The sequence below is a fragment of the Lycium barbarum genome, chromosome 5, assembly GCF_019175385.1.
Source record: "Lycium barbarum isolate Lr01 chromosome 5, ASM1917538v2, whole genome shotgun sequence".
Classification (NCBI taxonomy): Eukaryota; Viridiplantae; Streptophyta; class Magnoliopsida; order Solanales; family Solanaceae; genus Lycium; species Lycium barbarum.
Window position 1 is genome coordinate 18,801,955 of NC_083341.1, and position 116,074 is coordinate 18,918,028.

Below are 116,074 nucleotides of genomic sequence, written 5' to 3' on the forward strand. Positions count from 1 at the left end.
ATATTTTGTTTCTGAGAAAATCCTTTTGCTACTAAACGAGCTTTACATTTGTCTATAGAACCATTAGAATTAAGCTTCTTTTTGAAAATCCATTTACTACCAATAGGTTTTGCACCAGGAGGTAAATCAGTCAAAACCCATGTATTATTTTCTTGATAGAATCAATTTCCATTTCTATTGCCTCTTTCCAAAATTTAGCATCAGAAGAAGATATACCTTCAAATAATTTGAGGGTTCATTATCGACAAGAAAAGTTTGAAAATCATTTCCATAAGAAAAATATTCTTTTCTAGGCCTTTTGTTCCTTCTCAGTTCCTCATTAGAGGTGATCTCATTATTTCTTTCAATAGGTGCATGAGAAATTTTATCAGACAGTGAAAAAATATGTTCAAAAAATTCAGCATTCTTTGTCTCAATTATAGTATTGCAGTCAAGCACATCACTTTTCAACACAAGAAATCTATATGGAGCACTATGTTCAGCATATTCAATAAGCATACAGTCAGCAGTTTAGAACCATTTTTCTCTTTTTAGGTTCAGGCAAAACAACTTTAGCAAGGCACCCCCACACTTTTAAATATTTCAAATTAGGTTCATAACTTTTCCACAATTCATAAGGAGTGTTGCCTGTTCTTTAATGAGGAATTCTATTTTGTAAATGACAAGCAGATAAAATAGTCTCACCCCACAAATTATCAGGTGCATTAGAAATAACTAACATAGAGTTCATCGTTTCCTTCAATGTTCTATTTTTCCTTTCAACTACTCTATTAGACTCAGGTGAGTAAGGCGGAGTTATTTCATGAATAATACCTTCTTTTTCACAAAAAACATTTAAGGACAAATATTTTCCACATCTATCAGATCTAATTCTCTTGAATTTTCTACAAAGCTGATTTTCAACCTCCATTTTATAAGAAATAAACGCATTAAAAGCATCATCTTTATTTCTAAGCAAGTACAACTTAGTAAATCCAGAAAAATCATCAATGGAAGTCACATAATATCTTTTACCACCGCTAGTCATAGTCTGCTTTAAATCACCTAAATCAGTGTGAATCAAAGATAATAATTCAGTTTCTCTATTTACTAGAAAAACAAGACTTTTTAGTAATTTTAGCTTCAGCACATATTTCACACTTGTTAAAATTATTTGAGTCTAAACCAAATATTAAACCTAGTGACTGCATTTTCTTAATATATGTGGTATTACCATGTCCTAGTCTAGCATGCCTCAAAGAAATAGACTCAACCATATAAGCAGAAGTAAATGCATTTTCACATATATCATTAGAAACATTAAGCACAAATAGACAATGGTTCCAAGATCCTTTGCCCACCAAAATATTATTTTTGGTCAACACAACCTCATTTTTGTTCAAAAGAAACCTTCACCCCAACTTTTCCTAATCCCACAAAGATCAAATTGGTTTGGATATTAGGAACATGCAACACATCACTCAATGCCAGAGTTTTACCAGATGTGATTTTGAGAAGAACTTTTCCTTTCCCAGGAACTTGAGGTGTTCTTGAGTCACCAAGATAAACAGTTTGTTCTCCTTCATCAACTTGGGTGTATGATACAAAATTATTTTTAGTTACACAAGTGTGTCTTGTAGCACCAGAGTCTATCACCCAGTTTCTCATATTGGCCTCAATATTTATTTCTGAAATGACCGCAATAATTATATCATCCGCTTCAATCAAATTTATTTTTGACTTAATAGGATTGTTATTTCTAGCAAAAATTCTCTTGTGTATTTTGCATGAAGGTTTTATTATTGGCTTTGAGATTGTAACCATATCTATTTACATACCTGAATATTGGTATCATCATTTGGCTAAATTATGAACATATTAATGCATCTGAAACACCATGGACATCTGGCAAGATGACAGGTATAGAAGCAGCCAGAACAACACTAACATCGGTATTACCAATAATTTCACGAGTGATATTATTTGCAATAGTTTCTTAGATTGTTGGGAAAACTACAAAATAAAACTAGTATAATAATAATAAATATTATTTATGTAGCAAGACTAATAGTACTGAAAATATAATGTTGCTATAATAGCATTTTAAATAACATCACTTGAAAAATATAATTATTACTACGATAATATATTTAGCAAATATGACTTGAGTCGTGCTAGACACTAGGGGTGTTCATGGTTCGGTTTGGGTCGGTTATTGGTTAAAACCATAACCAAACCAATTTAGTCGGTTTTTAAATGTCTAAAACCATAACCAAACCAAGTAAAATAATAACCACCGGTTTGGTTATTGTCGGTTTGGTTCGGTTTTTCGGTTTATGACTAGCCGTGACAATTCAAATATTTTCTCTCTACATTCTTCAAATTTGTTATGAAGCTCTTTTTTCCTCACGGCCCACAAGGGTGAACTTTGCTGCATATTGAGGGAAAGACACGCTGTTGGCAAATCAGGTGGACCAAACTTGCAACGCAGTTTAGATTCAAAAGAACAAGTCAAATAGAGGTTTCAAAATACAAACAACCCTTATGCTTACGACTTATTAGAGTTGGGCTTGGATTGTTGGACATATTCTTTTAAGACACGGGCCTTAAAAATAAGTAGACCAAAATTAAATTAATAATTAAAAGGTATAAAATATCTTTAATTATTTATGGAAAGCTAATATTATACATATAAATAATTATAAATTTTATGTATATAATTATCGGTTTGGTTCGGTTATTTATTCAGTTATTTTTTACTATAACCATAACCAAACCAAATATTATCGGTTTTTCAAATTTAAAACCAAACCAAACCAAACCAAACCAAATGTCGGTTATTTTATTCGGTTTGGTTAAATTTTCGGTTTGGTTTTGGTTTTAACCAAAACTGTGAACAGCCCTACTAGACACTGTCCTAAGAAACTATTTCAGCAGAGTGAAATGTTTCCCTAGGATTAAACAAGCCCTTCTCGAATTAATTAGAGGATATCAGAATTAGCAAAATTAAAATATACCAGCAAGTTATATTAAGGGAATAAAAGAAAGAGCAACTAATTTATTTTATGGGCAATTATTAAAATAAAGAGGAAGACGTTCGATATTAGAAACGGAGGAGGCGGAGGATTCTTTTTGGTGTGTGTTTACTGGAGCTAATGAGAGCCTATTTATAGGCTAAAGAAATATATCTCTACAAGACAAGTCTACACACTTGTCTTCTAAAAGCTCAAGAAAGTGTCACCTATCCTATATTTATGACATCTAATCTCAATTGCCAAGTGGCAAAAATTATTGAAATATCACTATAGATACCTCCCAAATCACATATATGTCTCCTGACGAGGAAACTACCCCATTAATATTCAATTTGATGAAGTTGTCGGACCCAGAATTTTTACTGAGGGGGTTCATGTGAAATTATTTAACTATACGATGAAGGATTGAGCTACAAGCTCATCCATGGAGTCATACACAACCAGAGAAAGAAAGCAATGAAGAGAAAACGTTATTATCTGAGAGAGGGAAAATATAATCGTCCATTTACATCAATGAGAAAGAAGAGATATTTGTAGCCAAATATGTGCCAGCTGTTGCTTACTTGACAGCTAGCCCAAATGCACACATGTGCACTTCTAACTAACTATAACAAACTCTCAACTCCTCTAACAATTTGCAATTTAATGCACTCAGCTACAACAACATATTTCAATATTCCCCTTCAAGCAGGATGGTAAAAGACATCTACGACTCCAAACTTGGATAGAAGAGAGTGACGTTGAGCTACTCTCAGGCCCTTGGTCAATAAATCTACAAGTTGAAGCTTGGTGTTAAGATATGTAGGCAATATAAGACCATTTTTGAACTTCTTACGCACAAAGTGACAATAAAACCATTTTTGAACTTCTTACGCACAAAGTGACAATATATTTCAATGTGCTTTGTGCGTTTATGAAAGATGGGATTTGTAGCAATTTGAATAGCTATTTTGCTATCACAATGAAGCTGAATTGGTAATTTCATAGCAACTTGTAATTCTTGACCCCACCAACCAAACTATCTCTGAAACAGCTGAAGCCATTGTGTTCCTTCTTTGATTTCCATGAGATCAAAGATCCACTAAGATGAACTATAAAACCAGTAACTGATCTCCTTGTATTAGGATGAGGAGCCCAATATGAGTCACAGAACACTGACATCCAGTGATTGGACATCTTTTCAACAATAATCCTAGCCTTGGTGATCCTTTAGCATACCTTACCACTCTCAAAGCTGCTTCTCGATGTGATTTCTTAGGCAACTGCATGAATTGACTATGAACTTGGACTGCAAAACAGATGTTAGGTCTAGTACTAGTTTAGTTTATCAACTTTCCAATCAACTTCTGATAAGCTGCAGTATCTTCCAGTATAGGATTATTTATGTTCCTAACTGCTGCATCATAATCAATAGATGTTAACTTGGCGTTTGCTTCCAATGGAGTGGGTGAAACCTTAGAACAATCCCCACATCAGCTATCAATTCTAATGTGTACTTCCTTTGGTTTAGCAATATTCGATCCTTGGATCTCATCACTTCTATCCCTAGAAGTATTTTAGGATTCCTAGATCCTTCACCTTGAATTGTCTATGTAGGTACTTCTTTGTTTCTTCAATGAGAGCTAGACTGCTCCCTATGATAAGCAGATCATCAACATATATCAACACTACCACCAATCCCCCTTCCTTCCGTTCAGTGAACAGATAGTGATCATGTGAGCTTTGTTATATCCTGCAGCTATCAAGGCAATGGTTAACTTGATGTTCCACCGCCTTGATGCTTGTTTGAGGCCATACAATGACTTCAAAAGTTTACAAACTCTTTTCTCCCCTTGTCTGTAAGAACCTTCTGGAAGTGATATGTATACGTCTTCATCTAGATCCCCTTGTAAGAATACATTATTCATATCCATTTGAAACAGTTCCCAATTATTTGCTGCTGCAATACTTATTACTGTTTTGACAGTGACCATTTTTGCCACTGGTGAGAAGCTTTCATGGTAGTCTAAACCTTCTCTTTGTGTATAACCCTTTACAGCTAGTATTGCTTTGTATTTGTCTATGTCTTCATTTTCCTTAAGCTTTATCTTGTACACCATTTTTACCCAATGGTCTGTTTTCCTGGAGGAAATTTTACCAGATCCCAAGTATGATTTTCTTCTAATGCATCCACCTCGTTTTGCATTGCCTCCACCCACAACTTGTTTTGAGAAGCCTCTTTGATATTCTTTATCTCCATAACAACAGAGAAAATGCCCAAATAAGCTTGATATGCAGGTGACAAATGTGAGTAAAATCCATTGTTGGATAATGAGCACAATTAGACTTGTGTGTGATCATATAGTCAATGTTCCATATTGGAGGTCTTGTATTTCCGCTAGGTCTCACAGCAACCTCTTGTGTAGGTTCACCAACATCTATATCAGGAGCATCAGTAGCAACAAGCAACAAGTCTGGTACTGGTGGTTCAGCCTGCACAACACCTTGTTGCTCAGTTCAACTGGTTGCTCATCCTACACAACACCTTGTTCTTGTTCTTCATGGTTATCCGTATTAGCAGTAGTCTTATATTATTGTTCAACTTGTTCAGCATCTTGGTGTTCAGCATTTTCATCATGAACCATAGTAGGTTTAACCTGTTCAGCAGTTTCATCATGAACCATAATAGACGGTTCAATGTCACTTCTAGGAATTGATGAAGGAGATGCTACTATGGTCACATCTACTCCTCTTGCTTCATCAAGAATTGGAACAGAAACAAACATGTACTCTTCATTTGTGACAGCTGCATCTGGATCTTTAAATGGAAAATCATCTCTCTAAAGGTGACATACCTACTGAAAAATATAACTTTAGCATCAAGATCAAACAACATATATCCTTTTTGTGTTTCTGAGTATCCTATTAATACTAAATTTCTTGCCCTTACAACAAACTTGTCTCCTTTGGGCAACTAACTAGCATAGCAGAGACACCCAAAGACTCTTAAATGATCTATTCTAGGAAACTTACCAAATATAATTTCATATGGATTCTTTCCCTCCAAAACGACATAAGGTAGTTTATTAATCAAATAAGTTGCGCTCTTGATACAATCTCCCCAAAAATGAATAGGAATACCACTTTGGAATCTTAGGGATCTAGCCACCTCCAGAATATGCTTGTGTTTTCTCTCTACTGTGTTATTCTGTTGAGGTGTCTAGTGACGTTACTTTGGTGTATAATGCCATGTGATGCTAGCAAATCAACACACTTTGAATTAAAAAACTTTGCTCCATTGTCTGATCTTAGAATTTTAATGCTATCTGAAAGCTGATTCTTTATAAGGCAAAGAAAATCAGACAATACACCAAAAATCTCACTCTTAGATTGAATTAAGAAAGTACAAATACTTGCTGTAATCATAAATAAAGGTAACAAAATATTGTTTTATATCATATATGGGTTTTCTATAGAGGCCGCACAAGTCTAGATGAACTAGTTGAAAACAAGTTGTAGTTTTACCAACACTGATAGGAAATTTCAGCCTATGATGCTTTGCTAAGGGACATATATCACAATGTTCTTGAATGGAATTGTCTGTCATGGTTTGTAGTAATGGTATATTTTTCATTGCTCCAACTAAAGGATGGCCAAGCCTCATGTGCCAAAGTTTTCCATCTTTATTGATTGTAAGTGAAGTTGTTGCACCTATTGTGGTGTTATTATTTGTGCTAGTTCCTGCAAAACATACAATCCTTCTATTTCTCTACCAATTCCCAATAGAGACCGTGAAATTTACATAAATCAGGTAGAAAAATAACAGCACATAGCAGTTCCTTAGTAATTTTTGACATTGATAATAGGTTGAATTTGAACTTAGGCACATACAACACATTGCGAATCTTCTGTCCACCTAGAATCACTGCATTATCTGCATGTGCTATCTGTGTCCTATCACCTGTTGGTGTTACACCTTGGAAAATCCCCCGTATATGTATAGTGAATAAGCTAACCAAGAGCGTAGCGTATGCGATGTTTTGACAAGTAAGAAAGAGTATTAGATAACCCTCGATGAGGTTTTAAAGGCATCCGATGCAAGGAAAGAAAGTTGCGATGTCCCCAAGATTGATATTGAGGTGTTAAACAAGTGTTAAGAAGGTTCTATAAGGATCGTAGATCAAACGAGTCGATGAAAACGGAAGTCGCTTCAGTTGGCATTATACGGCCAAACATACGGTCCGTATAAATTATACTGGCCGTATGTTGGACCGTATAATTGGCCAAGATGAAGATAACATTCTAGACCAAATGTACGCCCATACATACGGTCCATATAAATAGTACGGACCGTATGTTGGTCCGTATAGTGAGGGTCGGGCAGCTTTTAAGTTTAAGTGTAAAGGGTCTTTTTCATTTCATAATTCATCCCCTCCTCACTCTATACTTCAAGAGACCTCTAGAACCTTCCCTACTCTTCAACTACAAGAGAAATCCAAGGGAAACTAAGATCAATAACACATAATCCATGAATCAAAGTGTATGAAACTCAAGTAAAGCTCATCTTCTTCAAAGAAAACCAAGAGAGGTGAGATAGGGTTTTGGTGTTAGAGGAGTAACTTCACTCAAGGCTTGTTCAACCATCATCCAAGGTAAGTTTCATGACCATTTCATGTTGTTTAAGGTATTGGAAGGTTAAGATACCCGAATTGTAGAAAAACATAGCAAATGGGTCATTCAAGAGTGAATAGTGTCATGAGTGAGAGGTAGTTGAATTGAATCATGAATGTTAGTGTGTTGTGAGTATGAATATGTTATAAATGACATGTAGACCATGAGATAAGTGTGATACATGGGAAAATACGATAGCAAACCTAAAACCATAAATGTGGGAAAAAGGACGAGAAATGGTGGATCATGGTCATTGTTTATGAATGATGATTGTTGCTTGCGATATGGTGAGTGTTGTTGTAAATGTTGGGAGTTGAAATGGAACATGGGAAAAGTAGTAGAAACAAAGGAAGTGCTGCCCAATTTTCTCTAGAATAGTAGCGCGTTCTTATGGCTAATTGACTAATATTAGTATGAATCCTCTCTTAAAGGTAGAGGCGCAACATTGAAGGAGAACAAGCGAACGCTAGATCTCTTATTCGAGAAAGGCATGTGAGGCTTAACTCTTCTTTCAAAAGGCATGAATCCTTCAAGTCTTCCATAAATCCTTCTATAAGATGGAGCTTAAGAGTCCTTCTATATATTAAATCCCCTATGAGCATGATAGTGATGACAATGAGCTAGAGTATAGAGATTCAAGAAATTGTGGCATGATGTTCCTACAATGCTAATGATGTTATTATTGTTAACACTCGCCTTATGTTTTATTCCCTTCAAGGCGAGGCATAGTACTCATAAATGTCCATAATACAATCGGGGGTTCACGACCTTACGTCACCCCGACCTAGTGTGGTTGTCTTAAAGCCTAATGAATGCTCTTAATGCTAATGTATGTTATGGCAATAAGATGATAAGTAATGCTAACTTGCAACACTATGGGATACATGGAACACTAAGAAATGATAACATAATGCTATGGCATGAGATGTATAATAATGACGCGTTATGATTGATGTTGTGATGATAAGATTTCCATCGCGCCTATATGGCCGGGCATGTCACCGCTAATGCGGGCTGCGTATGATTCCACCGCCCCTACATGGTCGGGCATGTCACCGCTGATGCGGGCTGTTATGTTTACACCAAGCTGAGAGGGCCGGGCATGATCACCACTAGTGGGCGGCATATGAGGGCTACCCGGACGCGGGTGACGATACAGATTATGATGTGATGATGTATATGATGACGTACGTGATGATGTATGGGATGTGATAACATGTATACTATGATTATGTAAAATGTGAAGTATGAAAGTAATACGATTGCCTATGACACTTGTGCAGGTTATATCTTCGTTTCACGACTCATGATCTTTCTATTATGTTTGTTTATTTCATTTCTGCCTTACATACTCAGTACAATATTCGTACTGACGTCCGTTTTATTTGGACGTTGTGTTCATGCCCACAGGTAGACAGGGAGGAGACCTTGCTCCGGATTCTTAGAGGCTGCTAGCTGACTGAAAGCCCTCCATTGTCCCGGAGGTGCCTATGATCATTCTTTTGTGTACAATTGTAGATGTCATCTCATAGAGGCTCATAGATACTCAATATGAGTCGTGTGGTTTCATGGCATGGTCATTATGTATATATATATATATATATATATATATATTTCTATATTATTTTGCTAGCCTAAGGGCTCGTGTGTATAAAAGCATTTTGTTTCTAAATGAAAACGGACTTTATTATAAATTGAGCATGAATCGGATAAATGACTGTTAAATAAGCCTAGGAAGTGATGGCACGAGCGGTGCTCGGCGGTTAGCCCGGGTACCCGTCACGTCCCCTAGCCGGGTCGTGACAGTTGGTTTCTGCACGTTATTACTGTGTTGATCTTCTAAACGTCTAAGGGCTGATAATAGTTCTTTGCAAGGTGTTATATGGTGTGAAGTACCTGAATCTACTATCCATTCTAAAGCATCTGACAGTGGAGATGCCATACCTGCCATGTTGTATGTGAATTGTGTAGGTGCTGATTCATTGAGCCTGTTCTTAATGTTCTGGTACTGCTCCTCAATAAACAGTCCTCCAGTCCTATGTTGAACAACATTAGATGTACTGCCTCAATTTTTGGTTTGATGAGCATTGGAAGTTCCTGCTCCATTAGTTGTAGTTATGTTGGCATAAGGCTTGAACTCATTGCCTTGTCCACTCTTCTTTTTGCTTTTAAAATCTACAAGGTAACCAACAACTCTGCAGCAATCTAGTGTCTTGTGTCCCTTATAACCACATACACCACAAGGTACTCCTTCTCCTGTTCCTGGTGACTTCTTATATTTGTTGAAACCTTGTCCTCTTCCTGCTAACACTGTCAACACTTCCATATGTGTATCAACTACTCCTAGACGTCTTTGACTCTCCTCATGTGCAGCAACTGCATATGCTTCATTAACGGTGACATCAAATCCTTTTGCCAACGAATTACTCCTTATAATGCCAAAGCTTTGGTTTAGTCCCATAAGAAATTGCAATAGCCTCTGAGATTTAAGATGACCAACATATGATTTCGATTCCTTACGATTACAGCCATAAGGTGTTATCATTACATCTAACTTATCCCAGAGGTCCTTCTTCTAAGAGTAATAGCTAGTAACTGAATCAGAACCATGCTTTAGGGTTGCAATTTCAGTCCACAAGTGATAAATTCTTGTAAGATTCGATCTGTCAAATCTCTCCTTAAATTCATCCCAAATTCTCTTCGCATTTGAAGCATAGATGCTGCTAGGGATTAACTCAATAGATACGTTGCTTCCTATCCATAATAACACAATTGCGTTATATTTTTCCCAAAGTTCTTCTAATTCCCCTTTGTACTGACTTTTAGTACAAGTACCTTCAACAAATCCGAGTTTTCCTTTTCCTCTTAGGGCTAATTTCATAGATCTACTCTATAAAGTATAATTTTTTGGTCCTGTGAGCTTAATATGTGTGAGTACTAACCCTTGAACATCTGATGCTTGAAGATATAAGGGGTGACTGTGATCAATTGTCACTGTTGTCGCCGCTACTGTTTCTTCCACCATTGTTCCTCGAATTTTGACTCTATCTCGAGCTCAAAGCCTCTACGTTAATGGAGTTTCTTCTTCATAGCAGCTGGTCTTAGGACCTCTGCTCTGATACCTTGTGAAATTATCTAACTATACAATGAAGGATTGAGCTACAAGCTCATCCATGGAGTTATACACAACCATAGAGAGAAAGCAATGAAGAGAAATTCTTATTATTTGAGAGGGAAAATATAATCGTTTCATTTACATCAATGACAGAGAAGAGATATTTGTATCTAAATATGTGCCAGTTGTTTGTTACGTGACAGCTATCCCGCGTACACATATATGCACTTCTAACTAAATATAACAAACTCTCAACTCCTCTAACAACCTGCAATTAAATGCACTTAGCTACAACAATTAATTTCAATAGTTCGGAATCCTGAGAATCGAACCCTGGATGATTTTGAACACCTTGAACCATTGAGCCGGCCTTCCACACATTGTTCAGGGTATTCAAAACTAATATATCTGCATAAACATATAAAATCTACCCTAGATATACAGTGTAATTTTTTGTCGAGGATTTGAGTCCCACCCCGCTAAATCCGCCCCTGGTCGTGAGCTGGAGGGTGCCTCTTCACATATACAGGCATTGTGCGCTTAATTTGTTTGGATTGGTTCACTAGATAAAAGAACTCGATCGGTTTAGCCAAAGTAGAAACAATTTGCATAATCTCGTAAGAGTAGTTATGTTGTTCTATAGTTTCTTGTCTCTTGATTTCTGCGAGTATCTGTTGGTTTATAATGACTTATTTACTTTCATTGTTTTCATTTTCATAGTTATCTATAGCAATTAATTCTCCTTTTACCATGACTTTCTTGCTTTGTTATTCCTTGCTTTCATATTGTTTTCGATACGCTTGATCATATCTAACCTTTTGTCTTTTCCTCTCTTTGTCTCCTCTCTTGAGCCGAGGGTCTTCCGAAAACAGCCGCCCTACCTTTCAAGGTGGGGGTTAGGTCTGCGTACACTCTACCCTCCCCAGACCCCACATAGTGGGATTATACTGGGCTTGTTGTTGTTGTTATTATAGGCTAAAGAATTTACGTAGCGAAAATGGCGTGAATACCAGTCATTTTCAATATATTTGGTTCTACTTCGAAGATTAAACACAGTAAAATTATCATGTCATATTACCTACAACAAGATTATCTTTTGATGCTTGATTACTATAAACTCTTAATATCCTAGTGAAACTGTCTAAATCAAATATATATATATATATATATATATATATATATATATATATATATATATATATATATATATATATATATATATATGCTAGAATTTTGTTCAATTTACTACCGTACATTTAATATAGTTTCCGTAGTAATCAGATTCTTGAATATCAAAACAAAATAAGTAGTAATATATAATAAAAATAAAAATGAATAATTAGTGCTAAGAGATTATCAAATCTTTTGAGAGTAATTATATAAACTATTTATTATTCTAATTATGATTAGTGAAATAAAAAATCAGTTTATTGTACACCTCATAATTAAACGGGATGCTAGCACCAAAGGAGGTAATGTTATGTTTTAAAATGTCTAAACATTTTATACATGCAGAACTTTTTTAAGGTAAGTACTAAATGTAACTAACTTTAGTAAATGGACTTAGTGAGATAATCCCCATTTAAAAAGAATGATTTGTTTCATGAAAAACAAGACATGTGACTTTCCACAATAAGTTAAAGCAAGCATTTATTTACACGCTGTTGGTGAATATGAGTTAAGTTTTATTTAAAAAGTCAATAAAATACTTAAACAAACCTGAAACAAAAAAATAGAGTCAATACCAAAAGTGCCCTCTTAAATTATATTCATGTTTTGTCAGTTTAATATTTTAATTACGTGATGCTTTTGTTACTTATAATATTTCATGTCCAAGTACCCCATGCAGCGCCAATAGCATGTAGGATCGTCTCAACGAGATTGGAGGCTAAAGCCAGACTTCTTCAGAGAGACTCTAATTTTATTTTATTTTTGAAGAGAAAGATATATATATATATATATATATATATATATATATATATATATATAAGTCTACTTTCTTTTTTTTTAGATGCGAAGTCATTAATTATTATTTTATAATCGTCAAGCACGATGCAAAGTTGTCAAAAAAAAAATTCAAATCAATCGAAAATAATTCAACTGACAATATAGCAAATAAATCATGCGACTAAAAAAATAAGTTACATATTTAGAATGTTACTTAAAAGTACCATAAGTCATAATAATTTTTTAAACAAATTAGGATAACCTAATAAAAAAGGGAAAGGACATAATTGGCCGATGGGGTGAAACTAATTCCACCCGGTGGCCAAAGTTCTTCTAAACCCAACTTATACCCACTAAACTAATCTCATCCATTAGCCAAAACTTAAATAAGACAACTTTCAAATAAAAACCCAAACACAAAAATGTTTGAGGCGATTTTTATATATAATATGTGTCATTTGTGTATAAAATTATGTATCAGTATCTATCTGTAATGTATAGAAACTGTATAAAATATGAATCACTAAGTTATGTATCATTTTTGTATATAATATATATCATTTGTGTATATAATGTGTATCAGCACAGTGCAACTGTCCTGTATAGAACAGAAAATTGTAGCATTTTTGTATATAATATGTATCATTTTTGTATAGAAAGTGTATATATAATTCCAGCATGTGTACATAAACTGTATCAGTCTTGTATACAAAGTGTACTATACGTATAAAAATGTATTATAGAAACCGTATCATTATGGTATATAATATGTATCACTATTGTATATGTTAAAAATAAATATCATATCATTATTGTATAATATGTGTATAATAAATGTATAATTAACGTATAATTTATGTATAATAAATGTATGATTAATTCTAGCATATGTATATAAACTGTATAATTCTTGTATATAAAGTGTATATATAATTCCAACATATGTATACATACTGTAGCAGCCCTTTAGTGGTGACTTAGTCGCCACAAAAAGTTTTTTTGTTTTTTTGTTTTTTTAAGCCCCAGGGCTGTTGGGCCGGCCAGCCTTGGCATTATTTTGGGTCGACCTGCCATTTTTTGGAATTATTTTAGGCTGACCGGACTCCTGAGGGTATTCGGCCCAAACACTAGCCAAATGTGACATTACTTTGGGTCATTGGACACACAGTATCCTTTTCCCAATAAAAAATGAGGCCCCAAAAATTTGGGGGCCCAAAGTCATTGCCTTAGTGGCTTTGACCTTGGGCCAACCCTGATAGCATGGCCATGGAGAATGACTTCACTTTCTTTGTGGTGTGCATGAGTACTGTTACGCGGCGCCTTCCTGAGACTTCTTGGAAGGGCGACGTAAGGCTAAGCAACCGATGATTTCAAGGTTGTTGTCCACCAACTGGGGTCCCCTCCGCACGCTAGACGAGATTGTCAGTGCCGTGCGGGAAAATCAATGTCAAGAACAATTGAGAGAACAGAAAAGTGAATTGAGCATGAGAAAGAAAGAGAGCTTGTTTGCATTAATGAAAGCTATTACAAAGAGAGCAAGCGGTGTCGAGGGGGAGAGACACCAGTACAGAGAATTGATTGCTTGCTTGAAAGTTTTGATTGTTTGATCCCCCCTAATAATGCTTTAAAAATAAAAACCCAAGTTACAGGACTAGACATAAACTAGCTAGAGAATCACAACCAAAAATACATAAGGTAAACTACTCTATATTTACAACAAAAGAGACCTAACTAGAGCACGTCCATGTGCACCCTCGGTCGGGGCACTGTCGTGCGCGCAGGGCACAGTGCGCACCCGCACTGGGGCGCAGGCACTGGGCGCTGAGCGCTGGTACTGTAGCAGGGCTGCACTGTCACTGGGCACTGGGCACGGCCAGCATAGGGGCGCGAGCAACGGACATTGATGGGGTGACATAGGCCGAGGCAACCTTGTCACTTGGGGCATCCGAGACCACGGGGCAGTCCATGGCGCTGGGCGCTGAGAGGCTTGCCATGGCGCCATGGGGAGCATCCAAGGGGTCATGGGGCATGGCTGGAAAGCCGCCCATGACATTCTCCCCCACCTGAGTTGGCGACGTCCTCGGCGGCTTGCTTGCGAGATATTCATCGATTAGTTGCTTGTAGGCTTTGAGGCTGGTGCCCCTCTCCCACGTATTCTCTTATGCATCACATCCCAGCCATTTCACCAAGAACTCTTGGTGATCTTTTCTTGAGGCATGGATGACTCGATCGTTGAGGATGGCTTCTACTACCCTTTTCCCAGTTGCTTGCGGGCCGCGAATACTGGGTTTTGTGAGCTGACTTCATGAAGGGTCTTCTGTGTCTTCTCGAAAAGGCTTTAGAAGACTGACATGGAACACAGGATGAATCTTCCACCAAGCTGGGGTATCCACCCGGTATGCTACCTTTCCAATGCGCCTCTCAATGGACAAGGGTCCAATGTATTTTTGCAATAGGCGTGGGTCATGGACCCCTGCAAATAGGTATCTCTTAGGGATCTTCGCCATCACCTTGTCCCCAACCTGATATTCCACAAAGCGACGATTTTGATCTGCATGTTTCTTCATCCGCTTTTGCGCCTTCACCAGATAGCTCTGCACCATCTCTAAATTCTGCTTCCATTCTTTCGAGAAGCTAGCTGCTCGTGGAGATTTTGCCATGTTTGGGGCATTCACAGTGTGTGGGAGTAGTGGTTGCTGCCCGGTAACAATTTCAAAAACGCTCTTGTTTGTGCTAGAGCTCTTTTGTGAGTTGAAACACAATTGGGCCGCATCCAACAGCTTCACCCAATTCTTTTGCGAGCCGGTAACAAAGTGCCGCAGGTATTCTTCTAACATGCCATTGAACCGCTCCGTCTGACAATCGGATTGCGGGTGAAAACTTGAGCTGTGACTCAGTTGAGACCCTAGGCACTTGAAGAGCTGGGTCCAAAAGTTGCTGGTGAAGCGAGAATCGCGATCACTGACAATATCTTTGGGCAGACCCCAATATTTGACAACATGGGTGAAGAAGAGTCGATTTGTCTCCTCTGCTGATATATACTTTGGTGCTACAATGAAAGTGGCATATTTAGAGAACCGATCGACCACGACCAAGATAGTCGTGAGATCTCCAACCTTGGGTAAGCCAGTGATGAAATCTAATGAGACGCTTTCCCAAGGCCTCTTTGGGACAGATAAGGGCTCCAACAGGCCCGCTTGTGTTAAGCGATCAGACTTGTCCTTCTGGCGCACTAGGCAAGTCTTCACATACTGAGCGATGCCATCTGCCATCTGTGGCCAATAATACGCACAGCGTAGCAGTGCCATGGTACGTTCTTCTCCAGGGTGGCCTGCCCATAGAGTATCGTGACATTCCCTCAGGAGAGTCCTCCGCAGATCTCCTCCTTTGGGTACGTAAAGGCGGTTTCCTTTTGCTTTCAGGAACCTATCCTCCATGTAGAACTAGCGATTTTTCCCTTGACCTGCTAAGTCGACCAAGTACTGTGCCGAAGGGTCCTTGGTGACAAGGTCCTGGATTTGATCTTTTACGGTGGTAGCCACCTCACTCCCCCTAAGGGTGGCAAGCAGGCATACCGATGCTAGATCAGTCCTTTGACTTAGTGCATCCGCAACATGATTGGTCTTCCCACTTCGGTATTCCAGATTAAAATGAAATTCCGCTAGGAGCTCTTGCCATCTGTCCTGGCGACCATTTAGGGTTGGGCTGGGCCATGAAGTGGCTGACAGCCGTGTTGTCCGTTTTCACCACGAATGGGAGCCTCAGGAGGTAGTGCCTCCAAAGGTGCAAGCAATGGACGACATCCAGTAATTCTTTCTCATGGGCCGCGTAGCGCCGCTCCGCATTCTTCAGCTTCCGACTCTCGTATGCCACCGGGTGCCCCTCTTGCAGCAGGACTCCGCCCAAGGCGTAGTCAGAGGCATCCGTCTGTACCTCGAAAGGTTTGGTCAAGTCAGGCAAGGCCAAAACAGGGCTACTAGACATAGCCACTTTTAGTGAGTTGAAAGCATCTGCTCTCTTTGGCGACCAGTCCCAAGGTGTGATCTTCTTGAGAAGCTCAGTCAGCGGTAATGCAATGAGGGAGTAGTTCTTGAAGAACCGTCGATAAAAGTTGCATAGACCAAGGAACGCCCTCAAAGCATGGATGTCCTTGGGTGGCGGCCAATCCGTGACAGCCTTGATCTTTTGTTGGTCCATCTTGATGCGACCCTCTTCAATGACATGCCCGAGGAAGTCAATCTGTTTTTGGGCAAAGGAGCATTTGGAGAGCTTTATGTACAATTCATGCTCTCGCAACCGAGTTAGGACTTTCCTCAGGTGCTCCAGGTGTTCGCCCAATGTTTTGTTGTACACCACAATGTCGTCCAGGTATACCACCACAAATTCATCAATGTATTCTCGAAAGACTTGGTTCATTAGAGTGCAAAACGTGGCCGGAGCATTAGTCAAACCGAACGGCATGACTAGGAAGTCGAACGAGCCATATCTGGTCACACATGTCGTCTTGGACTCATCTCCTTCGGCAATGCAGACTTGCCAATAACCTGTCTTCAGGTCTATTTTGGTGAACACTGTGGCACCGCCCAGTCTATCAAACAAGTCCGCCATCAGGGGTATGGGGTACTTGTTCTTCACAGTGATCTTGTTGAGGGCCCGATAGTCAACACAGAGCCTTAGGGTACCATCATGTTTCTTTTGGAATAGCACAGGTGACCCATAAGGCGACTTGGAGGGCACGATGATCCCTGTGTCCAGCATCTCCGTCAACTGTCTTCAAAGCTCGGTGAGTTCGGGTTGTGACATTTTGTAGGGTGCTCGGGCAGGTGGCTTCGCACCCGGCACCAATTCAATTTCATGATCGACTGTCCGCCTAGGCGGGAGCCGCTTCGGCATATCTTGCGGCATGACATCCTCAAACTCCTCCATGAGCTCTTTCACAGGCATTGGGATGGGGCCTGAAAAGCGCTCAATCTCTTCCATGCAAAGGGTAGCTAGGAACGTGGGTTCTTGCCGATGGACCCCTTTCTTCAGCTGCAGTGCCGAGATGTTTCCTGAGGCCATCTTTATGGTTGTGCATGGGACCATGCAGGGTTTGGCCCCGTTTTCTCCCATCATCAGAAGCATATCCGCAAAAGGTATGGGAATGATGTTAGTTTGTCTCATGAACTCCAATCCCACAATCAAGTCGAAGTCGTCAATGATCACTACCCGCAAGTCAAACTTGCCTTCATAAGGACCCATCTTTACCGGCACTCCTTTGGCTATCCCACCCACTAATTGGGGTGGCGAGTTGATAGCTTTGACACGAACTAGGCCAAGGCGTTCTACTTCTGTGGTGGCCAGATAGTTGTGCGTAGCACCCGTGTCTATCATGGCCTTAATAGGTCTGCCATTTACCCTTAAGTCGACAAACATCAAGGTCTTCTCCTTTCTGGGAGGAGGCCCGTTGCCTGTCTTTATCTTTCCCTTCTTGGCAGTTGAGGTTGGGTCTTTCTTTTTGCATATGCCGGCACTGGTGCCCTCTACAGCATTGGAAATGGAACAAACAAGTGCGTTGAAGGCACCTATTGGTTCTGTCCGATCCGCATCGTCCTCATCATCGTCCGTCCCATCATCCAGAATTTGATGGGCATTCATCTGTGCCTGTGGGCACTCATTGTTCCAATGTGGTCCGCCGCAGTGGCTACATCCTGAGGGGGGCTTCCGCCCCCGATCATTATTATGAGACGCAGCGCTATTGCTGCCTGAGGAAGACCCTTTCGACTTGGTTGCACTACGGTCTCTCCCACTTCTGCTAGGGCCAGTATTGTAGGATTGGCCCCCTTTGAATCCCCCACGGGCTGGTGGTTGAGGTCTATCCTTTCGAGCATCCACTTAGTAGTCACTGAGGCATTCCGCAGCTTGGATGGCTTTGGGCAAGGAATCAACCCTCTGTCTTTGTATCTCCATGCGGGCATAGGGTTTCAACCCTTCCATGAACGTGAAAAGCTTGTCCTTGTCGCCCATGTCCCTTATGTTCAGCATGAGTGCAGAGAACTCGCGGACATAATCTCGGACTGACTTCGTTTGCCTGAGTTCCCGAAGCTTCCTCCGTGCATTATATTCAACGTTCTCGGGGAAGAACTGTAAGCGAATGGCTGCTTTTCGTTCCTCCCATGTCTCAAGAGCATCCTCACCTGCCCTGATGGCTTCATATTTCACACGTCACCAGAGTTTGGCATCGCCTTGTAAATACATGGCAGCAGTTGCTACCTTCTTGGGCTCCTCCAATTCTCCCACAGCGTCGAAGTACTGTTCGATGTCAAAGATGAAATTTTCCACCTCCTTGGCATTTCGGGCGCCCTGATAGGGCTTTGGTTCAGGAATCTTGAGTTTCTGGGGTGCCGAGGCAGCATTTGCCGCGCCCCCAATAGGATTTCCCCCTCCTCGGAGTAGGCCTTGTAAGGCAGCGTTGACAACATTGAGCTGATTAGTCAAGTTGTCGATGGTTCCTTGCATGGCAGTCATTCGATCTGCCTCCTGAGTCCTATGGGCCAGATCCTCATCTCTTTGCATAGCAGCCGCCCGCGCGGCTGCATCTGTGTCAGTAGCAATATTTACAATGTCTTGTTCGGCCTGCCGCATCTTGCGGTCCAGGTCCTCCACTCTTTCGGCCACGGGTCAAAATCTGTTGACCGTAGTCTCCAAAATCAAGAGGCGGTCTCCATGGTTCACCATGGTCAAAAATGATGACAATAGCAATGTGTTCCTTCGTCCGATGTCGAGCCTAGGCTCTGATACCAACTGTTACGCGGCGCCTTCCTGAGACTTCTTGGAAGGGCGACGTAAGGCTAAGCAACCGATGATTCCAAGGTTGCTGTCCGCCAACTGGGGTCCCCTCCGCACGCTAGACGAGATTGTCAGTGCCGTGCGGGAAAACCAATGTCAAGAACAATTGAGAGAACAGAAAAGTGAATTGAGAATGAGAAAGAAAGAGAGATTGTTTGCATTAATGAAAGCTATTACAAAGAAAGCAAGCGGTGTCGAGGGGGAGAGACACCAATACAGGGAATTGATTGCTTGCTTGAATGTTTTGATTGTTTGATCCCCCCTAATAATGCTTTAAAAATAAAAACCCAAGTTACAGGACTAGACATAAACTAGCTAGAGAATCACAACCAAAAATACATAAGGTAAACTACTCTATATTTACAACAAAAGAGACCCAACTAGAGCAGGTCCATGTGCACCCTCGGTCGGGGCACTGTCGTGCGCAGGGCACAGTGCGCGCGCGCACTGGGCGCTGAGCGCTGGTACTGTAGCAGGGCTGCACTGTCACTGGGCGCTGGGCACGCGCAGGGGCACGGCCAGCATAGGGGCGCTAGCAAGGGACATTGATGGGGTGACATAGGCCGAGGCAACCATGTCACTTGGGGCATCCGAGATCACGGGGCCGTCCATGGCGCTGGGCGCTGAGAGGCTTGCCATGGCGCCATGGGGCGCATCCAAGGGGTCATGGGGCATGGCTGGAAAGCCGCCCATGACAGTTAGAACGTAAGCGAAACAGACCATTACATGAGAAGTTTTATATTCATTTTTAAAATTAATTATTTTTATTTCTTATTTTGCTTCTTCAAATCTTTACATATTTTGTTAATGATCGAACACCTCATTAATAATTAGACACCTGAAGTATGCACAAAGTGTGCCTATACTGATCGAACACCTCATTAATAATTTATAACAAAAATATATAGAGTGATATATCCGCGCATTGATGTAGTGAACGTCGTATTAAAGGACAACACGTGGCTCTTTCCATTTTTATTTTTTATCTCCATGGTTGAACCACCAAAAAGCCAACCCACCAACCATAGAAACACCAATTTTGAAGCAGCCCGACCATTTTCTATCACCAAAAAAGGTCAATGACAGGTCTCCAAGGTGTTATTAGACTAAAATGCTGCCTTATTGTCTAGGATTTCTTTCAATAACATAATTAAAAGGTTTCTACCTGCCATTGCTTGTGCACTGCCAAATTTTTGGGACTCTAGTTCACTGAAAACAACAACATGCGAATTAACTATCAGTTAAGTAAAATCCATTAAAGAATATGGCAAGAACGGAAATGCAAGACGACCATGAGAGCGAGAACGTTTTGGTCGATTATCCAAAGAATTTTAATAGGTAAACCTCCTTAATTAAATTATGTGATTTATAATTTTAAAATAAAATAAGTTACTTTGCAGAACAAATCATAGTAATTGATGGTGTAAAAATTCCTTGTAACGGTGTTTATATATTCACTAATCCTGCACGTTGCATTATTATTAGTAGAATATGAAGATACGTGGTTTTTCTTTTTAAATGTTAAATGAATTTGAGTCCAAAGGAAAAGAGAAAAAGGTGATTAGTGGAAGAGATAAAGAAGGAAAGAACTAAGCATCGGCATAATAAGGGAGTCCCTTACACGGCTACTAGCACTTAGTGATTACAAAAAAAGGAATTAATTGATTCTCCATTTCCACATTATTTTTTCCTAAATGTAAACACGTTGAGTTATTTATTGTAAAAAATATGAAAAGAAAAAGACACGAGACTACATGAAAAAAGGTGTAGAATATATCTTTTGAAAAAAAAGTTATTTGTCATTTTTTAAGAAACATCTGTGCAAAAGAAAAATATGTTTGGACTCATAATATTTTTTTAAAATTGTAAGTTTTTTATGAACGAAAGAGGATGCTTCTTTTATTTTCTAGCTATCCAAAAAGTGCCTCATGGGACTTATTATTCAGAAAAGAACTTTAACAAGAAGTTATTTGAAAATCTCTAGGATAAAAAAAGAAGTCTGAGTATCGCTTCAAAGAAAATCAAATTAAAACTTCACAAGAGAGTTGGGTAGAAGTTAGAACTTTCTTTCAATAAATTTTTTTGTTGTCTTAAATAGAAAATGACAAAAATGGCCCCTTATATATGAGGGAAGTTTAAAGTACCGACTTAAATATACTTTTGAAAAAATTTCATCCTTTAATTCATAAAAAGTTTAACAAATTGTCTGTCAGATTCGAGATAAACGATGGATAAAAAGATGTAATCAGAAATACCATACAAAGTCCTATCAAATCATAGAAATTACAACACAAAAAATTGCATAGGAAAAAAAATAGGCCAAAAAATTGCGACAAACTCTAGAAAATTCATTAGAAAAATATTAAAAACCGCACCTCTAAAGTTCCCGCTAAATTATGTATGTTAGATTTGAAGTGATCATTGTTGGCTAACTGAAAGGACCAAACCATTCAGGAATATATTCAAAACTACTTTAAGCCTATCTCCAAACAGTAGGGTCCATTTTTATTATTTTCTGACATATAATTCCTATTTTTAAAATATAAAAGAATATGAATTGACATCAAAATTAACATTGGACTCTCGTATTTTAAGCCTAGCCATTCTTTGAGAACAAAGGAACTAAAAGTTGACATCAAATTGCTGTTACTTCTTAAAAATCATTCATGATAAATGAACACACGTTCTCTACACTTTCTATTCCCTAATAAATAAATGCAACTTTAAAGTTTTTGAACATGCACGAATAATATCATATGTTATAAAGAAACCCTCTTTGAAGAAGAAAGTTCCTTCTACACCTCCTTTTCAATAATATGCATGCAAATGCAATAGAAAGAAGAAAGTTCTTTAATTCTTTTTGGATATTGCAATAGTGAATCTTGATTTCCCATTACTTTAGTGATAATCACCCCTTTTTGTCCATCTATATATTGATGAAAATGGCATACCTTGTAATCCCATGAACCACCACCACCTTTGCCATGGCCACAAACAATTCTAAAGCTGTCATCAACATGCCACCTCAAAGTAAATCAATCAATTCTCTCTATTTTTCTTAATTTGTCTCCCTATTGCATATCTGCATGTGTCGTTTCCTTTTCTTGATTATTTTGACTCTCTGTGAGTATCCTGAATTAGTACACTTGAAAATAGGTGATATTTTTTATTCATACTAGAAAAAGTACGTGATTTTCATATGTTCTAGCTGTTAAAATTCAAAAGAATCAGTAATGAGAAATTCAAAAATATTACATGTGATATTTTATACTATGACCTTATAAAGCAATTCTTGAATTACTTTTGTTGCCACAGTAGAAACTTTCCTTGTGTCAAACGGACACAATCAATTTTATTTATTTACATATGTGTGTGATTTTTCGGCCAAAGGAATGTAATTTACCTCTTTCAACCAATGTAGTTCTGCCAGGACTTGATCTTTGGTTATTCTTTTGCACATGTTTTCCTCTCTTTCTGAAATTAAAGAAGAATTCGTATGAATGTTCCAGTTTCCTATGATATCAGTCCAGTAAAACTATTGATGAATAAGACATCAACATATATAGGTAGCTATCAGCCCATAAAGCTCTTTTTGCATGAGGCTCATATATACAAGTTTGTGCTACGTATATCTTGGTCCATTTTCTGTATAGAGGTGTCTAATTGATCATATAATTACCAAAACTTTGAGAATCTCAACATGTTGTCATTTTCTTATTGTGGCAGAGACAAATCCTTCACCAAGGAAAAGCTCAAAGGGATCCCACGAAAGAGGTACGTATCAGGACTAGAACTAATTAATCATTTTTGGAACATTATAACATGGAAGTTCAGTTTGATGTTCTTAGAAGTTCAGTTTGATGTTCTTAGTATTTAGTGACAAAATACACCAACTGAATGATTTTATTCCCATCTCAGAAGCTAACAAGAAGTTTCCCGTTTCTTGTTTTTCTTTAGATACTGCTCTTGCACAGCTTAATACCGACAAGAAGTCTGCTTTTATCAAGGCTTGGGAAGAGAGTGAAAAAAGCAGAGTGGATAACAAGTAAGATCTCTATCTTCCTATATGTTGTTAGCTATCATACAATTGAATCTTGCCTATGTAAGAACAATTTTAGTATACTCTTTTAATTGCACAAAAGCTTTCTGCTGATCAAGTAATGTTAACACTTGTATGACTGAATAGGGCACAAAAGAAGCTCTCTAAAGTTGCAGCATGGGAGAACAGCAAGAGCGCACATCTTGATGCTAAACTGAAAAAACTTGAGGTAAACATGCACAAAGTTTAGTAAACTTATTTTCAACAATTTCAGACATCACATCCTGCAAAGAGGAAACCAATTTAACCTTTAGAATACGTATTACATATTCAAATATATTTGCACGAGTCACGAGAGCAGAAAAAAAGAGGAGATAGAATCCAACTACTGACAAGAAAATGTCTTAATTTCAAATTGTTCTGAAGTGCCTTTTAAAATACAAGCGCTTAAGCACGTTTAGTATGTTTGATATGACGGAAGTCATTATCCTTGAAAAATGTATTCCTGCAAAATGACTTCCATCGTACTAGACACACCTTAATCTGAACTGTGATTAAAATTATCTTCTTTTCCTTCAATTAAGTACAAGGAGGATTTCAAAGACAATGTTGGATTCATGTATTTAGTATGTTCACCATGGTCCATCTAAGTGTTAATTGAGGGGCGAACCACGTAAAAATGGCCCATGCACAGTCAAATTGGCCGTCGTGTATGGGTGTGGCCTTGCATGTAGGGCACAAAAGAATCCCCCATAATTCTAGTAACTAAATGGGGTAATCTAAAACAATAAATTCTAGTTTTTGTTGGGCGCTATTGCCCAAAATTTTGGGTACTGCATGGTATGGAACATTACAATCAATGTGGTTCAGTTTATGATAACATTGATTAAATGCTTTTGAACCATATAGATTTTGCAGCAATGTTGATAAGCTTGTGCAATCTACAGGAAAGATTAGAGCAAAAGAAGGCAGAATATGCAGAAAAGATGAAAAATAAAGCAGCTTTAATACACAAGGAGGCAGAGGAAAAGAAAGCCATGGTTGAAGCTAAACGAGGGGAACAAATTCTTAAAACGGAGGAAATGGCCGCCAAATATCGCACCACAGGACAAACTCCTAAGAAATTACTTGGATGTGTTGGATGATAAGAGCTTTTTCACTTGTATATTTTCATGCTTCTTGTTGTTTAGTGTGTGTTCTTTTACGCATCCAGTTTTGTTGTAGTGCTTCCGTATCTGTATAGGAACTTACTTATCTGCTTAGGAAAAGCATTCTTGTGTTCCGGAGAACTCAATGTCAATGATAATAATTCCACTTCAGAAGTTTTCACAAAAACTCAATGCATCGGAGGGGAACCTCTGAAAGTTTAGTAGTCAATAATTTGTGGGACGTCAACAATAATTCCATTTGTCAGGCAGTCCGAAAAAGCAGCATTAACTAGCAAATGAGTTAACAAAGTTTCTCCCAATATTTAGCTATGCAAAAGATGTAACCACAAAATATAAGCTTCAGAAACATGCCAGTAGACCTAAATTTGCCTGACATGTCTGGCTTACATACCACTCAAGATGGCTCTATTACTATAGCATCAATACATAGTGCAGTCAAATTACAAACCTCTTCTGCTACTAAAACACAGAATTTTTCGACAATTCAGGCTTTCGTGATCACCATATTTAGAGAAAGCCAACTTCATGTTCTGCTGATGAGTTCAAGGAACTTTCACTTAAAAAGCCAAGAAAGCTCATGTCATTGTTACTCGGGAAATCCAAAAGAAGCTGCAATGCTGATTCAGATGAATCCTCCAATTCTGTATATGGTTGGCCGTCAGCAAAATTAAGGTCCATCTCAGTTGTGATGCCTGAAGCGGATCCATACTTTGTAGATGAAGATGCTTGAGAAGCTGGACTTTGACAAGTAGTACTTCTGCCTTGTTTGTTGAATTTCCTAAATGATTCTCCTATCTCTGAATTCCATATACGCAAAAAGTAGTCACTTCCAGACCTTCCTACTGATGATGGAACCAAGTCCCTGGAGAGACGGGCCTCAGCTTCAAGCCTTGCACTTTCCCATTGTGCCATATGGCGGGCTGAAAGCGATGTAGTTGGGTTTCTCATGAACAGCCCATTAGAGGGTTCATGAGTGTGAGGATCAACGCCCAAGCAAAGTAGGCGTTTCTTCAGGTGAGTATTCCATAAGTTCTTTATCTCATTGTCCGTCCTTCCAGGTAGTTGTGATGCGATTGCAGCCCATCTGGATAGACTCAGTTCATGGTTATTCATATATATTGAAGTAAAAATTCATGCTGCAGATTCTGTTATACGAAAACTTTTTTCATTTTTTGCTTGTCGGCCGAAATTAATTACGGGTCAAAATATACAAAACCTATACACTGATTTATGTATATTATCTGTATATTTAGTATATACAATATGTATACTATATATATTTCTACTTAATATACAAAACCTATACATTTGCTGGCTATTATTCTTTTGAGCGGTCCAAAAATGTAGGTTGATTACATCGGGAGTAAATGGCTGTCTTGACAACAGTCACTTTGTTACATTTGTTGCAGAATCTCTGAGAAACTAATAATTTGTAACAAGAAACTCCAAACAGATTATAGTAGCTTATCACTTTTTTACAAGAATACCACAGCAAACATTTTAAAAGTAGATAAATGAGTAAAAATTGAAGATCAATGAAATGCTATTCACACAGATGTATCAAATTGAAACCTTCAAATTCGAATAGTACCATTCAAGCCAAGATAAAAAAATCATCCACAAAGGCAGGTTCAATATGTAAATTAACCCTTAACTGCAAATATGTAGACAAAAAAGAAATATAGTATCCAAGATCAGCATGATTAAGGTTTGATGATTACTCATGATTCACCTAAATTGAGGTGATAAAAGACATAGTATGCCAAGTTTATATTTATGAGCTTCCAAACATATTGAAACATGAGATCATAGGGGACTATTCATGCAAGTTATGCCATGGCAAAGGAGTGACAAATAGCTAAAAAATGATCATGTATTATAAAGACCATGAATAACACCATAAAAGAAAGCAAACCTGTTGCCAATAATGCCGTGTAACTGTATGACAAGCTTTTCTTCCTCATGGCTAAACGGACCTCTTTTGATGTCTGGCCTTAGATAATTCGTCCACCTAAGACGGCAACTCTTCCCGCAACGAGCAAGACCTAAAAGAAAAAAATTACCAAATTAAACTCAGACAGCAAGCTTGCTTCACTTTCCTCTGTTAGTTCACGTCATTCAAAGATGGGAATGGGAAGTATTTCCTCACTTCCGTTCTTAGTATATGACACAGACACAAAGAAGAGAGTCCAGGGAAGTTATGAATCCGTAAACAAAATCCATAACATAAAAGAGGGTTAAATGCTTAAAAATTCAATTTTAATTCTATATATATTGTTTCTGATTTTATACCTTTATCTCAACGAAAAGATCAAATGTTGAATCCATTTATTTTTCTGTTATTCAAGCAAGTTGGAATATGTAAAAGGGCAGCCCCGTGCACTAAGCTCCCGCTATGCGCGGGGTACGGGGATGGACCGGACCACAAGGGTCTACTGTAAGCAGTCTTACCCGTACTTCTGCAAGAGGCTGTTTGCACAGCTCAGTCCAGTTACGGCAAGTTGGAATATGGACTGACATAATAATGGAAGAAATAGAATCATTTTGGTTTTGTTATAGAATCCTTCCTCTTCCTATACTTGAATAAAGCATAGTAGAAAAAATTTACACATTACTAGATAAGAAGTTATTTTCATGATCAGCTAAGACATTCAGCATTGTTTTGAACTAATTTATGTTCAAAAGACTTCTTGGCCCAAAACATATCATTCTAGAGTTTGCCAAAGTTAAGGTGAATGGATGATTCAGTAATGAGATACAAGCACATGACCAAAAGAGTCCAAAACAAAGTACAGATAACACATAGATGCAATAGAAAATTTGTCCTGTTTCACTCATTCATTAGCAGCTTGGAAACTAAGACTTCAAGATGAGTTGACCAAAAAGTTATCTCTTACTAATAAACACAAAAAAGAAGAGTGGTGAAGAAACCTGCAAGGTTTGGAAGAGAACGCCAACTACCATGACCATGATTCTTGATATACTCAACAAGTTTTTCATCTTCTTCAGGTGTCCATGGCCCTTTGTTTAAACCTTTCTTATCACAACATGGGGCTCTCCCCATCTTCTCTCTCTTTCTCTCTCTCTCTCTCTCACACACACACACACACACTAACTATAACTCACTCAACTCCTTTGTATTATTTTTTCCTGTATGTTCGCCTGAAACCAGGTCCTTTAGCTTTAAAAAAAAAATGGGGGTCTTTCTATGAAGGCTTGAAGGAAAAAAAGAGAAAATTGACCAGTCGAGTGTGAGTAATAATTGTAGGTTATATAGCAATAGGGGAAAGCACCAAGGCTCTAGCCTGATGGTCAGTAGGTCTCGGTTTTATATCCAGAGAAGGCAAAAAAAAATATTAGGCGATTCTTTCTTATTTATTCTAAGTCTGGGTGAGTAGAGTTGTAAAAGATAAGCCTGAATATATCTACAAATCTTTCAAATTTATCAGTAAATTTTATTAAATTACTCGAATTATGATTTATTTTAATTGAGCATCTGAACACAGAGCAAAATAGTTTTTATTAAATACTTTTTACTCATATTTTGAAAAAGCTTTTGTGCGTTTTCTCAAGCGTTATTATGTAAATATGGTAGCCACATAAATATGTAAGCCCGTCAATCAGTTCTGATCAACCGTTTAATATATACCGATCCGATTTTGATTTTTTCGGGACCAAAACCGGTTAAACCAGTCAGAATTAAAAAAAAAAAATGTAGCCGTTAGGACATGAGCTGGACCGTTGGCCAACGGTTCATTTGCAAAAATGACCGTTGCCAAACGATTCCTAATGTAGGTATTAATGTTGGTGGAAATAATCCACTTTTAGATCATGAGGCAATGCAACAACATTATACCGACACTTTTAATGAAATTGATGATGATGATGAAACACAAGCCCCCGAAAATCCCATAGGAGATACAGGTCCTGCACAATCACATACACAAGACAAACCGCCTAGAACTCGTAAGCCAACCGCTAAAATTTGGAAATTTATGACTAAGGATAAGGAAAGTCAAACAGCTAAATGTACCATATGTAGACAAGTATTTGCTTTTAGGCAAGGAACTAGTAAGGATGGTGGAACGGATTCACTAAATAAGCATATGAGACCTAAACATATGGATGTTTGGGTAGAGCAAACGAGTTCAAATGTGGGGGGTATTCAAATGACGATAGATCAACGAACCGGTAAATTTTTTAAGTATGACAAGAAAAAAAAGCTTATAGAAATAGCTAAAATGGTAGCTTATGATTGTTTACCATTTTCCTTTCCTTCGGGTTTGGGGTTTGTTACTTACATTCAACTTTGTTATAATCCGTTATTTGAGGGTATTCCTAGAAGTACTTGTAGAGCGGATGTTATAGATTTGTATAAAAAATATAGATTTTATTTGCGCCATGTCTTTAATTCTTTAAATTGTAATGTTTTGATGAGTCGTGAAATTACGCTATATTCGACGCTAATTCCTTAAGCTTTTGTGACTCCTTAAGCACTTTTGTTGTTACTTTTTGTGTTTTTATGTTGTTTTGTAGGAAAAGATGCCCGGAGAGCAAAACGGATCAAAATAGAGCAAAAATAGAACAAATTCATACTTTCTGGCACTATATGCTACACGCAGAGTATAGCATATGGCGCAGCATGTGCAACATGCGAGCAGCATGTGGTGCAGCATGTGGTGACAGAGAAAATTGTCACCACATGCTACGGTTTTGGCACCAAATGCGATTAGCATGTTGAACATGCGAATAGCATGTGGTGCAGCATGTTGTGCCAGAGGGTATTTTGGTCCAGATTTTGTTCCCGTTTTTTGGAATGATATAAATACTCTTTTAGGGTTTGTAATATTTATCTTTGGTAGTTTTTCATCAAGTTTGGAGACTAGTTTTTACACCACACTTTGGGGTTAAAGATTTGAGTATTTCTTAAACCTTTAATTCATTTCTTCAATTCCTTGCTTTGTATTGTATATCTAAGTGTGTAGCTTTCTATTCCATAACTTGAATCTCGTTTATGAAAGTATTCTTGATTAAAGTTTGGATTGAAACTCTTGTTTTGCTTATGTATTGAATGATTTTTATTGCTATTGAAGTGGGTCTTTGTTGATTTAATTAATCTCGTTCTTGAATGTTTCCAAAGGGAGTAGCTAACCCTAGGACTCACCCATTTACTTAGATTGAGCTTGGAAGAGGAAATCTAGGTTGGGAAAGATTAGTTAACAAGAATTTGGGTCATTAAACTCATCTAATAACTTGAGCTCGGAAGAGGATAGTTACTTGAGGTTAAATTTATTGTGCCTAATATCACACTCTAAGGCTTGGAAAAGCTTAGAGTGAAATTCATTGATTTGGTTGGAAGACTTTCAATGAGATTTTAGAAATCATTATCTATTAACATAAACCCGCTCTTAGTTGTAAAATCGTGAAATACATTGGATCGTTACTTGAGTGTAATCTCCTATTATCCAAACTTGTGGCCATTGATCATTTTACTCGCTTTCTAGGTTAGTTTACATTTCCGCATTAGTCATAATTTTCTCCAAAAAACCTAAATATCATTTATCGTTTGGCTTTAGCTTAGTTGGTGAAAGTTCCTTACTTTCTTAATCGCCTAGCATATTGTTCCCTGTGGGATCGACCCCGACTCATAGTTGGGTAAATATATTGCATACGACCGTGTACACTTTCTCTTTGAGGAGTGTATTTTGGACGTTATCATGTTTCTATTATCGCCGATTTGAGTCTTAGTCTTAACAAGTTAGATTTTTTTGCTATTATATGTCATTGGGTTATGCAAAAAAGAATTATTGATTTTTTATATGATGAAGGGAAAGCTCGTCATAATGGAAATTTTTTAGTTGATTCAATGTCTACTATTATGATATTTTTTAACATTTATAGAAAAACACTTTATATTGCTTTAGATAATGCTTCTAATAATACAAAGGCGGTTGGTATTTTAAAAAGGGAATTAAACCCTCCGCTAAAAAATATTTTTCATGTGAGATGTAATTGTCACATTTTAAACTTAATTGTTAAGGATGGTCTTGAGTGTTTTGAAGATTCTATTCAAAAAGTTAGAAATGCGGTTGCGTTTCTTTTTTGTAATGCTAATAGGGGAAACCGAGAGATTTTAAGAATTCTTGTGTGGAAAATAGCCTTAGACCTAGAAAAATTCAAGTAGAAATTGAGATTAAGTGGAACTACACTTACATTATGCTACAACAAGCATATGAGTATAGGATTCCCATACAATAAGTTCACAAAAAATATAATATTAATAATGATGATTGGTTAAATATTACGGATTGAGAAGATGTTAAGGAATGTGTTGAACTCTTACAAAAATTTCATAATGCAACTCTTGCTTTTTCTAGACAATTCTATCCCACAGTAACCGGAATTTTAGCCTACTTAGCGGAAATAGCTAGAGTTTTATAAGAGTATAAAAATAAATCCGGTTATCAAGCGGCTATTTTTAATATGACAACAAAATTTAAGAAATATTTTTTTCCCATCCCAACTTTATTTATATTGAGTTCTCTTTTAAATCCTTGTTTAAAAATGTCTTATACTAGAGCATTGGTTAATCAAATTTATACATTTTTAGAAATTGTAGAGGGAGTTGAACCATCTTTAGGTGAAGTCGAGCTCGCTATTGATGCCGAGTTTAGAAAAGTTTTTAGTCATTATTCTAATTTGGAAGAAAATGTTGCACCCGTTGCTCCACGCCCTACTACTTCTCAAAGTAGCAAAAAGGGCTTGTCGGGTTTGTCGCATTTAAAAGTTTTACATTCACATCTAAATCCTTCTTGTAATACAAATTTTGATGAATATCACCTTTATTTGATGCAGCCAAATGTGGATATCAAGGAGCTAGATGATTTGGACGTCTTAGCATGGTGGAAGAAATACAAGGCAAGTCATCCGATACTTTCAAGCATAGCTCGAGATATTCTTACGATTCAAATATCAACCGTGGCTTCGGAGAGTGCATTTAGCCAAGGACTTCAAGTCTCACTAAGCCATAAAACTTCAAGTTTGTTATAATTGAGGCTAATGTACATAATTAAAAGGGATGACACAATTTAAATGGTTAAACGAGGGCCTCGGTTGAAACTTTCTATATGTATGGGTAAATATATAAGAAAAAAGATATATAGCAGTTTTGCCACCCGAGCTAACTAAAGACTGAAAAGTGTTACTAGCAAGGGGCGTAAGCTGCCACCCTAGAGACCGGGGTTCGAACCTCTGTGCACAGTAATCCTCTTTTGCTTGGATTCAGCTATTCTTTTTCATTTCTTGTCTTTTTACTTTATTTCTGCTTTACTTGCTATTCTTTATTGATCCAAAATTAACTCTTTTTTGCTTTAATTAATTCGTGGCTCTTTTACTTCCTCTTTCTTAAGTATTAATCTTTATATATGTCTGTTGCGTGCACATTCTATATCAATGAGTACTACATTTTAAAACATTACATAAATATTACCAAAGATATGCTTAAATAGTAAATTTAAAATTTTAAAAGAACATTTTTAGTTTTAAAATGATGAATATTATTATTATGTTAAGAGTTTTTAAAATTTAGAGGCTACTTTGATCTTTCACCAACGTTTGCGCTAAGCGAAGAGGAGTGGGTTGAAGCTAAAATTCTTGATTCTTTCCGAACTATATATATGCAAGAACACACAAGGGCAATAGAGTATGAATATATTGAGGTAACAATATTAGATGATTTATACGATTCGGATTTTTAATGTGGAAAATCTTTTTCTTTCTCAAAGTTTTAGAGAATGCGGCCTCTTATCCCTACAAAAAGATTTGGGCCGCTTAGGTATCTTTAATCTCAGAATATTTAAAAGAGGTCTATATAAATCGAAAAAGATAAATGAACTAAACTGTAACCCAAATTTGAAGAAACCGACCCATTTACCTATTTGGATGGCGTGGTATCCAGAACGTCGAAATCATGTATCCGCCTCTATAACACCTATTTATAATGGGCAATTAAGAACATGCGCAGAAGCTTTTTCATAATTTGAGTTGAAAGTGTTTAATATAAATATTTTATTATGCGTTCAATTGAAACAAATCATAATTCAAACATTTAAATGAAATTTACCGATAAATTTAAGGAATTGTCCATGTATTCGCCCATGAAAAAAGATATGAATAGGAGAAAAGCATCAACAAGTCTTAGGCTGGCTACGCATTTAATGCCATGATATGATGCCTGAATAGATACTGTACTATTGTTACCAGTGTAAATAAATGGATACATAGGCCACATGCCACAAGAAAAATTGTAATTGGATGATTGATGCAATAGACACGAAAGTTGCATTGAATGAATGCCTAATCTTCACTTCATTCCCAATTTTTGAGGTTCGGGAATCTGATCAGAGATAGTACAATCGAAGATAGGGGCGGGGTATGGTATAGTATTTGAAATTTTGGTATGATAATTTTGATTTTGATTTCTAAAAATATTATATTATTATCGTACTAAATTAATTTGGAATGATTCGGTATTTTAAAGTTCGGTTTAGGTATTTTACGGTATTGTAAATCGGTACCATAATTTGTCCTACTTCAACTTACACATACTCATATTTTGGAGAATTATGACTTCCGCTACTTAAGAAAAGTCTAAATTATTATGTACTAAGCACCTTACACATGTAAAACTATTTAAAAGAAAGTACAAGCAATTCCCTTCGTAAATCAATTACACAAAAAAAACATTTAAATTAAGATAGAGTAATCAAAATTTCAACTGTTAAACAATTAGTTCTCTAATAATACTAGTTTTTGTATTTGTTAGTATTATAACACTAAGATATATGAATTGGATATGTAATTATATACTTCAGTATGGTATTCGGTATTTCAGTATTTCGATATTTTCTTTATGACTACCGAATACCAAACTTTTTAAAAATGCATACTAAATACGGTATCAAATACCATAATACCGAAATTGTTGTGTAAAAAATTTCAATTTTGATATGGTAATCGGTATTTACCATATTATGTCCACCCCTAATTGTATAGCAAAATAATTCGGTAAAATGCACAGTGCAGAGGCAAATACACAAAAAATGCATAGTGAGCATTAAATTAATCCAATTAAAATCAGCATAGATTTTAACTCTGTTGTTTAGATTGAGAACAGAGAAATGAAAGCAATTGGTCAACAAGTACTAGTATCTGCCTGTGAAAGTTTATTGACAAAATTTATCAGAAATAAATGCATAGACAACTTAAGTCAAACGTAAATTTATCCACAGGGTAACTGCACTGAGCATGAATAGCCTCTTAATTGTGCATTCAACAAGCATGAGCTTGTTGAAAGAAACAAATCTTTCTACGTCAATGTTGTCATTTATTGCCCTTTTCAACACAGATTGGTTATTTGCCAGCATCTAACTTTAGCTTACATTTGGAAGCCTGTAGCTCCTTTAGCCTTTCTAGTTAGTACAAAAATAAATCTGTTTTATTTACATGACATTCTTCGTTTTTAGTATATTTTAGCCTTTCTAGTTGGTATAAATATAAATCTGTTTTATTTCGTGACACTCTTCATTTTTAGTATATTTTAAAAAAGAATGATAATATATTAAAACAGTTGAACTTCAAACTTACTATGCATAAGATTATATTGAAAAAGAAATCTTAATAATTCACTAATCGAGATGGCAAACTGAACCAGAGATAAATCATGTATCCTAAGATATACGAGTTAATCCAACAAATGAAATAGAGATTGAAGCTAAGTTGCTCGGACTTGGGTGCGGGTGTCCGATACGGGTGCAAATCTAGAGGTCGGATCCTTCATGATCTAAATTTTAAGATTCAGGGATACAGATTCAGTTATGGATACGGGTGCAGGATTCGGATAAAAAAAATTCAAATATCTAAAAACAGAATTATAAAACCTAAATTATGAGATATCATGTGGAAAACTTGAGGAAAAAATATTGTTCAAGAGGAGAATCTCAGAAGGAGATAAAAGGAAAAGGAGTGATATAGAAATTTGTATATACAAGGTATTTCATTTTTTTCATTTCCACCTTATCTTTTGTTTTGATTAAAGAAATCATTGAATATGTCTAATTTTTTTTTTTTTAAAAAAAACTGGTAACTGTAAATATGTCCAGAATTTCTCTGTCAAATTTGGTCAAAGTACCCAAAATAGGTTGACTAGATCGGGTACGGATCTCACATCCACACCCCTGTCGTGTCGACACGGGTGCGGCACCGAAAGTGAAGAGTCCGAGTAACATAGGATTGAAGAGTAAATACTCGTCAAAATTGAAGCAAAATATAAATGTATATACATACGTACCAAAACTATATAAAATGATTAATGATGATTGAGATCCATATTTAAAAAAAAAATAGAAGAATTGGTGTGAATCAATTCTATATTGAAGAAAGAATTACCCTTATAAAATGTACTGGTAGCAACAAAAATGTCATGACATATTCAAGATCACAAGTTTCAAAGATATTCTTTCTTTCTTAAACTTCGTATACAATCATACATACAATATCAAGTAAAATGAGACCGTGGGAATAATTAATAAGGCACTCTATTAAAATCATGTCTAATTAAATATCGGGATGTAGCATCACTTTTGACACCTATGAAGGACCACCTAGGATTGTGGTGATGGATATGATTCCTCCACTCTCAACTAAAATTTTCAAATTTGAGTCTTGTGTATGGGGAAAATATTCGTACCAAGCATTTCTTTCTTTATTAGGCCTTACGCAATATAAATCTGAATTAAACAATACAAATCTGAATTAATAAAGGCCCAATTCGAGTACGAACATCGAGTGACAAAAACAAAGAGAAACGTACGTAAATGTACCATTTGATTAACTAGTTTACCAACATTGCCAAATTATACACAACTTATACACTTCAGTTGTATATATTGTATATTATATGTATAGTATATTTGTATGTATATATTTTGTATAAAGTATATACTATCTATACATTGTGTACATATTTCGTAAATTAGATGATCAAATAGTATTTGGCCGTAATTTTCCTAAAAGAAAGACACCCAAGGTAGGTAAAATTTAACCATGTGTTACAAAAGTATTACTACTCCCTCCGTCCCAATTTAAGTGTCTTACTTTTCTTTTTAGTTTGTCCCAAAAAGAATCTCTTTCTATATTTAGTAAATTGACAATTCAAACATCTTACGTGATAATTTTAACACCACGAGATTCAAAAGACATTTTAGCATATTACATACATTTTTAATTTAGGACCACAAGATTCAAAAGTCAACTTTTATTTTTAAAATTTTATGTCTAATCAAATTAAGACACTTAAAATAGAACGGAGGGAGTACTATTTTTGTCTCGATATTAAGAGTGATGTGATTATCTACTGCCCCTGTAGTGCTAATGGACAAACTTATAAGCAGAAGATTACTGTTCTCGACTTGAATTTACAACTATATATAAGTGCCAATAAGGGTTTTTTTTTAGTCTTCACATTTCAAAGCACCCTATAGGAATTTTACATGTGGGTGTTGACGTGTTGTGAATTATCCTTGGATATTTTCATTTTTATGTCATTCATTACTAAAGGCCACTTCCTATATGGACTTTTATAATTGGTGTGTTGAGTAACTTTTTTAAAAATCTCTTCTTGGTGCTTATTAGATTATTCTTCTAATCCATATTATATGGTGGTTTTAATTTGTATATTTAGTTTAAAATAAATAATTATTTATATAACTAAGCAAGTATTATTTTTTTAAAATTTTTTACCCTTATTTCCGATAAGTGAATTGTTACATAAGTAATAAATATTAAATTGATAGCATTTAATTAAAGATATTTTAGTCTAGCGGAGAGTGATTTTATTTTTTAAAGGGTGTGATCAAACTAAAAACATCATATAATATGAACCGGAGAAGTACCTTGTAAATTATTAAACTTCCAAAATTTTACTTCTTTAGTGCAATCACATACGGTTACAAATACAAAAAGTAAAATTTATTGAATGGTATTGTATAGTATTGAAGATGAAGGTTGCATCATCAGTAAAAATTGAATTAGCTTTATAATCATGTTTGATTAACTAGGAGCTAATCCTTTTAAGCATAAAGTATATATGAAGAATTAAATTAATTCTTAAGAAGTAATCCTTTTAAGCATAAAATAAATTACTTAAGACCCTTTGATATTTGCTAATTTTCTTACCAAACTTGCTTTCTCCTAAATAATTTGTTTGTTAAAAATTATGCAATTATATGACGAAGAAATTTTAATAATTATGAATATTTATGGAGAAGATATGTACCTGCAATTACATTAAACTAATTATGTAGTAAACATGTATGACACAAATTATACTTATTTGATAAAAGTTACATACTATTTTATATTTTGAAGCCCGGGCTACTGTAAATAGTATATATATATATATATTGGAGTTTAGTTTTTCAAAATACTTACTAATAGTGAAAAATAGGAGTTCGGAACCAAAATGCCTCCAAAAAAACATTTTGAACCAAAATACCCCAACAAAAAAAAAGTTACTAAAGTACCTATAGCGCAGTATTTTGCTGCGCTATAGCACTAACGGAGACGGACCCGTTAAGTCCTATAACGCAGTAAAATACCGCGCTATACGAAATACGGTCTGACCTATAACGCATGATTTTACTACGTTATAGGAGAGAGGCAAACTCCTATAACGCAGTAAAATCATGCGTTATAGACCTCCACTATAACCCGATCGGGTTCCACCACTGGCCCCTCCAGTGGCAAAAAAAAATTAAAAACGCCATTGGAGGCGAGCCAAGGTGGTCCCCACGCATTAAAAACGTCGTTTTCTATATAATTTCATCCGGAAAGTTTAGATTCTCGGTATATTCAAGTCAAGGAGCAAGATTCTAAGTTCGAATTTTGAGAAAAAGCGGCGTACAACTCGATTAAAATAACTCTACAAAACATGTTCGATTAAGATTTTCTACTATGAACTTTTGTTAATATTTTGTTATATACATTATATTGCATGCATGTTTAACATTTAATCGTCATTAATTTTTTTAAAAAAATCAAATTTCATTTTTTTTTTGGGTTTGATCGGCTGGGCAGTGGCTTAGGCCACTGTTTCGTTTTGTTTTTTGGTTTAATTCATTATTTGTTAAATGTTTAGGAATTGTTAATTTGTTAAATGTTTATGCATTGTTAATTTGTTATATATTTATGAGTTGTTAATTTGGTTAATTATTTATGAATTGTTAACATTGTTAATTTGTTATATGTTTATGAGTTGAATTTGGTTAATTATTTATGAATTGTTAATGCATTATTATTTTGTTAATTGAGTATTTGTTAAATATTCTTTATGAATTGAAAGAAGTTGATTGGTAATGAATTATTATATTGTTAACATTTTGTTTGGATGATTGGTATGTATTGTTTTGACATTTATCGTATTATGTTGTATTATATAGGACCAAATCAGTGGTTACATAAAATAGAACCTCTCGTCGTTACATAACAATAAAATTAAAGTAGCAATCAAAGCAAACATTTTATTTATACTAACAACATAATATAATAAAATAGGTAACAACCATCCAAACAAGTTGTAAACGATTATGAAATGTTAATCTATACAATTTTAAAAGCATGAAGATATATGTTAAATAAAAAAAATTATCTTAAAAAGAATAGTTAAAGTTCTTCTTTTCATAAATACATAAGCTAACGATAAAAATGTAAAGTTTATAGGAAAATATGTGGTCGACGAATATGAACTCTTAGTTTAATTTTATCGTAGTTGTGTTGGCTATTTGGTCAACTAAAAATATATCACATATTCAAAATAGAGTTTCAAACAACTATTACTGCTAAATTTCGATTAGTTAATATAATTTATCTTTCATTTCAAGAATAATGACTAATTTAGTTTGTACATACCGGACTCTTTCATGGATCCGAATGTTCCCCCTGGGGCAGATGATCACCCGGGGCCCGCTGTTCACCCGGGGCCCGCTGATAGATCAGTATTGTCTTTGCAAAACAATTATAGGTCAGAGTTATTATGGGCCGGTACTATAGGGATATCTACTAGGCTCCGTCCCCGTAGGGTGCAGAGAGCGTGGACTCTTTTACGCGAGCACCCCCACACCCTCGCGTGTTAGAGATATTGTTTCGGGGTGGCATCTACCGTTGCGTGTCCGTTGGTCGGGTACAGCATGATTGGGCGCTCATCACAGCCATGGTTGAGCGGTGGAGGCCAGAGACACATACCTTCCATCTTCGCACTGGTGAGACCACGATTACACTTGAGGATGTAGAGGTCCTCTTTGAATTGCGGGTTGATGGAGAGCCACTGTACACTCGGTACGAGCCTCCTCCTGGTCGGACGTGGGTGACAGAGTTGACTAGGCTCACCCATTTCGTGCCTGATGCCGCGGCCCAGATATCCGGACATAGTCGGGTTCAGCTTAGTGCACTCTGCACTTATTTGGAGGGTCTGGATCCGGTTGACGATGGCACCCCGCAGGACGATGTTGATCGTCATGCCCGTTTGTACCTGCTTATTATATTCGGGTGCATCTTGTTCCCGAATTCATCGGTTGCCTTTGTCAGTTTACGTTACTTGATTTTTTTGGAGCATCTGGACCGCTTGGGAGACTACAGCTGGGGCGGTGCTGTTTTGGCGTATCTTTACAGATGCCTGTGCTGAGCGTTTATTGGTGCTGTCAGAGATGTGTGTGAATTTTTTTCTCTTCTCCGGGTAATATTTAAGTGTGTGTTCCTGTAATGTCAACAAACCTCTTGAAAGGGCGACTAAAAAATCGTATTTTCTAATATCGCTTACAGTTATGGGCGTGGGAGAGAATGCTGCCTTTTCAGCCCGTACCTAGGCATCACCTCAAGATTGACATGCCTTATGCGAGGAGGTGGATAGCGGGTTTTGACCAGGATGTCGATACGCACCACAGTATTCTTCCATTCCGGGACCAACTTGATCACATGACGGATGATGCGGTAAAACTATTTAAATTTACATTAATAATTTAATTAAACGTCTTTTCTACATGGTGATCATTGATTTGTATTTATATGTTCTGCAACTATTTATATGGACGTCGTACGCTGTTATATTAGATGGTTTGCCCCCCTTTTGTAGGGCAGGTCAGAGGGTTTGGAGGTCGCGGTGTCCATTGATACACCTGGACATCGTAGAGGATCACATGCCCGAGCGTGTCTTACGACAGTTTGGGTAGACACAGAGTATACCCCTTGATGTCCGTCATGAGCTCTGACACTACCAGCGGGACGATCGGGCTGCCATTGATGATAATTTTTTGGCTTTCATGGATGTCCAGCTCCACCGTTGGGAGAACAGGTTAGGCACTTTAGCTATGGTCGGCCATTTGACTCCCATTGAGCATTACATGCGCTGGTATCATCAGATCACACGCCGATTGATCGGCAACCCAGCTTTGCGTCCCCCTAGGGATGTAGGATATTCAGCACTCGCGGGGCAGTGCGAGGCATTGGTAAGTTTATCGCATTTAGATTTATCTAATTTCATTAATTGTTACGTTTTAAATTTTTTTTTTTTTGTTTCTGTTAAACACAAATGCAGCTGGTGGCCGTACAGCGTTTACGCATCTTGGTGTTAGAGCATATGCCTTACCCTGGGCTTGCCGCGGAGATGGTTAGATTTCCGAGGATGGTATCCGCCAGGCAGACGAGATTAGGCGCATGGCGGAGCCTGTTCCGGAGGCTGAGTATCAGGCAGCACCGGGGGCTCCCAGAGGAGGAAGCCGTGCTGGCAGAGGACGCCGTGCTGCCGGAGGACGCCGTGCGCATAGAGGACGCGGCGCTGCTGCTAGAGGACCTGGTGGTGGAAGACTGGTAGATGAGGCGGATGAGGCCGATCCCATTGCAGAGAGCGTTCACGGCCTAGTCCATCCGCAGCCCTTCCAGGCCGGTGGCAGCTCACCTGGAGACTCACCTACGTTTACGCCGGCGCTCTTACTTGCTGAGATACCCGGGTCTTCATCATAGCCGAGCCATAATGCATACATGGAAGAGTGTGATAACGTTGATTGGGCGGCGTTACGCGCTTCATTAGCTGATGAGCGGCCTGTGAGGAATTTAGAGGGAGCCCGGATTCTTGACTTTGATGAGTTTTTGATCCCGGTTAGTAATTAAAATACTTATTTGTTCATTTAAATTATTTATTTTAAATATATATATATATATATATATATATATATGTTATTCATTATTTAGTAATTATTTTATATTTTAGGATTCAGCGTCAGCGGGTCCATCAGAGCCACCCACTCAGCCTGCCGAGGCAGAGGTGTCTTCTCATGAGACTACCGAGGCGCATGTAAGTTTTTTACTTAAAACTAATTTTATTCAATATAAGGTCAATATTTAATATACATATTTGATCATTTAAAGTACTTATTATTTCATTTTTTTCATATTTTAGGATTCGGCGCCAACGGGTCCGTCAGAGCTACCCACTCAGGCATTTTTTCATGGGTCTGCCGAGCCAGCAGCGTCTTCCCATATGACTACCGAGCCACAGGTAAGCCTTTTATTAAAATTTATTTTATTCAATATAAGGTTAATATTTAATATACATATTTGATCATTTAAAGTACTTATTATTTCAATTTTTTCATATTTTAGGATTCGACGCAGTGGGTCCACAGGAGCTGCCCATTCCGGAGCATTCTCATCAGCCTGCCGAGGCAGAGGTGTCTTCTCATGAGACTACCGAGGCACATGTAAGTTTTTTTACTTAAAACTAATTTTATTCAATATAAGGTAAATGTTTATTTAATTTTTATAATCTTTACTTGGACTTCGAACAGCATCTCGTCCAGGAGACTACCTCATATTCACCATCACACCCATTTCAGGAGGCTACAGACCCATCTCAGAAGCCTTCTCAAGCGCCCGTTGACACACAAGTTTGATTAAATAAATAACGTTAATGTATTCAACATAAATAAGAAATGGTACTAATATTTATATATTTTTTAGGTTCATCCTTCGGCACCTGCGGTGGCGACTCCCGACGAGGAAGAGGTCGAGTTTCCAGACCCAGCTCAGCCTGAGGTTCTGAGCGTGCTAGCGGGACAAGATCCCAAGAAGAAGCACGTTCTAGTTAAGGGCGCAAGGGCTAGGGGAAGAGGAGATGATCACGATTTGGAGCGCCCGGTTATTAAGAGGAAAAAGGGCGACGGAGATGATGGCGAGGGCGGTGGGGATGGTATGAGCCTTAGGCCTAGGGATAGTCTCCGGCATACTACATGTGGGACCCATCCTCGATAGTGTATATACATTAGTGTTGTACAATTTATCGTAAGTATTATATATTTTTTTGCATATTTATAAATATTATCATTAGTCTTTATCATTGATAATAAAAAAAAATATGACACATTCGAAATAAAGTTAAGCATTAATTTAAAAATAAGACGAAACCCTAAAAGATAAATAACTTAAAGCTAATGACTGCAAGTCTTCAAACAAAAAAGGACTTCGAGCACTTTTCAACTATTAAAACGACAATTCAAAGTATCACGTATTCTTGATGTGTTGAGCCTATTTTATTAATTGTACAAATATAACTAGAGTTCTATATAAAATATTGAGGTTTCGGAGTCTCAAAGCATGATTAATATACGGCTAAACTACGTAAAAAAGATAAATTACGTAATAAGGAGTGAAGGGAAATGGGAACTCCTATAACGCATTATTTTACTGCGTTATAGGAGTTTCTCTCCCTCCTATAACGCGGTAAAATAATGCGTTATAGGTCGGACCGTATTTCGTATAGCGCAGTATTTTACTGCGTTATAGGACTTAACGGGTCCGTCTCCGTTAGTGTTATAGGTAGTTTAGTAACTTTTTTTGGTTGAAATATTTTGGTTCAAAATGTTTTTTTTTTAGGCATTTTGGTTTCGGACTCTGAAAAATAGCAGGTAAAATGACTATCTGTCTACTAACATAAATTCTTGGACCCTATTAAGAGAGAGGGGAGTGGGGCGTGGGGGTGGGGGTGGGGGACGAGAACTACAGAATATGCATTTAGTATGAAAGAGAAGAGAGGAGTTAATGAGAGGATCATGAAATTTCAGAAACATTCATAAATACAAGAAGACAATGCCAACATTCATGAGATAGAACAAAGGAAAGAGAGCATTAATAGAGGTGGCAAGAACACTCAAAATAGTGTAGAGGGAACACTTGTTAGGCAATCTCTTTTCTTGTGATAACTTAACATGGCCTTCATTTTCTACCCCTCTCGTCTGTCTCTAATCTTTGTCAGTGAAATAAATGAGGTCAAACGCATAACCATACACAAATTGGCAACCTAAAAAAAATAATTGTACGTATCCTGTGTAGAGGGAACACTTGTTAGGCAATCTCTTTTCTTGTGATAACTTAACATGACCTTCATTTTCTACCCCTCTCGTCTGTCTCCAATCTTTGTCAGTGAAATGAATGAGGTCAAACGCATAACCATACACAAATTGGCAACCTAAAAAAAAAAATTGTACGTATCCTGGAAGACTCTATCAAGTGACTCGATTTGATTATATTACAACAACATACTCAGTGCAGCAGTGTAATTCCACAAGCAGAATTTGATAAGAATAGCGTGTATGCAGATCTTACTTCTAACTTCAGGAGATAGAGAAGTTGGTCTCCAATAGAGCCTCGGCTTAACACCAAGGTTATGTATTCCCTCTGTTTCTTATTATGTGTGTTGAATAAAGCTACAATCTACTCCCTCCATTTCATAATAAGTGACTTTTTAAGTTTTTCATTTTATTACCCTTATTTACATAATCAAGAATCATTAAGTTTTTTTTTTCTAGGCATTTAATTAGGAATAAATTAGTAAAAGCACTCCTAATTATCTAGGAGTGAGCACTTTTTTAAGGGTGTGCATAAGCCTAAAAAGTCACTTATTATGGAATTGATGGAGTAGCATTTTAAATAATTCTCCTTCAATACTCGATAATTGCTATGTGCTCATTACGTCATATATACGCTTTCTCCACATCACAAGGCACGTATACCACATAAAGTTTGGGAAAAAATTTCTATTAACGTCAAAATCTAAACTTAATTACCTTGAATCAAGTGAGCCTTTTAGCCTCTCACGATCGCCGTTTCGCATCCAAACGGCTCAATGCTAGCCAAAAAAAAAAAAAAATACATTAAAAAACGTTAAACGAAGCTAAGAAACCATTACATATAATTTAATTCGCGATCTAGGTCAAAGTCAACAGAACTCAAACTCAAGCCCATGGTCAAAACTCAAAGTTTGATCAAACATCGAGTTTAAGATAATAAGAAAGGCTTTTACATTTTGTATTCTCAAACTAAAGTTATGTTTAATATATCAAAGTATCATTTGAATTTTATGATCTCAAATATGTTATGTGAGATGTTTGAAGTTAAAGAGTTACTAGATATAAAAAGTGACATGCTTTTTCAAACAAACTAAAAAGAAAAGTAAGCCAAATAAATCGAAACTAAGGCAATACTAGCTATTTTAACCGTTTCATTTGGTGTGAGCTTGTTTTCTGAGTTGAAAATGTTATGAATTATATATCTAAGTTTATTTATACTTTGTTTGTAATTGTGAGTCGAAAGAGTGTATACCTAAATGTATCTAGAGCCCGTTTGGCTTAGTTTATAAGTTGCTGAAAACAGCTTATAAGCTGTTTTCAGCTTTTCTGAGTGTTTGGCTGGTCAGCTCATAAGCCATTTTGTGCTCAAAATAAGCCCAAAAAAATAAGTCGGGTAGCCCAACTTATTTTTCATTTTTTTGCGTGGACTGCCCTTCTTGTGGGGTGGTCTTTAAATTTTGCCTTTCATATTTGTGGTCTTTAAATTTTGCTCCCCATATTGCTGGTCTTTAATTTTTGTCCTTCATGTTACAACCCTGAGCTTCGCGCAGAAATCATGAGGTTCTGGGTTCAAACCCCCGCTCAAACATAAATTAAAAAAAAAAATTGCAAGGCAAGGTTTGGGTCGCGTGTATGCTTGGTAAGGAATAACCAAAGTTATGTCGGACCAGGCATACTCACGCCTTACGGGCAGACTTGGCATAAGTATGCCGGGTCCGACATAACTTTGGTTATTCTTTAACAAGTGTATGCCGAGTTCAGCATACTTATGGGCAGACTTTTAGTTAAGCCTTAACTAAAAGTCTTTTCTTAGTTATGCCTTATGGGACAGACTTTTAGTTAAGGCATAACTAAAAGTATGCCCCATGAGGTATAACTTTTCCTTAAGACATAGACTTTGCCTTATAAGACAAACTTTTAGTTATGCCTTAAGGAAAAGTTCCGCCTTATGGAACATACTTTTAATTATGCCTTATGGGGCAAACTTTTAGTTAAGGCATAACTAAAAGTATGCCCCTAAGGCGTAACTTTTCTTAAGGCATAAATTTTGCCTTATAAGGCAGAACTTATAATTATGTCGGGTCCGGCATAACTTTAGTTATTCCTTAAGGAAGAGTTCCGCCTTATAGGGCATACTTTTAGTTATGTCTTATGGGGCACACTTGTAGTTAAGGCATAACAAAAAATTTATCTTGAAAAGTAATATATATATATATATATATATATATATATGCCTCAAGGCAAAGTGCAGCTGCCCCCATCGGCAGACTTTTGGTTAAACATAACTAAAATTCTGTCGGTGAGCGCATAGCGAAATTTAAATTCCGCCTTATAGGGCATACTTTTAGTTATGTCTTATGAGGCACACTTGTAGTTAAGGCATAACAAAAAATTTATCTTGAAAAGTAATATATATATATATATATATATATATATATATATATATATATATATATATATATATATATATATATGCCTCAAGGCATAGTGCAGCTGCCCCCATCGGCAGACTTTTGGTTAAACATAACTAAAATTCTGTCGGTGAGCGCATAGCGAAATTTAAATTCTGCCTTGCGAATATTTTTAAATTTTTGATTGAGTGGAGGTTCGAACTTGAAACCCATGGGTTTTAGCCGAAGGATAAAATTTAAAGATTACAAATATGAGAGGCAAAATTTAAAGACCACTCCAAAAGAGGGGCAATTCGCTAAGCTGCTTTTTTTAAGCTAAGCCAAACAAGCCCTATACTTGTTTTCACACATATCTATAAAATTTAATCCCAAAATGTATTTATACGCCCACCTTATAAGATTTGCGTACATTCTACCCTCCCCATATCCCACGGCGTGGGATTTCATAGGGTATGCTGCTGTTGTAAAATCCAAGAAGGGTTCTGTTTAAGATAGTGATTGTTATCCATTTTACCAAGACCGTTGATTATCAAGGTTTGAAAAAGACAGTTTTGAAATGCTACTAGTCAAAGATCTATGATAAAATATGTACTTTATTTATATTTTTTAAGGGGTGCGAACAAGTAATCATTAACGGAGCGAAATGAGAAATGCGAAATGTGAGTTACGTCTATTTCAGTTTCATGTACAAAGCATTACAGATAATTCAATTCAATCAATGTCCTTGACCCACTTAGGTATCCAGAAAAAGCATATCCCATTTATTTAGATCTTCCAAATCTAAATAAAAAGGACAGGACAATAGACTGTAACAATCCCTCGATTTAATACCAAATGATCCTTTAAGTCAGGAACAAATTCAGTTTGATTTGAGACGTCGTTATAGAATTGCTCTCTTTTTTCCCTCTCATAAACAAACTACAACTGAACAGCGGTAATCAAGAAGCTACTAAGGGTGTGTTTGGTACGAAGGAAAATGTTTCTTATTTTTTGGTGTCAGGATAAGTAAAAAAAAATATTATCTCAAAAGCATTTTGTATAATCAAAGCAAACACTATGGGATGGAGGGCGGGGGTGGAAGCGGAAGTGGTCTATGTTAGGGGTAGGGAGGAGACAATTAATGTGGAATATCACTTACAAAACTTGTTCTCCTATGATTTTCTTCATTTTTAAGGAACTTGTTTTGCTAGACAAAATCTTTGCAAAATTTTTTACCAACCAAGTACGGAACATTAGAAAACCTCCATACCAAACACATCCTAAAACGTGAATATTACACACAACCATTTGCCTTCTAACCTCATCAATATTGAATTGTCACTTGGAAACTGATAACCAAAACTAGCCAACTCCGACAACCACATCACTAGGCACAAGCCATTGGCTATCACATTTATGGCCATGGACCATTTTAATAGTAACTATATGTACCAAGATGTTCAATTTTAGCTCAAGGGCATCTATCTCAGTAAATGAAACACGTAGCAGCCCCCAACCTATCAAGTAAAAGAAACAAGTATCAACACAAAGGAGAATGATTCAGAAACCAAAGGATTCAACAATCACTCGCACAACATCACATTTCAATTCGAAAATAAGCTGAAATTCTTCAACAAGTCTGAAGCGCAAGAGGTCACTTCCTACGTAACAATTCGTTCACTTTCAAGGGCTTAGAAAAACAGAACTATTAACTCTCTTCCTTCGCACAGATACAATCACGATATACTACTACAATTTGCTAATAAGATCACATTCTTCGCATCAGCCAAGCTAAATAGGTTCATGGATACGGTCAACAACCTAACTTAGCAGTAGAAATAACTACAGAAGGAAAAGAAGAGTGCATCACCCCTCGAGCACAGGCTATAAAAGTTGGTAAATGGAGTACTGAAACTGCACTTGAATGTCAGGTCATTTCACCAATAAAGACTGTTCTACCACTTCACATGCTTGACGGTAGGCGCAACTCCATGACGATCTCCACGTCAATAACATGTTGTCAGCAAAAATAGGGTGAAACAACTAAAGGAAAATAGTTTCGACAGCTTTGTTCAACAGACACAGAAATAAAACTACTACAAATGCACCACACTACAGAAACGAGGGCCCGGCAAAGGATAGGCAGTCAATGAACAGACCATTCCAGTGCCAATACCTGCCATTAAATTCTTTTTGCATCATCTAAAGGGCATTTAGCAGCCGAAGATCTATAATGAACTTTATCATCTCAGCAACCATGAAACACTCGAGTCCGTCATTCTTTTAGATTCTCACGAGTCGCATATCTTCAAACACAAAAAGCGGACAACTCCAAGAAAGCATGTGTTAAAAAAAAATATCTTTCCTCGCCCCCTCCCCCTCTCTCTCTCCTTAGTTTGGGGGAGGATATTCAAAGAAATAAGACTTTGTAACTTTTGCAAGATGTGCCAACCACCTTCAATGCAAGCAAAACGAAACGAACACTAATGGACAATTAAAGCTGTCAAAAGATGCATTCAAGTCTGCATGGAAAAGCTGAATTCTCGGTAGCTCAGATCAGCACTGTGACAAACTGTGTGCATGAAGCATCTCTACATTAACGACTCACCATCCAGAATCGTATCGACCATGAAGATGATTCATTACCCGCAATATATAGCCTGGTCTATATGTGGTGGAATTTGCTTAATCTCGGTTCCTAGCTCTTGTTCAATTCTATACCTGTCAAAAGATTTAATATCATTAAAAATAGCAAAACAAAAGAAAGAGTGCAAACTAAACGACCTATTATAAGAGATGAACTACTTTATACTTACAGATTGAAGCGATCCTCAAAAGTAATTAGGTTGACAGCTAAACCAAGGTGACCAAATCTCCCAGACCGCCCAACCTGCACATAAAGCAAATATGAAAAATATAATAGTACAAATAGATGGACGATTCACTTGGTAAAGATCTGCATGGCATACCCTGTGTAAATATGTTTCTGAGTTCTTTGGGAAATCAAAGTTGATAACAACATTGACTGCTTGAATGTCTATCCCTCTAGTAAACAAATCTGAGCTCAACAAGAAGTAAGCTCAGTTACTTGATCAATCTACCAGACATATTAAACAATAACAATAAGCAGAATATGCAATTCATTATCATCATGCAATTAGTAAAACAGAACTGTGGCCAACATGAAAGTGAACGGAGTTACTTAATCAATCTAAGAGACATATTTAACATAACATAATAAGTGAATGACAATTACTTATCACCTTACAAGAACAGGACTTGGGAAACGTTATTTCTTTGGGCAAGTAAAAGGACTTTTGGGTGGGTGGGTGCTTTTTTTTTTGGGGGGGGGGGGGGGGGGGGGGGGGAGTTAAATTAAGTGTCGATCATGAGTATGAAGGCAAGATTTATATATAAAAGATTGGCAACAATGCCAGGATCATCATGCAATAGCAATATTCAAATAGATGCTACAGTATATCGGAGTTAAAATCACTTAGTATTCGGTTGGACACATTTGAATTGGAGTTGGAAAAAAAAAAAATTGAAAAAGAGTTTGATGGTGCTTGACTGGGCACAGAGTTTTAACTTTTAAGAAAGAAAAAAGGTTTCTGGCACATGCCAAAAGTACCCTGAACTCTTGTGGTCTTAAACATGCCATGACACTTCTATGGTTATTAAGAGTATGCCATTAAGGCTAAAATGGGAGATTTATAGTTAAGGATTTTTCCAAATATGGAAAGGTGTCATTCTTTTCGGAACAAGCTAAAAAGTAAAGAGTGTCATAGAAAATGGAACAATGGAAGTAATAACGTTGAACAATTGCAAAAATACTAAAATATTATTTATACCCCGACGGACCCTCAAGCACAGAAAGAACAAAAGAAAGAGAGATCAATACTGTGAACAAAGGGGGCACAAGTTCCAAACTGAAAACAGAATCAATTCCTCTCAACAATTATAATCAATTCCTCTCAATAATTATAAATAATGTCATAAAATTATTTCATCCATATCAATATTTGGGAAATTAGGATGCTGCTAGACATAGAACCATAAACTGCAGATATATAAATATTAGCAATTTAGCCCCAAAATTTTGCAGTCACAGCCAAATGGTTTCCATGCAGGAAGCACTACACCATCAAATTTCTCTTGATACTTGACTACTAGAAAGCACATTCTTAAGACAAGGATGAACCGGTAAATATGCTTAGAGGAACAACATAACTGATCTTTAATGGTAATATTCGCAGTCATAGGAGCAATTTCAACAATTGACTTCAATGACCACCTACTACTGACTCAGCACTTACAACAAGAAAGACCAGCAAGTATGAGTACTCGCAGCCCGAAGTAGATGCAGTTATCATACCAGTACAGACAAGGTTCCTGCATGCACCATTGCGGAAGTCATGAAAAACCCTGTTCCTATGATCTTGGAGCATCTTTGCATGGATATAGAAGCACGAATAACCCAGCTCCGTGATCTTCTTGGCAAGAAGTTCTACACGATTTACAGAGTTGCAGAAAATTATTGATTGGTTTATTTGAAGCTGCAAAAACAGAAAAAGAATGTTAGTATTATGAACTGCAGTAAGTTCTAAGATCACCAACTGCAGTAAGTTCTCAGATCAACATTAATAGTTAGGTAAAGGACCAACCTTAGAGAACAGAGTGTTCAGACAGTGAAGCTTCTGTCTTTCTTCAACAAAAGCATAAAACTGGGTAATACCCTTGAGTGTAAGTTCGTCCATAAGGTTGATAACATAAGGCTTCTGCAAGTATCTATCTTTGAAGTCCTTGACTGTAACAGGGAATGTAGCAGAAAACATTAGTATCTGACGATTTGCAGGCATGAAACGGATCAGCTGCTCAATGGAAGGTAGGAACTCCGGTGATAGAAGCTTATCAGCCTGAAGGACAAAAGTAAACACAACTAAATTAAAAATAACATACAGTGTCATCCCTGTGAAGTTTCGGGGTGTTGGGGAAGGTGGAGATGTTAAATAAAATCATTTTACATTCGAGATTATTATGCACGAAAGTGAAGAATTTTGCATTGTTTCTGACTTTCTAGGTTCCAAATGAGTGTTATAACTACAATAGCTTAAACATTGCTCGCGTATTCTTCCTCATATTAGAAATAAATTATATGAACAGATCAAGAATATTATGATGATTAGACTTCATTAATATTGCACATTAGGAGTACCCTGTATTCAACAAGGTTTGTGAAGAATTGACAGCATCTGGCAATCACAGAAGGAAAAAGAAAAAGAGGAAGGGAAGAAGAAGAATTACCTCATCCATGACAAGCATGGAGCAATCTTTCAAAACACACACTCCTTTACCTGCAAGGTCAAGTATTCTTCCAGGAGTTCCAACAAGCAAATGTACAGGCTGATATAGTCTCATTATGTCGTCTTTTAAGCTGGTCCCCCCGGTGGAAACCATGACTTGAATTTTTAAGTTCTTCGCGAGTTCTTTGCAAACTTGAGATGTTTGAAGAGCCAATTCTCGAGTTGGGACAAGGATAACAGCTGCGCATGGAGGCACCAACAGTAACTTAGTGAACAAATTATAAGGATCCAACCTTACACTTACTCAACCAAATTGCTTATATGTAAGCAAGGAGTACTTTTTAAGAAGAAAAGGAAAAGTGCTTTATTTATTGCAGGAGGGAGGATAATCAATTTCTAGAACCAACATAAGACTACTTAAAGTACACTCCACATGACCAAAATAATGTACCTTCTAACATAAGAAAATATTTGTACCAGTCTATGCATTACAAGAAACTTCCAGGAAAAAAAAAAGGTAGTAACTTAATAATTTTCTGGGGTGCAATTATGACATTAACAATTTAAGCCTAAGCCATTATACTAATTTCCATAACTGATCGAACTTCTTTACAGAACCTCTTGATGCCAATTAATTTAACTCCACTATACCTATTGAGCCAGCATCCAAGCATATGAGGCACTCAGCTCGCTGATAGTCTATCCCATCAAAAATGGTTTCAGTACATATTGTTAAGACACTCCCACGAGAACAAAAGATATGCCAAAAGTTCATGAGCTCATTCAATGTGCAAACCGACAATACATGGAAAAAGAGCTCCGCGAAGATTTGAATTTTGCTTAAAAAGATGTTGAGCTTCCCGTCACTTAATTATACATGGCTCAAACTCAACTTCATAACCTAAACAAACATATTACAAGCTTGGGCATTCTTTTAAGAGTTTAAGTTTCATCAATAGATTGTGTAAAAATTATCACGTCACTTCTTTTATAGGTAAAAGATAGCAAATTGGCTAAAATCAACTACAAGTAATTTCCTTCATGGTTTAGCAACGTAGAAAAAGACGGTGAAAAACCTGTTGGTGCTGGTAAAATTGTACCAAGCGCGTAAAAACTTTAGATTGCGATATATGAAAACTTTTTTTTTTTTTTTGAAAAGTAACATGTTTGTATTGAAATCAAAAGAGCCTGTGAAGGCCATAGTTACAATGATGCATGAAACCTTTAATTCTTTTTGAGAAAAAAAAGAAGCTTTTATTCTTTTCTTTCTGGAATACAATCAGTATTAATTCTCTTCTCAAATTATTTTAGAACTTGACCTTGAATTAAAGTTCAAAATATTTCTAAACCAATGGTAAAGCTTCTACATGTTCTCTCATTACAAATCTTGTATGTTTTTGCAAATTATGAGTGCTCGACCATTATAATGCAAGTATCAATTAACTCCAAAGAATCTCTTTGCAAAAGATTTCTTGTTGGCAATTAAAGATATGCACACACAAAGGGGATGATAATCAAGCAGTTCGGGTGGATTGGGGACTTCAAGATGAATTAAGTAATTGGGTCCTAGCCAAATCCACACCAATGGTCTATGCAAGAGGCAGATCCGGCAAAAACTAGTCAACTAAAAAATACATAAATACGTAAAATTTGGAAAAAGGCGCTCCAAGTCTCCAAACAAGCTCTTAATTTAATTTTTTGAGTTGTTTTTTTTTTCTCATTTTAAGAAACATAGACAATAGGCATTATACTTCTAATATCAGAATAGATTGCAGTGCGTCTGCAGAATAAAAGAGTTAACACATCTTCTTCAAGTAACTCTAGAGATGATGACCCAGGGAAAAAATAGCAGTTACTGTAATAAGCAGAGAGAAGTAAGAAACGGCAGACTAATATGCTTTTATCACATAGCTTCTAAAATGGAAGGTACTCATAAAACTTTTTATTCGTATTTTCAAGAGAAACAAGAATGCCTACATAATGGGGCCTTGAATTTTAACGTAGATGCATGATTAGGATCTAATTCATCATTCAACTCAACCAATGGTTTACAAGATTGCAACCCCTGAAAGGCGGAACATTTTAACAGACTAGCTTGAATTGAATATCTGAAGATGCCATTTTTTGACCTGTACATATGTTGGTGCTCTTTGTTTAAACTACCACGCATATTGGCATATAGTTTCCATAATGCTAAATTGCATTTTCACCAGAAGGAAAGAGTCGATCTTCTTGAGGGGCCCAAATAAGTTCGGACTGAACTTGGCTCATTCAGACTTCAGTAACTAGGCTATAACCCAAGTTCATGCTCAAGCTTGACTAGTGATCGAATAAATAAGCAGATTCAAACTGCACTATGTAGGCAATTTAGTTTGTTACAGTTTCAACCAGCAGAGAGCACACAATATAACTTGCAATCAATTAAATAAGAACCTTGAATGACATTGTTGTCCTGATCAATCTTTTCCAATGCAGGAATGCAGAAGGCAGCAGTCTTCCCAGTTCCATTCTTGGCCCTTGCCAAAATATCACTTCCTGTTAGAGCAATTGGAATACTCTCCTCCTGGATTGGTGATGGTCTCTCAAACCCCTTTTCGTAAATTCCCATAAGCAGTTCACGCTTTAGAAAATAGTCTTCAAAATCGTTTCCCTTTGTTGCTGTCACATCCTGCCAGGAACAACTAATGTAAGTGCAACACAGTGCAAGTCAAGAAGCAACAGCCAAAGGCAGTTTGTGTATGTCGAACAATGTGTTAACTTTTATTCAACAATTAAAATCACTGCAGTGAGAAACCATAAAACACAAGTGTGGCTGAACCGCATCAATGAACATGACACAATTAGCCAAAACGCTTAAGAGACTCAAGTATCATAGCTATAGGCACCAGTGATGTTATGTTCGTTAACTTAGTGTTAAAAACATGTATTATATTTTTTAGAAGTAGAACCACAAGACACAAAAACGAAAAAATGCTCTTACCACTAGAGTAGCCTCAGATTCATTTGAGCACTTGCATGAACAATGCGTTGAGGCCACAATTATGTGCTAGATTCTTGATAGACAATATGATATCATTTCTAAGTAGATGTAACATCATATATGGATGCTCAAATATAAGCAACCCAGAGGCTGAAATTTTGCGGACACAAACTATGTCAAGGCTTTCCATGAGAAAAAATGATGATGCCAGTTAACAGATTATCAGATGCTTGTAGGCCACATCAGATATGTCAATATGAAAATAACATGTGTTCAACATTACCAGTTTCAAAAAAAAAAAAAATGACAATAACATCTGTCTTTTTAAGTTGTGAAATCAAGTTGCAGTATGTGTGATACATAATGAAAAGTTCAAATAGATTGTGTTAGATAAGAAGAGAAAAGAACATGGCCATCCAAAGAATCGTCACAAAGAGACTAATCAAGATAGATTGAACTGCAAGAGCATAGAGATGACAACTGCCAATTTACCTCAGTCCTGTATCGACTATCAAGTGGTGGTATCTTCAAGCTAGCCTTCCAATCTTGTGAACTAAATAAGAGGAGAAACGAAAAATGACTTAATTCGCACTCTCACCGAATCAGTCAAACTTATGAAACATAAAATTCAAAGTCAACCTACCTACTATTGTCAACCAAAAATCTTAAGTAAAACCTTGGGGGAAGGAAAAGTTTTTCGTGATCTAATCTATTTGATTTCTGAGTTAAGAATCAAATTCATCCATCCTTTCCATTACCACTGTCACATGTAAATGAAAGCTCCCTTCAGAGTGCAGACATTTCGTGGTCCATGGCCTCAGAATGGCTCGCCAGTCGCCACTAATGATTTGCTACTGACAACAAGACTGAAAAGGGCTCTTTCCCGCGAACATTTGTGTTGTCTGCAAACATCACAATGAGATCCACAACCATCTCTTTCACATTGTCTCATCGCTATGTTGTAAAGGGAAGTGTGGTATCCTGAGATGCTATTGTCCCATCGCTTCATTGTAAGGGAAAGTCTACTATCCTTTTTTCTTTTTCGGAGCATCCCATTGTGTTTTTTTTTTTAGGGGAATGGTGATTGTATTAAAAAGCTAGCACTAAGGAAGTGTTGTAGTAATTACAAGTGAGCAAAGAACCAAAAGAAAATTCCATTTTCAATCTTACATAGATTCGAAGAGGCTAGGTATTGATCCTGCTTCATTTACAAATTCCCCTGTACACCAAAACGAAAACAAACGTATGCAGTTGTTGGAAAGAGTTAATTTCACTTCAAAACATCTGTTGTTCCTTAACTTCCTTTCCTTCCAAAATCCAAACAATCCACCATATGCATGCTGGGATTGTGTTCCAGCACAGTGTCCTCTTGCTCTCCTTCTACCTATGTTCCAACAGTTTAATACTTATGCGGTAAATAGTATCTCATTGTTTTTCAGAGCGAAAAGGGCAAAAAAAATGACTAGGTCCATGGGGTTGAAGCGAAAAGCGTGAAATGAAGTGCATGCTTCTCTGAACAACTTATGGGAACTACAGTACCAAACATCTATAAATTTTAATATTATAATAAAAAAATTGGATAAGGTAAGGTATATATTATAATAATCAAATTGCGATTAGAACATACAATAATGACGATATTAATCCAACTCATCAAGTAGAGATCCAATGAGCCAATAACTTCTCATCGGGATCACTTTGCGCAACAATGTTTGAAGCACACACTTCTTTAAAGCGCATGACTTCACCCATGAAGCGATAACCCTTGGATTCACATCACTCATTGCTAAATAACACTGAGTATCCTCGTGATTCTAGGACATGTTGGTCTAAGAATTTGGGAGATGGAGAACTGAAGCATTGTGAAGGCTCTTGTTTCTATTCCATATAAACCAACCGGTGTACAAGGACCTCTCAAGATCAAGAGCAACCAACACACTTCCTCTAGGAGACGGAAGGAGATAACAATTCATTAGGTCTACGAGGATACAAGACGGTGGCACAATTTCAGACAAGGCTCTAGAGAAACGTAAAACGACATAAATACAAAATAATTTACTCCCTCTATCCAATTTATGTAACTCTTTCTTTTTTGGTCAGTCCCAAAAAGAATGTGACATTTCTATATTTAGTACAATTTAACTTAAACTTCCCATTATACCCTTAATGAAAGGATTTATAGCCACACAAAAATCTATGGTGTGTTCTAGACCACGAGTTTCAAAAGTCTTTCTTCATTCTTAAACTACGTGTCCAATCAAAAACCATCACATAAATTGGAACAGAGGGAATATAAATTTTGATGGAACTATTTTACAAACAGAACATCATACAATCAGGACAAGACATGTGGAAGTGGAGAGATAGGAAAAGAGGGCCTGTCTTGCTGAGGTTTTTCTACCATAGTTTACTGAAAGAGAGGATATAGTTTGTCCATATCTATTAGTATGGATTTCACGAGCACCTAAAAAATTATGCTTCTTGTATGGATGGCAACAAAAGGGGGAGAAATCCTAACTGCTGAAAATCTTAGGAAAAAGAAGATAGCAAATGTCTACTGGTGCTTCATGTGCAAATAGTCGAGAGAAGATGCGAACCATTTACCAGTGCATTCCCAGGTTGCAAGCTGTTGTGATGGACTGTACTGAATCTATTTGGGAATACAATTGTCAATGTTGGGTACAGTGCAAACGTGATTCATAGTTGGGCCTTCAGAGGGAGGTGAAGGAGATAAAAAGCATGGGACATAGCTCCTCTTACCTTGATGTGGGTACTCTGGAGGGAAATAGACAAGATGGCATTTGAAAGGGTGGAATACGAGTTTGCAGAGTTGAAGACGTGTCTTTATTTTTGGTCAACTGTGCATGCACCTGCAAGGCTCTTGTAATTTAAAATAATTGGGTGTTATTCGTAGAGAATCATACTTTTGTATCATTCTCTAGTTTTTCTGCCACTTGTATAGTGGGCCACCCCACAAAATCAATGAATTAATACTTTCCAACCCCAAAAATGTGAGTAGGTCGGCCTAACTAGGGTTGTTCACAGTTTTGGTTAAAACCAAAACCAAACCGAAAATTTAACCAAACCGAATAAAATAACCGACATTTGGTTTAGTTTGGTTTGGTTTGGTTTTAAATTTGAAAAACCGATAATATTTGGTTTGGTTATGGTTATAGTAAAAAATAACCGAATAAATAACCGAACCAAACCGATAATTATATACATAAAATTTATAATTATTTATATGTATAATATTAGCTTTTCATAAATAATTAAAGATATTTTATACCTTTTAATTATTAATTTAATTTTGGTCTACTTATTTTTAAGGCCCATGTCTTAAAAGAATATGTCCAACAATCCAAGCCCAACTCTAATAAGTCGTAAGCATAAGGGTTGTTTGTATTTTGAAACCTCTGTTTGACTTGTTTTTTTGAATCTAAACTGCGTTGCAAGTTTGGTCCACCTGATTTGCCAACAGCGTGTCTTTCCCTCAATATGCAGCAAAGTTCAACCTTGTGGGCCATGAGGAAAAAAAAGCTTCATAAGAAATTTGAAGAATGTAGAGAGAGAATATTTGAATTGTCACAGCTAGTCATAAACCGAAAAATCGAACCAAACCGACAATAACCAAACCGGTGGTTATTATTTTACTTGGTTTGGTTATGGTTTTAGACATTTAAAAACCGACTAAATTGGTTTGGTTATGGTTTTAACCAATAACCGACCCAAACCGAACCATGAACACCCCTAGGCCTAACATATATGGCCAACTAATGCACTTAGTTTAGGAAATTAGGATTGTCAATATCTCAACCACCTCTTCTTCAATTAGACTTGTACCCAAGATGTCAGATAATGGGGCACCCCTTCATGCTAGAAAAGTCGAGACTTGTGAACAAGCTAAGCTAGCCTGGGATATGAAATCCGGTTGTGATTTAAGCTAGAGCTCAATCAAGGTCCTAGTATCATATTAATGGCTCAAATTTATCTCAACATGAAAATGAAGCTCTCAAGCCCAACAAAATTCCATTTCGAACCTATTCTAATGGAGCTCAAAAGTCAGCCCTGTGACAAGATTACAGATAGCATAACTAAATTCCATCTTGAACTCACTCTAACGGAGCTCAAAAGTGAGCCCTACCATAAGTTTTCAGAGGGCATTCTTAGTTATTACTCAACAAACTAAAGTGAATGTTAGTTTAGGTCACGACATGTATTTAGACATCTTCGGAAAGTAATTTAAGGCCCTTAATGTTGCGCTACTACTTGAGAACAAGAAATTTTGGTGTCCTGCTGCAAGATTCCTGCAAGCTACTTTCTGATAATAATACAAGCTACTTTTTGATAATAATTAAAAAAGATTCCTACAACCCACTCAAACTAATTTAAAGCCGTGAGGATTTAGGCATTTAGCAAAAGAAGTCAGCCATTTATGAAACATGATGACACCCACTAACATCCAAATTCAACGTATCTCTGCTAATCAATTCTAGCTTGACATATGCAATCAAGTTAAAACTATTTCTCTACCAACAAAAAGTCCACGGTACTTCAGTTTAACTTTATACTCGTCCCGGTACTTCCAATATGAGCAATGTATACAACAAGAACAAAACACGCATAAAAGAAACAAACAATAACAACAACTATGCCTCAATTCCAAACTAGTGGGGCTATGTATCCTTCTATCTACATCACTTATTTAGAATTGTCTCAATCCATATGCAATCTGATTATTACTATTTTTCTACACAAAAGTTGTACTCTACTTCATTCAACTTTATACTCATCCCACAACTTCCAATATGAGCAATGTATACAATACAAGCAAAACACGCATAAAAGGAAAAAAAAAAAAAAAACAATAACAAAAGTCACGTCTCAATTCCAAACTAGTTGGAATCATATACCCTTCTATCTGTATCACTACATTTAGAATTGTCTCAATCCAATATTCCATAAACTAAGTTATCAAATACTCCCTCTGTTCCCAAATTATGTGACACTCTTTCCCTTTTAGTCAGTCCCAAAAAGAATGACACATTTCTACATTTAGTAGTAACATTTTAACTTCAAAACTTCCTATTGTACCCTTAATGAGATGATTTATAATGACACAAATATCTACGGCTTATTTTAGATCACAAGTTTCAAAAGTCTTCCTTTCATTCTTAAACTCCGTGCCTAGTCAAACACCCTCATATAAATTGGGATGGAGGGAATGAATAATTAAATCATGCATAACTAATCCCTACATAAAATAATACATACATTATCTCATAACCAATCCGTGTATTCCTAATACTTGCATAACTCTAACCGGGCATTTTAATACATTCCATATATCTTTAGTTTTAGTTTAAGACCACAAGATCGAAACGTATTTCTTTCTTTCTTAAACTTCGTGTCAAGTCAAAAACAGACAAACAAATTGAAACGGAGGGAGTAATATAAGTTCTCCAAATACTAGAAGTTATCAAATACATTTACTGTCACAAAAGAAAAATTAAAGAATCCTACCTTCCATCAACTGTTTCGGATTGCACAGTCTTTTCAACCTCATCAATAGCACTATCTAACTGATTCCTTCTCATCCACTGTTGCTGTTGCTCTTGTTGATGATGTCCCACTGAACTATTTCTCTCCATGTACTGCTGCTGGTTCTGTTGATTATTATTATTATTATTATTTCTTTGTTGAAAATTAGGGTTACCCATCCAAGGTGGTGGATATCTTGATCTTGAATTCATTGTTACCAAATATGTATGGGAGGTTATCTATAGAGTTGTCAAATACACTTAACAAGATCGAGTAATTACAACAGACAGTGTAGAAGAAATGTTTAAAATGTGCGTAGCCCGAAACTGCTGACTATAAATTCCACCAAATATTAGATTGGGAAAATGGTTGCCCGGCAACTGGTCTAGGGAGTTGACGGATTTTTCTAAAAAATAACACTTTATGTCTATCTGGAGAATATATTTACCGAATGGCCTTTTATACAATGTTAATACATTATCCACAGTAAGTGTATAATATTGTATATCGTGTGTATAAATATTATTGTAAAAAAAAAAAAAGGCTATGCGAATGTAAATTAAAAATATGACTATACAGATGTAATAATTTGTTTTGGATTGTATGTTATTGAAATTATCCCTCTTTTTTTTTTTTTTCTATAATTGCCCCTTTTATTAACAGAAAAAATGAAGCCTTAATTAATCAAGTGATTTTATCTAAGTGGTCCACCTAGATTTTTAGATCCAACCCAAAGACTCGACTCGTGAAGTTTTTGCAGGGATTTCCCTTCAAATGCACTGGCCTTTTTTTTTAGCACCGCGTATCTATGGTCTTTAATTTTTTATCATGTTGCTCATTTAATGAAAATATTCATATCTGCTTTGCTCGGTATAAATTTTGTAACATTTATCTTTGAAAACTGAAATTTTGTATTGCTCGACACTAGTCTACAGGAATTAAGTTATGTGGCATAAGCAGTGGCGAATTTATGTATTAATTTTGAGTCACGTGAACACATGGTCACTCGACTAAACTCGATATATTATGTGTATAATACATCTAATATTACTTGAAAGAACACATCGTCAAACCAGGCCGAGTGGAGCATTGGTTAAGGGTTGCGTTTATTTCCTCAAGGTCTCGGGATCAAACCCGAGCTCCTGCACGTTCTATGCTTTTATTAAGCAGCCTTTTAACTTTTCTTTTTATATTATTCTAAATCCTTTTTGTTCTATAATTCTAATTACTCAAAAGTAAAAATCGTGTTTCTATTTATTAAAGCAACGTTTTAACTTTCCTTTTATATTATTCTAAATCATTTTTCTTCTATAATTCTAATTACCCAAAAGTAAAAAACCGTGTTTCTATTTTATATTACCTCTAATATTTGTTTCCCCCTTTATTTCTAATTACCCAAGTCCCAAAAGGCAAAAGAAATCAAATAACCACATAGGCGCTGAGCTGTAACGAACCAAAGGCAAAAGAAATTATTAAAAAAAGACATAGCTAATGGTGAACCCATCCTCTTGAAATCCTGGATTCGCCTCTGGGCATAAGTTATGTAGTTTTTTTTTTTCATATTATATTAAGTGTTCAAAGTTTTGTCATGTTCGGCATAACTTGTGGGGTATTGTGTTCAGAGTTAAAATTTGACCAATAATAAAATGTTATATAGAGTTTTTTTTTTTAATTCAGTATTGACCGTTAATCAAAGGCCACAAGTGAGCCAAAAATGTAACCAAAAGGGCATTTTTAGACCTTTTCTGTTTTTATTTCATTTTAAACTAGTTTATTTAATATTTTGTTTTAACTTTTAACTTTGATAGAGTGTTCTAATTTGAACTAAACATAGATTGTCATGTTTAGTGTCACTAAAGCGTATTGCGCGATATTTTTCTTGGAGGCCTTTAAAAAAATGTTGTTAATGGGGGTAACAGAAACAACCAATAATTTATGTATGAAACAATAGTTTGGAGGGGGGTTTGTATTAACTTTAGGTTCAGATGACACATGTTGTGTCACTTTGCACATTTTAGAAGTGTTTTAGGAGTGTGAAATACGCATATCAAGAAATATTGAGGGGGCGGGTGGGAGGGTGAAGTTATAGTTTTTAGGGCGTGTAAGAGAAACACCCGATTAAGTCTGAACTAGCAAAAATATGATGGTTTAGGGTGTTTTTTTTTTTGGGCTATTAGCTCTTACATTTACATAGTAATTACAAATATATATATAATAGATGAAAGAAAAGTATATCATTAAAGTTAAGTTTTTTAATAGTTACTCTCTCCATCCAAAAATAAGTGTTCTTTGAAAACTGAGGATTTTCGGTGTGTTGAGAAGAGACCTCTAAACCTGTTTATGTAGGCAAATATTAAGGTTTAAAGTGCTCCCAAAGTAAATCATATGTTAAGATTAATCTGTTGCTTCAAGCAAGATTAGAAAAGTAAAACCTTCTACATTTTGTTCATATTAAAAGCAATTATTTTCCTACAGTAAAGCTCATTACACGATTTTGAGATACTGATTCGGAACCACACAACATCCTATATTTGCAGCTCTCGGAATTACATTGTCGATGTGTTAATCTCAGTAACACAAAGCCTTCATGACGTAAACACAAATTTATTACCAGGAAAGACGTAATACAATTAAGTAAATCACAAAGTCGGCAATCTAAAGCCCAAAATTTAGATTTATGTCTTCTCGTTGGGAGTTATCTGTTATGTTTAGTAGTAACCACATTGACAACTTTTATATAAAGACATGACTCATTGCTTCACAATAGCTCTTAGCATCAAGGAACTTGCCACCAGATAGGTTTGCATCCTCTTTTACAACAAACTAAGTCCATGGAAAACAAATAGGCTGACACTGATGATTTTCCTGAAGAAGCTAAGGAATAGATAAGAACTTGTTCATAGATAAGAAAAACACATTTGAATTTCGTCAGGTAAAAGATGCAAAAACCAGATATAGCAATAAAAGCACATTTTCAGTGTCTCTTTGAGAGATAACTACCTTTGGCCTCAAAATATCCAAACCGAATTTTTGACATGCCTTCATGATATGTCTTCCTTTTACAAGAGAACATTGTCGAACCGTTACAGAATGAAATGGAAGCATACACAAACTGAAACGACTTTTGGGTCTCACATAGTCGTGATGTAAGCGCTTACTTTATCTTAGTCGTGATGTAAGAGCTTACCTCATCTTAGTCGTGATGTAAGTGCTTACCTCATCTTAGTCGTGATGTAAGCGCTTACCTCATCATAGGAAATTCATTCCTATAAATAGGCAGCTTATGGTTCATTTGTAAGATATGAAGATCATTTGCTATACACACCAAATTGAAGAAGACAACACATCCCAAAGAGAGAAAAAAATCTAAGAGAAATACTCTTAGTGAAAGGCCTAAGTAAGAGAAGGTCTTTGAGAGAATTTTCTGTGGTAAAATTCTTGAGTGTAATTGGGATTGGGGTTGTGAGGTTGAGTGTTGTAAACACTTGTAATATTTCTTCTTTAATAAGATCTGCAGCAGCAACGTGGACGTAGCTCTCACATTGAGGGTGAACCACTATAAATCTGTGTGTGCTATTTATTCTTCGCTTACATCACGGCGTAAGTAGGTTCTGTCTAAGGAGGTTGGTATTTAAGTGGTCCAGCTGTGACCCTCCAATCTTTCCTGGGAACCTGCTTACAAAGGTCGGATTTGGGATTCAAATCCTAACAACTGGTATCAGAGCAACAGGTTGTGTTGTGATTTAGAAACGATGGGAGGCGAAGATGGTACGACGCACGGCATCGGTAAATTCGATGGTACAGATTTTGCGTTCTGGAGAATGCAAATTGAAGATTATTTATGTGGCAGAAAACTTCATGAACCTCTGAGTCCGAAACCAGAGGAGATGAAGCAAACAGATTGGGATCTCCTCGACAGACAAGTTCTGGGAGTCATTCGGCTGACGCTGTCAAAGAACGTTGCTCACAATGTGGCAAAGGAGAAGACCACCGCAGATATGATGAAGGTATTGTCTGACATGTATGAGAAACCTTCGGCAAATAATAAGGTATTTCTCATGAAGAAACTATTTCATCTAAAGATGATGGAAAATGCTCATGTTGCTGCACACGTAAATGAATTCAATACCATTGTAAATCAATTGTCATCGGTAAAAATTGACTTCGATGATGAAGTGTAAGCTCTAATTTTGTTGGCATCCCTACCAAATAGCTGGGAGCCAATGAGAGCAGCGGTTAGTAATTCTATCGGCAGTGGAAAACTAAAGTTCAATGATGTTAGGGATCGTATCCTTGCTGAGGAAGTGCGCAGGACAGATTCTGGAGAGGCATCGACGAGTTCTGCTTTTAATGTTGAAAACAGAAGCAGAAATTATGACAGAAATTACAACCGAAATAAGGGCAGATCGAAGTCAAGAAATGGCAGGGGTCAATCCAGACCAGGACGAACATTTGAGTGTTGGAACTGTGGAAAACCAGGTCACTTCAAGAAGAATTGCAGGGCGCCGAAGAAGGAGGACAACAAGGGGGCTGCTACGGAAGACATTGGCGATACGTTGTTGCTATCGGTTGACAGCCCGATTGACTCTTGGGTGCTTGACTCAGGAGCGTCCTTTCATACCACCCCACATCATGATATAATGACAAACTACGTGGCTGGGAATCTCGGCAAAGTTTATTTAGCCGATGGAGAGCCGCTAGACGTTGTTGGCACGGGAGACATTAATTTGAAGATGTCAAATGGATCCTCATGGAAGATTACAAAAGTTAGACATGTTCCAAAGCTGATGTGAAACCTGATCTCAGTAGGTCAGCTTGATGATGAGGGATATGATCTCAACTTTGGTAATGGGTCTTGGAAGGTGGCGAAAAGTGCTATGGTAGTTGACCGAGGAAAGAAGATTGACACTCTCTACATGACGGCTAGCTGTCGTGATACTGTTGTTGTGGTTGACAACATAAAGAAGACATATTTGTGGCATTGTCGGCTGGGGCATATCAGCCAGAAGGGGATGAAGCTGTTGGTGACAAATGGCTTAATTCCAGAGCTGAAGACGGTGGACCTTCATACGTGTGAGAGCTGCATTCTCGGAAAACAAAAGCGAGTAAGCTTCTCAAATGGAGGCAGGGAGTTGAAGGTCGAGAAGCTGGAATTGGTGCACACAGACGTGTGGGGACCTACCACTGTCCCCTCTTTTGGAGGATCACACTACTACGTGACCTTCATTGATGATTCAACCAGGAAAGTATGGGTTTATTTTATGAAAAATAAATCCGATGTGTTTAGTGTATTCAAAAGATGGAAAGTCATGGTTGAGAATGAAACAAACCTCAAGTTGAAGTGTTTGAGGTCCGACAACGGCGGAGAATACACTGATGGTGATTTCAAACGATATTGTACCGATAATGGGATCAAGATGATGAAGACTATTCCTGGAACGCCGCAACAAAATGGAATAGCCGAAAGAATGAACCGAACGTTGAACGAGCGTGCTCGAAGTATGAGAATACACTCTGGACTGCCCAAGACATTCTGGGCAGATGCAGTCAATACCGCGGCCTTCTTAATTAACCGAGGACCGTCAGTTCCCTTGGATTTCAGAATTCCAGAAGAAGTCTGGAGTGGCAAGAAGGTAAATCTTTCATTTCTAAAAGTGTTCGGCTGCTTATCATATGTTCATAATGATGATACAGCTAGAAGCAAGCTTGATCCAAAATCAAAGAAGTGTTACTTTATTGGCTATGGTGACACCGAGCTTGGTTACCGATTTTGGGATGAACAAAATCGGAAGATCATCCGAAGCAGGAATGTTGTCTTCAACGAAGAGGTGTTGTACAAAGACAAGTTGCAAAAAAATTCAGAATGTCAGGACAAGGAATCGGAAATAGTCGATTTGAGGGACTTTCCGACACCTGAGCTGCAGCCAGGTACAACCGAGGTAGAGGAACAAAAAATCCGAGAAGGTGCTGATGAAAGGGTTGATTCTGAAACAAATCAACAGACGCCAATCACAGAACTACGTAGATCATCCAGAATCAGGAAGACGATTCACAGGTACTCTCCATCCCTCAACTACATTCTACTTACTGATAGAGGGGAGCCGGAATGTTATGAAGAAGCAATGCAAGTCGATGAATCGACTAAGTGGGAGCTAGCAATGAAAGATGAGATGGATTCACTATCGGCAAATCATACATGGGAGTTAGCCGAGTTGCCAAAGGATAAGAAGGCATTGCAAAACAAATGGGTTTATCGGATAAAGGAAGAACCCAATGGAAGCAAGCGTTATAAAGCAAGGCTGGTTGCAAAGGGATTTCAACAGAAAGAAGGCATCGACTATACGGAGATCTTCTCTCCCGTAGTCAAGATGGTGACTATCAGAACTGTTCTTGGACTGGTAGCAAAGGAAAATCTACATCTGCAACAGATGGACGTGAAAACGACATTTCTTCACGGTGATTTAGACGAGGAAATCTACATGCGACAGCCGGAGGGATTCAAAGTCAAAGGAAAGGAGAATCTGGTGTGCAAACTTCAAAAGAGTCTGTACGGACTAAAACAGGCTCCAAGACAGTGGTATTTAAAGTTTGACAACTTTATGAAGAAAGCTGATTTTTCAAGGTGCGAGGAAGATCACTGCTGTTACTTCAAAAAATTTGAAGACTCGTACATGATACTGCTACTCTATGTCGACGACATGCTAATCGTAGGAGCAAACCTACAGAAGATTGATCGGTTGAAAAAAGGGTTATCGGAAGAGTTTGCAATGAAGGATTTGGGAGCTGTAAAGCAAATCCTTGGGATGAGAATCGACCGAAGCAAGGAGGACATCAAACTCTCACAAGAAGAATATGTGACGAAAGTTATCAAAATGTTCAACATGCATGATGCCAAGCCAGTCAGCACTCCCTTGGCTGGACACTTTCGGTTGTCAAAGGATCAGTCACCGACAACCGAGGATGAGAAGAAGCAGATGGACAAGATACCTTATGCATCTGCAATCGGTAGTCTTATGTATGCAATGATATGTACAAGGCCAGACATTGCACATGCAGTGGGAGTTGTCAGCCGATTTATGAGCAATCCGGGAAAGCAACACTGGGAAGCTGTGAAGTGGATATTCAAATATCTGAAAGGCAGCTCGAGTTCAGCTCTGTATTTTCGAAAATCAAAAACAGGATTGCAAGGGTATGTTGATGCTGACAACGGTGGTGATATTGATAGCAGAAAGAGCACATCCGGGTATGTTTACACCTTCGGAGGTACTGCAATCTCTTGGGTTTCCAAATTGCAAAAGATAGTAGCTCTCTCTAGTTGTGAGGCTGAGTACGTTGTTGTGACGGAGGCCACAAAGGAAATGATGCGGCTACAATCTTTTCTGCGGGAATTGGATCAGGACCACGAGGGAAGTGTGCTATATTGTGATAGCCAAAGTGCCATTCATTTGGCAAAGAACACGGTCTAACTTGCTCGAACGAAGCACATACAACTCCGGTACCATTTCATTAGATCAGCTTTGGAAGATGGAGTGCTAGTGCTTGAGAAAATCGCAGGGAGTCAGAATCCAGCAGACATGCTGACAAAGGCAGTGACGATAGACAAACTGAAGCTATGCTCAGCTTCAGTTGGCCTGCACGAAGTATGAAACTAGGAAAGAGCTGCTGCATCGATCAAAGTGTGAAGACAAATTAAAATTAGTCTTCAAGTGGGAGATTTGTTGGGTCTCACATAGTCGTGATGTAAGCGCTTACTTTATCTTAGTCGTGATGTAAGAGCTTACCTCATCTTAGTCGTGATGTAAGTGCTTACCTCATCTTAGTCGTGATGTAAGCGCTTAACTCATCATAGGAAATTCATTCCTATAAATAGACAGCTTATGGTTCATTTGTAAGATATGAAGATCATTTGCTATACACACCAAATTGAAGAAGACAACACATCCCAAAGAGAGAAAAAAATCTAAGAGAAATACTCTTAGTGAAAGGCCTAAGTAAGAGAAGGTCTTTGAGAGAATTTTCTGTGGTAAAATTCTTGAGTGTAATTGGGATTGGGGTTGTGAGGTTGAGTGTTGTAAACACTTGTAATATTTCTTCTTTAATAAGATCTGCAGCAGCAACGTGGACGTAGCTCTCACATTGAGGGTGAACCACTATAAATCTGTGTGTGCTATTTATTCTTCGCTTACATCACGGCGTAAGTAGGTTCTGTCTAAGGAGGTTGGTATTTAAGTGGTCCAGCTGTGACCCTCCAATCTTTCCTGGGAACCTGCTTACAAAGGTCGGATTTGGGATTCAAATCCTAACAACGACAACACAGTTTCTCAGTAATCCCAAGATCCATGCTAAAAGGCATAAATCAGAACATGCATGTTCAAAAGGGAAAAGGTATAGAAAAAATGTAAGAAAGAAAATACACGGAACTGAACGAAGCAAGAGCTCAAATTAACACCAAACACTAAGTAACGTTTTCAAATGACAGATGAGCAAAAATGGCAAAACAATAACATGCAGTAAGATTAAATAGCAATTTTATAGTCGTCACATTCAAGAATCCTCAAACAAATGTGCAATCTTTTTTGCAAACCAGTAAGAGAAGTTCCTTTAATCTAAATAATTCCAACCATCACAAATTACAATAAAAAACAACCATCAACAAAAGGAACAAACGTAAACAACATAGAGAGAAGTAGAAGAAAAAGAGCTCACCCAGCCACTGTGCAAAAAAACCAAAGCAGCCAAGAATAGCAAACTAAAACCTCAGAAGAAAAAAATAGGTACAGAATGAGAGAAATGAAAAAGAAAGAGAAACTGAAGAAGGAGAAAATCAATCGGTTGCGACACCAATTTGAAGTAATCAGTGGGCTGAAAAAGTGGAAGTATGAAGCAAATACCTAAATGACCGTCAGGGGCGAATCTATATAGAAAATTTGGATCATGTGAACACACGGTCATCTAACAAAACTCGGTATATTCTGTATATAATATTTAAAATATATCTAATATTAACTGAAAGAACACATGGTCAAACTAAATTGTGTGGAGCACTGGTTAAGTGTTCGGTTTAATACCTTAAGGTTGTAAGATCAAACCCTACTAAATGCACTTTTGTGTCTTTTTTCTTAATTTTTTTTTAAAGTGAACCCATCCTCTTGAAATCTTGGATTCGCCTCTGATGACCGTCAGCAAGAATAATGACAATTATTTTGGACAAGTAAACAGAACCGAAGGGAGTACCTTAGTTTTGTAAATTAACAAGTATTTTTTAGGACAAATATTTTTTAGTAATGTTGACAACTAACATGGGATGAAAGGAGTAATAGTTTCGGGGCAAACTTAACTCTTTCCCCAAATCTATCTATATATTCCATTAAAGCTATGCATAGACAAGGTAATGCGCACCTCTCTATGATCAACATTAATGTTCTTATTACTAAATATATTCTTATTTTTCTTTTTTCTCATAATTTTGGACTTCTGTACTTATTTTCCCTATTTAACATATTTTAAAAAATCCTGAAGTTATCTGTATGTATTTTCATCTATTTCAGACAATGATAGATGAGAAGGCTTTCCTTTCAAGATCTTTAATTTCCCCCAATAGTTACAACCATTTAAAAATGGTAGCTGCCGGTAAGTGGTTATAAGGTTGTACAAATATAAGGAAGAGCAAAATAAATAGACCAACCAACACGAAGGTTTAGATGTATACCAATTACCAAAGCCAGCAGATCTTCAAGGAAATGCAATATGATAGTATCAAATATACTTGAAAAATTACAGCAAAGGCATGCAGTTTCATATTAATCCCGTGAAATACATGAAAAAACATATTCCTTTTGTCTATCGACGTCTATGTTGGTGTTTTCCCAGGAACTCGCTGTGCAATCCCCCCTAAATCGTCGTATAAAATGTCACCGGTAAAGGGCACTGCAGGCTTGAATATGCCAATCATGTTCTTTATTTTAGAATTGGTGATGGGAAGATCTATTATTATTATTATTATTATTATTATTATTATTATTATTATTATATACACACACTCTTTCTAGAAGGAATGTATTAAGACATGATTGTCTATGAAGTGTGCACTCTGAACTATGATTTATATTTTGCATGAACATAGATAACTTGCGCTATTGATTTCATCAGGAAGTTTCCATCAACATGTTTTTTTTTCATATTCCAAAGTTTATTTAAAGTGTAATATCTTATTTTATTAAGATAATATTTCATATGGTCACTCAACTAATGGTAGTTTACTGAGAAAGTCACTTAACTTTACTTTTTAACCCAAAAGTCACTCAACTAAGGTTAGTTCACTTAGGAAGTCACTCAATTTTATTTTCTAACAATAAAAAAAAACACTCAACTATTGATATTTCACTTAGAAAGTCACCCAACCTATTTAATTGATTTTTGCGTTAAATTTTGTTGACATGAAATTTTTATTTAAAGCTAAATTTTTAAGAAATAAAAATATACACATTTTAACCATTTTATTAACCCGCCACACTTGATCCGACCGGCTAAAATATGTTGATCAAGAGCCAACGGATATAACTTATATAAATTGACGAAAAATATATTGAAAAATCAATTTGGTTAAAAGAAGTTGATGTGTCAGTTCTAGCAAAAAAAAAAAAAAAAAAAAAAAAAAAAAAAAAAGAGACTGAATTATTACTACTACGAACTTGCTCGTCACTTTACCTGAAGCATTTCTACACAATAATATGTGTTTGTAAATTAAAGACATATAAAGTGAATGGAGTAGTTCTTATTTTATTAAAATTGTAGTCTTTCGTCTGTAAAGAATATAATAAAATGGAAAAAAGATCTATTGATATAGGAAACGTTGTTCCTGAATCCTGATCATCGATTACTCGTTTTCGGAAGCTGTGAAATTACAAAGAGAGCTCACGGGTCATTAAGAATTGATTTTTCAATATATTTTTAAGCGGTCGTGTCAAGTGGGCGGGTTAATAAAATGATTAAAATGCATATCTTTTTATTTCTTAAACATTTAGCTGTAAAACAAAATTTTATGTCAGCAAAATTTAATACAAAAATCACTTAAATAGGTTGGGTAGCTTTCTATGTGAAATACCAATAGTCGAGTGATTTTTAGGTTAGATAATACAGTTGAGTGACTTTCTGAGTGAACTAACCTTAGTTGAGTGACTTTTGAATTAGAAAACAAAATTGAGTGACTTAAAGAGTAAATTAATCTTAGTTGAATGACCATCTAAGATATTAAACCTTATTTTTTACACACAAAATTATATGAGAATCTTCTGATGCCTCCTTTCCTTTTTTTATTATATTCTCAAATAGAAATTATTCGATTATGCTTTTTTTTTTCTTCCTTTTTCTGTTCTTTAGTTTAACTAGATTGAGAGTTATGTTTGTACAAGTGATTCTATGATTTGCAACTTGTATTTCTTTCTATGTCTGGCTTCCAATACTTAGTTATATTAATCCTTTTATATTAATCCTTTTCTTTCCTTTCTTTTTGACATATTACCTTAAGTTTGTTTGTTATCTTTATCATATGCCTTTATCAACCAATTCAGAAAATTACTTCGAATTACGCAGGTTTACACTTTCCATGTATGTCTTTTGTGTATAGTTCTCTACAGATTGCCATTCCTGAGGAGCTTTACTATTCTTTAATGGACAAGTATAAGAAAACTTAGAGCATGAAGAAGATCGCATATATAGTACCCATATTTTAACATTACCAATATTGTATTTTTATATTTTTTAAAATTTTTTGTATCTTTATTTCACATATACTCATTAAATGGGGCGTTCCATATTTAATCTAGGATGTTTCTTACTTGTTTTGTCAGAATTTACATAGGATGTTAGCAGAAACTTCCAAGAGTGCTAAAGTCATGAAAAGATTTTTGATAAAGAAGATTACTTTTCTTTTATAAAATTATTATATTAATATGCAATCTTATTTTAATGGGAAACGGGTCAAAAATATCCCTCTATTTTGTTTTTAATGGCTAAAAATATTCTCCGAATTAATTTTGAGTCATTTATACCCTACTATTATGAAAGTTAACAAATATATCCTTCGTTCGACGGAAATCCCAAATTGATTCAAATAACCTGATTTCACAAAAAAATAACCCACTCCTATATTTTACCCGCCCTGACCCGCTTCGTAAAATAACCCAAGTCTTCCTTCTTTGGCGTATTTTCTCCTCCAGCAACTTGGCTCTCAAGCCCACCACTCCGGCGAACTCATCTCCGACCAATCACTTCTCCCATTCCCTTTCCTCGATTGCCGCTACTACAAAGCAAAACAAAAACACCATTGATTTCAGTTAGAAAGAAATCAAAGCTTTTTCAACACTTGGCTTCTATGAATCGGTTGATTTTGTTATCTAATGTATTTTAATCATACTGTTGTTTGCCACTGAACTTTCATTATAATATCTTGAAGTTGCTTTTGTACCGGAAATTTGAAGTGCTCCATATTATTCTCTTGATGCGTTCTCAAGTTTTTGGTCAATTGGTGTGAGATAAAGGTATAGAAAGAAATCAGAGCTTTTTCAAGAACTTGATTTCAGGAGGCGGGTCGGGTCAGATAAAATATGAAAGTAAATTATATTTTGTGAAATCCAATTATTTGAATCAATTTGAAAATTTTCGTCAAATGAAAGATATATTTGTTAACCTTCATAACAGCGGGGCATAAATGACACAAAATTAATTCGAATGATATTTTTAGTTATTAAAACAAAATAATGAAATATTTTTGAGCCTTTTTCTATTTTAATTTATCTTTTGACTAAAGAAAGACCATATCCAATCAACCTTCGAAGAGTCTGGAGGAAAGTACCAAGGAAACTACGGCGCCGGCCGCAAAGCTCCTATTGGAATCCACTTGCAGATATTTTTAGGGTCATTCGCACGAATGCCCCTATTTTTGGGTGGCGTTTAATTTTTGCCGGTTTTTATTTTTTATCTGCATTTTAAGTAATAAAAAAATGATTGAAAATATTTCTGACATCAAAAAAAAATAAAAAAATCGGTCTTCCTTGATCTATAACCTAATTTTGTAAGGCATAATTTTATAAAACTTTTGCCATGTCCGGCATAAGTTCTGTAGGAATTAAATTATCCAGCATAAATTTATATTTCCGCATCATAATATAACACAAATTATGTCTTAAAACGCATAACTTAGTACCTATAGAAAAGTTCTCAAAACTTTATGCTGAGCACATTAGATACTACACAACTTATATCGGATAAATTAATTACAAAACTTATGTCGGACAACGCAAAAATTCTATAAACTTATGTCTTGTGAAATTAGGTCATAGATAAGGGTACGTTGACCCACAAATTATCATTAAATGAGAGCAAAGACAAAAATTAAAGAACGTCATATTTGAGGGGTAAAAATTAAATACCACTCCGAAATAGGGTCAATCTGCGCAAAAAATGATTTTTTTATGGCCAACCAACTGTTAAATTGTGGTTGGATGAATTAAAATAAGACTATAGAAAAACCGATTAAATAATTCCGAACACGACTCAACGTAACTCTACATATTCCACATACTACGTACATTCTTTATATACAGCTGCTGTGAAGTGAAGATCTCATAGCTAAGAGCTGAAAAAACTTCCTCTTCAAAAATAATTCTCCTCCGTATTGATATAGTACGTTGTTGCTTACCCAAGAAAGAGTGATCATGGCAGATGCAGTGGTGACCTTTCTGTTGGAGAACTTGTTGCAACTAGTGAATGAAATGTGCTTATTAAAGATGTAGATGATGACTTCAAACATTTGTAGGAAGAAGTTAAACGTCTAAAAGCCTTCCTTGATGATGCTGCCAAGTACCAAAGTGAAAGCAATCAGTGGAAACACTTAGTGGAGGAGATTCAGAGAACAGTGAATAGAACTGAGGATATTATTGATAAGTTCTTGGTTCAGGCAAAGCTGCACAAAGAGAAAAATAAATTGGGAAGATTCTTTGATGTGAGTCATCTAGCTACAGTGAGGAAACTTGCAGCTGAGATCAAAGACATCCATGATAAGGTTAGGGAACTTCGACAAAACAATCAACAAGCTTTTCTCCCCACCCCGACTCTTCAGATGCCCACGAGAGGTGCCCATGACACAACGCAGGTATGCCTGAAACTCAAACGCTTTTTTAATTAAGGCCCTGTTTTGACATGATGTGAAATCATGATATGAAATGACTGATTTGAAATCAGATTGATCTGAAGTTAAAGTTTTGTTTGAACATGTAATATGTATTTTTTAAATTGTATTTTTTCTTATAAACCCTGAAGATTCATAAGTTGTGAAGACTACAAAACTTCCCCAACTCTTGTACAATCTTTCCAAATGAGTATACCATAGTTCATAACAAAGTTAGTACGCTATCAAAATGTCTTTTTAAAAAATACAACACCTATCGATCAAACTTTAGTTCAATATAAATGAAAATTGAATATGACTTATAGTGTAACTAATCTTTAATATAATCCTCTCACATGGTACGGATATTTTTTCACGTCGAGCATGCATTTCCGACCAGATGATCGAGAAGACGAACCAACATTATTTCTTTGAGTCAAGTTTTACATTTAAAAAATATATCTACCAACTTATGGATTTTTTTTTACAAAATAATAAACTTATGGGTCAAGTTTTAGATTTAAAAATTTTTTAAATCCCAAATCCTACTTTTGGAGAATTTGAGATTTGAAATCATGATATGAAGTTGAAGTTGAAATTTTGTGCAAACGCTAATTTGAAATCAAAATATGAAATCGTGATTTCAAATCGCATGGCCAAAAGTGTACTAACAAATCGTAACATCCAAAGCTCATTCACAATAAATATGACTAGATCTGTATAGTAACATAAACTGATGGTAAACAACAAAGATAATACTAGTAGTAACAATAAATAGAAAAATTACTGAGGTCGGGAATTGTAAAACATATATTATTGTGGTTTCAAAAATATTATGTAAACCTCCATTTTGTCACTTTATGAATATCTAATGAGACAAGTTTACCCTTTATGTACTCCCTCGGTCCAATTTATGTAGTATTATTCGTATTTCGAGAATCAAACTTCTTAAATTTGATAGTGAATTTGAACATAGAATCTTTAATTATTATAGTATAAAATGAACATATCTGAAAACTACGTAAAAAGTATTAAAAATTCAAAATATTTAAGAGTGAAGTATGTGTTACAAGTCCAAATTGGCATATTTTATCAAAGATTTTGTGCTCACATTATGTTAAGAGTTTGTGAAGATGTATATTCGAAAAAGTATTTAATTTGTGAAGATGTATATTCGAAAAAATATTTATTCTCTTTTTACAAAATTATAATAAATTGAAATTTGATATATAAGAATTTTAATTTTTTTTGTTTAATTTTCTTTTTGGTATGTGCACTTTATTTTCTTTCTTAAGTAGATGCGGATATACGTACAGTCCATGTACGAACTAATTCTCTTATACTATAGGAATATTATACAAGTAATATATTTCAACTAAAAATATTATTGACAGTAGACCACACAAATTGAAATACATCCACGTGTGTGTGTCTGTATAAAAGGAAAGTTTTTATTTTGACATTTTGATATATGTGTTGTTTATCCAACATTTATATTATGGAAGGTATTTCACTTTATGTGGTCTACTATCAATAATATTTTTAGTAGAAATATAATGGACAATGCACAAAAAAAATGTGTTTTAATTGGTAAAATAATTAAAAAAGCTCAAAGGAGAAATGTGTTGCAGCAAAATTGAACGTAAGTTGGCAGACGACGAATACGGGATGAGATTATACTCAATTAGTTAAAGAAAACAGATATTTGGTTATTTTTTCTATGCAACATATGCAGTAATTCGGGTTCCATAGTCTTTTTGTCGTATCATTGTTTGCATAGAGTGTTACCTTATCGAAGCATTAGATCTAGACTTATAATTCCAAATCCATGTATTCGAATATGTAATAACATTACTGAACCATGTTTAGTAAATGTATATATTACTACATTAAATTAAATTAATTTGGTGTAAACATCCGGTGTGAGTAAATATTTACCTTGCTTTTGATGCGATCCGTTTTTATCATCTTAAAAGGCTTCTTATTTGGAGGATAACGAAGTGGTCGGGTTTGATCAGGAAGTGAGTCAAGTGATTAAGCGACTTGTCGAAGGATCAGAGGATCTTGATGTTGTGCCAATAGTAGGCATGCCCGGACTTGGAAAGACCACACTGGCAAGAAAAATCTACAATTATACTCAGCTTTCATTTGAATTTTTCAGCATCATTTGGGTTTATGTCGGCCAGAATTACAAACTAAGGGAAGTCTATCTCAACGTTCTCAAAGGGTTGAAGAAACGCGTTGATGGATATCAAATTATGGGGCAGATGGTTTAGCTTGGGAAATACGGGGTAATATAGCAAAAGGAGGTAAATGCCTCATCGTCTTGGATGATATTTGGGAGCCACAAGTTGTGGACAGTGTTGTGAAAGGCGCTCGCCTTACGCCTTTTGGCGTGACGCGAGGCGAGGCGAGCCTGTCTCGCCATAGACAGCCAAGGCGTGGCAATTTTCAAAAGGCGAGCCAAGGCGAGAATGGCGAGGCAAGGCGAGCATGGCGAATGGCGAGGCGACGCCTTTTGATTTTTTTTTTTTAAAAGTTGCTGACTATTTAAAACAAAACAGAAATATTTACCTAGATCCTAGGGTTTCATTTATATGTTTTTTCCATAGCAGCTGCTGCGTCTCCTTTGGTGACTTTCCGACAGGCAGTCAGTGACCCAATTCGGGCAGGGTATTTTTTTTTTTCATTTTTGTGCGACTTTTGGAGATCTTGAAGAAGAACAGATGTTTCTTCGTTATAATTTGGTTAATGATAACAGTACAGCAGTACACTCAGGGACCTTATGACTTATTAACTATCTATTTACCTAGCTGGAGACCTTTAGACTTTATTATCAACTATCAACTATCTGTTTTTAGTTTTTTCAATTGAAATATTTACTAGTATTTTGTTGAGTATTTGAGTTTTTGGGTATTTAGATGTGCATATTTAATATTTTAATTTTTTGTTTTAATTCTCGCCTCGCTTCCAAAAGGCGTTCGCCACGCCACGCCACGCCATGAGGCGTGAGGCGAGCCCTTGTCGCCACGCCTCGCCTTTCGCCATCCTAAACACTGGTTGTGGAGGATGTCAAGAAAGTTTTCCCGAAAAACAACAAAGGCCACCGAATTCTGATGACAACTCGCCAACAGAATGTGGCCCATTTTGCAAATACAGATCCTCATCAATTGAAATTTTTAGAGGAGGAAGAAAGCGTTGAGCTGTTGGAAAGGAGAGTTTTTGGTAAAGGAAATTGTCCTGAAGAGTTAGAAGAAGTTGGAAAAATCATTGCAGGAAAATGTAGTGGAGTACCACTTGCAATTGTGGTCATTGCAGGAGGATTAAGAGGTCGTCCGAACCAAATCGATTGGCTAAGAGTTGAGAGAGATGTGGTGTTGCATCTTTATGAGGATAACCACGAGAGCTGCTTGAAATTAGTAGAGTTGAGTTACAATTGTTTACCCAAGGAAATGAAAACGTGCTTCTTGTATTGTGGTGTCTTTCCTCGAGGCTTTGATATCCTTTCTTGGAAATTGATGCGGTTGTGGATAGCGGAGGGGCTAATAAAGCCTCAGCAAACCTACACTCTTGAGGAGACAGCAGAGTTTTATTTGAATGATCTTGTCAATAGAAATTTAGTGATATTGACGCAAAAGAGATCTAATGGTCAACTAAAAACATGCCGCCTTCATGACATGTTGCATCAGTTCTGCAGAATGGAAGCTAGTAAAAAATGGCTTTTTCAAGAAATATGTCGAGCACCCGACCAAGCTGCTATTCCTTCTATACAAGACTCAGATAGTTGTCGTCGATTGTGTATTCAACCCTCCATTCTGGATGACTTCCTCCACAATAAGCTTTTTGCAGAACATGTCAGATCTTTCTATTGTTTTTCTTCAAAACGAGAACAAATCAAGTTGACTCGTGATAAAATCGAACTCATCCACAAAGCGTTTCCACTTATTAGGGTCTTGGATGTTGAATCTCTCAAATTTCTTTTCTCCAAGGACTTTAACCAGTTATTTCATTTGAGGTATGTTGCTATCTCAGGTGACTTTAAGTCCCTTCCTCCGACCTTTGGTAGATTCTGGAATTTACAAACTCTTATAATAAATATAAATACAAGTACCTTTGAGCCCATCCTTGACATAAAAGCAGACATATGGAACATGTTACAGTTGAGGCATTTGCACTCCAACATACCTGCAAAATTGCCATCCCCTGCGTCCACGACAAGTAAACCTTCTTGTCTACAAACTCTTTCTACGGTTTCACCAGAAAGCTGCAAGAAAGAGGTGCTTGTCAAGGCGTGTAACCTCAGAAAATTGAGCATTCAAGGGCCAATGGAGGGTTTTCTTGATACTAAGGGTGGAATCAGTAATCTCCAAGAGCTAACGTCCCTGGAGAATTTGAAACTATTCAATGATGTTCCTTACGTGTTTAAAGCGCTTTGCCTTCCTCCAGCATTCTTCAGACTTGTAAGTACAGTAAAGAAGTTAACTTTGACAAACACAAGGTTTTCTTGGAGTGAGGCGGATAACTTAGGGATGTTGGAGACCCTTGAGGTCCTAAAGTTGAAGGAATTTGCATTCACGGGTGAGTCCTGGAAGCCAAGGATAGGAGGTTTTAGCCAACTCCAGTTCTTACGGATTGAATGGGCAGACTTGGAAACCTGGGAGGCTTCGATTCTTAACTTCCCCATGCTTAGGCACCTTGTTCTTATCCACTGTGATAAGCTCGACAGTGTGCCACTTGGGCTGGCGGATATACACAACCTTCAAGAGATGAGGTTGGAGAACACAAGCAGAGCTGTGAGATCTGCAAAAGTTATACGAGAAAGGAAGACATCTAGAGGCATGAAAGTCAAGCTCAGCATATTCCCTCCCGAAAGTACTGATTCCAATGCCACACAAGGTTGAAAGGTCTGTCAAACTCGATAGTATTGAAATGATAAATTGCTATTATAGTCTTCGCTAAGTTTTCTTGTCTGCACAACTATTCTTTTTCTGCTGCCATACATTTTCCATGAACAAAATGTATTGCATCTATCTCTATGCATATCTCATTTAGCAGAATGTCTTGTAAAACTGTATCTTTTGTAATTATTTCATTCTTCAAAATATAGAAATTCGTGAGAGACTAATTCTTTCCCTTACATTCTGAATGCACTCTGCTCCTACTTATGCAAATGGTTCAACCATGATTTAGAATAGATAAAATAATTTATTCTACTGTAAATAGACTTCTATGGTACTGTACTAGATGGACTACTATGAATGATTTAGTGGTTTCTTTCGAAGCTTATTTGCTACGGTTTTGCTCTATGTTTTTCTATTTTTTTCATTTATTAATTTTCCTCCTTTCTGCAGGGGAGAATCGGGACATTGAGCTTGTCCTCGGGTCATGGATATGGTGTCACCACATTTCATTTTTTATGCAGTCCAGTCATCTGATATGGTTGTTCCAATAAAGCAAACTTGTGTCTTTTGGAGGATGAGTCTATGGACTTGAAACAAGCCCCTTCCTAGGTCCGTCGCAATTTGGGTTCCCAATCATGTAGAGTTTTTTCTTTCCCAGTTGTAAAACTACTGTTTACTTGTTTCCAGTTTATTGTCTGTATTGCTTTACTTCATTGTCTGTTGTTGCTTAAGCATGTCCACTGACATTGTTGAAAGACATCTTATTCCAACCAGTTAGCTGATTTTGAATCTGGTTTAGCATGTGTAATCTTTGGAATGATTCTGGTTATGTTTTATAATACAAGAAATCTGGATTTTTGTGGCGACCGAAGTCGCTACAAAATAATTTTATCACTTGCTGCAAGACCTCTGTTGCTGAAAAAATTTTGTGGCGGCTTTTGACAGTCGCTACTAAACACCATCATTAGTGGCGACTATACTTGCCACTAGAGTTACGAAAAAACGCCACAAAAAGAACTTGCACAAACAAATTTTCGAGAAGTCGCTGCTGAAGAATAGGGGCGACCTAGTCGCCAAAAAGTATTTATCCATCTAGAGCAACTTCCATGTGGCCACTGGAGAGCCTTTTAGTAGCAACTAAACTCGCCACAAAAACTATTAATTCATAATGGTAAAACAATTTAGTGGTGATTATAGTCGCTACAAATAGTGTTAAACCTTTAGTGGCTACTCTTATATCTCGCAATAATTATAAATAAAAAATTATAACAGATTTCTGGTGGCAATCTAATTCTTTAAAATTAATATAGAAACATATTTCTATCAATTGCTAAAAGTATTAATTAAGAGCATCCAGTAATATTCAGCAAATACTAAAAGCATTTTCCAAGCAAAGTATCATACACATTTTCATTACTAAACAGTCAATTACATATCGATTACACAATTTTTCATTTTTCATTGTCATTCTATGCACATACATATGGCAAGAAACAACATTAAGTGCCTTCAAACTCCTCTACGATGTACGCCATTGTTTAAGAACCTTATCCCTGTAATTAAAGGAAAAAACACAGGATCACTTTGACAATTCTCATAATTTAATGCAAATTGTAAAAGGGGAGACAATCATCCCAAGATCAAAATGAAAGATTAACTCTAAGTTTGGTGACACCAATCAATGTTAACAAGATATTCTTAGTGAAAGATCAACTCTAATTAGAAGTCAGCATACTGTACATTGCAGTAATTCTGCCAAGTTATTCCTATTCGTGTAAAACTCAACGTGCAGTAATTCTGCCAAATAAATAGATAGTGTTGCTCAAATGGGATGAATCTTAAGCCTGATATTCAATAGTTGGAATAGAGTAACGTGATAGTTGGTTGGTTCAATTAAGTAGTAAAATACATATGTGGAATCTTATAGGTGATATTAAACTTAAGAAGATTGGTAACACTAATAAGAGAAGTGATTAAAGGATGGAAACTAGGTAGACATTCTTTTTTTAGAATTATCAATCAAAGGCAGACAAATATGGAGATAAACTAAAAATATACCAGAATATGCACCAGAATAGTGATGTCTTTGCACATTCTATAGTGATAAACTTAAAATGCACCATAATATTATCCTCTTCACATTGAAATTTATAAATTCTCATAAGATCACTAACAAGATGTCAAGTCTTTGCACATCTCAACAAATGAAATAATTGAGACTAAGAGAAAGAATATGCATCTCATTGCCATGTATTAAAATTCCACTTTGTGCTTGAAGGTTGTACGGAACTTGTTTAAAAATAAACTAGTCGGAACTAACAATTAAAACACTTCTAAAGTCTAGCGTCCTAAAGAAAGCTACTGCATGAACTAGATTAAGGATTTTGGTGGAGCTTTTTAGTTCAATGTGTCTGCATACTGTACCTATCCATAAGCCAACTCTTGAATCTCTACCAAATAAGCCAAACTGATGCCACAAAGTTGAATATACAATGCTGTTATAATTAAAAATCACTACTTTTTAAATTCTATAACTTTCGAGGTGAAGGGTCACTCTCATTTTCCAACACCAAAAAACTTTATGCTCTTTGCCTTGTCTTTCCATGGAAACTCTCATTTTAGGCAAAAAGTTATCTGTTAGATGTAGGAAGCTCTACCCACAAGGCAGAATTTAACCTCGCAGCATCCTTGTCATTGTTACGGATGACAAGATTCCCATTGTCAAGGATACAAGTTATAGATTTTATGGTTTTGACGGAAACATTAGATGACCAGAGCAAATATCCATGTACATTTTTAACTACCGAATTCCCAATTTTGTCAATGGAAAAGGTACTTTTTATGATGGACAGGCTTGTTCCCATTGGCAACCCAAATAAATGTCTATACTTTAATACACACTTAACTTCAAGAACATAACCACATAAGAACGAAATAAAAATTATGGAATATCGACATGCAATCACAATAACACCAAAAAGGTCTTCAAGAAGAAATTTTAACTTACCCAGAAAAAGAAATAACTAAGAGTTCTGTCAAGATTGAATCCACAATAACAACACCAAATAAGCTTTGGATGACTCTTTCTATGCGAAATTCTTTGTAATCCTGTAGATTTTCAAATGGGTTATAGAAATTGGAGATGAAATATCAGAATATATCATAATACAACTCTGAAAAATCTCTGAAAATTAATTATGGCTAACTGCATGTTGAAAAAAATTCTTTATGAAATGTCATCTTAGCGGGAATCAAGTGTTCACCTTTTAGGCGACCTAATAAAAGTCGCTGCTAATAAATACTTTCTGTAGCTACCTATATAGTCATCGCTAAATGTATATCTTTGTTGCACCGCTAAGGTCACCACTATATGTCGCCGCTAAATGTCTAATTTCTTATAGAGTAATTAATTGGATGGTGTTACAAGTTTATGAGTGTGTTTGGTACAAAGGAAAACATTTTCCAGAAAATGTTTTTCAATTTTCCCATGTTTGGTTGGTCAAAATCAGTGGCGGAACCAGGATTTTCACTAAGGGGCCGGGTTCAAAATTTGTAGAAGTGAGAACACGAAGAAGTCGAAGGGGGTTCAATGTCTACTAAATATACATAAAAAATAATTTTAACCATGTATAAACAATGTAATTTTTCGCCGAAGGAGGTTAGCTATGCCTGGCTCCTCCCCTGGCCAAAATGTCTTGGAAAACATTTTCTCTAGGAAAACAAGTTCCTTAAAAATGAGGAAATGACTTCCTTAATGGAAGTAGGAAAAATAAGTCTCACAAGTAATATTGCAAGTTCATTGTCTCCATCCCACCCACCCAACATTCCCAACCCCTACCCTTCGACCTTCCCATACCTCGCCATCAACGAACCCCCACTCCCCACCCTATACACCACCCAAACGACCCCCCCCACCCCGCTTAACCTCCCATCCACCCTACCACTTAACCATCCCAACCCCCATCCCCACTACCTCCCTCCCTATCCCTATAACCACCTACCCCACCCCCTATCACTACCTATCCCTAACCCCTACCTCTGACCTCCCTACCACCACCCATCTATCTCTCAACTTTGCAAAACTAGACACTTTGTGAAAGTAGTAACTTTCAAAAATAGCAATTTTACAAAAGTAGTCGCTTTTTAAAAATATTACTTGTGAAAAGTAGCTGCTTTTCAAAAATAGTCATTTTGCAAAACTAGTCACTTAAAAAAATAGTCACTTTTAAAAATAGCAACTTTGTGAAAGTAAATACTTTTTAAACATAGTCACTTTTTCAAAGTAGCCAATTTTCATAAATTGTCATTTTGTTAAAGTAGTTACTCTTAAAAACTAACTACTTTGTAAAAGTAACCATTTTTTAAAATAGCCTCTTTGTGAAAGTATTAAAATAACCATTTTTGCAATGTGTCCTTACTAAGACAGTGGCCACTTATAAAGTAGCCATTTTTTAAAAGTGGCACAAAAATGGCTACTTTTGTAAAGTAGATATTTTTTGAAAAATGACAAAAAAGTTGCTATTTTTGAAAATTTACATTTTCGATCGTTTTGCAAGAAATATATTTTTTTAAATAGCCATGTTTATGTCACTTTTTCAAAAAATATTCAATTTACAAAAATAGCCATTTTTGTGTCACTTTTAAGAAAATAGTTAGTTTACAAATATATTCACTTTTTTGGATTGTATATCAAAGTGCAAGTAGTCATTTTTTTTGCTGTCTTAGAAAAAGTCACTTGCAAAGGTATGCAAATATTTGGTTATCTTATAAAAATGGTCACTTTGTGAAAGTAACATCTTTTTCAAAATGTGGGGTGAGGGTAGTAGGGAAGGTTGGATTGGGGGGGGGGGGTGTGGTAGTAGGTGAGCGGTAGTGAATTGGGGGTTGGAGGTGCGTGTGGTTAGGGATTGGGTTGGTTTTTCCGTCAAACCAAACACTAGAAAATGTTTTCTACATCCAACCAAACACAAAAAAATAAGTAGGAAAATCACTTGTTTTTCAAGAAATCATTTTCTAGGACAACATTTTCCACGAAAAACATTTTGCATCATACCAAACACACCCTATATTAGACTATTGCAGTTGAGTTTTAACATAGCCTTTAAAGATACAACAACAATAACATACCCAGTGTAATCCCATAAGTGGGGTCTGGAGAGGGTGTAGAATGTACGCAGACTTCCCTCTACCTTGAGAAGGCAGAGAGTCTGTTTTCGGGAGACCCTCGGCTCATAGAAAAACAAAAAATAGACATTAGCAACAAGAAGAAACAATAGCAAGATAATAAGATAACCGCCGCTAAAGAAACTGTTGACACCCAATTTTGTCCCGCCTTCCTCCAAAATATTTATTTACGCTTCTAATATTTTTGGCAACTTAAGAAATAATCATTTATACTTTACTACAATTATTAGCTTTTTATTAATATCAGCGTTTCATTATCCTATCGTAGTCACTAGCTATTATTATTTTTATTTTATTACCATTACTACTACCACTATTATCATTATTATTATTGTTATTATTATTATTATTATTATTATTATTATTTGTTATTATTATTATTACCAGTATTATTATAATTTGCATTATAATCATTTCAACATTTTGTTTACCATCTTATGCACACGCATCGCATTTATTTTCGCGCAATTAAATAATAGCATTTATTTGCTGTTGAACTTTAAAAAAATATTATCGAACGGCTATTACGACGTCATATAATTTTATTTTTTATCCGTGTACTAATAATTACATACTTTTATATTAGGTAATATTTTAGCACACGTTGGTATATAGTTAATTAAAATAGGTCTTTTATTTAAATTTAGAAGCCCAAATTGGTTCTTTCATCAGCTATGTTTTGAGCCCAAATCCGTCCCAATCAACTTACAAGTGTTTCGGACCAGTCCATTAATGATCAGCCCATATTTTTAAAATCAGCAAACCGACCGACCCACATTTTAAATTCATCAGCCCAACCCACCACTCATTTTGAAATAACCCGACCCGGCCCATATCGTTTACTTCACCTTCCTCAACCCTAAATGAAAAACTCACAGCCGCGCCTTTCCCCTTTCCCTTCCTCTTTCTCTCTCTACCCGACGCGAATAGCAAATCCACAGAAGCTCTTTTGTTCCAACAGGCCATGCATGGACATTTCGGGGAAAGGAAATTAATGCTCGTCCTTTCCCCGTCAATTTTCAACCGTTGAAGGTTTGCCCTCTTCTTTCCCCTCTGCTTCGATCTGAAACCATTTTAATGGGTTTCGTCCCTTTGTGAAGTGCAAATCTTTTCTTTTATCAGTCCCTTTTGATTTTTCGGGTACAAGTTTTTAATGGATTTTTGTCCATTCCTCTTTTCTGATTTTGTGGATGAAATACCCACAAAAATACGAATATTCGACTTAAAATCCCGCCCAATTTTGAACCCCAGAAAAACCCTAGATGTTTCCTATAAATAATCGCTTATTAATTCATTTGGATAAGTCTTTAGCCGCCTCAATCCCCCTAGGAAATATTAGTTTCCAGCAGTCACAATATTTCTTGATATTGATCCAAAATACTAAACATTTTTTATTCTCTCTTTGCTCTGTTACTGTTTCGAATCTGAGTGCGTGCAAACTCGGAGATTGTAGTGTTTGAGTGTGTATCGGAGATTCGAAGCCTCACTTCGCTGCACCCGAAGAAGGTAATTCCCCTTTCTCTCTTTATTTCCTGTATTTTCCTTTTTTTTGTTGTTGTCTTAGTCTAGTTTATTGTTCGTATAATTTAACATGTTTCTGTGTTAGTTCAGTTAATTAAATGATGTTCCTGTCTTATTTTTCTTAATAGTTAAACTTGTTTGGTGTGCTTAGATTAGTTTAGTTTAGTGGATTATTATTGAGTCTTGTTTACAGTTTATCTTAGATAGGTTCAGAATATGCTTATGTTGTTTGATGGCCTTATTATATGGGATAAATCTTTGTTTAGGCCTGTTTAGATTCGTTTAGCCATCTGCTAGCTCTAGGTTAAGATGATTTTGTGCTTATAGTTAGTGTGTTCTTCAATCAAACTCATGTTAGTTCAACTCATGTGGCTTGACATCTATGTTTATGTGTGTTAACTGCTTTGTGGTTCGCCTAACTGTGTTTAGATTACTTAAGTTCTCTGTTAGCAATATGAAATGAAGTATGAAATAGGATACACATGTTGTCTAGACTTACCTGATTATGGTTAGCTTATACCCCTGCCTATTTGAATCTGTGTAAGCTAGTTCCCCTGCAAATTTGGATAATCTGTCCCCTTTTGTGGTCTCTGTATTTGAAAGAATGAAATTTCAGTTTGTTGAGGTTGCTTTTCCATAATGTGATTTGGCATTCCCCTGCCTTGAATGAAAACTCATTTACCATGATTTTCGTATATGATGTTGTCTTCCTGTGCTTGCATGAAATCAGTCAAGTGGTCTCTTTCTTCCATATGTTATAAAGGATCTGTTTTACCCAGAAATAATAGCATGGTTAAGCTTCATTTTTGAAACGATTACAATTTGGTTTAACTAATCATGATGTTTTGTTGGCTGCTGATCTTATGATGTTATCTCAAACCCATTTTTTTTTAGCCTCAGATCTCTCTTTTGAATAAAAGTAAAGGGGTAAGTTGGGCAAATAAAATCTGACCTAAAGTTAGCAAATTGTTCCTGTATTACTAGTGCTTAGCATGATGCAGGAATCTGTATTTATGTAAAGTTAAAAGATGCCATTTGTAGTTTTTAGTCGAGTAGAATCATAAGCTACTGGCAGTGATGATATTTTGCTATAATCATTAGTATTTTGCTTTGTTAATATGAAAATGTGAACTGAAAATGTGCCTGAATACTATAAATGTCTTTCCTGATTCCCGTAGGTGTTTGTATATCACAAATATGCCATGTTTAGGCTCGGTATGCGTTTGTGTGTTGCCAGTATACCTTATTTAAGCTCTGCTTATGCTATATATGCAAAATGCCTTATTTAAGTTCTTTAAATGATTGAATATTGTAAATATACCTAGTCTAGATTCTGTGCATTTTTGTGTGAGTGAAATATGTATTAGTAGGTTCTGCATATAGTCTACATTATCAGTATTGGTTTGTTTAAATTTTGTGCGTGTTGCAAGCATATTTTCGTTTGAAGTATTTATATGAATGTATATTATAAGTATATTGTGGTTAGCACATTGATAGGGAGGTTAGTTGGTCATTATGGATCAAGCTTGAACCCTCCCCGGTGTTAGCCATGCCTAGGATTCATGAAATCCCTTGGAACTTGTGCAACATCGGGAAGACGGGGGCAAAAGCTTTCCAATATTAATCTTCTAAATATCCTTATGAATGTGTATACGCGAGATATACTTAAATATACATAATGTACACATAAATCATTTTGTTAGTCTCGAGTATTGAATTTGTTATATTAAGCTGGCACATCAAAGTTCTGATTTGGTCTGTTATTCATGTGATTCGGTCATGGCTTTTTCTTTTTTATTTGAAGTATAAATCTTGTAAATATCCGCTGTACTAATCCTTTTTCTTTCATTTTTATGCATGACCCTCTCGTACGAGTCCAAGGGACTCGTCTTCTTCCTGCATTCGGTGTTGGGCTGAAGCCCAACGTAACATTCCTCTCGAGTCACCCCTATCAACAGTGTAGTAAAAGTGATTTTGGGCCAAAGCCCATATTGCAGAAGCAGACCGCAACAACCCTAAAACATGGGCCGATCCATTCGATTATATTTTGTCCCCCTCTACTTTATTTTCTGTTGTGTATTTTGATTTGTATTGTATGACTAACACTTTACTTTGTTTTGTTTTCTTAGCCTAGATGAATCCTAGCGGAATTAGTGGGGATAGTTTTAGTAATAATGGGTAGTTAGAATTCGAGTTTGCCTTAGAAATAATGTATTTAAAATAATTTAGAAGTTATGATATTTGAATTTAGAATACCTTAAAGAATAATGTAATTATTTAAATAACACATTTAAGGTAGTTAAATTTAGATAACGTACTTATTCTATGATACAATTTAAAACAATAACGTACTTAACGTATTTGAAACAATTTATGATATTTAAATTTAGAATCCTTTAAAATAACGTATTTATCCTTTGTTTTGTTTAAAAAAATAAAAAAATAAAATAAGAACAATTTTCTAAACGCATTAGTTAATCGCTTTGTTATGATGCCCACTTATGCCTTTATACTCATTAAATTCGACTAGTACTAAATATTAAACCCATTATGTTATCAAATGCAAATATTTTTACTTACTTAATCACTTAATTACTTAAGATGAAATACTTTTTCTTATATTACCCATAAAATATAAAATATTATTTTTGTCAAAATGCCTTATATTCCCATTTTCGAAGTCTTGATAATATTTACAAACTATTTGCTAAAACCTTTAAAGTGTTATATTTATATTTTTAGTCTTAATGAAACAACCTAAGTTTGACCGGTTAATCGTAGTTAGCGAATCTTAAAGGATGCCTAACCCCTTCCCTTTAGGATAATTAAGAACCCTTACCTAGAATCGCATTAGTTAAGCAGACCATTAACGGAGGTTTAGTTTAGCTTTACCTTAGTTAATAATTAGGTGTCCTAATTCACCGTTAAAATAATTAGGTGGCGACTCTTTAAAATAAACAAATAGGAATCACCAATATGTTGTACTCCGATTTGACCCGTTTAAAATGGGGTATAACAGAAACAACAAAATGTAAGAAATCTAAATTCAGCTGATGCAAACCATGGGAGATGCATTGGGGAAATCAAACAGTTGGTAGTCTCCGTGACTGCTAAAATTGAGCACCAGCTTCGGCAAGAGAGGACACATGTAAGGCCTAAGGGGTGTCATCCGACACTGCTTCAGCCGGAAAAATATGCTGAATATAAGATGAAAAATATTACAAAAAAAAAAAAAAAAACGATTAAAAAAATATAAGCTGGCATTGTTTAATACAAGGAGCGTCTAGCTTGCTTGGTCTGGTGCATAATTAATGTCACGGGCCGCCTCCTTCATAGTGTCAGCGGTACACTAATGGCCCGTGTGGCGCCCGTAGTCCAGGCGGACTACGAGCCAGCCTAATGATAGTCCCAGGACTCATGGCACGATCTTGTGTCCATAGCTTTGGAGGCTTAGCTTCAACGGTGCTTCTGGTTCGATGTCAAGGCCTTGGCCTTGCCTTGCTCGTATGCCCCTGTGGCATGTTTCATATGTTAGGTCCTTGCCTGTACGCACACTTGGGGTCGGCTACGGACATGATAGTCCCTCACCTGGTGCTGAGCGTCACTGGTGCGCGCACAGTCCAATCCTCAGGCTTGACACCGGTCTGGTGCCTGTGCACCTGAGCGGTGCGACACCTGAGTAGGGCAACTCTTGAATCCTTGGCCTGTGTCATGTGTGTCCTTTGTAGTATGCCTATGATGAGGCTTTGCTACATGTGGCCCTCGTAACATACTTCCGTCTTGCATGGTGCAGCGTCGCCCTACGACTGCACCTCTAGGCCAACGGATCCTTGCTCGCTAGGATGAACCTGAGCCAAGCTCACAAGTCAACACACGAGGTTCTCAGGAGAGGTGTCTCGAGTGTCCAATCGTCACGGAGGGCTTTCTCATTCTCAAGGATAGCCCGCAGGGCATGGTCGGTCCATACGTCAAGCCTCCGGCCCTCGTTGGGCGCCCAACGCTGGCCTGTGGCCGAGCGCCGCCCATAGAGTTGTGTAACTCGTATGGGTACCTAGGATCCATTGGGGATGCCTAGGCAGACCCTTGAGGTTGTCCCCCAAGGTTGCTCACTTAGTACGGCTTGATGGTGGCACGCACGGGGGAGGCTGGCTGAGCTGAGACACCTCTGCCCCCCTTATATATGCTTTAAAAAGAAAAGCCCAAGTTTTAGCACTGGACATGATTCTGCCCGAGAATCACACTTGGCCTTTCTCAATGATCCGAACTCCAAATGAGGCGCCGTCTGTTCCTAACTCTTTCTCTTGACTTCCTTCACTCCTCCATGAAGTTTCATCTCATCCCCATGCTCGTGAATTGAGATATGGCCTTAGGGAGCTTTGACACTGACACTGCTCCTTGGCTAAGTCAAGCCCTTAGGCAAATGATGTTCAAATGACGCCAAACTTGGTAATCATATTCAATAACATCCTAGGAAGGGTGTGTGCACCCGAAATCCCAAGATTCTATCCATGGCTCGGAAATTCTCAGGACTGACACTCAGGCTTGCACGGGGTCGCTCGTGCATCGATGACCCGTGGGCTCATCTCAGATCCTTGCTAAACTTCCTTGCTGCTCCTAGGATATGCAATGGAGCATATCTATGATGATTGTGGACTCCCGTCCTTCGGAACCCATGTTGGTGCACGTCGCTCGCACGGCTGACACTGCCTGTGGGCTGGCACTGCATGTGCGACTGACACTGCCTGTGGGCTGGCACTGCCTGTGGGCTGGCACTGCCTGTGCGGCTGACACTCGTTTGGCCCACTCGGGCGCACAAGGTTGCGGGCGCCAAGGCACAATGAAGGCAGCCCGTAACATTAAGCATGCAATCCGGCGCATGATGGTATGCAAAGGAAACTTGTAATATAGCCTAAGCGCAGCTCATTAAAACTCGAGCATGTTAAATATTATAAAGATATGACACCTGGGCTTAACTGAACGCCAAAAGCTAGCTCATGAGGGGAGGATTGCTCAAGTCTATATAAGCAAACCACCAGTCCATTTTTCAATCAATGTGGAACTCTAACCACTCTAACAAATATGTTTGAGCTGAATTTACCTTACCTAAAACTATCCGACACCTTTTTGTCCTAAAGATTTCCAAATAACTTGTTCAATTTTTTTTTTTTTTTAAAAAAAGTAAGTGCCATAAGGCCCTGTTTGGATTAACAAAAAATGAAGAATCTTCTTTAATTCATAAAAGACTTACAATTTTTTTTTTCTTCATAAAATTACTATGAGTCCAAACATCTTTTACTTTTGCGCAAATGTTTCTTGAAAACGTTAAAGAACTTTTCTCAAAAGATACGTTCTACACCTTTTTTCATGTGGTCTCGCGTCTTTTTTCTTTTCAATTATTGTTACAATAAAGAACTTAACGTGTTCACTTTTAGGAAAAAATAATGAGGCAATGGAGAACCAATTAATTCCTTTTTTATTGTTATATTTCATGACTAAGTGCTAGTAGCTCTGTAAAGGAGTTCAAAATCCCTTATTATGCCGCTGATTAGCTCTTTCTTTCTTTATCTCTCTACTAATAATCACCTTTTTCTCTTTTCCTTTGGGCTCAAACTCATTTAACATTTTAAAAAGAAAAACAACGCGGAGATATGCATTAACTGTCTAAAAATGGGATTATTTATTGAGAATTAAGTATCGCTGGCTATGATTTCTTTCAATTGGATCTTGCATTGTCTTGACTCTTGAGCGTCGATCGGATTCGTGTATACACACCGTTAAAAGGCATTTTTATACCATCAGTCATTATTACTTTAAAATGAAATGAAAATAGCCGCGTGTTGTTCTTTAATTCGACGATTTGCCACGTCAGTGCAGAGACACTGCCCTCTTTATTTTTGTTGGAAAATATTAATGATGTGTTCAATAGGCGCATTTTAGACATAGTTTAGGTGTCTAATAGGAAACATATTGAGTTAAAAGTGTTTGAATGAAAAAATGTGATAACTTTAGGGGGTTGTCAATGTATATTAAACTATTTTTTTTTAATGAAAAAGTAATTCGGATCGAATAGATTAAATTGGTGCTATGATTTCATTATGTTTTCACAAATCAATCAACCTTTTCAAGATAGGTTCATCAACAGAAGTTGGAACAAATTCGTCCCCTTTAAGATGTCATTTATCTGTTGGAGGATGTTCAGAAATAAGCTTCCTTTTCCAAAGACCTTTACCAATGCAATAGGAGGCACTCCAGACAGGGTTGACTGTATGTGCTGCTATCACAGGAAGACGGAGAGTATGCAGCATGTCATGGTATAAGGACAGGTGAGGGCTGTTTTTTATAAATGGTGGGATATGAAGCCAAGAAACAAGGTGCACAAGTTTATTCCACAAGCTGCTCCTATTATGATTTGGTGGGAGATTTGGAAAGCCTGGACAGCTTGTAGATATGGGACCAATAAAAAGTTCTTCCACTACAACATGGTCACTCAATGTATTTGGAATATAAAGGCCTGGTCTAGGGGTAGCTTTCCAAACAGTCAACACTGAAGATAACTGGGCAGATTTGTGCAAAAAGATTGAAAACATAAAACCTGTTCTAAAATGTACTACAGTCTATTGGAGGATGCCTGAAAGTGGAAGAGTTAAACTCAACACTGATGGGAGTTTTTTCATGGACACAAAGAAGGCAGGGATTGGTGGAATTCTAAGATCAGACACAGGAGAGCTTATTTTTGCATACTCCATCTTAACAAAATGCAACAGTAACAATCAAGCAGAAGTTAAGGCTGCTAAATATGGTGTGAACTGGTGCATACAACATGGGATAGACAAGATCAATATTGAACTGGACTCAAAGATAGTGGCTGATATGCTGCTCATGAAGAACACCAACAATCTGAAGCTGAAGCAAGATATTGACAACATTATTAACATGCTTCACAGTACTCAGTACCAAATTGGTCACTGCTATAGAGAAGCCAACTCTGTGGCTGATTTCATGGCTAAGCAAGCTGCCACTAGTGGAAATAACACCTTATATCATTCTCTACAAGACTTTCCTAGAGAAGCAAAGGGATTATTTCAACTAGACAAATGGCAACTTCCTAGTGTTAGAACAAGATATGGAAAAGTCCAATTTTTTTGTAAGCTAACTTTTTGTATAGGAACAGAAAGGACTGGTATGGCTAACTCCTTTCTCCATACACTGATTTTTCAGTCTCTTTTCTATATTAGAGGCAAGGTTCATGTCCTCCTCTATATTGTAACATCTTTTGTTAAAAAAAAAAAATCAACCTTTTCACAAATCATCAACCAAATAATCAATCAACAAATCAAATTGAGGTCTCAAAGATCCTTTCTAGTTTCTCCTTTCATTGGATTCTACCTATTCCACACTGACGAAAGAAATAAAAAAGCTCATCCCGAATAATAAGACAAGTTATAATAGGATGATAGCGGTTCCATTCTTGTTCTTGTTATTTCATACCATAAACTTAACATACACCTTGATTTATCTATATTGACGCTAGCGGCTCTACCCCGCCCATCAACCCATTATGTGGTCACCCCCCGAAGACAGGAGTTTAGTAACATAGCTTTATCTAAATATCATGAAAGTAATTAATCTAACTTTTGTAATTAAGAAATCACAAACAACTTTATTAAGTATCATAAAAAGTCACTAGGAGCAAACAAATGAGGCATTTTCTATGATACTTTGATAAAATTGTGTAACTCTTTAGGTACAAAAAAATGGTGTAGTAACTTTCGTGTGTTTAAGTAAAATATTGTGTGGCTTTTACAATACAAAGAAAACTTCGGTAATTTTGGTGTAATAAAGTAAAAGTTGAGCGGCAGTCCGTGAAATTACCCAAAATAGACTAGTTAATTAGTGCATATGTAGGTGCTACTTAAAGCTCGTTTTATTAGATGCATCTTCTTATGTAATCGTGCTAATATCCAGCTATGGTTTGTGGCTTTAAATTGGGATTGGGGTTTAGTTCAAATACATTTCTCCAATAGCTTTTGTTCGTAAATTATAAGGAATCGTTGGCTGTAGTTTTACTTCTGGTTCTTGCTCATTCACTTGCGGTTTCGGTGTACTAACACCTTTTGGATCGCTTGCTAATTCGTTTTATGGCATGCATTAATTAAGTGATTCTGTGATTGTTAGCATGTTTAATATTTCAATGGTTTCTTTTATGAGATATGCTAAGATTTAGGTTTTCTTTTCCAAAATTAATTACGCGAGTTCAAAATCATAAATCAAACAGGCGACCTCGCTACCAGGCTATCTAGCACATAAACATAATGTCGAGTGACGGCTCCATAGAAGCTTTTTGTACTTAACCAATTGCCACTTATTTTTAAAGCCCGTTTTAAATCATTTTTTTTTCTTTTTCGAAAAGGGTGTGAATATAGGCTTGAAACGTAAACTGTGCCTTTTTTTTTTCAAGAAGACAAAGTGAAACTCTGTCATGAAGATCATTAATTAGGTCAGTCATGAGATTTGAGTTTATAAGCACACAAATCATGAACCTCCAAATATAAGCATCGACAATTCTATATATACTATCGTTCAAGTACATTGCATTCAAGTCATCTACGAACAAAATAGCATTGATATCCACCATGTTCATTATGAGCAGCCTTATAGAAATTAGCCGAGATCGAGGAGCCATCTCCCTGGGGGCTCTCCAAGTATGAAAAATGTTTGTTTTTAAGATTAACTATTCTTAGTTTTTATTTTTATCTTCAAATTTCTACATCTTTTGCTAATGTTTCATACCGTCTTTTATTCGAATTCATTTCTGCACTTTGTGCCTAGTCCTTTTGGTGCAAGTGTCAGCTTGAAGTGCTGACCTCTCCAAAGCTATTTACAACATTAAATATGTACAAGAAAATGGCCGTGCAAGTAGCCTTCTGAGACTTATACCAAAGGACTAGTTGCAAAGTGCAGGTATGAACTCAAAAAGGCAAACATGGAATATTAGCAAAAGATGCAGAGACTTAGAGAAAAAAATAAGAAGTAAGAATAATTGATAGCTTGCGCACGCTATAAAGAGAGGGTAGTCACTCTCCATTGACACTGGCTATTTGGATAGGAAATGTTATGGTCCAGTGGTAATTGCAACATCCCATAATTAAAGTATTAAACTGGCAAAACATGAATAATTTAGGACTTTGGGGGGGGGGGGGGTGTGTGTGTGTATTAACTCCAGTTTTTTGTTCAAAGTTGTCTAAATATTTTCTTGACTTCTTAAATAAAACTTGAACTTATTCTTGAATGTTTATATAATCAGTGCTATTTAACTTGTTGGAGAATTCTTTAGTTAACACTGTTGATCCTCATAATTCTTTAATTAATGAATGGTTCTTAGTAGTTTTTCATCTATAGAAATAAGAAGATCACGACTCAATAACAATCCGTAGTATTGCATATTTACAATATGAGAACACAATGAGGCTGAACATCACTTAACATTTCTTTTAAAAATACATAGCCAAATTTTACATCTTCACTATTGGTCTTCATGTTTTTTGTGCCATGTCTCAAAGTTATAATCTTTTATTATTTCGATATTTGAAAGGTAATTTTCTTTTTACGCATGAAGGAGTGATGTTTTAATTGATTATAATACTGATAAAATTTATTTATTATTTTATTTTTAAGGAGGTAAATTGATAATAATATTTTTTAAGAATGTGATTCTTTTATTGTTTTAAAGTTACATGTTAGAGTTAATTTGCATCTCATATCCACTTTTATATCATTGCATTATTTATACTTGTAAAATTATTTTAAAATTTTTGTTTTCTATGAGTTTCTTTAATCATGTTTTTAACTTTTTAAAATTATTAATGTATATTTGTATAATTTTTTTGTTATTACACTATTGTACTATTTTTGTTACACCTCGGAAAATTTTCCGTTGATGCACAGTGAATAGACTAACGAAGAGAACGAAGTATACATTATTTTAATAAGTAAGGATGACGTTTGATGACGCTAATTAAGATTTCAAAGACGTTCGAGATAAGGGAAGAAAGCTGCCGAGGAAAGGCAGGGTATATGTTATGTATCGAAGAAGATTTATGAGTACCAAGTTAATTGTTACACCCCGTACCTCGGAGAAGCACTAGTTAAATTTGAATGTAAGTATGTCGAGTTACGACTAGGTAAAACAACTTTGGAGTATGAGGAACGAGACATTATTAAGTATATTATTTAAGTAAAAGATGATTATGATCTCGTAAGTTGTAATCGGGAAAGAGTATTTTGAAACACAAGAGCATGGCCATTATCATGTATAATAAATGATAAATATCATGTATGGAGAGTTTCAGAATATTTCGAGATCAAGCAATTGAAGAAAATAAATTCGACGAAAATTTGAGAAATGCTGGAAGGATTTTTAGTCAACTTTGGAGGCGCATATCTCCTATTATATATGGAGTTTTAAGGTGTTTCAAAAACCAAAAATGAATTTTGTCGAGTCTAGTTTGTAATGCAACAAACCTCTCTCTGATAGGGCATCGGAGTAGAGAATTATAGACGTTACAAACTGAACTGTTGACGCAGAAACAGGGTGCTACAGTACCATCGGCCCACCCACTATAAAAGGGGTTAAAACCCCATTTTAATTCATCAAAACTCTCCATAAAGTTCCAGAAAATTCAGCAACAAAAAGGGGCTAAAATCTCACATAAAAGTGAGGATTTTGAGTGAAATTTCAAGCTACGAAGTACTAATCGAAGTCCGGGCAACACATAGTCACGAATATAATTTTGTTTGGAGTTAGAGGAGCATGGGAACAAGAAAATGTGGGGATTTTGCTACTTTCATGAAAACAAGGTATGAATCTTCAAATCTCTCTCTTTATCAAGTTTGATTAAGGAATAATTGCAAGAATTGAGTTATAGTTGTTGTGTTGATGTTGTTGATTTATGGATTGAGGGTTGAAGAGAAATTTGGATGAAAATACACATATTTATCTTGTAGGATGTTGGGGATGTTATTATTGATGTTGTTAGTATTAATTTCAACTTCTTTACGGAAATAAAGTTATTAAATAGTTGTATCATAAGTGGGTTAGTTGAGAAATTTAGGAAACATCGTGTGGGATGTTTTAGGAAGTATATTGGTATGGAAATGATTGTATTGATGTTGGTATTGTTATTGTTGTGTTGGTTGTTGAATGGAGAATTCGGGCTGGGCATATAAACAGGGGAGATGCTGCCCGAATTTCGACAGAATCTAAAAGGATTTTAATTAAAGTTTCGAGACGAGCGTATGATGATGATTCTAATGATATTATGAATGGTTATATATGTAGATTACGAGGCTACGAATAATCTTCAGTGGATTGCAAGACCAGAAGTAAGTTGGAAGTCAAGAAATTATCCTTCAGGTATGTTAAGGCTCATCCCTTTCTTTCAAGGCATGATTTCTATGATTATAATTCCATAAATATTTTCATAGTATCCCAATTTCCAAAATCTAGATGTTTATGATTCCGTGGCATAACCATGTTCCTAATGATTCACGAATATTTTCGAAAATGTTCGTATTTCCTAAAACCCGATGTTTATGACTTCGTAAGCTCTTATGACAACAACGAGGGATATGTTTTACAATGACAACGATGATGTCAAAATTGAGAATATTATTATGATGACTATGATGAGAATGAATCCATGCTTAAAGGTTCTAAGTTTATGATTCCAACGACGATATAAGAATGTTGAGTTATTTACTGATTTCTCAATTCATTCATGGAGGATGACTAATTTCTTTTAAGATCCCAAAAATACATGACTTGATGCCTTATGAGATTTACGATCCTATTCTATGTTCTCTCTTAATTCTATTCTTCATCGATAGTCTCACCTTAAAATAATTGTTCCTTCAAGGTGAGACAAAACGACGATGAGTATTCCATAATATAATCGGAGGCTACCGACCTTACGTCACTCCGATACAGTTGTGGCTTTTGATTGGGCTCTTATGCATGCTATATATATATGTATGTATTTTCTCACACCGCGCCGCGCTATAGTCGGCCGGGCAGGCACGTAGATGTGCACACCACTGTAGTGGGCATGTTATGATATTGCCCCGGACGCGGGAGGCCTGGACGCAGGCTAATAATGATAACACCGGGCCTTAATGGCCGGGCATGATATTATATATATGACACCGCGCCTTAATGGCCGGGCATGTTACTATGTATATGTATGAAAATGTTTTTTTAAAAGGCTAAGCATGCATGACATCCGCCTTACGAGGCATTCAGATGTACAGGTTATATCTCTTATTCCTTGTTACTTTCATGTTTATGTTATGTTGATATTCATGCCTTACATACTCAGTACATTATTCGTACTGACGCCCCTTCTTGTGGGCGCTGCGTTTCATGCTACGCAGGTGCATACAGATGAGTAGAAGACATTGCTAGAAGATGTTCCAGCGGGATTGGCGAGCTCCATTTCTTTCCGGAGTGTTGCCGAGTCAGAGTATCCATGTCATGGTATAATGATTTATGTTAGAGACACTTGCAGACAGAGTCACGTATTTAGCCTGCCAGTCTTGTATGCGGCTATATAAGCCGATGTATTCATTATGCATCACTTTACAGATTTATATGATTACAAATTTTATTTGATTGGAGAAAGATAAAAAGAATGTTTTTGTTAAAAGCTTTCCCTATGCATTTCAGTTCATGACTTAAGGATTATGAGTACAATGAGATCCAGCGGGTTCGCTCGGCTCTAAGTAAGGGTCGGGTGCCCGTCACGCCCTATCGGGATTGGGGTGTGACATTAATGATGACATAATAATTTTTTGGAGAAGAGTTATAACATCCCTTAGATTGTTAACGAAGTATTATACAAGTGTTAAGAAGGTTCCGTAAGGATTGGATATCAAACGAAACGACGGAAACCATTTCAGAGAAGTGGAGTTATACGACCACTTATACGGTCCGTATAAGGTGTCCGTATAACTCCCAGTAGGGAGATGGTTTTTTGGTTGGTGAACCACGATCACTTATACGGACCGTACAATACTATACGGACCGTATAAGTGTCCGTGGAAGTCCCGACGGGCTGATTTTTAATGTTTGTATAAATAGATGCCTTGGGTTCTTTTACTTCATTTTTCATATTCTACAAGTGTTGAGATCTCAAAAACCCTCCTCTAAGCATATTCCACTCAAGTTCAAGAGAACGCAAAGATCAAAGGCTAGAATCGAGTGTTTATGTGTTAGAAAGCTTCCAAGGGTTAGAGGACCACAAGAAATTCCATTGGAGTAGAACTAAGGTTTGGTTCAAGTGAAGTATTTCCACTCAAGATTCATTCCAACACCCTCTAAGGTAAGTTTTATGGTATTTCCATGTTGTTTAAGGTGTTTGAAAGTTGAAACACTTGGATTGTAAAAGAATATAGAAAATGGGTCTTGAATGTGGGAATAGTGTCATCTTTTAGTAATAGTTTGGATTGAGTAATGATTCGTGATATGATATGATTATAATCATGTTGTAAATGATGTTAAGAACATGGGTTAGGCATTGTATATGAATGAATGTAATAGTGTGCTATGACCATGGATATGGGTGACTTGAAGTGAATTGAAGAATATGGATAATGTAGGAGAATAAAGACTATTATTATGATGTTGTGAATGTATTATTGATGTTTGGGAGTTGATATATGATATGGAGGAAGTCGTATAAACAAAGGAGATGCTGTTCAGTTTTCTCTAGCTTTTGTCATGTATGCTAGCTATCGATTTTCTAATTATAGTATAACTCTAATGAAGGTAGAAACGTGAGCATTGGAGAAGAACGTGCAAGTGATAGAATAGTTGAACGGAAAGGTATGTAAGGCTAACCCTTCTTTCATAAGGCATGGTTCTTTGGCCAAATATCTATTCTTCTATGAGCCTATGATGTCCTCCAAATTTTTCTATCTTCAAAAGCTACTAATCTTATGATTCTCGATATGTTACGATTGTACTAAGTTCCTCATATGACGAGTAATCCTATAAGGATAGATGTAACTAACGACGATAATAGTGATAACGATAATGATGACGACGATAATAGTGACAACGATAATGATGACGACGATAATGGTGATAATAATGATGACGATGATAATAGTAATGATGCTAAAGATGCTTATGAGCTATTATGTATGTATGTCTATGTATGACTATTATGGAACCCCGAGCTTATATGGCCGGGTAGAATATATATATATATATATATATATATGTAACGTGTGTTATACCCTATTTTAACCGAAGTCAAAATAGTTTACAACATCCCGGTAATTCCGGGGTTAATTGAAGTTAAGGAGTCGCCACCTAATTATTTATGGTGAATTAGGACACCTAAGGTTAATTAAAGTAATTATCTAAAATTAACTCCGTTTTAATATCTACGAAACTTAAGATTTTAGGTAAGGGTTCAATTAGTCTAATGGGAAGGTATTAGGCATCGTTTAAGACCCATTAACAATGGTTAACCGACCGGACTTATGTATAAAGCTAAGTGTAAGTATAAGATAAAACATAAACATTTTTTTAAAAGAAATCCAAGTGTTGAGAGGAAAATAGTTAACTGATGCTAAATATGAGTGGAAGTTATAAGCTTATACATAGATAATAAAAAAAATACTAAAATAAAAAAAGTGCAATAGTTGAGAAAAATTAAACTTATTGGAAAATAGTTATATATCTCAAAAGGAAGCAGCTGACTTTGGTTTAAAGACTTAGAAATTATGGTAATAGTTCATTACCTTTCAACGATTTTGGACCTTAATAAATCCGAATGTTAAGCTTTTCAGAAATTACTTCTTTTCAAAGCTCAACTGACTTAAAATGTGTTTTAACTCATGAAACTCCCAATTGTTTAACTGATTTTAAATATTCTAGTTACTGCCATCAACGAGGAAATGCCCGAGACCGGCTTCTTGATTAAAAGGGGGTATAAATTCAATTATGTGCTTTTCTAAACGACAAGATCAAATATCGATTAACTTGGGACACTTCAAACTCCAAACAAAGCCACAAAACAAACACACAACTAGTCATGGCAAAACATCGAAAAGAAAACTATCAAGGATGACATTCGGAATAAGCAACTAAAGGAAGACTATAGCATGATGTTTGTCGTTTTATCCCGCTTCGCTTCGGTTTTGTTCAGATGAGTTTTGAGAGAGAGAGAGAGAGGTGCGAGTGATAGAGTAGATGCACATTCAGGTCTTGCGAGGATGTTGAATCCCAAATCTAACGGCGGCATGGTCTCAAATGAGACTGCTCGGGCAGTGAGAGCCTTTATGAGGACTCCATTTTTGCTCCGAAGTGTACATATAAAAAGAAGGTAAAGATTAGAAAAAAGAAAACATATACAGTCACTACAAAAAAAAAGCGTTTAGTGACGGACGTATTCCGTCGCTAATCAGCATATATCTGTTGCTAAACATGTGTTGCGACGGATTAGTGACGGAATGTCGTCTGTTACAATTTTGCGCGTTGCTAACCTATTAGCGACGGAAAAATGAAATCCGTAGCAAACTTAGCGATAGAGTAGCGACGTATGAGATTCATTCCGCATTATAGCAACAAATTATTTTGTTGCTATTGTTATGAATTCCGTGACTAATTTCATATTTCATTTCGTCGTTTTAGTAAATTAGCGATGAAAACCATTGTTGCTAATCCGTCGCAAAATATTTGAATTATTTGTGCCTGCATTTAGCGACAATCTGTAGCCTACTGTTTTCCCTCTAGCAACGACCAAAATCCGTCGCAAATCTGTCACAAATATTTTTCTTTCGATTTTGTTTTTTTAAATACACCTGTTGAAACATACTAAATACAAAGTAATAAATACCCTTAAAAATAACTGACATTCACATAAAATAATTATAAAAAAGATTCAAAATAGATAGCAGAATCCTAATCGTTAAGTCCAAAACACCGACAACACCAAGCTATCAACTACCAAAAGAACTCACACATCCATCAAGTATTGTTAGTGCATTATTTTGTTCTTTCCAACAAAAAGCAGATAACATAAAAAACTAATGCATGGGTGAAGGACTACGATCATTATCAGAAACTAAAGGATCAACATCGTCAACGTTAGCAATAGTAGGAGGAGGCACTATGGGTGTCACAACTGATGGTTTGTCGATAGGAGTATTTGGATGATGTGATGGTGAAAAAATCACTCCGCATGCCTTCTCAATAAATAAAGGAAGCAAGTGATCAGTCAGTGTAGGAATCAATCGCATCACTAACTCCTCCATATTTTCTATCGGTGCTGATTGAGAAGTTGAAGGTGCTGCTGATGCTGAAGATTAAAGCCAGAATTGACGCAAAGATTCGACCCATAATAACTTTGTGCTTGAGATCCAAGACCATATATTCTTCTCTTCCTTGTTCCCCCAGCAGCTTCGTAATATGCTTCACATTGATCAATATCAGACTGAGACTATGATTTTTCCTGTAATACTTCTTGATATCTTTCCTGTAATAAGTAGTGAAATTAAAACATCAAGAATACTAATCATTCAATTTTTACCAAATAAAAAGAGAAATGAATTCCAAAGATAAGGGAGAAGATATTTATCCATTTTTCGTTGGAATTGAAGTCTCATGATGACCAACGAAAAAGAGTTTCATACAACTTGGATATAAATGATCATATACACTGTCTCATAGTCAAGTAACAGAACATGAAAACAAAGACAATTAGAGTTCCTAAACAACAAATGTAGTATCATGTTCAAAATAAGAAAAATATTTAAAGTAAGCATCTGAGTATCAACATGAGGCAGCTCTTTCCAACAACCTTAGACTAGTAGTTTTTGACCTTTGAACTTGCTCAAGTATAACAATTTTATCTCCAGCCCAACATCAACTATTCTATAGTAAAACCTTAGCAACATATATACAACAACAATTCTCCCCAAGTAAGGCATCATGATGTGGCCATGAATAAGTGCAGCTGCTTATCTTTATCACACCAGTAATTATGACAGTTCAACATCTAGCATATAGCAAGTGTTCTCAAGATCAGCATCTAGCATTTTAGTATTTCTGCACTGCATTTTTTGTATTTCTGCACTGCGTTTTTATATTTCTGCACTGTATTTTTTGCTGCATTGCGTTTCTGTATTTCTGCACTGCAGTTTACTATTTTCTAAACTGTGTTTCAGCATTTCTGTAGTGTTGTGCTTCAGCAGTGATTTTTTTATGCATTACATATTTGTATTTCTGCACTGTATTGCAGTTTCAGTATTTTTGCACCGCATTTTTTGCATTTTCTGCACAACTTTTTCAGCATTTCTGCACAATTTTTCAGCATTTCTGCACACTGTTTCAGCATTTTTGCACAATTTTTCAGCATTTCTTCACAGTTTTTCAGCATTTCTGCACTGCGTTTCAGCATTTCTGCACGATTTTCTAAACTGCGTTTCAGTATTTTTTTAGTGTTGTGCTTGAGCAGTGATTTTTTTCTGCACTGCGTATTTGTATTTCTGCACTGCATTTTCCGCATTTCTGCACAGGTTTTTCAGCATTTTTGTACTAAGTTTCAACATTTTAGTACAGTATTTTTAGCATTTTTGCACTGCATTTCAGCATTGCCACACTTTTTGATAAAACAACTTCATGAAGGCCACACTTTTTGACAGTTAAGGCTTAGTTCAAAATGGAACAACAAGTAACATCAAGTAACCTTATAGCAAGTAACCTTATAGCACAAATAACCTTAGTTCAAAATGGAACAACAAGTAACCTTATAGCACAACAGTTCCAACACCAAGATATGTAGGAGCTTAATTCATCAGATGTAATGGCGAAATCACAAATACAACAGCAGCCTATTGTTACACTCCATAATAATCTGTGCTACTTGTACTAAAACAAGAAAGAATGAGTTAAGAAGGTTCAAGGAAAGTTAATCGAGTTAGTAAGAATATCATTATATATATGGTTGTCTTAAGTATCTCGAGGTGACATGGTAACCTAAAGGATTTGAAATCGCGTTATGAGTATGTATATGAGGTGATGTGAGTGACCTTTTAAAGTATTTGAGATTATTAGTAATGATATAGAAGATGGACAAAAGATATGAATATACTTTTGCGATTGGAGTTTCGTCGAAACTTTGTGAGTTCTCTAGTTATGTTTAAGGTTATTGTGATTCTCCGAAACCTTCGAGATGTGTATATGGATTTTTATTGATGTATATAAGTGTGTATATGTATGTATAAGAGGTTACATGAGGTTGGAAGAGGATAAGAAGTTAAACGAAATGAATCGGAACAATTTCAGTAAAATCTCGGACCCGATTTTAGCCTATATTGTAGGAGGCATATCTCCTAGTATATGAGGAGTTTTAAGATGTTTCAAAAGCCTAAAATGAAGTTCATCGAGTCTAGTTTTCAATGCAATAAACCGCTCGTCAAAATGATGTCGGGATAAGGAGATATGGACGATGCAAGTTGGGCTGAGTATTAAGACTTAAATGTTCACAAGTTTTTCACTAGTGGCCGTGTGGGCCCCACAAACACATGACAAAATCAGAATTTTTCCCATGCTTAGTTGGGGGAACGTGTAAGGCCTTCTTGGGCAGCAAAATGGGATTAAACTAACCATAATTGGATTAATAAGTGGGATTGGAAAGACAAAAATCTGCCCACTATTTTAGGCCATGTTTGGCCGTGCATTACAATGCTTTGGTCAAGGAATCTTGACCCAAAATTAGTGTGATCCACATGTCCAAATCAAGGAGGGGAACATATAGACACAAAAATCTGCTCACTCCACATTTTCACAAAGTCATTTCAACATTCAAAGTTAGAGAAAGTAGAGTGTAGAGAGAGGAGCTCTCGGCTAAGAGCTAGCCGAGAGTGAGGTTCTAGAATTTCTTCAAAAATTCCAGTTTTCTCCACCAATTTAACTCCTCATCTAGTGTATAAGAATGTGTAGTAGTTTTTGAAAAGAAACAAGGAAGTGTAGCACCTCAATAGAGTTGAATTTTCGGCCAAGGTGAAGAACACGATTGAAAGGTAAGAATGCTTATTGTTCTTGTGTTGTATGATGATTTGAATGTATAGTTCATGCATGTTGTTGTTGGATTGTTGTTGTAGTTGAGGTAGAGAGTGAGCCGTGAGTGAGGTGAATTCATGATTGATTTCATTTTGTATGTATTGTTGATGAATTGAATATGTATCAACATAGGTAAATGAACAAAGATTGTAGAAGTTTGGTTGTGATGTTGCATGTTGGATATTGGACTGTTTTTCTTGAAATGAAAATGAGCCGTGTGTTGAAGGTTCTAATGAAGTCATGCTTTATCTTCTTGAACATGTATTGGAAATGGATTGAATGTGTTGTAGTTGGATAAACGGATAAAAATCATGAAATTGTGGGAAGGGTGTTGTAGCCGTGAAAAAGGGACTGTTTTAGGGGAGATTTAGGGACTGTTTTGTGTCACATTTGGATTGTTATTGTTATGGACATTATGGTGTATTGTATGCTTGTTGAATATGTGAATTGAGGTGTTAAAGAAATGAATTATGATGAAGTGTATAGGCAGTCCAAAACCGTGGACAGTTTTGATGTTAGAAGTGAATTTGTGTGTGTTGAATGTTGATTCTTGTTGCAAACGTTTAGTGATAGTAAATTGCATTGATTCAAGTTGAAATTGAGATGAATTGTGGGCTGTTGTAAGAATGGAAATGATGCTAAAACAGTTCCCAAAATTATGAAATTAATGTCATTAAACATGTTGTTGTCGTTGTGAGGTTTTAGTGTCGACAATGTAGCTATTTGCGTACGAATTTGGTGATATATTTATCGTGTGACTGCTGGTCGTATTTTACTGAAATTATATGAAATGAAGACATGAAATAAGGTGTAAGAATCATATGTGGTTTGCTTGGTATGTTCGTAATCGTTTGCAAGAATTCCGGGCACCTTTATGTTGTTGGTTAGGGACTGTTTTGGGCGTGTTGATTGGTTAGGGACTGTTTTGGGCGTGTTGTTGTTAGGAACTGTTTTGGACATGTTGTCTTCTTTAAATTGGAAAGACTAATGATAGTTAAGAATATATATTGCATTTACGTTGTTTGGGTTGTTGTAAAGTTGTTACACGAAAACGTTAAGGCTACGGATTATTAGGAGTAACTTGAGAATGTAGTAGCCGTATGTGAATCGTTATGGAATGTTGTGAATGTGGGATATTTGGAATGTTATGTGGGCTGTCCGGATTGGTATTGAACATATGATTATTGATGTTGGATTGGTTGTATGTAGTTGGTTTGAATGCGAACGAAACGTGGTCTAAATGTTTGAAAGGGATTGTGAGAGTCAAAATACGTATTGAATTCCCTTGTAGACTAATTGTAGCTCTTGATATCTTGATATAGGATAAGTGTATTTGGGCAGCAAGTACAAGTTAGAATACAACTAAACGCTAAAGGTATGTAAAGCCTATTCTTTCTTTTCTTGGCATGTCCTAGACGTAAGTAAGAAATGATATGAACCTTGGGGTAAATTCTATTCTCTAGTTCCATGCATGACTTATGATTCTATATTTCCTTAATTCTATTGTCACGAGCCTACTACATGATTGACTAATGAATGATGTATAGAAGTTCCTACTCTTAAAGAATTGCACAAATAGAGGCATACTTGACTTTCAAAAGCTACACCATGTTAAGTTGGTACATGTACACGAAATCTGAAACGTTTCTTGTTATAGTTTGTTATGAGACTTAAAAAGAACTGAATATGAATATTATTTTGACACTTTAGAGCTGGTTAGTGCTTGTCCATTGAGTCTCAAAGAATTAATTGCATATATGTGGTTGCTATTTATTCTGCTCGTGCTTACCGCTATATCCTTCACTGAGTCCCGGGCCAGGACACGTTTTCGTGCGCATGTTTACTATATTATTCACCGAGTCCCTCACTAGAGGGCCGGGACACGTTATATATATATAAGTATGATGATGACATGATGATATGATGATATGGGGATGGTGGCCAGGAGGGCATATATTCCTTATTACCGAGTCCCTTACTAAAGGGCCGGGACACGTATATGTTTATGTTTATGATGCTATGATTATGATTACCGAGTCCCTTACTAAAGGGGCGGGACACGTTATACATGTTATATACGGAATGATTATGCAACATTGATTACAAAACACTATGTTAATGTTGATATGAGAACGATACAGACGAAATATGTTCAAAGGCAAGTTTTCATGAAATTCTGTTGGTTGCATTGAGTCCTGTACATCTTATCTCAGTATGAGTCTATCACTATGTTTCATGCTTTATATGCTCAGTACATATTCCGTACTGACCCCCTTTCTTCGGGGGGCTGCGTTCATGCCCGCAGGTACAGACGCTCGTTTCGGAGATCCGCCAGCTTAGGACACTTATTCAGCTATTTTTGACTGCTCCTTTGTTCCGGAGCCTAGCTTGTGGTATAACTCCCTTATGTTGAATTCATATGTGTTTATTTGGGTACGGCGGGGCCCTGTCTCGCCATATGATACGGTCATTACTCTTAGAGGTCTGTGGACATCTGTGTGGGTCTGTATATAGTTGTTGTTGCGTTGTATGAACATGACTTATGTTTGGGGCGTACCCATTCGTGATGGCAGCCTTGTCGGCTTGCATATGTATGTATGTTCGGAATGTTGCATGTAGTGGCAGCCTTGACGGCTTGCGTATATATATATAGGTGTTGTTGTTGAAAAGTTTTAACTCCTCAGAAGACATGTGCTTATGACATACAGAATTGTGACAGCTTTAGAATAACGTCCTGTCTTTTCTAAACAAATGAGTTCATGATAGGCTAGCTGTAAATGACTATAGTTAATAAGTGACATGACTGTCCAATTCGGGCACTAGTCACGGCCTACGGGGTTGGGTCGTGACACCTATAAAATGTAGCAGCACATGTCCTAATAGTGAAACTATTAGGCCAAAATGCTATGGCACCTTAGTTCTCAAAATAGAAACCAAGTGCAGCAATATGTTCTCAGTGCAACAACACTCAAAAGGATCTCAAGGTTGTCCCAACAGTGAATTTAAAAGTGCCACAACAGCCTTTAAGACAGTACACCTTGACAAGGAGATGTAACAGCATAGCACCCTTGATCCTAACAGTGTTTTATACAACAAAAGGTTCTATTTTCTAGGCAGTAAACTTAGGAAATTTTTGCCTAAACCTCACAAGATTTTGTGCTCTCTGTTTTTAGATTCATGCTTACCTTCTTTAACTTTCGAATTCACAGTCTCAAATAAACTTGTGTAACTTGAAGAAAAATTTAGTGGCACTACACAAAAAGCTTCAAAAGAGAGGTTTTTTTTTCCCTGAGAATGAAAAGCTTCAAAAGGGAGTTACGCAGTACAAACCTGTCGTTTAAGCATAACAAACGGCTACTACTTCACTTCCTCAAAGAAAAGATATCGACAATAGGCAGATTTTATGGTGAAGTCTAAAAGTTGAATATAGAGAGCAAAGTAATAAAAGAAAGGATATATGATTCTTTCCATGCTTAGTTCAAGAGCCAACCAAATTCAAAATTCATAAACAATGTACATGGATTGCATACATATATCCCATTAGTAAAAATATAAAGCAGATTAAAGGAAACATATGAATATATATATATAAAGATACCTGGAAATGGCTTGCCACATTCCCTCTTGTAACTCCTTCAACATTCATCAGGTCAAAATCTTCTTACGTCCATTAGAAACAGGACGAAAAAATTAGTCCATTAATATGGAAGTATCCATATAATAAAAGATACACAAAGACTAACCACAGTGATGCTAAAGAAAATCACCTCCAATGCATAAATAATTAACTGCTGCAACAAGCTTCCTATGAAGCTCTATGTGAAGCTTTCATTAGGAATCCCTGTGAAACTTTATAGACCAAAAGAATTGCAGCATTTTCATTGCTTGCGTCTTCTTCATCCTTCCTTTTCTTGTTAAGATTCCCGTTTGATCTGCTTTGCCTGAAAGTTGTGCTTCTCACCTCTTCCTCCTATTTGATGAGGCTTGTCTTGATTGTTAGACTTATTAGAACTAACTGCAATGTTTCAGCCTTCTGTGAAATGGTAAAATTAGAAACTTGTTTTATATTTCCCACCTACAACATATTTTCCTGCATTTTGAACCAAAGCTAATTGATAAAAGAACAAAATGAAGACTGTGTCCGTTTAATAAAAGCCCCATCTAATCTTTCTGCTTCATTCAACTTAGAAGGTTAGCTACTTGAGCTATGCTACAGGTCATATTTGTTGCTGGAATAGATAGCACAAGTTTTGCAGATAAGACGAGCAATAAATCTGTCATACACTCTAATCAATCCATTAGGAACAATATCCAAGAAGAGAAAATAGACGTCAGTTACACAAATGCATAAGTTACCCATATCCTTCAAGTCATAACAATTCCCAAGATAAAGTTACATAATTCAACAATCTCTCACCCAATTCGTCACTCATATCCTTCAAGTCATAATAGTTCAAATTGATAAGTCGCCTCACTATTAATAAGAAAAATAACATAAAATGTACTGAATAGCAGTTGGGATCAAACATTCAGTATCAACAACACCAACACCAACATATTGACAATTCAGAAAAGTACTATGATAAAATATTCAAGTACAAGAACAGTACCGTGAGAAGATGGAAAATTCTCAGCAACATTATGTCCTCTAAATAGCATTTGTGGTGATTGTTGTACTCACTCATGGCCACTGTTGGCATCGGGAACCTAAAAAACATTAATACGTTAGATAACGTTATTTTTGTAAGATTAAAATTTCAATAAATGACTCCAACGTCTAAGATCGACTTACCTGGTCATCTGAAATTCCATTGATATTCTGCTGAGCAGTTAACTCATTAGGACCATTTCTGCTCATGGATTTTCTCACCCATGCTAATTCAGATAGTAACTTCTCTTGATTTTGTTTCACCAAACTCAGTTCTTCATTTTGTTTTCCATTTATGTCCTTTAACTTTGTTACCTCTTGTTCTAACCTTATAAGAAATAACATCTTATAAGATTCATGTATCATAAGATAATAATAACTCCTTACCCTCACAAACTCTACCAATTTCTTCTTTTCGCCTTTGTCAAAGCATCTCCAATCAACTATGTTTAACGGCGTTAATTCTGGATTTCTAGCGACAAATCCTAGAAAGCTCGCAAGCTTGCGACCTTCTTTTCTAATGGCTTGGTTACGACTATTGAACTGCACAGCAATTGTCTTTCCTGGAGGCAATTTCCAAATATCTTTTACTAATGTGGGCCCACGAACCTTCCTTTTATCCGAAGTACCTAACATGAAAAAGATTCAAAGGTCATGAGTTAGTTGAAGTCATAAACTATACATTAGTTATGGTACGAAATATATTACCACATATATCGCCAGGAAACAAACAGTATGGAGAGGCCAAGCTTGGAATACAGTTTCAGTAGAGAGTAACCTTTAACCGTCAGCAGCATGTTCAAAATATTTACTTAATCAAATCATATATCGACTCTTTAAGACTAAAGAAACTAAATAGTACAAAAAATGATTTCCAACAGAGTCCATGCATATTATTTCTAGTATCAAGAATATTAATGATCTGTATACATATTACAACCCATACTTCAAATCTTTCTATTCGTAAGACATTAAATTTAAAAAGATTGAGCCATAAATCTTATTCTTAAAGCAGAACCGCGCACCTAACAAGAATAAGAAATAGCAAATACCTTTGTTGAATGCTAAATGAGGAGTGCTTTGGCAGCAGATCATGAAATCTTTTAAGCTGCTAAATAAATAACAATTGACTTTTGGTCTTAACATGTATGAAGTATCAGGCTACGAGGTCAGTAGATTGAACGTTTAATTTAAAAAATAATTGCCATCAGTCAGAGATCATCAAAATGATTTAACAAAAATAAATAAACTTTATTTTGCAAATCAGAACTCGCCATAGTTGAACATCACAAAATCACAAATCGACTTAAACTCAAGTTTTGGATACCTCGTAATCAAATTTCTTTAACAAAAAAGACCAAAAAGTGAACGAGATGAATGATGCCCCTAACAGTCTTGAAGCTTACATGAAATAGATCGAGAGTGAGAATATTGAGACAGCAGCAGAGCTCGAGCAGCGAAAACCAAAATTATCATCAATAAGAAAAATGCTTAACTTCCAATTCAGTGGTATATATGTGTAATTTTGAAAGTGGTAGGTGTAATTTCTCTTTTCCATACCCGAATCTGATGTCTTTCTAATTTTAGATTGACTGTCAAACCTCTAGATGGATTCTTTCTTAAACTCCTAGATAGGCTATCTTCTAATTACAGTATTATTTTTCTTTGAAGGTGTTCTTTTTTACTCTTAGCTTGACCATGATAAAGAGTCTACCCACCACGCCATGAAAGGCAACTAAAGATCGAAGGGTCTGCTTTCTTGCCCACAAATTACATTTACACACTACTTTCTTGTTTGTTTGTTTTTTTTTTTTTTTTTTATAAAAATCTCAAAATAATTCAACTCAGATTATTAGCCTTACAAGAACAAAACCACAAGAATTTGATATATGTTCCCACAAAATCTAATTTAATGGGATGAGTAGTCCATTATTTAATTTCACAGACCCACCATTATTTAATTTCACAGACCCACAGGCTTTATTGACCTGCTAACTTAAAATAATTAGAAAACTAATACTACTAGCCAGTTTCCTCGTTCTTGCTTTATCACACACATAACTTAAAAAATCCATAACAAAATTCTTCTCTAACCCAACACTTAAACTTCAAATAAATTATAAACCCAACAGTTTTTCAAGACACCCAACTTCGATTTTAGCAAGAAAACACTTAACGACGCTCTGTTCTTTAGATAATAAGCAAAAAAACACAGATTTCTTAACTTTTATTTCAGATTTAATGTTAGAAAACACAAAGAAAGAGATAAAGAAGAAAGAAATTGCCCATAAAACATAGAAAAAACAAAACATACCTGTCCTTTAGATAAAAGATGCAGCAGAAGAAGAGAAAAACACAATAGAAACCCTAGATTCACAATTTCGCACACTCTCTCTCTATATTGTGCGCGCTCTCTCTCTCTCTCTCTCTCTCTCTCTCTCTCTCTCTATCTGTGTTGGGTGTGTTTGAAGTGAGAGGAAATAAATGAGTGCCCTAGGATATATCTTTTTTTTTTAATATTTAACGACGGACTAGCGACGGATTTTATATTCCGTCGCTAAATAATACATTGACTTCTTTTAATAATTAATATTCCAACGAATTTTTCCGTTGCTACGAATATATATTTTTTGGAGAAAAATTGAAAGGTCTGGCGATGGATTTTCCGTTGCTGAATCTGTCACTACATAAAAATAAAATTTGTCGCGCCTCTTCTGTTGCTAAATCTATAGTGAAATTTAAGGCGCCAAAATTTCGCACTAATAATTAGTGACGAAATTCAGTTTTCGTTGCTAGTCCGTCGCTATATAATGAGATAAAATTTTAGTTGCTTTTCTTGCGACAAAATGAGCATTCCGTAGCTAATCCGTCGTTAATTAGCGACAGAATATGGTCTGTCGCTAATATTCCGTCACTAAACGCTGGATTTTTAGTAGTGAGTCGACTAATAAGAATGGATTCGTGTAGTAATTAAACTGAACACAGAACTGAGAAGGAAGGGGTTTGATTCCATGCTTTACATGTATAGCAGCCAGATGAAAGTTAAGCCATATGAAATCAAATAATCCACAAATGCTTGCAAACAGAGTCGAGACAATCTTAGTAACAGAAAAGGGAGACTAAAATAATCTACTCAAACATCACTAAGACTAAGCTAATCTATATGGTATTGGAAATATAACAGAGAGGAAGATTAAAAAAAAAATCCAAACTTGATGTAATTTTCTAAAGAAGCTTTGAAACGAGCAAGTTCAAACTTCTCATCCCGCTATATTCTGTTGACTTATTGTCATTGTTTAATCTTATGCAACAAAATTTAGTGAGCACTAACAGGACTTATATATGAAAAACACAAACATTAGCTCGAACCAAGCATGGAACCAGTTTACTTTTAAAAGAAGATCTCCATCGGCAACAAGCAGTGGTCAGTCTCTTAATATTCAAAATCAGAAACAATGGCCTCTTAGCAGGGAATCAATTAACTTGTTTATAACCAGAAGAAACTTAATCTCTAGGACCAGTATCTATTTTAGTTTTAAAAGAAATGGAACTCAATTATGCAACAAGAATGCATCCACCTTTAAGCTAAAATAGTTTTAAACTTGATTCCCCTAGTCCAAATAATTCTAACCGAAGCAGATTGAATGGAACACATACAAGGCCTTAATAAGGCTGTACATATCCAGAATATTTAGAATCTTCGAATATACTGAATAAACAAACTAAACCTCGACTACTCGCATTGGAATTTAATCAACACATGAAGACGACTGAAATGAAGACGACTGAATTAAACCTCAACGGTTTAATGAAGATGATAGAAATCTTCAGTTCTGGATTAAATAAACAGCCCCCGCATAACATAACACATGATGCTGGCAACTAAACAAAGGAAAGATATCATGTATAAAGCTCAGAACTTTAAACAGTGAGCATGCTAATGGCTAAATCAAGCCTATGAATACAGATTAACACAGGCATGGATATTTAATCAAGCGTACAAGCAGGCTTGGTGCCTAATCTAAGTTAAATTACCAACAACCAACATGATTAACACTCTAAGCAAGCCTAGAGCTACACTGAACAGGATTTAACTGAGCTTAACCAACTACAGAAATTAACTCATATATGCATCAAATAGAAAATGAAAATGAACTACATGAAAAAGGGGAAATTGCTGACCTGTTTTGGGTACAGTGAACTGGGTGTCGATGGCCTCGAATCTACTGTCTCGTTATGCAATAGATTCGAAACTTGAGTCAAAAATCAGAATGCCTCTATCGGAGTTAAAATTCTTTTGCCAAGCGATGACGAAAGCTAAGCGAGTCGTCGAAGCTTTAGCCCTCTATCACAAATCTCGTATTTCAACAAAAGTGTATATTTTTTTTTACAAAAAGGATTTAATACCAGATTAAAAGAAAACTTAAAAAGAACTTTGTAAGCAAACAACTTCGTATCACCAAAATCCTTTTTTCTCTCTTTCTCCCCCTTTTCGCGGCTGAGCTCTTAAGACAATATATAGGCGAAGTGACTAGGGTTTCAGTTTTTGAATCCTCAATTTTTTTTTGCTCCAAACAAAAGCTAAAAGAGACATTTGAAGCAACCCGTGAACGAATCTTATGCTCAGATCTCTGAAAAGTCCTCTTGGCTTCTTGTGGTATGTCTTTGTTGACCTAGTCTTGAGACAAAGAGAAGAGGATAGAAAAGGTGAAAAAGTGAGATGCTTACTCTAAATAGGAGGGACACGGTCTGAGTTGGAGAGAAAGAAGCTTGGATTTTGTTTAAAATAGAAGAGGAGAGCAGCAAGTATTACACGAAAATGGATAGCTTTATGCCTGCCATTGTTGAGGAAAAACTGAACCTTTGTTCGAAAGGGAAAGAGAGAGACGAGAGTGCGGCTGTGCTCTGTTCTTTTGTGAAGAAAGGGATTTAGGGATTTAATTGTAGTGGGCCGGGTCGGGTAGAAAGCGGGTAGTGGGCTATTTGTGATGGGCTGGTTATTAATGAATTGGGCTTTAGCCCAAATAGTTTTAGGATGGACTGAATTAATATTTTGGGCTGTTCATTATTTTGGGTGCTAATGGGCTAGCTGAATTTGTTGGGTATTTCTTCTTCTAATTAACTCTTTTTGGGCTTCTAACTTAATAACTAGTACAATGTATACTATGTGAAGACAATTAGTAATTAATATGTAGAAAATAAAGGATTTAATAAAGTATAATTAATTTAACGAGTACAAAATCCGAAAATGAAATGATGACCAACCATTTTGAAATTTGTGATAAAGTAATGCTAGTAATGTTGATAGTAAAATAGTGAAAATGAGAGTAGCGATATTAATAGTAATAGCAATAAAACAAATAGTGAAAATAAAGTATTTAGCTCGTCAATAAATTTAGAAACCCAAAGAAATAAATAGGAATAAAGGAGGGACGAAATTGGGTGTCAACAACGCGTGCGCACCTCTGCAGTTGTGTACGGATAACCCTGAAGCCTAGGTAGCGCCAGGTATATGTAACCCTGAGCCTTGGTTGGCCAGGTATATATGATAACCGAGCCTAGCCATGGTCGGGTACGTGAAACATAGAACCTTCATGGTCGGGTATGCTATGTATATGCTATGTATATGTATATGATATAGATATGAGTATGAATATGAATATGAATATGATACAAATATGAATAAGAATATGTATACGAATACGACTATGGATACGAAATGTAAATGAGTACGGATATGAGTACGGATACGGATACGAATACGGATGTATGTACACAATCTCGCATTAAGAAATGGAAAGTCCCTATGAAGAGCAAGTAAGTGCTTATGACGATGATACTACTATCTTCCATCTTATGCTATTGCTCATGTTGCTTATTATACTTTTATAATGATATTGATCATGCTTTACATACTCAGTACATTCTTCGTACTGACGTCCTTGTGTTTGTGGACGCTGCGTCATGCCCGCAGGTGGCCAGGGAGACAGGCTTGATCCATAGCTATATTTCTCAGGGACTACATAGCGGAGCTCCATTTCATTCGGAGCTATAGCTTTTGGTATTGATTCTTTTGTGTACATATTTATGGGCATAGCGGGGTCCTGCCCCGCCTATATGATATGACATACTCTCCTTAGAGGCTCGTAGACATGTGTATATGGTTAGACGTGTTTGGCCTTGTCGGCCTATATTTTAGATGTCATTTTGTTAGCCTCGTCGGATTATGTACATTGGTATGGGCATTGCTATTAATGGTGATATAAATATATGTATTGTGGCCCAATGGAAATAATATGATTGATGAATAGAAAGTACGATTTAATATGTGGCTCACCTATATGTAAATGTAAAGGTATGTTAAGAGGTGCCCGGGTAGGCTAGCACCGGGTGCCTGTCACGGCCCTCCGGTTGGGTCGTGACAAAAGTGATATCAGAGCAGTTCTGTCCTAGGGTGTGTCTACGAGCCGTGTCCAGTAGAGTCTTGGTTATAGGTGTGTTGCGTGCCACACTTATAAACAAGAGGCTGCAGGCATTTTAGGAATGAATGACCTTCTTTCTTCGTAAGATCGTGCCATAGAGCTATGGCATAAAAACTTCTTTTCCTTAACTATGTCATGTGTTATGTATTTCAGAGATGCCTGTAAAGAGAAAGGCTACGGTAGCCCAAAAGGGCAAGACAGTGGCAGAAAAGCGGGCTGAAAGAGCACCGCCAATAGTTGTAGAGAAAAGTGAGTCCCAGAATGCTGCTCAATCTCAGTCCTCTCAGTCAGTGCCTATTTCTGAGGAGCGTGAGGGAGCCTCAGCCCCAGCTCTAGCACCTCCGGCTCCTCCACCGGATGCTTCAGGCTAAGATTTAAAAGAGGTCATTCATTTGCTTACTCAATTGGTTGCTGCCCAGACTCAGCGGCAAAGTATAGGGCAAGGTGATAGGGCTGTTATTGTAAAGGCCTGTGATTTCATTAGCTTGAACCCTCCGGAATTATTTAGATCAAAGCCGGATGAGGACCCCTAGAATTTTATTGATGGAATGTTGAGGACGCTTCGGTTGATACATGCTTCGGACACCGAATCAATGGAGTTAACGTCCTATATA

General features: G+C 36.3%; 3 protein-coding genes and 1 pseudogene across 4 annotated transcripts; 2 read left to right on the forward strand and 2 right to left on the reverse strand.

Annotated features, from left to right (window-relative positions):
* Positions 1-22,277: 22,277 nt before the first annotated feature.
* Positions 22,278-24,864, forward strand: LOC132640634 (remorin-like). Its single transcript, XM_060357313.1, has 5 exons — positions 22,278-22,584; positions 23,281-23,328; positions 23,512-23,599; positions 23,741-23,822; positions 24,541-24,864. The coding sequence occupies exons 1-5, from the start codon at positions 22,539-22,541 to the stop codon at positions 24,736-24,738; spliced, it is 462 nt and encodes a 153-aa protein (XP_060213296.1). The 5' UTR covers positions 22,278-22,538; the 3' UTR covers positions 24,739-24,864.
* A 218-nt stretch (positions 24,865-25,082) lies between these two features.
* LOC132640633 (transcription factor MYB17-like) lies at positions 25,083-28,075 on the reverse strand. The gene is made up of 3 exons (XM_060357312.1): positions 27,694-28,075; positions 26,678-26,807; positions 25,083-25,846 (listed from the first exon to the last, which is right to left on the reverse strand). Exons 1-3 carry the CDS (start codon positions 27,824-27,826, stop codon positions 25,270-25,272), a joined length of 840 nt encoding a protein of 279 aa, XP_060213295.1. The 5' UTR covers positions 27,827-28,075; the 3' UTR covers positions 25,083-25,269.
* Positions 28,076-47,179: 19,104 nt separating this feature from the next.
* LOC132640636 (DEAD-box ATP-dependent RNA helicase 8) lies at positions 47,180-59,841 on the reverse strand. 2 transcript variants are annotated; one of them, XM_060357315.1, is made up of 10 exons: positions 56,648-56,738; positions 56,492-56,537; positions 54,380-54,440; positions 53,341-53,575; positions 50,909-51,147; positions 50,269-50,520; positions 49,980-50,160; positions 48,574-48,662; positions 48,421-48,494; positions 47,180-48,325 (listed from the first exon to the last, which is right to left on the reverse strand). In XM_060357315.1, the coding sequence occupies exons 2-10, from the start codon at positions 56,497-56,499 to the stop codon at positions 48,247-48,249; spliced, it is 1,218 nt and encodes a 405-aa protein (XP_060213298.1). In that variant the 5' UTR covers positions 56,500-56,537; positions 56,648-56,738; the 3' UTR covers positions 47,180-48,246. The 2 variants fall into 2 exon arrangements, with proteins under 2 accessions (XP_060213298.1, XP_060213297.1); XM_060357314.1 differs by lacking the exons at positions 56,492-56,537; positions 56,648-56,738 and adding an exon at positions 59,411-59,841.
* Positions 59,842-72,964: 13,123 nt separating this feature from the next.
* Positions 72,965-79,285, forward strand: LOC132640637 (putative late blight resistance protein homolog R1B-23; annotated as a pseudogene).
* The last annotated feature ends 36,789 nt before the right edge of the window (positions 79,286-116,074 follow it).

What these genes read in the sequence shown, in the direction of transcription:
- LOC132640634 (XM_060357313.1), top strand. Translation starts at nt 22,539, where the DNA reads ATGGCCACAAACAATTCTAAAGCTGTCATCAACATGCCACCTCAAA. An exon ending in AAAAGCAGAGTGGATAACAA is followed by an intron (nt 23,600 to 23,740) that starts GTAAGATCTCTA and finishes ATGACTGAATAG; the next exon opens with GGCACAAAAGAAGCTCTCTA. An exon ending in CTAAACTGAAAAAACTTGAG is followed by an intron (nt 23,823 to 24,540) that starts GTAAACATGCAC and finishes TGCAATCTACAG; the next exon opens with GAAAGATTAGAGCAAAAGAA.
- LOC132640633 (XM_060357312.1), bottom strand. Translation starts at nt 27,826, where the DNA reads ATGGGGAGAGCCCCATGTTGTGATAAGAAAGGTTTAAACAAAGGGCCA. An exon ending in TTCTCTTCCAAACCTTGCAG is followed by an intron (nt 26,808 to 27,693) that starts GTTTCTTCACCA and finishes TTTTTCTTTTAG; the next exon opens with GTCTTGCTCGTTGCGGGAAG. An exon ending in CACGGCATTATTGGCAACAG is followed by an intron (nt 25,847 to 26,677) that starts GTTTGCTTTCTT and finishes GAGTCTATCCAG; the next exon opens with ATGGGCTGCAATCGCATCAC.
- LOC132640636 (XM_060357314.1), bottom strand. Translation starts at nt 59,640, where the DNA reads ATGAATTCAAGATCAAGATATCCACCACCTTGGATGGGTAACCCTAAT. An exon ending in TCCGAAACAGTTGATGGAAG is followed by an intron (nt 54,441 to 59,410) that starts GTAGGATTCTTT and finishes CCTCTTATTTAG; the next exon opens with TTCACAAGATTGGAAGGCTA. An exon ending in GGACAACAATGTCATTCAAG is followed by an intron (nt 51,148 to 53,340) that starts GTTCTTATTTAA and finishes CTCCATGCGCAG; the next exon opens with CTGTTATCCTTGTCCCAACT.